The sequence below is a fragment of the Hoplias malabaricus genome, chromosome 8 (assembly GCF_029633855.1).
Source record: "Hoplias malabaricus isolate fHopMal1 chromosome 8, fHopMal1.hap1, whole genome shotgun sequence".
Classification (NCBI taxonomy): Eukaryota; Metazoa; Chordata; class Actinopteri; order Characiformes; family Erythrinidae; genus Hoplias; species Hoplias malabaricus.
In genome coordinates, this window is record NC_089807.1 from 3,218,899 (window position 1) to 3,355,668 (window position 136,770).

General features: G+C 42.9%; 6 protein-coding genes across 9 annotated transcripts in view; 1 reads left to right on the forward strand and 5 right to left on the reverse strand.

Moving 5' to 3' along the window:
* Window positions 1-61,472: 61,472 nt before the first annotated feature.
* kcns3a (potassium voltage-gated channel, delayed-rectifier, subfamily S, member 3a) lies at window positions 61,473-63,011 on the reverse strand. Its single transcript, XM_066679946.1, has one exon. It carries the CDS (start codon window positions 63,009-63,011, stop codon window positions 61,518-61,520), a length of 1,494 nt encoding a protein of 497 aa, XP_066536043.1. The 3' UTR covers window positions 61,473-61,517.
* Window positions 63,012-69,771: 6,760 nt separating this feature from the next.
* On the reverse strand, window positions 69,772-96,566 carry wdr35 (WD repeat domain 35). 3 transcript variants are annotated; one of them, XM_066679815.1, is made up of 31 exons: window positions 96,320-96,566; window positions 94,973-95,090; window positions 93,910-93,981; window positions 93,379-93,471; window positions 93,108-93,236; window positions 92,815-92,948; window positions 91,976-92,141; window positions 91,512-91,657; window positions 90,962-91,087; window positions 89,421-89,606; window positions 89,211-89,243; window positions 87,987-88,013; window positions 87,810-87,863; window positions 87,635-87,721; window positions 87,461-87,521; window positions 85,241-85,385; window positions 84,907-84,976; window positions 84,009-84,062; window positions 83,734-83,843; window positions 83,206-83,422; window positions 81,778-81,858; window positions 81,508-81,644; window positions 78,336-78,539; window positions 78,018-78,164; window positions 77,395-77,527; window positions 76,716-76,826; window positions 75,759-75,923; window positions 74,377-74,517; window positions 73,960-74,116; window positions 71,411-71,651; window positions 69,772-70,599 (listed from the first exon to the last, which is right to left on the reverse strand). In XM_066679815.1, the coding sequence occupies exons 1-31, from the start codon at window positions 96,341-96,343 to the stop codon at window positions 70,449-70,451; spliced, it is 3,720 nt and encodes a 1,239-aa protein (XP_066535912.1). In that variant the 5' UTR covers window positions 96,344-96,566; the 3' UTR covers window positions 69,772-70,448. The 3 variants fall into 3 exon arrangements, with proteins under 3 accessions (XP_066535912.1, XP_066535913.1, XP_066535914.1); XM_066679816.1 differs by lacking the exon at window positions 87,987-88,013; XM_066679817.1 differs by lacking the exons at window positions 87,635-87,721; window positions 87,810-87,863; window positions 87,987-88,013.
* A 985-nt stretch (window positions 96,567-97,551) lies between these two features.
* matn3b (matrilin 3b) lies at window positions 97,552-105,234 on the reverse strand. 2 transcript variants are annotated; one of them, XM_066679800.1, is made up of 6 exons: window positions 104,946-105,234; window positions 100,950-101,525; window positions 99,930-100,058; window positions 98,681-98,812; window positions 98,135-98,233; window positions 97,552-97,938 (listed from the first exon to the last, which is right to left on the reverse strand). In XM_066679800.1, the coding sequence occupies exons 1-6, from the start codon at window positions 105,208-105,210 to the stop codon at window positions 97,895-97,897; spliced, it is 1,245 nt and encodes a 414-aa protein (XP_066535897.1). In that variant the 5' UTR covers window positions 105,211-105,234; the 3' UTR covers window positions 97,552-97,894. The 2 variants fall into 2 exon arrangements, with proteins under 2 accessions (XP_066535897.1, XP_066535898.1); XM_066679801.1 differs by lacking the exon at window positions 104,946-105,234 and adding an exon at window positions 102,202-102,343.
* A 355-nt stretch (window positions 105,235-105,589) lies between these two features.
* On the forward strand, window positions 105,590-109,580 carry mtres1 (mitochondrial transcription rescue factor 1). Its single transcript, XM_066679395.1, has 4 exons — window positions 105,590-105,846; window positions 106,796-107,215; window positions 107,502-107,574; window positions 108,237-109,580. The coding sequence occupies exons 2-4, from the start codon at window positions 106,818-106,820 to the stop codon at window positions 108,417-108,419; spliced, it is 654 nt and encodes a 217-aa protein (XP_066535492.1). The 5' UTR covers window positions 105,590-105,846; window positions 106,796-106,817; the 3' UTR covers window positions 108,420-109,580.
* Window positions 109,581-109,711: 131 nt separating this feature from the next.
* On the reverse strand, window positions 109,712-117,455 carry bend3 (BEN domain containing 3). The gene is made up of 4 exons (XM_066679266.1): window positions 117,333-117,455; window positions 113,597-113,651; window positions 113,174-113,349; window positions 109,712-112,456 (listed from the first exon to the last, which is right to left on the reverse strand). Exons 2-4 carry the CDS (start codon window positions 113,646-113,648, stop codon window positions 110,207-110,209), a joined length of 2,478 nt encoding a protein of 825 aa, XP_066535363.1. The 5' UTR covers window positions 113,649-113,651; window positions 117,333-117,455; the 3' UTR covers window positions 109,712-110,206.
* A 17,855-nt stretch (window positions 117,456-135,310) lies between these two features.
* pdss2 (prenyl (decaprenyl) diphosphate synthase, subunit 2) overlaps window positions 135,311-136,770 on the reverse strand; it is a 39,679-nt gene continuing 38,219 nt past the window's right edge. Inside the window, exon 9 of the mRNA XM_066679409.1 lies at window positions 135,311-136,526. Within this exon, the coding sequence (XP_066535506.1) occupies window positions 136,371-136,526 (156 nt within the window). The 3' untranslated portion in view covers window positions 135,311-136,370. The remainder of the gene's footprint in view (window positions 136,527-136,770) is intronic.

Here is a 136,770-nt window from a genome sequence, read left to right on the forward strand (position 1 = left end):
CTGCAGTTCATTAATGATGAATCTATTACACCAGCTAATGTGTCACATACCACACCACAACCTTTTTAGTCAGGGATCACCAACAATATAAAAATATTGTATAAATACAGCAAATCATCCTCTATCAAGTTAACTGCAAAATTACGCTTCATTATTCTAAAGAACACAGAATCTTCATCTATATTTTAACTGTTTTCTATGTTTTTCCAATGTTTTCAGCAGATTACTTTGTATTAGAACAGCCCTAAACTCTCTTTTAGTGAATCACATGAATCAAGTTTTTTTTAACCAATGTGCCTCAGCATGAACTTCAAGTTTATAAATCAATGTATTGGTTCACTGCAGTAATATTTGTGTTTACTGTAGAACTCTTTACAGCAACAACTAATACCTACCCACCACAGCCACCAGATTATTAAGTGTTCAGGTTCTTGTTCAAATTTTCCCTTCCACCTTAAAATGGTGCATATGTTACATTGAGCTTGAATCATTGGGCGCAAGGCAGGAACACACACTGGAGGGGGTGGAAACCCACGCAGACACAGGGAGAACACACCACACTCCTCACAGACAATCACCCGGAGGAAACCCACACAGACACAGGGAGAACACACCACACTCCTCACAGACAGTCACCCGGAGGAAACCCACGCAGACACAGGGAGAACACACCACACTCCTCACAGACAGTCACCCTGAGGAAACCCACGCAGACACAGGGAGAACACACCACACAGACAGTCACCCAGAGCGGGAATCAAACCCTAAACCTCCAGGTCTCTGGAGCTGTGTGACTGCGACACTACCTGCTGCACCACCGTGCCGCACTTAAATTGAACAATCTAACATTTTCATGTGAGCAATTTACTGAAGGTAATTGTTTTTAGATAGCTATTCACCTTCTCTGGCTTGTGCAGGTTCTATCTTATGCAATTAATGTGACCAATAATATGCGTGAGGAAGGCAGAGGAGGGGTAAAACATAACAAGGAATGGTATGGTTCGGTGTAGGGGTGTTAGAAATCGTATTTCAAGATTCTTCCAGGCATGGATATTGTAAATGTATTGTTATTATAGGTAAGAAGGATAAATGTTTTGATCTTCCCCCCCTCCTTTTGGTTAGTTTATGCTCCACAGAGTGGGTAATAGGTGTAAACAGAATCTACAACACATCCAGGCCACTTGGTGTCAGTATAGTGGTTCTTGGGGAACACGAAGAAGAATTTAATTATTAGCAACGTTAGCCGCAGGCTAGCCAGCTATTGGTGTGAGTGATATTCTTAATTTGTATGATGGTTTACCTCAAAATAGCAGACTAAATATAACTTTTACAAATTTCCTAGTGGATTTTCCTAGATGAGAGAACCATAACCACCACGTTGTTGACCTCAGGACAATACTGATTTGGTAAACTCAGAAAGTGGAATCACAAATCACTTGGGCATTTGTGAGCTCCTTCTTGTTTGGGGTTCCTGTCTCCGCACTGGAGAGCTAATGGCGCCCCCTCGTGGGGAACATTATTTATTCTGTAGAAAATGACTTCTCTGTACTCTTCACAAACTGCTCCATCACTTACAGATAAGAGAAATATGGCATCTTTAAGAGGACATTTTATTTGTTTTCTTTCCTAGTCAGAGATCAGAAAAAAGTTGAACACAGCATTCATTGAGAGTTGTTAACTTCAGGACAAGCATGACTTTGCAAAATCATAGAGTGCAACAGGTCTCATCCACTTGTGTTATAAATGCTCTTTTTTTCAGTAGCACTTTAAGCTTTTTGTCTCCCAAAGCCGCTAGGGTTTAAAAGCTTTGTGTTAGCCCTGCCCTGCTAAAAAACAAGGAGAACAGCCCAAAGCTCAGTGGCAAACCAAGCGTTTTTCAGCTTTTCTCAAGGGAACGCACCTCCACTGACTGGGAGGAAAGAGCAATGCCCTGACCAGCACTTAGCGTTATTAGCTAAACCTGGCACAATGCCCCGCTGACCCTCTTCTGCATATGGAGCCTGCTAATAGAGACGTGACAAAGGCATTTTCATTCACTCAGTGATTAGCGTCTTAGTGAGATGTGTGTTGATCTGATACAGAACTAAAGCAGATCATCTTCTCATTTATATCATGATAGGCCAAATCCTCCCACTCAAATACCATCCCTGTGATAAACCAATGTTAGAAGGTTCATGTGAAGAATGCGGTGGTATTGATATATGTATCAATAAAGATCCCCATCACCTTTTCCCAACCTCTTTATGTCCATCCATGTTTGAGATGTACACATCGAGTTGACTTGAAAATGCAGTGTGTACCAAAGCCAACACCAAAGGCTTTTATTTTGAAATCAAAACCGTCCCTTCCACTTATATGTTTCAAAAAAATACTTCCTGGTTCTCGCTTCGGTCCTCTCTGCTGGGATCTGCTGATCATTCATCAAAAATACATCACCCCACCCCCCACCCCAACCCAAAAAGGATTTTTTGGTGATGTCACAATGCACCAGTGGGCGGTACAAAATAACATTAGCCAATGATTCATGCCCCCTCCTACCATTATTAACACATATTATGGGGGGAAAATGCTCAGTCAGCTCAGAGACCCTACCACCACCATGTTTCCCATATGAATACATCCTGAAAGAGAAGGAGAAGTAGGAGGAGTTATTATTTCTGATTTACACTGACTTATGCAGTAACGCAGTGTGGACCCTTTTTTGCCTATAAATATATTATGACTTATTATGTCCAAACACAGACGGCTCACTGTGACTGAGAGAGAGAGAGAGAGAGAGAGAGAGAGAGAGACTGAGAGTGATGCTCTCTGCTGTAAGGTTATAGTGGGATGATTTATAGTTGCCAGAAATCGCTGGCTCAGCAATCCACTCAGGAACCGGATCACATGAACATACTCATTGAAAATACAATAAAAATATGAATGAAGTTCATAACAGTGACAAAAAAATATAATTTCTGGCCCAAATATGCCTCTGTGTTTTCATTAATTTACTTTATTAATCTATTTTTTATATTATTTTCTCCCTTGCTTTACCCCCCCGTCTCTCTTGCTCACTGATTTCTCTTTTTTCTTTTGCTTTCATGCCTTTTTTGCCTTTTTCTTCTGCATTTCTCTTTTATTTCTCTGTCTCCTATTCCTTTCTCCAGCCCTTTTCAGTCATCCTTTTCTTCTCTTTCTATCTCTCCTATTTTTCTATTCTCTCTTTCATCAGTTTGCACCTTTTCATCTTTCCTACCCCCCACTTCTCTCTCACCCCTTCTAATCTGTATCTTATCTTTTTTGTCTCTTTCTTTCACTTTCCCAACTTGTCTCTTCCTCTCTCTCCTTTTTCATTGCTTATATGTTTTTATCCCCTCTCTCTCTCTCTCTCTCTCTCTCTCTCTCTCTCTCTCTCTCTCTCTCTCTCTCTCTCTCTCTCTCTCTCTCTCTCTCTCTCTCTCAGTGACTCCCAGTGGATCTGCAGTATCAGTAACTACTGCACTCTCCACTCTCCTATGGTAAGTACATTTGAATCCCCCTATCACCCCCCCCCCCACCCCCTTTCCATACGCTCTGTATGTAAAACAGCTCTCTGGAGATCTACAGAATCCCTCACATGCTCCACACCATAAAGCACAAGCTCATGGTGGCCATAAATTTCAGGACGGGAGGAGAACACGACCTCTTAGTGGAGATTCACCCTCCATAAACCAACACTGTATTCCACTTCAGAGACCCTGATGCTCACGGCAAATCAGTTTAAGTCAAATCTAACTGAATCCATTTGGCATCTACTGCTAGGAATAGCAGCCCAAAGTCACTGGAAGAACGTGATCCTCCTCTGTGCAGCGTCTTCATCACACTCTCACTCACTTGTCCAACCACTACACTATGTGTCAGAGCATTTGTGGACATCCCCTCATTGTTGTGCTCACTGGCAAACATAGGCTAAATGGACAAAAGGCCATCAGCACTGGGCAGCCACTCACAAGTGCAGACAATTTAATGTACTCACATTCACCCAGTCACTCACACACTAAACACATATGGACAGGACATTGGTAAGTCCACTACCCAGTATGTGGTTTTGGACGCCAGGGCACCTGAAGAAGGAGACCCCTGTAGACACAGGGTGAACACAGAACTGTTCACAGAGCAGCACACAGCAAGGAGCACTATGTTAATTTTTTTAGAGAGACAAGTAGCTGAGGCCTCTGCCAGACTTTGCTGCTTTGAAAGGCAAAGTGTTCCCAAACTTCTGATGGACTACGTTTTCAACTCAGATTCACTTCAAACGCGAATAAAAGCGGCGTGATTCTGAAAAGAGATGTCACTTCTTTAGCGACGGGATTTAGATGGTCCTGTGAAGTCATGAAGGGCCATCTTTCTTTTAAAAGAGCCCTATCTGAAATCAGAAACTGACTCCCTCGCCACGGAGGTCTGTGATTTACACACACACACACACACACACACACACAGACACTGGATCTTCTGGAGTGTAATACCTGCGCTTTATCACAGTGATGTGCTTCTCGACCACAAGGCAAAACCATTTCATCACTTTCTTTATAATACCCTACAGAACTGCCATTCATCATTTCCTTTTTTACTGCAGTTTACACATTCACATCCAGTCACAACAGACCACCTCACGTCCCCCTGCCGCAGAATCACAACTGAGGACAGTTCCAATACATCACCCGAAATCTTTGGACACCAGCTCGTTTAACATTTCTTCTGAAATGATGGGTATTCATAGTGAGTTTGCTGCAATAACACTTTCTACTCTTCTTGAAAGGATTTACACCAAACGTTGGAATATTTCTGTGTGGATTCATCCATAAGAGAATTAAGGACTGAGAAAAAGAAATAGCCACAAAGGAAGAAAGTCATACAAAGCATGCTGGTGTTTCTCAGAACAATAGATAGACCTCCACAGAGCCTGTGTTTGAAACTGTGAAAGTGCAACAAACTTCTGAGGCTCAACTTTGGAGGCATGGTGGTGCGTGTCTTTAAAGAACTATGAATGAGTCTTATATACAGCATGGAAAGCTGTAATCGAAAATGTGGACACAGTAAATGCTTGTGATTGTCTTCACAACACTGAAACATTCACTGAGGCTGCTTGAGAATATTCATTCATTCATTATCTGTAAGCGCTTATCCAATTCAGGGTCAGGGTGGGTCCAGAGCCTACCTGGAATCATTGGGCGCAAAGCGGGAACACACCCTGGAGGGGGATGCGAGTCCTTCACAGGGCAAAACACACACACACACTTTTGAGTCACCAATCCACCTACCAATGTGTGTTTTTGGACTGTGGGAGGAAACCGGAGCACCCGGAGGAAACACACGTGGACACGGGGAGAACACACCACACAGACAGTCACCTGGAGTGGGAATCAAACCCACAACCTCCAGGTCCCTGGAGCTGTGTGACTGCGACACTACCTGCTGCGCCACCGTGCCGCCCTGCTTGAGAATATCACACAATTCAATTCTTAGCAATTAACTCTTCGGGGGCAAAAATCCCCCTGTTTCCTTGAGGCCTGGAAGGGTAAGACAAAAAAAAAAACAATAATAATAATAATCTTCTGTCTCCTGCTGGTTAAAACTGGTGTAAAATGCTAAGTGTTAGCAAATTTTCTTTTGTATATATCACTCTTCTTGCTCACATCCCCAGTAGGAAAAATAATGTTTTTTGAAGGCTAAATTTGTAACTGATGCTAGAATATTTTTTACTGATTTTGGTGTGGCCCCAGACCAACCGTGACCCGGAAATGGGACAAGCGGTTACAGGCAATGAATGAATGAATGAATTTTGGTGTTTTATACAGCAAGAAAAATACATAATGTGGAATGTAGTCTCAGGAATGTACGGTGGCGCAGCAGGTAGGTGTCGCAGTCACACAGCTCCAGGGACCTGGAGGTTGTGGGTTCGATTCCTGCTCCGGGTGACTGTCTGTGTGGGTTTCCTCTGGGTGACTGTCTGTGAGGAGTGTGGTGTGTTCTCCCTGTGTCTGCGTGGGTTTCCTCCAGGTGCTCCGGTTTCCTCCCACAGTCCAAAAACACACATTGGTAGGTGGATTGTAGGTGTGAATGTGTGTGTGTGTGTGTGTGTGTCGCCCTGTGAAGGACTGGCGCCCCCTCCAGGGTGTATTCCAGCCTTGCACCCAATGATTCCAGGTAGGCTCTGGACCCAACGTGACCCTGAATTGGATAAGCGGTTACAGGTAATGGATGGATGGAACTTAAAACAGCAAAGAACCTAGGGCTTTTGTCTACAGCACATAATACTATTCAAATAACCTGGATAAGTCTCTATATTCAAAGGATCATGTCGATTTTTTATTGTGAAATAAGAAAAATAGAGTGGTCTCTGAACTTTACACATTACTGGACATGTACACACACGCAGTGAGAGAGAGAGAGAGAGAGAGAGAGAGAGAGAGAGAACGACCAAGGACAGGACTGGAACATGACGACACTAAGGTCAGTGCTGATATAAAGATTTCAAGCAGGGTTTCAATCACTCTGATCAATGTGACATGTGATCATGGGAGATGACCAGAGTGGGGTCAAAGGGTGGTCAGTGTTTCAGACAGTTAGAATAGACCGCATTAACACTGACCTCAGAGTTACTCACACACACACACACACGGTGACACACACATACCCCTTAGCATAATATTTGAAGGTTGTCAAGGTCAAGGGTAGAGCATTAACTCAGCCTTGATCAATCCAGGGTCATGACCCTCTAAGTATTATTTGACATACACACACGCTGATTTGTTTTCAGACCTTGTCAAGACAAAGGATCATGTGTATGCCCCATATGGACTTTATTTATAAATACGTTTCTATATTTAATGTTATATAGGACAAAAAAATGAAAACCACCTGCCAAATATTGTGTGGGCCCCTTTATTGCCACTAAAACCTCTCGTTTTGTTGAGGCATTGACCCCGCAAGACCTCTGAAGTTATCCTTTAGTTATTCCAGATACCAATCCTGAAGTTATTGGTATCTGGCACCAAGATGTTAGCAGAATCTTCAAGTGCAACCCTTTTTTAAAGGACATCCCACAGATGCTCAATCCCCATGTCTGAGTGGGTTTCTTCCAAGGGGCTCTGGTTTCACCCCACAGCTGATTTGCTGGGCAAATGTGTTACAGGTGTGAGTGTGTGTGAGACTGGATCAGTCATGGTTTGGCACCCTGTATAGGGTGTGTTCATGCTTGTGCCCCGTGTAGGCTTCGGACCCACCCCAATCCCAATCCCAATCCCAATCAATGAATGAATTAAATGCCCTCTGAGTAATGGTAGAGTATGGGCTACAGTACTGTGCTGCATTTGTCATATGTCTTATAACGTATATGAATGTACTTTATTTCATACGTAATAATGTCTGGTTGTCCTGGATATGTAGGAAAACCAACACACACAGACACACACTGCCTTAATACAGTAGAATAGCCTTCATTTTGATGGAGTATCTCTTTGTCCTTGGTTCTCTCTACCCTTAGGAACCTATTTAATGTCCAGGGTAATGCCCCATCACTCCACATCTCTCACACATATTCACACCGCTCCTTCATTTTCATTTCTAATTTCCTTCTGGCGCTCCCACACTGCATCAGACGTTAAGGTTATGTCTTTCCCTTTTAACCTGGGGGGCCGCTGCAGGTTTTAATAAGCTGTGTAAGATTGGAAATCGACTGATATGAGGTATGCACTGGTCACTGGACATGTTTCTGCCATGGGCTAGTCACAGCATCTTCATTTATAGTCACTGTGGAGGGCGAGCGGGCTTGTTGGGTAAAAACGCAGCAGCTTTAATGGAGCAGCTCGGGCAGTTTGCAGGCGCTATAAAGATGATGCTCGATACCATGCAAGTATATGCAGCTATTTTCAATTACGCTGACATGCAGCGAGCCTCGCTTTCGTCTCCTATCTCCGGAAAGGTTCTGAGAGATGGAGTGTTAAATATATTGCTCATAAATGCCACGTTCGTTCCAATTGGCCGATCAAGCCGCTGTGAAACTGAGGAACAAGGAGCTACCTATAGAGTCATGAACCTACACACAGTTAATTCTTATAGCTCCACAATCGAGAGCCTGCGTTTATGCACGTGACCCATTTCAGAGACCCTCTAGATTAAAATTTTGGAGTCCAACTGTTGCCTTGTGTTAGCACAAAGCAGCTGTATGTTAATATATTTGGTAAAGGTCTAGCAAATCTGTAAGGCCACAAATGTTAAAACATAAGTTGTGTCCCACAGCAAAAAGTGTGAGTTCCGCAGGCTAGTACACAAAATATTAACATACTACACAGTTTCTTACGAACAGGACGTGATAAACTCTTGCAATAACCATGTAAATTACACCATGCTATAGCTGCAATGCTGTCCGCCATTTTGTTCAAAGGCTGAAACTACTCCAAACTTCATAGTGCACAGTGTATGTCAGATAATTAAACTATTTATGGGTTATATAAGCTTCACATCCCTCTGTCTAACATTTAGTACACTCTCTGTTTGTAGTATAATCTGTGAAGTGAACTATATAAGGAGTAGGGCCCTATTTGGGGCAGAGAACATTTTCCAAATGTCATTGGATTGGAGGTGGGACTATAGTACTCGAACATCAACTGGTTCTAAGTATGCACTGTGAATTTTTAGTATACTCAGTTTTTATACTTGTAACATACTCAAACACTAGTTAGAATTGGTATTAAGTGTGCAATTGGGACACAGCTATAGTCAAACAACAAGAAACAAAAAAACGATGCTCATTTCTACTAGCACTCCTATGGGATTTTTAATAGCACATTAGCATTAGTGCTAAGGGAATAATGACACACATTACAACACTCCTGGAAATGAATTCAGCTACTTAAAAGGGGGTATTTTCTTCCCATTTTCCACAGGTGAACACAGTTCTGGGGTCTTAATGAAACCTCTGTGACCTTCTTTAGTCAAAATACCAGAAGGATCACACATAACAGCAGGATTCTCCCCTTTTCAGAACTGCCGGGTTCAGCGCCTGTTCTTTTAAATGAGAACAAGCCACAGCTCAGTTCAGTGTGAAATGAAGAGCTCTGGTTTTAGCCATTTTCACTCAGTTCTCTTTTTCCTCCATGTTGTTTTCTCCATATTTAATTATTACTTTTTTCTCTGGGCTCTGGGCTCTGGACAAAACAAGGGAGCGGGCCAATTCTAAAGTCTCAAAATCAGAATGACTTGTTTTACCCCATGATTTAGGACTTAAGCCACCCACAAATCTGATTGGGTGGTCTCTATTAATTTCATTGTGTTAGATGGTGGGCACTGAACAAATGATTTATTTTTTTTTTTCATAAAATGCCCCCTTTAAGTTATGGACACAAACATTCAAATGCTTCTTCTGTGTCCCTTTGGTTCGTGTTAGTGTGACTTTAAACTTGGACGAACAATGAAGTTTAGAAAATGTTGTCTTCTAATCTTGATCTCTACAGTACGACTATTCGAGTTCAGATACCACCCCCCCTAATAAATCGATTTTGCTCTGCACTTTCATTTTGAGTCCCTTAATCAAACAGCAATTTAAATGAAAAGCTCTTTAAATGCTTTGGACGCACTAACTTAGATAAGACTGACTGCTCCCACTCTCTCAGAGCGTGCAATCTTCTCTCAGCAGCATTAACACATAAATAAGGCTCTCAAGGCCAAGCAGAGTCCCTAATGTCATTTATCTAGAGCTAGATGATCAAACCTGTAGAGGCACTTGGGACTGAACCCAGTGGTCAATGCTGTACTAAATGCAGGGGATTAATTTAATGAGGGTCATCCCCCCATATGTTGAATAGAGGCAGTTTCAATTCTCCCAGTTTAATGGTCCATCCACAGTTGCATTTGTGTGTGTGTGTGTATTACAATTATTTGTTTTTAACAAAGTTTTAACATAGGTCCTGTGCAAATTGTAATTTTGTTCAACAAAATCTTTAAAGGCTAAGCACCAGCGATATGAAGGTGTCAAATAAATACAGTGGAGTTTGAGTTCCTAACGTGTGTTTATTGATAGTCAGAGAACATGTTATTTCTTACTAATTGAAGGAATAAGGTTTAAAAGACCGTTGGTCCCCCCCCCCAACGGTGTTGGGAAACTCTAATAGGCGTCTTGCCTGTGACGTAGATGGTGGACAACAACTCTAGAAGTTGCACTTAATTTAATGCAAAATGACGGAAAGGTGTGTTGTTTGTGGCTGCAATCATTCAATGTACAGTGGGACATCTGTGCACAAATGGCCCAAAGATCCCAAAATATCCAGAAAATGGACTAAATTTGTCAACTTTAAACGGGCACTTTGGAAAGGACCATCCGCTCACTCCGTTATCTGTAGCTCATTTCACTGGCGCTTTTCCAACAATATGGGCATGTAAGGACACCAACGAAAGGTGTTCAAGAGCCTCTGTAACATGGAGGTAAACAGGGTAAGGACACTCACTTCGCCTGTTTTAGTTGGTGTTAGTTAACGTTAGCTTGACTCGCTAAACTCGGTGTCTCAGATTATACTCGGCTACGTAGCTGCATTACGGAGGTTTATAGTGTCGGATGAATTCGAGTTCGACTTCGATCACATTTACAAGAATAACGGTACCTCTACATTTGAGTTTAGCTTATTGCTAGGCTATTGTCATGAATAATGTTGGTTATTTAGCTAGATACTGTCATAACAGTCAGTCATAACGGTGTTTTACCGCGGCGTTGTTCAGCTGTTGTCCACCAGTGACGTCACGGTCGCGTTCAAGAATTTCCGTAGCGAGCTCGGGTTTTTCCGTCAATTTAATAAAAGTGTCAGTTTTAAAGCAAATTAAGCACAAGTGTAAGTGTGTGAGCAACTGGAAGAATGCGTGAAACTGTCCACAGATATGAGTGTGTGAATGACTGGGTGAGTGTGTGTTGTCCTGTGATAGACTGGTGTCCTGTTCAGGATGTGTTCCTACCTTGTGCCCAGTGATTCAGATTATCTTTAATGATCAGGAGGATGCGGCTACAGAAGATTAAAACCAATCGTCATTCACCCTGTTATCCTGTCACACCCATATATAACCACTGCATTCCCTAAAGACCATCTTTTTAAAGCCGATCTAGGGCATAGAGTACGAATCTATTGCTGTGCGCCTAAATTGAGACATGATTGGGACTGGGCCCTGTGCTTCACACTATAAACACAGGTGACAAGCGACAAGATCATCAGCTCTGATTGAGCTGGAGCCCAGAGAAAGAGAGAGAGAGAGAGAGAGAGAGAGAGAGAGAGAGAGAGAGAGAGAGATGACGTGTTCTTAAGTTGTTTCCAGATGATAGATTTACAGCAGAACAAACAGAGTGTGTGTGTGTGTGAGAGAGAGAGAGAGAGAGAGATAAACAGAGATCTATCACTCTCACATGAGACAGAGAGGGTGTTAACTTATGAATAGCACGGGTCCTGGATGTGTGTTTTATGAAGAGTGAAATAAACTCTGTGTGTGTGTGTGTGTGTGATAGAGAGATCCTTCTGCCTTTCTGATGATGGTGCAGGTTACAACATGAATAATGCACCTCCATTATTTTTGGAGATAGAACGGCTCAGCAGCTTTCTGTTGGGAACTGCAGGGGTGTGTTGCCTCGTTTCTCGTTCACAAACGCACTGTAACTCTCTTTGAAAACTCAACACGGTCAGTAAAAAGTATCATGTTATAGTCATGTGATTATCTTCCTCTATCCAATATAGATACTGGTAATAACATTTTTATTTAATTATACACAATATATCAAACAGTGAGCGTTGGATTACAGCAAAAGAAGGAAAGCATGTAATAATAAGCAAAATATTGCAGTACAATAGTGCAATTGTGAATCGGCAGTAAATTACTGTAAATGCGCAGTAGGGTTAGCTGTGGTAGTTGTGGTATGTCTCAAATGAATCAATATAATTTATGTGTATTTATGGACAGCATGCTGGTGCTGCAGGTGGTGTCGATGCCACACAGCTCGAGGGTCCATGGGTTGTGAGCTCAGTCCCCACCTTGTTTGTTCTCTCTGTGTCTGTGTGAGTTTCCTCCAGGTGCTCCAGCTTCACTCCAAAACACATGTTAGTATGTGGATTGGCTGTGTCAATGTGTGTAAGTGAATGGGTGAGTGTGGGTGAAATTGCCCCCAGGAGTGAATGTGTGAATTTCCAGTATTCCTGTGATACTGATTCACCAATGCATTTTGGCTAATTTTAGAGTGGATTCTTATCCAGTTCAGGGTCGCGGTGGGTGCAGAGCCTACATGGAATCATTGGGCGCAAGGCAGGAATACACCCTGGAGGGGGCGCCAGTCCTTCACAGGGCAACACAGACACACACACACATTCACTTACACATTCACTCACACCTACGGACACTTTTGAGTCGCCAATCCACCTACCAACGTGTGTTTTTGGACTGTGGGAGGAAACCGGAGCCCCCGGAGGAAACCCACGCAGATACAGGGAGAACACACCAACTCCTCACAGACAGTCACCCGGAGGGGGAATCGAACCCACAACCTCCAGGCCCCTGCAGCTGTGTGACTGTGACACTACCTGCTGCGTCACCAGGCCGCCCCCCATATATCTTAAGACCTTCAAATAGTAGAATGATCATTCAAGGCTTAAACTGATCTAGACAATTGGGCCAAGACATTCATTCACATTCAGGCTTTTGTTTCCTTCATTTAAGTTCCAGTTGAGAACCTTAAATATAGAGATGAAATCAAAAACCCAAAGACAATACGTGACTATAATTTTAGGGGTAAACAATGTGGTATTGGGTGCTGGGGATAACAGACTAGCCACTCCAGAACAGCCATTTTCAATAAATAAATATATTTGGGAGTTATGCATCATTTTCTGAACGTATGGAATGTGTGCCCCGTGTTTAAAAGAGTCTGTCACAAAATGTATAGGTTTTATTTGTTTTGTGTTTTCTCTGTTAAATCAAGTACATTTAAAATATTCTAAAATATTTTGGGCCGGAACGCGTTCAATAGCACCCCCTTAACCAAAGGTGCTTTACTCTGTGACTCTGGTGCGCTCCTGCTACTCTCCCTAATTCTACCCTAACCCAGTGAGTGAGCCGATCTTTAGCCTCATCTGATTCCCTGCTATTGGTTTACAGTGTTGTCAATCACTTATGACCCGCCCCCTCAGAGCTGTGAGCGAATACCTGTGGAGAGAGGCGTCCAACAGCGGTTTTCCCTCCGGGTAATTGGACACCGCTCAAAGCCGGCAGCCGCTCATTGGTCCACAGTTACACAGACTCTAATAAGGAACGCCCTCAGCTTTGAATTCCTCAAGATTTTACGTAAAACCTTCGTAAGCAGGCTGACGTGCAGACTGACCAATTAAATGTTTACAGAGAAGGTTATCGACCAATAACGGTAGCTCTACAGTCAGACCGTTCAATCAAAAGATTTTAGGCTACTTCACCACGCCCCCTTCTCACTCTAGCGAACCAATTGGAGTAGGGGAGGGCGGGACTAGTTTGTGAACGAAACGCAAATTCTATGTAAGCTCTAGAAAAACAAAATCCAAAAAGTCTAAAAAAGAGGACATGTCTGGGTAAAAGAGGACGTCTGGTCACCCTAACGTTACCATTCCACAGGAAATAAAGGAATGTTTACTCTGGCGTGGGTAGTGAGTGAATGCGGAGATTTACTGATGTTTTAGGAGCTTCTCACAGGTGTAGCACATCTCCTGGGACTGTAAGTGATTAATAACCAAGGGATGGGCCTTCCGCCGTTTTTACACAAAGGCCCGTCTCTGTCTGGAATGAGCACAAACCAGACAACGGTTGCATCAACACAAGACACAACGTGTTTATATGAACACATACAAATACAGAAGATGATAGGGACATGGTCTGACTTTTCTTCACAGAGAAGGGAAAGGAAGGGATTAAATCATTCTTTTTATCTGTGTCATACAAACGTGATGCTGTGGACACAAAGTCCATGCCATGCATTTGTAAAAGGAACCGACACTCTGTTCTTCATCCTCAAAACAAATCAATGTCTTTCCAAATCAATGATCTGCCAGACTGGAATAATGCACTAAAACAATCCTCACTGAGGCTCTGAGGTGTAGAAAAGAACCAAACACACAAACAATACACACTGCACAAACCTCATGTCCACTGAGTGGTCGGAAGATCCGTCGTTAGGTCCCTCTCTGTTATTTCTCTTGTTCAGAGGGAGTTTCATATTTTGAGTCTTGATTTCTCTTAGTGGATGTTCCTTATACTTTTAAAGGCTAAGCACCAGCGATATGAAAGTGTCAAACAAATAAATACAGTGGAGTTTGAGTTCCTAACTTGTGTTTATTGATAGTCAGAATACATGTTATTTCTTACTAATTCAAGGAATAAGGTTTAAAAGACCATTGGTCCACCCCCCCCCCCCCCCCCCCCCCGGTGTTCGGAAACTCTAATAGGCGTCTTGCCTGTGACGTAGATGGTGGACAACACTCTAGAAGCTGCACTTAATTTAAAGCACAATGACGGAAAGGTTTGTTGTTTTTGGCTGCAATCATTCAATGTACAGTGGGACATCTGTGCACAAATGGCCCAAAGATCCCAAAATATCCAGAAAATGGACTAAATTTGTCAACTTTAAACGGGCACTTTGGAAAGGACCGTCCGCTCACTCCGTTATCTGTAGCTCATTTCACTGGCGCTTTTCCAACAATATGGGCATGTAAGGACACCAACGAAAGGTGTTCAAGAGCCTCTGTAACATGGAGGTAAACAGGGTAAGGACACTCACTTCGCCTGTTTTAGTTGGTGTTAGTTAACGTTAGCTTGACTCGCTAAACTCGGTGGCTCAGATTATACTCGGCTACGTAGCTGCATTACGGAGGTTTATAGTGTCGGATGAATTCGAGTTCGACTTCGATCACATTTACAAGAATAACGGTACCTCTACATTTGAGTTTAGCTTATTGCTAGGCTATTGTCATGAATAATGTTGGTTATTGAGCTAGATACTGTCATAACAGTCAGTCATAACGGTGTTTTACCGCGGCGTTGTTCAGCTGTTGTCCACCAGTGACGTCACGGTTGCGTTCAAGAATTTCCGTAGGGAGCTCGGGTTTTTCCGTCAATTTAATAAAATTGTCAGTTTTAAAGCAAATTAAGCTGCTATTTTCATTTTAATTCATACTTATATCTGTCAGTAACTACAATAATGTGAAATATTCATGGAGGTCCATTAAGTGGTGCTTAGCCTTTAATGATTTCTCCTTTTGAGTCTTGGTTTCTTCATGTTCTGAATTTATTCTTAAACTCTATGTATTTCCAACCACTGGCCACTATTTAGAATCTAATAATGAAGCTTGTGTAAAATATTCAAAGTGCAGCAACTAGAGTGCTTAATAGAGCTAGAAAATAAATAAAAAAAACAATGAAATAATAATTACCCCAGTTCTCTCATGCCTGCACTGGCTACATATAAAATTTAGCTTTTCTTATAAAATATTTCTCTTAGCTTCTAAGCTTAGAGCTTCTAAGTTTTGTAAACGGTTGAGGCCTGCAGTATCTCACTGAACTTCTCATGCCTTATTTTCACAGGATGCTTGTCTACTCTTAGTTCCTCGCGTTATGAAAATCAATGGTGGAGGAAGAGCCTGTTCTCACAAAGCTCCCCGGCTCTACAATAGACTTCCTGTTACTGTTCAGGGCTCTGACACACTATCTAGACCAATGGTTCCACCTAGGATTTTTTAGCACAGAAATGGCCCCTGGTTCTCCCTCTGTTCCGGGGGCATAAGGCAAAATCTTGCTTGAATTTTTGCATGTTTTTGTTGTTTTCTTTTTGAAATTTGCATGCTTGACATAAAATTATCTAAAATAATTACTAAAATTTATAGAAAGAATACAAATAACTGCCTAAACTGAATGTTTTAAACACAATTACACATTTTTGAGAACATATACAACTTATGGGCAATAAGCGCTTTGAAAGAAATAAAAAGTGGGGCTTGGGGCAGGTCACAGCCGCTCTCGGCGCTTGTAGTAGTAGTAGGTGAAGGATTGGTGGCACTGTGTTAAACTCTGTTTTAGGGCTGTACTGATGCGTTTCCTTGTTTTTTTTTTCATGTTTGCTTTGCCCTTTTGTATTATAAAATACAAATACGTCTGTCTCTAGACTTTGCTTATGTCCATTAAGCAACTAAAACAGAGCTTTCTTCAAACTTTTTTTCTCAAAAAAAAAAAAAAAAACTGGCGGGGATCATGTTCCCTCCCTGGAAAAAAAGTGTTATAGCTGTTTTTTATATATAAATAAAAACCACTGATTTGTACTAACACTGCTAGGCTTTTCTGCAGGGTGTCCCCGCCCCGCCCCGCCCATTTTGCCATGAACCCACTAACCCCCTTGTCTTTTCTTCATTTCTCATTTTCTTTCTCCTGTCTCTTTCTCATGCATTGAAATGCCCTGTTCCTGCTGCTCTCGCTGTTGTTGCCCTGATCCAGCCCTATGCACCCTGTTCTGATCTTGGTCTCGTCTCTCCTAGAGCATCCTCCATGGCCATTCAAAAATTCTTCACACTGCCTATAATTTATCTCTATCAGTTCTTTTTACTGCTGTTATTCTATTTGTTGTGCTCTCTGGGGTTGACCAGAGGAGGATGGGTTCCCCCTTTTGAGTCTTGGCTCCTCTATTGTTCACAGGAGGTGTGGACCCACAACAAACTTGGAGAACACGAACTGACCGATTCTGTCATGTTAACAGGCACCTGGAATGGTCAGGAATACCCTATGGGTGAGTGATGGGGAAGAGGGAGGCCAATTTTCACGCTGCTCCTTGGTGTTTGCCCACTGCCTCTAACATCATACATTTGGGTTGAATGATATGAACAGAGAATTGGAGTAGGACCTCTGTGGTCCCAAACCTGTGGCTCAGAGGACTTTGTGCTGTGAGATGGCATGGTGATTAGAGAAGATGGATGAAGATGGCCAAGTTCTCTGGGGGGCAAGATCTCTCTCTCTCTTTCTCTCTCTCTCTCTCTCTCTCTCTCTCTCTCTCTCTCTCTCTCTCTCTCTCTCTCTCTCCAACTCACGTTTTTATTCCCTCATTTTCTTCCACATCTCTCTTCCTTTTTTTTTAAACCTCCCCATTCTTTCTCAGTCAATCTTTAACTTCCTTTCTGTTCTCCTGTCTCTCTCTCATCTTTCTTGTTTTCTCCTCTTTATCTCCTCCCTTTCACTTTCTTTCCTCTTATGTCTATCCCATCTCTGTATCAGTCTTCTCCCTCTTTCATGTTTTCTTTCCTTCTTTCTTTCTTTCCTGAGATCTATGGCTTTCATTCATCAGTGCCCTAATCTCCTCGCACACACACCCCCTCCCCCCCTCTGCCAGAGGGTTAAATACAATCATAACTTAAATGGCTTTGGCAATTAAAAGCGTAATTGATTAAACTATTAAAAGGTGAGGTAATGCCTTCGGTCACTTACTGCAGATGAATTCTCCTGCACCGCTCGGACCTGGTCATGTGTGAAAAACACTTTCAAAGGCACGCTCAGTGTAATGTCTGGACATACATCATAACCTTTTTCATGGAGCCTGGAGGGACGTTTCCACAGTGACAGGTGAATAAAGAGGTCAGAGCTTGAGGAACACCACAGCTTCAGAACGTCTCCTGTACTGCACTGGTGGACATGTGTATCATGAGTTGGAGGAAGCATGTGTATGACCTCACCCTCCCAGGCTGGGGACATTGTGAGCAAAGATATTAATGACCTTGACCACCTTGTTTCTACACACATTGTCCATTTTAACATCCCCAATGACTACAAAGGTGCACATTGTAGTTCTATAATTTGTCACCTGGTTGCTCTGCATACTTAGATAGCCCTCATTCACTCGGTTCTTCAGTTTTCATGACCCCCACAGACCATTGACCATTCACTAGATCATTCTCAGTGGTGGCAGTGTTTTAGGATAGAGATATCCTTGCAGGTTGCCCATGAGTTCGAGTAGACAACCGTTTGCATAGTGAACATAACTGTTCACATACTTGCGTATGTGCTACGCTTGTAACTGGAGGCTTCCACTAGAGGGCAGACCATAGAAAGATGTGGGTAATTGCAGATTTGGTTCTGACACAGCCTTTTTCAAAACATTCCACCATTGCAATGCTGTTGATCACCTGCACTTACCGTTTACATGTGTACGGCACCTTGCATATGCATAGCGTTTGTTTTCTGACGACATACACAAACGGATGCAGGATACACCAGGTAGCCATGATTTATTTATGTATGTGTGTGTGTGTGTGTGTGTGCATATACACACACACGTGATATTTAGAAGCACTGTAATGTAATTTAGCCACAGTGATGTCCATGATGTGCCCAATGACTTGGTATAATTACTGCAGAACTTTTGACTTTTAAAAGTCTCTGTGCCTGAGTGCTCTCTCTGGACCTGTGAATGCCACTGTCCATTTTAATGTCTCCAAAAGTACATCAAGCACATCAGGCGAATGTTCCCGCTGTCCTTTCACTCTCCTGACAATCGATGCAGTCACAGGTTGTGGCAGTTGAGGAAACAGGACATGGTTTTGCTCTTTAACTCAGATCAGCCTGAACTAGAGACATCTGTCCACCTTAAAAGTGGACAAAATGACCCATACCCATCTTTGAATTATACTTACATACTTTTATCCCAATTTCACTGTACTCGTCATTGGACAGAATGTTTTAATATATAATTTGTTAAGAGCTACAAAGGTTTGTAAAGTTTTTGACAGTCACTTTGCACTCATTTTGTTTAGTTTCAAAATTACCAGTAGATTGGGATACGCTGGAGCAGCTGCACATGAGCATACATTTACTATGTTCAAGGCAAAGCATGTGCTGGATAAAGCCCCCCAGCAGGATGTGGAGCAGTGTTCCAGTTTCCTTCCAGTGTTTTGGTTTGAACTGAAGTGGGTAGATGGACATGGTAAAGGTAAAAAATAGAGTAAGAACTGGAATATATGTCTGTAATTTGTGCTGAGCTAATTACCAAATAAAACGCCTATGATGGCGTAAGGTGAGTGATCTCAGGAGACCATGGATGTAAAGAAAACGATAAGGTCTTCATCAGGAGCATTGTTCTCCGAGCACAACTACAACGTTTATTGAAAATCCATAGTATTTCATTAGTAGCAGCAGAGGCTCAATCAATCCCCATCGCCTCCGTATAAACAAACCCACTACGCTTGGCGTCCATCACAGGAGCCTTTATCTCAGCGCACTCCGATGATCTTTACATGGGCTTGCTGCACAAGCGAGTAAGACGCAGGGTAAACTCGATCAACACAGCTGGACCAAACGTCTGCCTTTACTTAAAAGAGCTGGAGAGTGGTGAGAGAATGTGAAAAACTTCACTTTGTCGTCCACTGTTAAAAATCTTGCTTTGTTTTATGTCTACAAAACCCATTCAGGGAAGAGTTGTTGGAAGGGATGAAACTCAATCAGTGCCCACATCATAAGTGAGAAGGTATCATCAGTGTGGAGGTGTATAATGGGATTTAAGAGAGACACGTGTTGTCATAAAGGTGACATATTTTCCTGGGAAGTCCATGGTTATTTCAGCAAGACAATACCAGGCTTATTTCTGCTTGTGCCAGTGTTCACAGTGCTGCCTCCAGTCCAGTCTTGGGAAAGAGAATGACAATGGCAACAACAGACTCGTGAGAAGCTGATGTCTTGTATTAAGTGAGTACAGGCAAAAACACACAGAATGTTGTGTACAAATAGCTACAAACTGAGCTCAGTTGATTATTAATATTGAGTTAAATGCTTAGTGCTGCTGGTTGGCTAGAACATAATGGCTATTATGTAAAAAGTTAGTTTACTTTCTGAACTGTATACGGAAGATCAAAGAACTCTCATCTCACTTCCAGTTAGAAATCATTGGTTATTTATTTATTTTTAATAATAACAAGAAAAGCTGACACTGATATCGCTCTCTCCCTTTTTCGTCTTCTTATTCTTCCATATCTGAGGCTTTTACCATTTTCTTTGTCCAGAAATGCCATCAAAGGCTATTTTAATTGACACAGTGAATGAGTTTTAAGGGATCAGCGATGCTATAAAATTAGCTTTATCTTAATTATATCACACAAGGACCTATCTCTTAATTCAGGGTTCAGTGAACTGGTAGAATTGCCTTTGGAGTTCAGAGATTTCTCTGAGTGTATATCAGGAAATATCAGCCAGGCCTTTAATGCTGTCATTGTGGTCACTGGAGCAGCTCTGCTGCTTTCCCACGCTCTATTATAAACAGTTTCAGTGAATATTGTGAGACGTTGTATTCAGAGACAGTAGCTCATCTGTAGCTGCAGGGTTTGTGTTGGCTGTCCTCTAGTCCAGCAGTGACACTGAGGGCTTCAAAACTCCAGCAGCACTGCTGTGTCTGATCCACCACCACCACCATGTTGGTATCCCTCATTGTTTTTATAGAGACGTGAACTGAAATATGTATTAAACATAACACTTTATGAATATGGACCATCGTGAAGTAAGTGTGTCTTTGTGTATGTGGAGATAATGCCAAGTTAATTAACAGAATTAACAACGTAATTTAAACGACCTCGTTACTTTTTTTAATAAGTACAAATAGGTATAAGTTAATTAACAGTTAATTCATTAGCAGGCAGTGTATAAATAAGCTATGAACCAATGATGTACTAAACTATCAATTGCTAACATTATATTTCTAATAAAAACCATACTTAATCAGTAACTAAGTAACAGTTCATTTTCAGTGGACAGTAAACTGTAGATAAATAATGAATTATTATTTGTTAAGATATAATTAATTATTATTTGGCAACCCTTATTGTAAAGTGTAGGGGTCCTGATATTTGAAGAAGAAGGTGAAAGGGGGCTAAAAAGTATGCAGAGCAATACTGTTACTGTAGGTGTAGCTGATCAAATGCACAGCTAAATGGCCACTTTATTGGAAACACCCAGGAATGTCATTTAGTGTTCTGCATCTTCTTTTAGAGGCAGTTTACTCCTTGGACGTCTGGTTTCTATCACCTCCACTGTGAAGTTGTTACTCAGTGGAGCCCTTCACTTTAAACCATTCAGATTTAATTGTGCAGAACTATTGAAAATGCAGAGGGGTTTGTTTTTAATTCTGAAAGAAAGTTCATTAACAATCCCATCAAGAGGAGCAGTTCTTTGTTTAATTTACTGAGAGCTGTACGGTGGCTTGCAGGGGACACTGTTAGGGAAAAGCGATTCACCACGCTTCATTATTTTTCCTAAATGTGTGCAGTTTTTTTTTCCCTCCAATGGCCTTTTTAATTAAGCATGTGGTTTGTTGAGAGGTGAAATGAATGTTGATTCTAATGCAAACTCAGTGATTACAAAGATCTTGTTAGAGCTTTAGTTAAGGTGGCATTGCTCACTTAAGCTTTGACACCATTATTATGCTAATTCGGCCTTTAATGCTTTGATGGAGCTCTTATTTAGTGCTGTCAGCGCAACAGGGGGTTTATTCACTCACAGCTCCACTGAGCTCCAGGATCCAATACAACCACACAAATCACACTGGACCTCAACCCCACATCCAGATCACCTGCTCTGAGCCCGTAGACCCGTGTGAGGCCGGCTCTGGGATAATTTGAAAAACACTGAAGCACTTAAAAAATGAATCAATACATTGATCGTTCAGGGCCATCAGATAATTTAACCTGTCAGTGAGGTAAAAGGGGTGTGTTCCTAATAAAGTGAACAGAAAGTGAGAAGAAGCGCTGGATACTGGTTCTAGATAAGGGCCAGTTTATTAAAAACACCCCACCTCTACTTCCATTCATTGGCCACTTTTAAAAAAAAACACCCCCACCTCGGGTTCTACACACTGGCCACTTTATTAGAAACCCCCTCATTTTAAAGCAGTCAAAGCCTCACAGCAGTCAGTCATTGGCTGAAGTTAAGCCCCGCCCACCCAGCAGATTCAGCACACCCTAACCCTGATTGCAAAATGACACTAAGCTTTTATGATGAACAGTGCATTACTAAAATTCATTAGCTGTAACCCTTATCCAGTTCAGGGTCGCGGTGTGTCCAGAGCCTACCTGGAATCATTGGGCGCAAGGCGGGAATACACCCTGGAGGGGGCGCCAGTCCTTCACAGGGCAACATAGACACACACACACATTCACTCACACACACACTTTTGAGTCCAATCCACCTACCAACGTGTGTTTTTGGACTGTGGGAGGAAACAGGAGCACCCGGAGGAAACCCACGCGGACACAGAGAGAACACACCAACTCCTCACAGACAGTCACCCAGAGTGGGAATCGAACCCACAATCTCCAGGTCCCTGGAGCTGTGTGACTGCGACACCTACCTGCTGCACCACCGTGATGCCCTTGTGCATTATTAAAATAATCGTTAAAAATATTTGATATAGCTTACCTGTGATTTACCTGTGTCTTTTTCCAATCAAGGTCAGATTGACGCACTCTCGCTCAGAATGAGCTGGGTGGGCGTGGCTTAACTTAAGCAGCCAATGACTGTCTAGATCCCGACCCCCGTCCAAAGCGAGAAACTTCTGGAGGCGAAAGCGAGACAGAGAAAATGCAGAACGACAGCGAAAATGTATTCTTCAAGAATATTAAACTCAAAATAGAGGATTATATACAGAAACATTCTGTTTACAAACCTGTTTTTATAACTGAATATTAATGACAGTTTTCTCAATTGCAAAATGACATTTATTGGTTATGGGTTCTGTTTTTTGGTTCTCAGAACCTTAGAACCTATTTTGACGCCATAGAAATCTGTGTTTCTACTATCAACCAGTTCACAGCCTTCAATTACAAATCCGCAACATTCAGTTAACGCGTAGTTGGCTAATTTAATGTTCGTTCTATTAGCCTCATGGCTTTAGGGCTAAAACTAAGGAAACAAACTTCTGATGCCCAATATGCCCCAGACAATCGACTACATTTAGAGTAAAAGGAAAAGTTCTCTCTTTACACTGTGGTAGTGAGAGTGTTGGTATTCTGTGTTGGTCCACAATACATAAACAGCAGTGTTAATGATGACTCCCCTGAGAAGCTGAATAAACCAGATTTAGAGCAGTTTCAGTAATTGCTTCAGTAAATCGCTTTTAGCCCCAAAAGCACCCTCATTCCCTGCCTGTTACTGATGTGCGGCCAAGCACAACGGAATTTCCTCTACTGCAACAGAGACGATTAAAAAAGAGAACAGCCTTCAATAACGCAGGAGGACTAGAGCTGCTAAAGTGATATGGCAAGGCCTGATATTGCTGAGGCTTTGGCTGTGTGAGGAAAGAGGAGAGAGAGCGAGAGATATCAGAGTCAAATGTTCTTGTTATTATTAAATATCTATACGAATACACAATGATTTCTAACTGGAAGTGAGAACCATATTTCTTCCACTAAAGAAGAGAGTTCTTTGGATCTTCAGTGTATTTCAGAGAGAGAGAGAGATGCTAAGAAGGTGAGACGGCAGAGATAAGGACTGCGCAGACAGGACATTGAAAGGCACTGGCTGCATATCACATCTCCACAGCTTTATTTATTTATTTAGCTATCGTTACACTTATATAGCGCCTTTCTAGATACCCAAGGATGCTTTACAATTAACACAGCTCAGAACGCCATTCCTTTCAACACTCAATTCACACACACACTGGCAAGAAGCGACAGCCAAATGCGCACAGCGTACTCTCAACCAGGAACGACCGTCCACCTGGAGGACTGCATCGGGCACTGGGGCGTCACCCAGGATAGAACGCCAATCCATATCTGGGCACACACACATTCACTCACAAATACAGACATTCATTCACACTCATTCACTCACATCAGGACAGGCACAGCAGAGGCCAATTCACCTAACCTCCATGGACATTTTTTATTTTTTATTTATTTATTTTATGGACTGTGGGAGAAAACTGGAGACCCCGGAGGAAACCCACACAGACACAGGGAGAACATGAATCCAAGATCCCAGCGTGGGGAGGTGAATGTGCTAACCAGCAAGTCACCGTGCCGCCCTTTATGACCTACACTTTATATATAAACAAGGACAACGCTACAAATCGGAAACTGCAGTGCCCACAATACAGTTTGGTGGTAGAAGAGTAATGGTCTGGGGCTATTTTTTAAGAGAGCTTAGAGTTGGAAGCATATACAAGTCTGTGATAACAATTTGAACAAGGTTCCAGCCTGACTGTGCCCCTGTGCACAAAGCAAGGTCAATTAACAGCTTGGGGAACTCCATTGTCCCACACAGAGCCCTGATCTCAACCCCACTGATCACCTATTGAACTTCAAGTTTGAATCAGGCCTCCCTCTGCCTGATATCAGTGTTTTACCTCAAACATGAATAGCCATTAATTCATAAAATACACTCAAAAATCTTGCAGAAGGCATAACCCGAAAAGTAGAACCTGATGTAAAATGCACGTCCATATTGAGTCCCATGGATTTGGAATGGAATATCCTAAAACTCTTACAGGGGAGATGGAAAGTTGTCCACATACCATATGAATATTGCTTCTCATATAAAATATATGGCCTCAATCAGTACACCAGCAAACAAGTGGACATCATGTATTTCATTGTCATTTACAGGAGCTGCATGTTTAAAGTGATGCTGCATGAGTGAGTGTAAGAGCAAGAAACAGCAATACGATCTGTGTGTGTGTGTGTGTGTGTGTGTGTAGAGCCTAACTCTGCATCAGTATGCATTAGATGACTCCTCCATCAGCCACACAATGACTGCAAGACCCTGACACTTCCCTGATTCCACTGGCCATTACACTGCTCTAGAGAGAGCGAGTGTTAAAGTATTGGAAATGTACATTATATTGCCAAAATATTGTGTGCACATACTCCACAACGTCCCTTTCCCCCCTCCATGCTTTCCTATAGAGATCTGTGCACAAATTGGTGTAGTCTATATACATTAGGACATATAGTGTATTTCATACAGGTTAATTTTTGCAAGGAGAATACGTCTGGACACATTTTTCAAAACCAAACAAGCAGGATAATGGCTCTCTTGATTATAAAGGGGAAAGTGATCAAGGTGTAAATAAATAATCAAATTAATAAATAAATAAGAACATAATCATAAAACACGATCGTAATCATGTTATTGAATATGCAGCAGAGCACAGCGATCTCCGAGTGCCCTTCATTACACACGTCCCTTTGATTTGCACAAGTACACAACATTATTATTTTACACGCAGCATTATAACGAAGGGCAGCAGTAAACTGAGGTGGAGATTGTGGCCATTAGTTTATAGTTTCAGTGATTGGCTGAAAATAGACGGCGTTCAACTAATGAGGCAAGAAATGAAATAAATGTGGACGTCAATGGTGACAAATGCCCACCACACTCTGCTTCTATGCGTGAGACAGAAAGAACTTTGGAGGTTGGTTAATTCCCTTCAACACTTTGAACAAAAGCTCTCTGAATTTTAAGTGAATACTCACCCCTAAAGTACGCTTCCCTTTTACACGACTTAAAAAGAACAGTGGGTGAGCTTTGCTGTTGTTGTTCCTAAGCTCCCCCTAGAGTTACAAAGTGTAATTCCCTTTTCCAGCCCTGTTCTGAAATCAATGGGGAAGGGGTAGTGGGGACAGGGGCTGGTTTCCCATTGTCCTCCAAAAGTTACATAGCACAGTTTCTTCAGTGCTGAGCAGGGAGTAGCTAGGAATTAATGAACAAACAGATGAATGACTGACCAAATTATTAATCTGTGAGGAGGCGGGGAGAACACACCAACTCAACAACGGGTGACTGTCTGTGTGGGTTTCCTCCGGGTGACTGTCTGTGAGGAGTTGGTGTGTTCTCCCTGTGTCCGCGTGGGTTTCCTCCGGGTGACTGTCTGTGAGGAGTTGGTGTGTTCTCCCTGTGTCTGCATGGGTTTCCTCCGGGTGACTGTCTGTGAGGAGTTGGTGTGTTCTCCCTGTGTCTGCGTGGGTTTCCCCAGGTGACTGTCTGTGAGGAGTTGGTGTGTTCTCCCTGTGTCTGCGTGGGTTTCCTCCGGGTGACTGTCTGTGAAGAGTTGGTGTGCTCTCCCTGTGTCCGTGTGGGTTTCCTCCGGGTGACTGTCTGTGAGGAGTGTGGTGTGTTCTCCCTGTGTCTGCGTGGGTTTCCTCCGGGTGACTGTCTGTAAGGAGTGTGGTGTGTTCTCCCTGTGTCTGCGTGGGTTTCCTCCGGGTGACTGTCTGTGAGGAGTTGGTGTGCTCTCCCTGTGTCTGCGTGGGTTTCCTCCGGGTGACTGTCTGTAAGGAGTGTGGTGTGTTCTCCCTGTGTCTGCGTGGGTTTCCTCCAGGTGCTCCAGTTTCCTCCCACAGTCCAAAAACACACGTTGGTAGGTGGATTGGCGACTCAAAATGTCTGTAGGTGTGAGTGAATGTGTGAGTGTGTGCGTTGCCCTGTGAAGGACTGGCGCCCCCTTCAGGGTGTATTCCTGCCTTGCGCCTAATGGTTCCAGGTAGGCTCTGGACCCACCCTGAACTGGATAAGCGCTTACAGATAATGGATGGATGGATAGACAGACAAGATGTCACCTACAAGGCTCTATATTTCCTCATGTTGTTGATCTTCAGAGAAATGTATTCTTTAACAAACTCATAAGCTGAATTTATGTGGGTGAGAATCAGAAGAAAGGGCCCCGCTGAACAGACTGTGGTTGAGTTTGAAAAGAGTATTTTTTTCTTGTTCATTTTTCAGGACACTAAATTTACTCAAAATGGCACGGTGCAAGCATAAAGGTGTCTGTCAAATTTATGATTGTTGTATTATGGCAGATTGCTTCCAAGAAAAGTGCAGTTGAGTCTGTACTCTCATCATTACACACTCATATGAATAAACACATTCATTCTGAGGAGTGGCATTCAAGTTGTAGCGAAGCAGAAAGAAATTTGCGAAACTGAATGTTCAAATGTGCAAATCGGGTTCACGTGTATTGTATAAAGTACTTGGACTTGTTCTAGTTTCCAGTCTGAAAGGATGTGTGACCAGTTTAATGAACTTATGAAGCAGCACTGACTCCATTATGTCTGTAATTAACACTTGCTCTGATCCTGATTTTCAAATTTATGCTAACAAGAAAAGGCTGGTGTTTTTCTTTCCACTTGATTATCTGATGTTTAAAACATAGTGTTCGCACAGCCTTTCCTACCCTACACCTCCCAACATTCTTACCCTGTCCCAACATGAGCAGAGGCATTCAACTGGGGGGGGGGCACAACAACAACAACAACAACAAAATTCATTGGCAATATAATGAGACACTCAGGAGAAGCTGAATGTGATACATGTCGGCTAGTTTAAAGCCCCTCAGCGTTGGGCTGTGGAGCGTTCCCTGCATTTCTGGAGCGATGGAACTGCATCCAGTACTGCTGAGACAGGTTGGAGTGGTGTTTATGATCCAGAACTAATCATCCAACACCAGCACCTGATCTCACTCATGTTTATGTGCCTGCCATTACATCCTCATGGCAATGTTTTAATATCTAGTGCACAGCCCTCCAAGATGCGTACATGCTCTTACTGCAGCAAAGAGAGGAGGCAAACACCTGATCCTTACCCTTCATCACAGGAGAAAAGAATGACCAGATAATTCCTAAAACATCTGAGAGGAGATCTTTGAGGTCTTAGATCTTTGAGGTCAGCTCATGAAGAACGGGAGCAAAAACAAATGTGTTGCGATTGTATTTGATTATTCATTCCACCATGTTTGGTAGCAAGGTGATGCCCATTGATTCCGGGTAGGCTCCGGACACACAGCGACCCTGAACTGGAGAAGCACTTACAGACAATTAATGAATGAATTCCACCATGTTTTTCCTAGAAACCAAACTTTCATTCATTCATTCATTATCTGTAAGCGCGTATCCAATTCAGGGTCGCGGGGGGTCCAGAGCCTACATGGAATCATTGGGCGCAAGGCAGGAGTACACCCTGAAGGGGGCGCCAGTCCTTCACAGGGCAACACAGACACACACACATCACTCACAACTACGGACACTTTTGAGTCGCCAATCCACCTACCAACGTGTGTTTTTTGGACTGTGGGAGGAAACCAGAGCACCCGGAGGAAACCCACACTGACACAGGGAGAACACACCAACTCCTCACAGACAGTCACCCGGAGGAAACCCACACTGACACAGGGAGAACACACCAACTCCTCACAGACAGTCACCCGGAGGAAACCCACACTGACACAGGGAGAACACACCAACTCCTCACAGACAGTCACCTGGAGGAAACCCACACTGACACAGGGAGAACACACCAACTCCTCACAGACAGTCACCCGGAGCAGGAATCGAACCCACAACCTCCAGGTCCCCAGAGGTCACACACACCTGTGTGACTGTGACACTACCTGCTGCACCAGAAACCAAACTTTCTCCCTTTAAATACTTACTATTAAGCTCTATTTTGCCAATTTTACCAGCACTATTTTAGAAACTCCAGAGGACAGACACCAGAGCTTCAGGAACTGGACCACAGTGTCAAAACAGATCGATGATGCTTTTCAGTAGGACAAAGTGTCATTGAAAATTCTGTAATGTACAAGAGTTGTCCTGGGCTCGTGGGTTCAGTCCCAACATTGGGTGATTCTCTAAAGGAAGTATGCTCTCCCTGTGTTAGTGTGTTGTTTTTTGTTTTCTCCCTCCTCCATGATCCAAACATGCCCATGTGCCCATATTGTGCTTGTGAGTGACTGGGTGGGTGGGTGATGGACCAGCCCCCAGTTCTTCTGAGGCCTGCTATCTCATGATCGAATACAGAACAAAGTCGAGGTCTTAATAATATGTAAATTATGCAGTTAATATTTATTAGACTATGGAAATATATGCATTAGTTTCTAGGAAAACAACTAGAAACACACTATCTCTGTTTAAATACATTTACAAGGCTAAAACTATGAAGACCCAGAAACTAACCACTAGAAACAGCCATGAAATAGTAAGTTGTAAGGTGAATCGTGACGTAAAAGAGCTCATTATTCAGTTACTGCTGTTAGTTTTGTGAGCTACTGCGACCTGTTTAGAACAGGGTGAGGTGTTTTGACTGACTGCTCACAGTCTCACAGCCTGTATTTACAGTCACAGTTTCAGCTTTGACAAGTGGGACGGGCGTTCTCAACTTATATTATGGGATAGACACAGAGGAAATGTGTTGTAAATACATAATGCATTATTAGTGTTGGGGCACCAGGTAGTGTCGCAGTCACACAGCTCCAGGGGCGGGTGACTGTCTGTGAGGAGTGTGGTGTGTTCTCCCTGTGTCTGCGTGGGTTTCCCCCGGGTGACTGTCTGTGAGGAGTGTGGTGTGTTCTCCCTGTGTCTGCGTGGGTTTCCCCTGGGTAACTGTCTGTGAGGAGTGTGGTGTGCTCTCCCTGTGTCTGCGTGGGTTTCCTCCGGGTGACTGTCTGTGAGGAGTGTGGTGTGTTCTCCCTGTGTCTGCGTGAGTTTCCCCCGGGTGACTGTCTGTGAGGAGTGTGGTGTGTTCTCCCTGTGTCTGCGTGGGTTTCCCCCGGGTGACTGTCTGTGAGGAGTGTGGTGTGCTCTCCCTGTGTCTGCATGGGTTTCCCCCGGGTGACTGTCTGTGAGGAGTGTGGTGTGCTCTCCCTGTGTCTGCGTGGGTTTCCTCCGGGTGACTGTCTGTGAGGAGTGTGGTGTGTTCTCCCTGTGTCTGTGTGGGTTTCCTCCGGGTGCTCCGGTTTCCTCCCACAGTCCAAAAACACACGTTGGTAGGTGGATTGGCGACTCAAAAAAAAAGTGTCCGTAGGTGTGTGTGTTTGTGTGTCTGTGTTGCCCTGTGAAGGACTGGCGCCCCCTCCAGGGTGTATTCCCGCCTTGCTCCCAATGATTCCATGTAGGCTCTGGACCCACCGCGACCCTGAACTGGATAAGAGCTTACAGATAATGAATGAATGAATGAATGAATTATTAGTGTTCTCTTAAAGACACTGTCGCGTATAGAGGAACAAACACTCCTTTATTTTTATTTAGAAAATATGTAATTTGACCAGAAAGATCCAAACTGTGCTTGTGATCACACACAAAACTTCACTCTCAAATGATCTCAACGCCTTCCTACAGATAAATGACACTTGGACACATTCACTCACTCAAATTCCAGCTTTAGATAATCTCCACTACTGCTGAGACAGTGATGGGAACTCTCAACTTTTAAAATCCAGAGAGAGAGAGAATGTGCGCTTGCAAAGCAAGATGAGAACTGACACTAATTATTAATTTACCATGAGCCAACACACTGATGGAATGAAGTGCAAAATGGTTCTTTAAAAAAGATTGAGAGTCAGAGACAGCGAGAGAGAGGAAGGAAGACAATGTGAAAGATGGGGCAAATACAAAAGGAAGAGAGAAGACAAAACCAAGAAGAAAACAGAGAGAGAGAGAGAGAGAGAGATAATGCTGCTGAATGATGTTGTTATGTATGATAAATACTGGTTATAAACAGAAAAAAAAAAAAATGACCGCAGTAAAAGCTGGAGCAGTGGACTGTGGAGCAAGACCTTGTTATAGTCTTGTCCTTTACTTAGAGCCTCAGATCAGAGAGAGAGAGAGAGAGAGAGTCAGGATAAAGACATAGTAAAGTGTCCATCACTCAGTTTTATTAATCACTCCCACCTGCACTCTCTCTCTCTCTCTCTCTCTCTCTCTCTCATACACACACACACACACACACAATCACCTGCTTCTCTATTACTTTCCTGATGTCCAGACATTTTGCTTTTCAAAAAAACACACACCACTAAGAATTACACTGTCATTGGCTCCACGTCTAAAGCAGTTTCCTGAAAATTCAGTTTTTTAATTCGACAATTTTTAGTAGCTTCTAACTGTTCAGTAGTTCCTATGTAAATTATGAAATACTATGGTTCAGCAGCAAATAAGGATTATATAGTGATTAGACAGTAACTAATATGTAACTTATATATAATTATAAACCCTGAATTCTTTACTGAAAATCTATCATTTAATCTATTTATCACTTATTTTTAATTCAATTACTAACTATCAATTATTCCACAACTACTATAAATTATTCCATTTTTATTTTAAAGTTTATTCTATTAGGTTTAAAATCATTGTAATGGGTGGCACGGTGGTGCAGCAGGTAGGTGTCGCAGTCACACAGCTCCAGGGACCTGGAGGTTGTGGGTTCGATTCCCGCTCCGGGTGACTGTCTGTGAGGAGTGTGGTGTGTTCTCCCTGTGTCTGCGTGGGTTTCCTCCGGGTGACTGTCTGTGAGGAGTGTGGTGTGTTCTCCCTGTGTCTGTGTGGGTTTCCTCCGGGTGACTGTCTGTGAGGAGAGTGGTGTGTTCTCCCTGTGTCTGTGTGGGTTTCCTCCGGGTGACTGTCTGTGAGGAGTGTGGTGTGTTCTCCCTGTGTCTGTGTGGGTTTCCTCCGGGTGCTCCGGTTTCCTCCCACAGTCCAAAAACACACGTTGGTAGGTGGGCTGGTGACTCAAAAGTGTCCATAGGTGTGAGTGTGTGTGTTGCCCTGTGAAGGACTGGCACCCCCTCCAGGGTGTGTTCCTGCCTTGTGCCCAATGATTCCAGGTAGGCTCTGGACCCACCGCGACCCTGAACTGAATAAGTGGTTACAGATAATGAATGAACGAATGGATGTTTACTGTGTTATAAAGTATACTATGAAATATTTAGTAAATACTATGGATTATAAATTATTTAATATCATCAGGAGATTAATCCTTAAAGTATGTAATGCTCACATTTGACAACTTGGACAAACCTGTCAGTATCATGTTGTTGTGCCTTGGTTGAGGTTGGTGTCATCAGTGTTAGGGTCATGTGGAGTTATGGGCAGCCGTGGCCTAATGGTTAGAGGACTGGGCTTGGCACTGGAAGGTTGCCAGTTCAATCCCAGAGTGCACCTCTGAACCCAAAACTGCTCCCTGGGCTCTCCTCTCTGGGAGTGTGTTCACAGCCTAGTACACTAGTGTGTTTGTGTGTATATGTGTGTGTGTGTCTGTGTGTTCACTGTCACAGATGGGTTAAATGCAGAGGACACATTTTGTTGTACGTTGAACAATGACAAATAATTGTGCACACATTAAAATGACATGGTCTAGTAATGATGTTGGAGTTAGGGTCATGTCCAGTGTTGGTGTTAGAGCTAGGTTTAGGTGTAGTGTTAGGATTTAGGCTCAGGGTTATGATGAGCAGTGTTGTAGTGGTGTGTATATTTAACATTTTAGTCACATAAAAACACAACACTGACTCACTTTCCTGTGATACAGGGATGCTCTTTGCTTTTGAACACGCATTGATGTTTAGATCAAATGTGTCCTTGCTTTAGAGCCAGTATTTGTTTAAACTGCATTCTTTGAACTGATGAATCACAAATCCCTCTGTCCTAATTATACAGCGCTGTTCTGAAATATAAGAATATAAGGGCTCAGAATGAGCAGGACACGACTGAGACGGCTGCCTCTTATATTTCAGCAAGGTAGAGGAGGTGGTATGATGTTGCAGTTTTGCTGAAAGTGAAACGATGAGTAAGGGAGTGATACCAGGACAAACGAGACTTATAGTTATATCCACAGAAATCTGAAACAGCAGAGTGGAGTCCATCTCTCGCTCTCGCTCTCTCTCTGCCCCATGTGACCATGCACAATGTCAAGTCTTGGGGTATAAAGCAACCCAGTATTGTGGAACTGAGTGGCCTGATGTGATGAAGGTCTAGCCACTAGTAGGCATTAGCTATGCTAAGCTAGGCTCATGTGTAGCTGCTCCAGCTCAGATCATTTTATGTTTTTTGGAACATCCTTTGGTCACCTCCATCAGTGTGCAATATTCACCTGGATGAGACATGAAGGATTTTTTTGGGCCAATGTTTTTAAAGACGGGGTTGTTTAGGAGGCCAGAGGTGACCACTGAGGAAAATTTAGCCAAAACATTAGCGTATTAGCACCTCTACTCTTACCGAGGAAATGCCTCAGGGTAGTAGTGCCCATGTCGCTACACCCCATTGGGATCCACACAAACCATAAGCATTATTTCATACATGAAATGATGTTATTAATGTATAATTCATTATTTATTTATAGTTACACTTACTGTATAGAGCTCATTTTTATACCCAAGTAATGCTTTACAATCTACACTGCACAGAACGCCATTCCATTCAATCTTCAGTCCACACACAGACTGCTGAGAAGTGGCAACCAAAAGCATATGCTCAACCAGGAACGACCGTTCACCTGGAGGACTGCGTCAGGCACTGGGGGTTCACCTAAGACAGAGTGACCGTCCGTATCTGGGCATACACACATACAGACATTCACAAACACACTTATTATTCACACAGTAGTTGTTTTTTTTTAGTAGTAGTAGCCAAGTCACCTAACCTCCATGTTTTTGGACTGTGGGAGGAAACCCATGCAGACACAGGGAGAACATGAACACTCCACCCAGATGGGACTTGAACCCGAGATCCCAGCGTTGAGAGACGAGTGTGCTCCCATGCCAGCCCTTCATTATGTGTGACTACTGTATGTGTTTTCATTTCATTTTATTTACACTCTTATTGACAGGTTTGATCCTAACCTCTGACGTTCTCCATATTTCGGTGCTAAGTAATTCATTTAGTTTCACTATTATATACCAATCATATTCCACAATTATTACTTATAAATTAAGCAATGGATCAAATGTGTTTTGTGATGTCATTTATATTTTCTAATGTCTTTGAGATGTTTATGAAATTATCACATTTTACTTTTGTCACAGACAACCGTATGACAGAATTGTGGCGGTTGGTTTTTATATCAGTTGTGGGTTTGTAACGGACTCTGGAGGAGGTGAGGGGTAATGGAGGGGAGTGTTGCCTGGAGCTGGCTGGATGTGAACTGTGCGTTAAATGCTATGACAAAGTGTTTTGCTCAGGAACTCCTTCACCCTCCAGTAGCTTGGACTGCTGACAGTGATTCGCTGCTATAAAATGCAACGGTGTCCCCTCGTGTTTCCCCTGAGTGAGAAGAGGGAGGGGGTTTATTTTAATCCCTCACCTCACAGAGGAATCAGAGAGAGCCTCAAGGTCAAGCTAAGTCTAGAAGTTGGCCACATCCTTAAAAATGCTGATGAAGTATATATTTCAACCATTTATCCACTTCACACTCTGAGAACGTCATGGAAATACAGTCCAGGACCTGGCCAAGAATTCAAGCTATTACTATTAGTGTTAATAAAATGATTAAAATGTGATTACCTAACCAAATATACAGGGTGGGCCATTTATGGTTGGTAATATCAACTTCCTGTTTGTGGCACATTAGTATATGGGAGGGGGGAAACTTTTCAAGATGGGCTGCAGGAGAAATGCTAGCACAGGCTTCATGGTATCCGTAGTTTCAGGTGCTGCACATCTTGATGGTATGGTGTGGTATATGGGGTACAAAGATAGTGGGGCCATTCTTCATCAATAGGAAACCTCAAGGCCACTTGATATGCGGAATTGCTACATGATGATGTGTTTTCCTCTTTATCCACGGAAGCTGGCACGTTCCCTGAGTTTTTCCAGCAAGATGGTGCACCACCACATTATGGGTGTCAGGTCCAAGCATTCCTAGATGAACAGTTTCCTGAAAAGTGGATTGGTCGTCGTGGGCCAGTTGAATGGCCTCCAAGGTCTCCCGATCTGACCCCCTTAGACTTTTATCTTTGGGGTCATCTGAAGGCAGTTGTCTATGCTGTGAAGATACGAGATGTGCAGCACCTGAAACTACGGATACTGGAAGCCTGTGCTAGCGTTTTTCCTGTGGTGTTGCTATCAGTGTGTGAAGAGTGGGAGAAGAGGGTTGCATTGACAATCCAACACAATGGGCAGCACTTTGAACACATTTTATAAGTGGTCAGAAACTTGTAAATAACTCATGAAAGAATAAAGTTAAGTTAAAACTAAGCACACTATTGTTTTTCTTGTGAAATTTTCAATAAGTTTGATGTGTCACATGACCCTCTTCCCATTGAAAAAACAAAAGTTGGATCCAAAATGGCCGACTTCAAAATGGCCGCCATGGTCCCCCCCTCCCATATAATAATGTGTCACAAACAGGAAGTTAATATCACCAATCATTCCCATTTTATTAAGGTGTATCCATATAAATGGCCCACCCTGTACATTTGGAGTAAAATAAATCCAGCTTCAGGCAATTACGATAAAAAATTAAAATGTGTTTACTATGTTATAAACATTTTAGTTTGTTACAGAACAAATTTAATTTACTTTATAAGGCAAAATAACATGAATCTGTAAATGTCATAAAGAGCATAGATATATCATTTAAAAAGTTTACCAGACCAACCCCCATAATCCCGCTGGTCCAAGGGATCTAACCAGTGACCTTCTGACCCCCGACTTCCCTAATAACCTTTTTTTTTTTTGAAAATCAGGGTCAATATCAGGGCATGTTTAACACCTTAAAAGACTTAAAGGAGATGCTGTGATGTTATATACATTTTTACATTTATTATTCATATTTATGTTCATTATTAGTTCATAGTTTAAGTGGAGTTTCTTATTGTTTGGCATTTTTTTCCAGCTCCGCTTGAACTCTGAAGCGTATTAATAGAGTTTTCATATTTGCTGCAGTAGCAGTTTCAACTGTTCTGCGAAGGCATTGGCTTAGATATTGGAACGTTGCTGTGAGGATTTGATGGCAACAACCCCAGACTGTTAGTAAGGTCAGGTACTTGTGAAATAAAAGCACTCGTCTGTAACAGTATCCCCTGCTGACCTTTTGTTTAAGGGTGAATGCTAATGAGAATGGGGTTTGTGCCCTTTATTTTAGGTTTGCATTAACCTTTAGAATGTCTTGGCTTTAAGAACACAGGTTCCAACACTCAGCATCACACACAGCTCCTGCTGCTTAAAAGGTCAGGGAAAGTAAAGATTTGGACAAACACTCTCATGTTCAAAAACAATTATATTAACGCTCTTAGAACCAGCTTCTTGAAGGTGCGCACCCACAGTGGACACAGGTGTTTGGGGTTATATGCACCCAGTGCATGTAAGAAAGCACTGCCTATAGAAGGGGATGCTCTGGGCCTGCTTCACAAAGCCTGAGCTCCTTTGGGAAGAGTGGTAGAGTGGTGTTTCACAACTTAGCATCCAACATCACACATGCTTTGTTTTGTGGTTGCCATCAGATCCTCGCATCAAATGTAAGTCCTTCCCAGAAGTCTAGACACTTCATTGCCACTGCTGAGCTAAAGGAGATAAAAAGCTACAAGGTAATGATGAGGTCAGCATTGTGTGTGTGTGTGTGTGTTACAGCTGCTGCAGTGCAGGGATCTCTGACCACAGCTTGACCAATTACTTTCACTCTAATGTATTTCCAGAGTAAGGAAAACCCACAGCAGTCCATCAGAAAAAAACACTCTCTACCACCTTTCCAGTAGATTCCATTTGCAAATGCTAATTATTCAGACCACAGTCTCAACAACGAAACACTTTGACCAACACAGGATCATATTAACCCTTCCATATCCACTAGTACATACACCATAAACCGCTTAAATATTTCTCATCTCTAACTCATCTGTAAGGCTACTGTGGTTCTTCCATTAATTTTTCAATTCATTTTTTCCTGTTCCGGTTTGTAGTGGGTCCAGGGCCTACTCCGAATCACTGGAAACAAGGAAGAAACACACTCTGGACAGAGCACCAGTCCATCACAGGGTATCATACAATCACAGGACACACAACCAATCCACCTACCAGCATGAGGTTTTGTTTCGTGGGAGGAAACCCACACAGACACAGCAAACACACAACCACAAATGTGTATTCTCCATTAGTGTGTGCTACCTGTGACTGACCGATTCCTTTACTCCATGATTTACTCAAGCAGAAATGAAGTGCACATACATGAGTAATGTTCCTACCCACGTCTGACTGGATCTTCAATCTGTCACTGCTGGCCAATACTGTGGCCTGACCTCAGCACATCTCTGACATCACCACATAATTTATTGGTCTTATGTTGTCAACAGTTACGAGATCACTGAGTACAAATGTAGATGCACACTTCTCTCATATGCGCTGACATACATATTTACAGACCGAAACAGTCCCATTTTAACACATTTAATGCCTTTAAATGAACTGTTTACCAATATTTAAATTAATTGAATTATCAAATGAATATAATCTCAGTAAATAAATTAGAATTACACACTCAATTTAGTATACACATAAGCGTTTTTACTGTCACAGTTACATTTGTACACATTGGTGTAGGAACTGCGGGGGATGCAGGGATGGTACCCCGGTGTTTGACAGCGAGACAGACAAGGTGGGTCTACTTTCAGCCTTAAGGCATCTGTTCAAATACAGAGCTGCTCCAATCATCAGCTTCACTGGCCTCTGATTCACCGTCTGGTTTATAAAGTTAGTGTTCACCAGCTCTGGGCTTGAGGTCAGTAACGAGAGCACAACAGATAACAATGGCGGCTAATTACAGCTATGAAAATGCCTTGTATATAACTGTTAGGGAATCAGGATCTGAGAGTTAGTTAATGTTGATATGAGCTGTGTTCAGGTCATGAGAAAGCGCTCTAAACATCATCATCATCATCATCATTATCTGTAACAGCTTGTCCAGTTCAGGGTCGCCTACCTGGAATCATTGGGCGCAAGGCGGGAATACACCCTGGAGGGGGCGCCAGTCCTTCACAGGGCAACACACACATTCACACCTACGGACACTTTTGAGTCGCCAATCCACCTACCAATTTTTTGGACCGTGGGAGGAAATCGGAGCACCCGGAGGAAACCCACGCGAGCACAGGGAGAACACACCAACTCCTCACAGACAGTCATCCGGAGGAGACCCAGGCAGACACAGGGAGAACACACCACACTCCTCACAGACAGTCACCCAGAGGAAACCCACGCAGACACAGGGAGAACACACCACACTCCTCACAGACAGTCACCCGGAGGAAACCCACACAGACACAGAGAGAACACACCACACTCCTCACAGACAGTCACCCGGAGGAAACCCACACAGACACAGAGAGAACACACCACACTCCTCACAGACAGTCACCCGGAGGAAACCCACGCAGACACAGGGAGAACACACTAAACTCCTCACAGACAGTCACCTGGAGGAAACCCAGGCAGACACAGGGAGAACACACCACACTCCTCACAAACAGTCACCCGGAGGAAACCCAGGCAGACACAGAGAGAACACACCACACTCCTCACAGACAGTCACCCAGAGGAAACCCACGCAGACACAGAGAGAACACACCACACTCCTCACAGACAGTCACCCTGAGGAAACCCACGCAGACACGGGGAGAACACACCACACTCCTCACAGACAGTCACCCGGAGGAAACCCAGGCAGACACAGAGAGAACACACCACACTCCTCACAGACAGTAACCCGGAGGAGACCCAGGCAGACACAGGGAGAACACACCACACTCCTCACAGACAGTCACCCAGAGGAAACCCACGCAGACACAGGGAGAACACACCACACTCCTCACAGACAGTCACCCGGAGGAAACCCACGCAGACACAGAGAGAACACACCACACTCCTCACAGACAGTCACCCGGAGGAAACCCACACAGACACAGAGAGAACACACCACACTCCTCACAGACAGTCACCCGGAGGAAACCCACGCAGACACAGGGAGAACACACCACACTCCTCACAGACAGTCACCCGGAGGAAACCCAGGCAGACACAGAGAGAACACACCACACTCCTCACAGACAGTCACCCAGAGGAAACCCACGCAGACACAGAGAGAACACACCACACTCCTCACAGACAGTCACCCTGAGGAAACCCACGCAGACACGGGGAGAACACACCACACTCCTCACAGACAGTCACCCGGAGGAAACCCACGCAGACACAGGGAGAACACACCACACTCCTCACAGACAGTCACCCGGAGCGGGACTCGAACCCACAACCTCCAGGTCCCTGGAGCTGTGTGACTGTGACACTACCTGCTGCCCATCACTCTAAACATGCAGCAAGTTAACGTTAGTCTCTGGCCATGTACCAAACTGCACACTGCTCCATTGAATAGTATGAAAAAATATATATACACCACTCTTAGCAGTGCTCTTTGTAGTGTAGTATGTAAAGTTCCATAGTACGTTGTTAGGGACACAGCCACACTCTCTAACGTTAATGTTAATCTAATGCTGTTCCACATTATTATAAATGCAGTATTTTACTGTCTTATCCACAGGAATCAGCTTATAGCCATCCAATATTTTGAATATGGGCTTTGACTCAGTAAATGGCCCCCACCAAAATCAAACTCACTCCTACACAGTTGTTTGTACACCCTGGACATGAAATAGGGAAATCCTGGAGAAACCACACAATGAGCCTAATGCCTGGTCTGCGCACATTTTTAAAAATCCTAACTGATGTTGAAAACATAAGACACCCCACAATTTTGATCATTGTTAGTCCTTAAGTCCCCACACGCTACAATCTGCCCAGAATGAAACACCACACACTTTCCGATTACACACACAGACAGGCTACTCCGCTCTTCAAACCCTCGCAGGAGTTTCTCACGAACTACTACATTGCAAGAGCAGGAGGGATTTTCTCTCACACTAGAGCTGTGTCTGAAACAGAGAGCAGCAGATACTTTGTTCTCTTGCTGCCTTGAAATTAAGATTTGTGACAGAGCACATTAGCGAGAAGCTAGTGAGAATGCAGCACTATTTTAATACATTGTCAGGGCACCGGTACACTAACACTTCCTCATTAGAATATTTATAACTTTGACAATATTGGAGCAAAAACAGGCAGCATTTTAAACAAGCATTAAATTACTTGGTGCTTTGGTCCCTCAGAATACTGTGTATAATTCAAAATCGGGGTGGCCCTCACTGTACTTGAAGAAGATCAGAGAAGATTGGATTCTGGACTCCCCACACTACGTGGTCATCTGAGAAGATACTCGTTTATGATCACCCAAAAATCGGTAGAACTCTTGCAATGGTTGGGAGGAGCATGTTCTCTTCAAATTGGCCCAGTTATCCAGAAGTGTGTGCCAGGATTAAGTGAATCAAGCCCATTGCCAAGAGTCTCCGAGAGGGGCATAAAGGGCCTGTGGAGCAGTGGAAATGTGTTTCCTGGAGTGAAGGGGCTCCAGCCAATTCCTTTTGTTGGAGTATTGTTTATGATCCCATTATTTAACATCAGCACCTTGATCTGACTTGTTGCACCTTGATATTCTACAATCAACTGTGCATGGTATTGTTGAAAAGTGTATGTGCTTAGGAACCATAGCAACACATAAAGTGACAGAGTAGTGTCACCAATGCTGAGGTGCCCACTGTGTAAAAGTCACCATGCTCCAAACTTCCTCTGGTACTAACCTCAACACCAAAACTGCCCATCAGAAGTGTCATGACATGGATTTTTTTAGTCAAGCACATGCATGCAAACCAAGAACAATGTCCAGCATCAGATGGAGTGGTGTAAAATGCCGCCACTAGACTCTGGAGCAATGTCCTGTGGAGTGATGAATTACGTTTCTCTATCTGGCAGTCTGATGCATAAATTTGGGTTTTGGTGAATGTCAGAGAACATTACCTGCCTTACTTCACTGTGCTAACTGCTATTTGGTGAAGGAGGGAATTATGGGGTTGTTTTTCGGGGGTTGGCTTTGGTCCATTAGTTACAGTTAAGGGAAATTGTAATGATTCGTCAGACATTTAGCACAGTTGTATGATTTCAACTTTGTGGGGACTGTTTGGGGAAGGCCCTTTTTTACATTTAGTACTCTACAAATTTTTGGGTTTTGCTACACATTTGGGACACTCTGTCCTGAAAGTGTGGGAAAACAAAGACAGGAGACACACACTCAGTGATAGTGATCAAGTCTGGATTAGTTGACTCCATCTTAAGCCTACAGACTCTTCTCGTTGTCTTTCCAGATCTTTCCGTCTCCATCCGTTTGCTCAGGATGCGATAGTAATCCAGCAGCTCAAAGTCTAGTCATGTTTTTTTTTTTTAATCTCATGCCTCTGCACGCCAAGATGCTCAAGCCTTCATTGAGATGCGGTCCAGCAGCGCCATAATGAAGCTGGATAAGACTGAGAACAACTCCAGGAGCTTTACGGAAGGGAACATTAATCTGGATACGTGTCCTGAGACTGCTTTAGAAGATTGAATGCTTTAAATTATAATTGAGCTCATCAGAACACACAAGTCTGGAACAGCATTCATCTTCCAGCCTGAGGGTTTACGGACTGAATGGACAGTTATTTCCCAAGCACAGTCGACTTATACAAAGGTATGCACTGATTGCAATCAATAAACTGTTTGTATAATAATAATTATAACAATAATGTATTGTTATAATAATAATAAAAGGGAGCACAATGGCAGTAATGTTCATATCTCTGCCACACCACTCTAGAGTCCTGAGGTACTGGGTTCAAACTATGCCTCAAAAGACTTTAAGATTTGTCCAAAATGTTTAAAAATGTTTGAGGAAATTTAAGGCAAGACTGACTGCCTTAAGATGCTGAAACTTAAGTAGATGGAGTGGGATATTTGATCTCCACCCAGCTGGCATTCATATGCATAAACCTGAGGAAGAGTATGCTCACAGCCTGCAGCATATTTAGGATCATGAGTCAATTTTACATGCATATTTTTGTCTGATTTGCACCTGAAACAGGTTCAAAAGCCTCAGTACAGTAAACAGCTTGAGAAGAAGCCAGCAATGGAGCTCACTCACAGAAAGTTTTCATTTTCTGAGGCCAGAAAACATATCTCAAGTTGACTAAAAGCAGCGTTATGACCAGCTCCATGAAAAAAATCAATATCAGTAATGCAAGCTTTACATTTTATAGACTCTATCAGAGAAAGAGAATCAAAGACTCAGGGTTTCTGGAACTCCAATCGGATACAATCAACTCTTCCATTACTTGAACCATTTGACATTACAGTCTGCATGCACCATCTGTAGCAGACTGAAAAAATATGAAATGGATGCAGCTGAATGAATGAGCATCCACAGTGTATATACAATAATCACACTTTAGCAAAAATGTAATATATAAAAAACAATTAATTAACTAACCTACTGTGGGCTCTGCTTTTGGAAATTACTGCTCATTGTTGAGCTGCTAGGGAGCAATGAGAGGTGAGATATCGCTATGGTAATGAAAATTCTCACTCTTCCATATGATTGCTGCACTGAGATAAAATTGTCACGCCCTTGTCCTGTCGTGTCTGTTTTCCCCGCCATGTGCTCTCTTAGCACATGGCTCTGTTTGTTATTGTTCGTGTCTCTGCCCTCGTCCTCGTCAGTCTCGTTGGTAATCTGTCTTCCTCGTTATCTGTTCCAGGTGTGTCTTGTCTGTGTCATGTATTTAAGTTCCCTTGTGCCAATTCCTGTTTGTCGGTCATTTGTATTGTTGTGCTTCATGGTTTCCAAGTCTGTCTGTCTTCGATTCATGTGGCTACCAAGTCCGTCTGTCTCCGGTGTTTCCTTTGTATTGTTTCATTTCCTTTGTCATGGTCGTTTGCTATCTTCAGTCTGTCTGTTCCTCGTATTGTCCCGTCCGTTCCTCACTTCATTTCCTCTGTCATTGTTTTGTTTCTCCGTCATCATTTAATCCCAAGTCTATCGGCTTCTGCTTTTCCTTGTTTTGTTTTTGCTCAAGTCTCTGTCTTAGTTTCGTTATATTTTGTTAATAAAGTTACTGTGTTTTAGCGTGTGCGTCTGCCTCCGTCAGTCCACCCTCCGTGATTCCTGACAAAAATGGACACTTCCATATAACAAATAGTATTCTACACGTCACACAATTAAAAAGCACCAGGCCAAACACCCGTTATGGTATTTATATATATATATATACTCAGCCTTTTTAAAGTTTTGTCACGATTCACGGGGCGGACTGACGGAGGCGGACGCACTTGCTAGAACACATACTTTAATATAACAAAATAAAGAAACAAAACAAACACAAACGGACTCGAGGGAAAACACGAAGTGAGGAAACAACAAGACTAGGAATTTAAACACAACGACATGACTTAGAATGGAAATGACACGACTTGGAATTGGGACAGCACGAAAAAAAAAACGACTTAGGAAACACAATGAAACGAAACAACATGACTAGGAAACACAACGGCTTGACTCGGAGTAGGAAGGAAACAATACGACGTGACTAGGAATAAGAAAGAATCAACACGACGTGACTAGGAAAGAGAAAGACACAAAATGACACGACTTGGAAAATCACAAAACAATTGACTGATCCATGGAAGTGACACAAGGGAGCTTAAATACATGAACAGACGAGAGACACCTGAAACAGATAATGAGGACGGCAGACAAGGAGGCGGAACAAAGGCGGGACAAGGGCGGAGACAAGGACAATAACAGACTGAGCCATGTGCAGAGAGAGCACATGGCAGGGAAAACAGTCATGACAGGACGAGGGCGTGACAAGTTCACCCATTGTGGATATAGATAGCTGTATTTGAACTCTATATAGAGCTACACAAATGAAATGTGATGCTTTAGAGAGGCACAATTGCCCAGTGCCCTGTAACAACTAGAAGATAAAAATAAATCCCGACAGTACTGGCCTGGAGCAGTGAAACCGAACATCAAAGCAGATAAAAGTCATTTTAATCCGTTTTGGATTTTACACCTTTTATTCTGAACTACAATCAGTTCATTAGCATAACCCTGTGTCCCACACTGTAAATCATTATTCAGTTATGATATGAGCCTTTACTATACTCACACACAGAGAGAGAAGGAGGGATCGGTGAATGTTGCTCAGTCAAGCAGAACCACACAGAGCTAACAGCTTTAAGTATGTAATTAAATATGAATTGATTTCTCGAGAGCAGAGAGAGAGAAGAAACACTCCTGAAAAGAATGAAAAGACAAAGCAGGGAGCAAGAGAGAGCGAGAGGGTAGAAGAAAGGGAGGTGGGGGACCATTTATATCAATCAAGTGGGTTCCATCTTTACAAGGACATTGCAATTCTATTAGCGGTGTGAGCCATCGGGGGCTGCGAGGGTCTCCACCTCAAAGATCAACTTCACGTTCAAGTTTAGTTATGATTTTACCAAAATGTAGTATGTACAAATCAACAGCAATTGATGACGTGGAAAGGATGTTTGTATCATGTTTTGTAACAGAATTTATTAATGTCTGTGGGTTCTAACACTTGCTAGAAACCCCTTTAACTCTGTAATGAGGGCCACTGCCAACAAAATCCCAGCCACTGTATGTGAGTGTGTACCACTACACATGCAGCACACACACACACCTTATGTTTTGTGAATGTTGCTGCCCACCGTGTGCTCATTTCACAGGTCATTTACCTGGACACAGCAAAGTAAAGCAGAGACACACCTCCTCCACCTGAAACCATGCAGCTTTCAGATTCACTTTACAGCAGAAAGACTCAGTGAGGGTCTCCCTTCTACTGCTTATAAGGGGGGATAAAGACCTTCAGAAGAGAAAGGCATATTATAACTGTCTCTCTCTCTCTCTCTCTCTCTCTCTCTCTCTCTCTCAAACACACACACAAAAGCGAATAGCGGCAAACTCACACACCTGGAGTGCACAAGTGGGCAGCATCCTCAGAATCCAGAGAGCAGTTGAGGGTTAGGTGGCTTGCTCAATGGCACGTCTGTGGACATTGAGGGAGTGTTGAACTGTTATTTCCCACCCCCTGTTTGTTTCTGCTCATTGAGGGAATCAAACCAGCAACATTTCGATCCCAAGCCTCCTTCTCTAACCTTTAGGCCACAGTTGTCCACAGTGACTGTGTGTGTGTGTGTGTGTGTGTGTGTGTGTGTGTGTGTGTGTGTGTGTGTGTGTGTGTGTGTGTGTTTGTTTTACGCTGTAAATGTTTGTTCAGTCTTGGCTGGTTAAAGTTGGCTGATGTCACACCTTCACTTCTAGATCGTTCTAATGATCTCCAGCCTAAAACACTACACAAGGGCATACAATAACACTGCACCATTATCTCTCTCTCTTACACACACACACACACACACCTCTACTCTCTTTAATATTGAACTTTGGCTGACACTGTAAATGGCTGACCTTGTTGTGTGGTGTTTAGATGCAGTATCTAGAGGACTATTTCATATCGTTCACCTCCTGATGTGATTAAAATTGCTGAACCACTGCAGTGTTAAAGAAAGGAAGTGGGGTCATTGGCCACTGCATCAGAAACTGACCAATACATTTGGAGTTTCAAATAATGTGGCCGTAGTGTAAAAGGAGAACGGTGGGGGGTGTTTCTAATAAAGTGGCCAGTGAGTGAAAGGAGAAGGGTGGGGGGTGTTTCTAATAAAGTGGCCAGTGAGTGAAAGGAGAAGGGTGGGGGGTGTTTCTAATAAAGTGGCCAGTGAGTGAAAGGAGAAGGGTTGGGGGTGTTTCTAATAAAGTGGCCAGTGAGTGAAAGGAGAAGGGTGGGGGGTGTTTCTAATAAAGTGGCCAGTGAGTGAAAGGAGAAGGGTGGGGGGTGTTTCTAATAAAGTGGCCAGTGAGTGAAAGGAGAAGGGTTGGGGGTGTTTCTAATAAAGTGGCCAGTGAGTGAAAGGAGAAGGGTGGGGGGTGTTTCTAATAAAGTGGCCAGTGAGTGAAAGGAGAAGGGTGGGGGGTGTTTCTAATAAAGTGGCCAGTGAGTGAAAGGAGAAGGGTGGGGGGTGTTTCTAATAAAGTGGCCAGTGAGTGAAAGGAGAAGGGTGGGGGGTGTTTCTAATAAAGTGGCCAGTGAGTGAAAGGAGAAGGGTGGGGGGTGTTTCTAATAAAGTGGCCAGTGAGTGAAAGGAGAAGGGTGGGGGGTGTTTCTAATAAAGTGGCCAGTGGCCTCACCTCTAGAGGGTGTCCTGAAGACCCTATGTCTCCAGGCTACGTCATAGCTATATAAAAAAACACTGCCTTTTTCTGGTAGAGGTTGCCAGATCTTCCCACATCACCTGTGTAATTAAAGAATTATGGGGTTGGGCACCTCTATCAGACTAAGAGCGGGGAATTACGGTCATTAATCTGAGGTTCATAAAGCAGTCCCTGGATTTAATGGAGAAATGAATGGCTCAAGACATTTAGACATTTACAGCTACTTACATTTTGCTGATGTAGTAATACCTAATTATTATGAATTACTTCATCAATTACATCACGTTACAGTTACTTACCAAAGCATATTTATATTCACTACATAGTGTAAAGGATGGAGGCTGCTCTTCAATCATGTTTCTACTTTCTTCAGTGTCAGACAATACCCAAAAATATGTCAGAGGGAAAAAATGGATGCTTTTACTGTCTGCAAAGACACTGCACATAAATTTCACATCACATTCAGTTCATAAAACAATATCTCCATCTGAGCTGCAGTTTTACAAAGAGAACTAGGCAGAAATCAAAGAAGTCATTTATATAAGTGTCGGCATCAGGAAAACCAAGGCAAAAGAAAAGAATTAACCAATGCCTCAGTTAAAAGGGACATACTCTACACTTTTTTCACAAGTTAAAACAGTTCTGGAGTTTTAATGAAATGTCTAAATACCACAAGGAGTGAACACAGCGGCGTTCTTCCCCAGTCGAAAAAGCCCTGTTCAATACATTCCTTTCAGCACCTATTGAGAATGAGTCTCTAGGAGGTGGAACTGTGGCTGAGTTGATAAGCCAATTGTGGGCCATAAAAACAGCAATTTGTGGGTTCCAGATCCCAAAATTGATCTGCACATGCAATGAACAAGTGATTTTTTTAAAACATGTTCCCTTTAGGCAGCACGGTGGCGCAGCAGGTAGTGTCACACAGCTCCAGGGGCCTGGAGGTTGTGGGTTCGATTCCCGCTCCGGGTGACTGTCTGTGAGGAGTTGGTGTGTTCTCCCCGTGTCCGTGTGGGTTTCCTCCGGGTGCTCCGGTTTCCTCCCACAGTCCAAAAACACACATTGGTAGGTGGATGTGAGTGTGTGTCACCCTGTGAAGGACTGGCGCCCCCACCAGGGTGTGTTCCCACCTTGCGCCCAATGATTCCAGGTAGGCTCTGGACCCACCGCGACCCTGAATTGGATAAGTGGTTACAGATTAATGAATGAATGTTCCCATTAAACATCACGTCCTTTTACTTAGTATTTATTGCAGTTACACTTTGCTTTTTTTACAGCTTCCATTTTTCCAAGGAATCTTTAGTCAAATCGTCTTGGAAGTTGGTTGCACAATCTGCTTCTCACAATTTGATTAATCTTAAACACACTCTGGGACTGTGGATTTTATTTTTCAGTGTGTGATCCTTGAGAGTTCCTGTCCTTTCAGACCCACAGTGCTGAGATTTCTTCTCACAGTGGAAGCTTGGACACAATCACCTGAGAGTTTCCGTACCCAAGATCCCAGGGCAGTTAGGGGAGCTTTTTCTGGATACACTCATTGGGTTCAGTTATTGTGTCAATAGACAATTCTCCACGGGTGATATGATGATGCTTTTTGGAGCAGGCCAAATGGGTCCCCAGATAAATCTAAAATTTGCTGAAACAAGCCAAGTGTTTCCTTTTTACAAAACATTGCCTGGAAATGCATTGAAGTCTTTCTTTTCCCACCATTAATGTTTCACATTGAGCTATATCAGTCACCAGCTTATGCTTATATGAATCGATATTCCTCGCGGAGAGCCACTCAGTGCCGGAGTGACCCCTGCTTGATGGGAGTCGCGTGAAAGTTTTTTTTTTTTTTTCCTGAAAGTCCTCCACTGAAGGCCACAGAGGGAAATGATGCCTTGACCAAGCATGCGACCCCCACGTCGCATTTGAAATCCCATTCCATCTGCGGCTGACTGAACGTGACAACACTGATCCATCCAAACGCCAACAACCACCACGCAAATCCATTACAGCCTTATACTCTCAAATCACCTGCTTCAGAGACTTGGAGCGAAAGATCGTGTTGAGCCTGAGGGTAGACCCCATCAGGAGCTTGAGGACCAGAAGCAAGGACAGCTTTAGAAGGAGTTAAACGCTGCTCTTCATGAATGATTCAGTGAACTGCCCTGGAAGACTTGGGGAGGGGTTTAGCATTAACAAAATCTAACCAACATACAGCATCCTGTGTTACAGACCCACTGGAAGAGCTGCACATGAGCTTAAGATGGTAATTAATGCCAAACGTGGGCTAGAGGGGTATAAAGGCCCCCAGCATTGGACTGGAAAGCAGTGGTGCTCGGTGTGTTCTCTGGAGTGACGGACCTGCATCCAATACCTTTGGGATGAGTTGGAGTGGCATGTGTGATTGCATTAATTGCTCATTTGTTAATACAAATATAAGCCAAAACATTGCCAAATGTGCTACTGTTTGAGGCAGTGTGATGCTCTGAGCTAAGAACGCAACAAAATTAGTTCTTCATTAAAGTTTAGCAGGTAGAATGTTATCAACTCTCACAGCAATGTTCCAACATGTAATATGAATGTCAAGAGCATACCTGGAATCACTGGACGCAAGGTGGGAATACACCCTGGAGGGGGCGCCATTCAGTCTCACATATGGACACTTTTGAGTCACCAATCCACCTACCAACATGTGTTTTTGGACTGTGGGAGGAAACCGGAGCACCTGGAGGAAACCCACGCAGACACAGGGAGAACACACCAACTCCTCACAGACAGTCACCTGGAGGAAACCTACGCAGACACAGGGAGAACACACCACACTCCTCACAGACAGTCACCTGGAGGAAACCCATGCAGACACAGGGAGAACACACCACACTCCTCACAGACAGTCACCCGGAGGAAACCCACACAGACACAGGGAGAACACACCAACTCCTCACAGACAGTCACCTGGAGGAAACCCACACAGACACAGGGAGAACACACCACACTCCTCAAAGACAGTCACCTGGAGGAAACCCATGCAGACACAGGGAGAACACACCACACTCCTCACAGACAGTCACCCAGAGGAAACCCACGCAGACACAGGGAGAACACACCACACTCCTTACCGACAGTCACCTGGAGGAAACCCATGCGGACACAGGGAGAACACACCACACTCCTCACAGACAGTCACCTGGAGGAAACCCATGTGGACACAGGGAGAACACACCACACTCCTCACAGACAGTCACCGGGAGGAAACCCACACAGACACAGAGAGAACACAACACACTCCTCACAGACAGTCACCTGGAGGAAACCCATGTGGACACAGGGAGAACACACCACACTCCTCACAGACAGTCACCGGGAGGAAACCCACACAGACACAGGGAGAACACACCACACTCCTCACAGACAGTCACCTGGAGGAAACCCATGCGGACACAGGGAGAACACACCACACTCCTCACAGACAGTCACCTGGAGGAAACCCACACAGACACAGGGAGAACACACCACACTCCTCACAGACAGTCACCCGGAGCGGGAATCGAACCCACAACCTCCAGGTCCCTGGAGCTGAGTGACTATGACACTACCTGCTGCTCCACAATGCCGCCCCCTGTATCATAATTGTAATTTTTAAATTTGTATTGATTTCACGCGCCCCATTTAATCTCCAGGACTTTTTTTTTTTTACACAGTTCTATATTAACCTTTCCTCCAGAGAAGAGAATGTAATGTACTTTTAGGGAACATATTTGGACTTTATCATCGCTTCTGTACCTTTTAAGGACACATTTACACTGTTTGTACTTTCATTAACAATAAGCAAGGACAGAGGCTTTGCAGAGGACGTCACGTCATTGCGGCTTTATGAGAACGTGTGATGGAGTTCCCTGTGTATGAAATCACTTCCTGCCCTCCATCTGCAGTTCCCTGTGATTTGTGTTGTTTACAGTCACGCAAAATTATTTCAACTGGTGTAAATCAATATCAAGTACCAAGCGTAGTTATTCCTGAGAGCGGAAATGCAAGAATTCAGCTGAAAAACAGCAGCAAAAAAACAGCTTACGGGCCACCGCCTGCGTTCAGGACGAGACTCAAGCAGTTTCCTATTCAGCAGCTTCTTGTTCTAATTTAGTTGTGTTTCTTGTAGATATTGTTTTAAATCTGTCCCCAGCGCACAGCCACGGCACCAACACAGCCACACTTCTCACAACCGCTTTAGGCTCAAGTGAGCTTTTAGTTCGCCAGTGTCCCGTTCCACTTTAAATGATGGAGCAGGTGCCAATATGTACCTGCCACACCATTTAATGTGGAAATGGAAAACTGACTTTACTGTGTGGTCTATGAGAAGTGAGTATGGTATTTTGCTCAGTTCTGAGAGTCCACTGGTGATGGACCTTATGTAAACAATGGTAATATTAACATCTAGAGGCTTCACGGTGCTGAATGTAGTTGTTAATCTGTAATCCACAGGACGATAAAAGTACCACACGACAGTCATCGTGGAGCACCTTGACACTGAGGTCGACCCTGCGTTAAAAACAAGCTGTATGTCAGTGTTTTTGAGTTAAAGTTCGTCCAGAGAAGAAGACTGCCTTGATAGCAGCTAATCTTATAGCTCAGTTAAAAATAACAAACTATACCTTTTGAGCTGAGTTTCTCTTCCCTTCTCTAAAGGTTACATAGTGCAGTTTCTGTGGTGCTGAGCCTGGCATAGCAATGAAAGTGGCTCTATTCTCTTCCTATTACAGCTCAGTAGATCTTCACAATGAGTTTGAAGCTGTCGTTTTAAGCTAAAACTACAACCTAGAGTTTCTTTAAAGTTCACATGGAGAGCATCCTGACGTACTGCTTATCTAAGCTGTGTTTATGAAACTGAATGGCTTTTGTGGATATAACCAGTGCAGCTAGTGATGTTTTGCCCAGTGAACTACAGCAAAACGTTAGGTGGAAACAAAGTGCAAACATGACCTCTCAGCTCCAACCTTCTCTTTATCTCTTTCAGGAATGACTCATGACACGTCTTTCCAAGGCTCTGAACACCTTTCTCAGCTTGTGATGAGATGATACCCAATTTCCCATGTGTGACAAGTGTTTGACACGTTTTGTGTGTGTGGGTCTGTGAGTGTGTACCAGGTTTCACTCAAGTTGTGGGGACCCATGTCTGTTGGCACACTCACACTGTGTGGGGTATTCCTTGTGGGTACCACAAGTCCAACCACGTTAATGTGAATACAGGTTAAGGTTAGGGTACTGTTAGTGTTAGGGTTAAAGTTTGTAGTAGTTGTGCGTAGGGTTATGGTACGTTTTAATAAAATGAAAGTCTGTGTCCCCGCAATGTATTAAAAACAAAATTCCTGTCCTGAATCATTGGAAGCAAGGCAGGCAACAGGGCGCCAGTCCATCGCAGGGCAACACACACTCACAGTCACTCACAATTGTGGACACTTCGTCACAGCCAATCCTCTGGCCAAAATGTGGTTTTGGATTTTGGAAGAAAACCCACGCAGACACAGGGAAAACACCAAGGTGAGACTGAATCCCACTGGGGCTTTGTGGCAGGGACGCTGCTTAGGGAAAGTACAGATTACAAAATATTAAATATTAGGTGATAGACTGGAACATAAGGCATTGATGGCATTCAGCAACAAAAACTTCAGTGAGGTACTGATCCCATTGCAAAGCCCAGAGTGTCACGTCACCTCCAGCAGCACAGTATCAGGAAGGTGATCATAATGTTTTGGCTCACCTGGGTATGAGAAACTGCATTCGTGTGTCTTCTTCAGGCTTTTGGGATTTGTGTGTCTCTTTATTAGTTTGTGTTTGTCAGCGAGGAAGGAAAGGTGCTGTGTCAACTTCTCTGGCTCAGCATCCTGAAGAGCAGCACACTACACATAATCAATTACTCTGCGGAAAAGACGAGTGGACAGGGCAAGAGAGCAGGGGGAGGGATGTGGACCAACACACACACACACACACACACACATACAGTCTAGATTTCCAGGCAGAATCTACAAAAAAAAAAATCTTTAGTTTCCTCCAATATAGCTGATGAGACCTCTTTGGATTTGCACTCACTCGCTTACACACTCACTCATACACGTGTATTCTGACATACTCACTCACCACTCACGCTCACACACTCGCATACACATGCATTCATTTACTAATTCACTCTTACACACAATCACATATATTCTGATTCCCTCACACACTCATACTTGTATACATACTCACTCATTTTTTGACATACACTCTCACATACTCGTTCATTCACTCGTACAGTTAGGAATTGCACCACAAGGGGCACTATTTTTCACATACTCATGTATTTCACATTTAAACCCTTCTCCGTCACACAGCTCCAGGGACCTGGAGGTTGTGGGTTCGATTCCCGCTCCGGGTGACTGTCTGTGAGGAGTGTGGTGTGTTCTCCTTCTGTCTGTGTGGGTTTCCTCCGGGTGACTGTCTGTGAGGAGTTTGGTGTGTTCTCCCTGTGTCTGTGTGGGTTTCCTCCGGGTGACTGTCTGTGAGGAGTTTGGTGTGTTCTCTCTGTGTCTGTGTGGGTTTCCTCTGGGTGCTCCGGTTTCCTCCCACAGTCCAAAAACACACGTTGGTAGGTGGATTGGCGACTCAAAAAGTGTCCGTAGGTGTGAATGTGTGAGTGTGTCTGAGTTGCCCTGTGAAGAACTGGCGTCCCCTCCAGGGTGTGTTCCTGGCTTGTGCCCAATGATTCCAGGTAGGCTCTGGACCCACCGCGACCCTGAACAGACCCTGAAAAGATAATGAATGAATTAATGAACCCTTCTTCACAATGGGGTGCCTTGGTGCTTTGCATCAGTGACACGGTGTGTCTTGATTTAAATCAAATTCTGACGTATGGAGCCTAGAAACAGAGATGTGGCATTAGAATTAGAGTCATTTTGGGTGTGTGCTGAAACAGGTATTTGATGGTGCTCTATCACTTTAGAGTATGTATCTCTACTGGTCCACAGCCTAGCACTGAGGGGACTTGTGCCCCTTTAGCTGAGATCTGGCTTCATACGTAGTGACTTTATGGTGCTTTTCTGCTGTTTGGTACCAACTCGGCTTGCTTTTTTTGCTTTTCCCTTTTACTCAAATGTAATTAACCGGGTCCTTTTTTAGTCTTTGCTCAATTGTGGTCCCAAATGAGCTGAGTAGGGACTAAATGTGACATGTAAACCCTGCAGAGCGTTGATCGGCCAATCGCGATAAAATGGAAACCTCCAGCACAAAATAGCAGTTAGTAAAATTTCAAAGCTACAGTAGAGATTAGTTCTTATCTCACTCACAACAGCAGCTCGTAAAATTACGCCATGGTCTTTTGAAGAGGTTCAAACACTCCTTAGATCGGTGGCATTTGTGAACTCATGCACGGAGAGGTTTTCAGTCCCAAAAAACAAAAACAACATGCAAATACATGACAAGTAAATAACACTTAATGTAACTGCTGCCTTTGTTGTGGATTCCAAAGCCCATGGTTCCCATTAGAGACAGTGCTTTGTGAAGGGGGCGGGGGCTGTTGTAATGCAAAACCAACCTGTGCCAAGGACCAAACAGCGCGTAGAGCCGTGCGGAGCCGAGTCGAGTCGGTACATGCTGTGGACTAAGCAACATTAGGCTCATGTGCAAATGATTCAGTGTCCCATTTCCTCTCAGGCTGCGTGTGCATGTTAAAGTACCCGAATTCACTAATTAAATGGGGTCTTTCTAAACATTTGGAGCTATAGAGTAGCTCTGGTTAAGGTGTGAATGCATATTTGACCAGGAAAGAAACACAGTCTCCACTAAAGCCAACGCCTGATTCGCAGTCACGCTTTCTTAACAGACCAAATGAGACAGCTTGTCATGGAGAGCATTTAAACATCAGCTCTAAAAGTCGATTGGACACTGAGTGTGACACATTGATCTGTGGTGGCTGCACCCCTCCCCTGCCTGCAGTTTTGAAGTGACACCCTTGCCAACACGCCACTGTCTCGAGTCGGACGGCTTGGCCCCCTTTCCCCTGCGTTAATCGAGCCAGAATGCACATCTCAATCTAGAAGAAAAATATTCCTCTCCCCATAAAGAGGGAGAGAGAGAATCAAATCAGTGCTGAGTGCTTTAGCCTAATGGGACGGACCCAGTCATCACAGCAGACGGCTACTGTTACTCCTATTGGACTCGTGTTATAGGTTTTAGAGCAGTAATCACATCGTGTTCCAGAGGCATTGTTGCTTTGATTGTCCCAGAAAGCACTCCATTTTTTTTTATTTTATAACTTACTTAAATCAAATAGAAGCAAAGCACATGGTCTACTGTTATGAAACAATACCACAAGATTCAGGGGGGACTAATGTGATCAAATATCTCTGCAGACACTATAAACTATATCCAAACATTTGCAGACAGCAGGTAGGTGTCGCAGTCACACAGCTCCAGGGGCCTGGAGGTTGTGGGTTCGATTCCCGCTCCGGGTGACTGTCTGTGAGGAGTGTGGTGTGTTCTCTCTGTGTCTGCATGGGTTTCCTCCGGGTGACTGTCTGTGAGGAGTTTGGTGTGTTCTCCCTGTGTCTGCGAGGGGTTTCCTCCGGGTGACTCTCTGTGAGGAGTGTGGTGTGTTCTCCCTGTGTCTGTGTGGGTTTCCTCCGGGTGACTCTCTGTGAGGAGTGTGGTGTGTTCTCCCTGTGTCTGTGTGGGTTTCCTCCGGGTGACTGTCTGTGAGGAGTGTGGTGTGTTCTCCCTGTGTCTGTGTGGGTTTTCTCCGGGTGACTGTCTGTGAGGAGTGTGGTGTGTTCTCCCTGTGTCTGCGTGGGTTTCCTCCGGGTGACTGTCTGTGAGGAGTGTGGTGTGTTCTCCCTGTGTCTGCGTGGGTTTCCTCCCGGTGACTGTCTGTGAGGAGTGTGGTGTGTTCTCCCTGTGTCTGCGTGGGTTTCCTCCGGGTGACTGTCTGTGAGGAGTGTGGTGTGTTCTCCCTGTGTCTGCGTGGGTTTCCTCCAGGTGACTGTCTGTGAGGAATTGGTCTGTTCTCCCTGTGTCTGCGTGGGTTTCCTCCGGGTGACTGTCTGTGAGGAGTGTGGTGTGTTCTCCCTGTGTCTGTGTGGGTTTTCTCCGGGTGACTGTCTGTGAGGAGTGTGGTGTGTTCTCCCTGTGTCTGCGTGGGTTTCCTCCGGGTGACTGTCTGTGAGGAGTGTGGTGTGTTCTCCCTGTGTCTGCGTGGGTTTCCTCCGGGTGACTGTCTGTGAGGAGTGTGGTGTGTTCTCCCTGTGTCTGCGTGGGTTTCCTCCGGGTGACTGTCTGTGAGGAGTGTGGTGTGTTCTCCCTGTGTCTGCGTGGGTTTCCTCCAGGTGACTGTCTGTGAGGAATTGGTCTGTTCTCCCTGTGTCTGCGTGGGTTTCCTCCGGGTGACTGTCTGTGAGGAGTGTGGTGTGTTCTCCCTGTGTCTGCGTGGGTTTCCTCCGGGTGACTGTCTGTAAGGAGTGTGGTGTGTTCTCCCTGTGTCTGCGTGGGTTTCCTCCGGGTGCCTGTCTGTGAGGAGTGTGGTGTGTTCTCCCTGTGTCTGTGTGGGTTTCCTCCGGGTGACTGTCTGTGAGGAATTGGTCTGTTCTCCCTGTGTCTGCGTGGGTTTCCTCCGGGTGACTGTCTGTTAGAAGTTTGGTGTGTTCTTTCTGTGTCTGCATGGGTTTCCTCCGGGTGACTGTCTGTGAGGAGTGTGGTGTGTTCTACCTGTGTCTGCGTGGGTTTCCTCCGGGTGACTGTCTGTAAGGAGTGTGGTGTGTTCTCCCTGTGTCTGCGTGGGTTTCCTCTGGGTGCCTGTCTGTGAGGAGTGTGGTGTGTTCTCCCTGTGTCTGCGTGGGTTTCCTCCGGGTGACTGTCTGTAAGGAGTGTGGTGTGTTCTCCCTGTGTCTGCGTGGGTTTCCTCTGGGTGACTGTCTGTGAGGAGTTTGTGTGTTCTCTCTGTGTCTGCATGGGTTTCCTCCGCGACCCTGAACTGGATAAGCAGTTACAGATAATGAATGAATGAGTCTCCCTTTGTGCTTTTCTGGAAAAACTTTAGAAGATTTTATAGCAGTTTCGATGAACCAAACCCAAACACATTTGATGGAGCTCAACTTCAATGCTGGGGGATCACGCTTTGCAGTGAGCATAGCCTTGAGTGAGCTCGTATGCGGCTGCTTCAAAGCTTCTCGTATCATTACATGCTTTCCTATAGAGACCACATCTGTGTCTACAATGAATGCACTTTAAAGTAGATGTATTCATGCATTACAATGTGCAGTGTACATAAGAGGCGAGTATAAGGAGTGAAAAATAAAAAAAATCATGCTTGCATTTCCCATTCATCTCCTTTGGCTTTGGCACCAGTCTAGAAAACATGAAACCATCTGAAGAAATTAAACAGCATCCTGGCATTAGACTCACTTATCCCAGCACTGAAAGTATACGGACGCGTGCATTAGGACACTAAGGGTCTAAATTGCATCAGAGCATTATTTGACAGAGCCATCTTTCTGCAGAATGGACTGGAGGAGTTCAGTTACACCATAGAGTGACATTCATCTGTGTGAATGGGCAAAGTGTCCTTAAGGTCAGCGCTCATGCTTTTGTCCCGTGTGTCCATTTTTATAGACGTCAGTGGGAGCCTACAAGATTCAGTCTATTACAGAAACGTAACACGGTTTGTATCGAGTACGTGATCATTTAAAAACAATTGGTGGCTATACGCTTCCTTTAGTTGTTAGCTGCAGTGGCCTGCGCTTTGTAGGAAGACTATCCAGGGCAACACAACGTCAAATACCAGTGCTATATCTATCCATCTAACAGTATAGCCACCATATCACTGGTATTTGATTCTTTAGTGTTGCCCTCGATAGTTTTGCTACATACACACTGAATGATCACTTGATTAGGAACGCCTAACTTGCATTTACACTCACTGTCCATTTTATCAGCTCCACTGACCACACAGGAGCACTTTGTAGTTCTACAATTACAGACTGCAGTCCAACTGTTTCTCTGCATACTTTCTTATTACCATTTCTCCCTGCTCTTCAATGGTTAGGACCCCAACAGAGCAAGTATGGTTTGGGTGATGGATTATTCTCACTAGAGGAAGACCAACACAAACTGTGCAGCAACAGATGCGCTACTGTCTCTACAAGGTGGACCAACAAATGTGAGATTTTGATAGCATTCAGCCTGTTAAACATTACCGATGTCAGGTGTTGATGTTGGATGATTAGATCTGGAGCCCAGTGCATCCAGCCGTATTGGATGGAGCTCCATCAGTCCAGAGAACACAGCTACACCGCTCCACACCCCTATGCTGCGGGGCTTTGTGTCCCTATAGCTCTTGCTTGGCACTGGGCATGGTGACCAATAGGCTCACGGCTGTTCCTGAGTGTCAATATCTACTGGTGAGTGTTGTGTACATGGATTACAGAAGCTGTGTCCACGAATGATCTCATGAATTCATTCCTCCAAAGAAATGTCTACAGACTTTTAAACCTGTTTCTTAATTTTAAGCCCTATCCCTAGTTTGCGCCTCTATCTTACCATTTATTCACAAGGCTTTAAAGTGTGCACCAGAGGAATCTCAGTTTCAAGTGGTATACAGCCCTACCACTCGGCCCTAACCCTCCTTCTCAACAAGAATTGAGACCCACCACACCCTAGTGGTAGGCCTCAGGGGTGAAATTTAATTCACACATCGTGTGCCTTTGGAAATGCATGTTGTTTGTACAGTGAATACACAAATGAAGCATCCAATAACTGCATCAAAGTCTCAGGGTCAGTGCAGTGATTTGATAATGAACGCTCGTTATCCAGAGGTGCTCTCCATCAACACTTTATTACATCAATTCCTCCTCCTCCTCCTCCTCCTCCTCCTCCTGCTGCTCCCTCGGCCCCACCGCTGCTGAAATATGCATGCACACTTTCCTCGTGGCTTTCCGCTGGGCAGATTAAAGGGACAGGAGGTATGCACTAACATGCCAGCGTCAAGTCAAACAAGTATGAATGCTGTCTGAGGCTATGAAATATTCAGGCATCTCTCGTTCCCCCACTTCTGGGAAAAATCATTCTGACTTTAATTAAACAAGCAGGGCGTACGTTAAGGTAGAGGACGTGTCATTCAGGTTTCTTTCGTTTGTCCAGACTAGCATTTGACGGTGCAGCCTTCGTGCCGGACACTGCTCTTTTAGAGGGAACGTACGTCAGATTTTTGACGACTTTTCTTCATAATTCAGTGGAGGAGAGGCAAAGACATTCAGATTGTTCTGACCTCAGAGGAGATGGCTTTGAGTGTCTAGGAACCAGATGTCTCCATGTCTTTCTGTGAACTCACACCAGCCCCAGTCCAGAGAGAAATGTATATAGACCGATAAAGATGGTAAAAACGTGATAAATGTGAAAAAAATTATTATTTTCTTAGGGACTATTTTGTCTCAGCACCCTCCAGGGTGTGTTCCCGCCTTGTGCCCAATGATTTGACCCTGAACTGGACAAGCGCTTACAGATAATGAATGAATGTAGTCTCAGTATGTGCTGCATATTCCACCCCAACATTCATTCATTATCTGTAACCCTTATCCAATTCAGGGTCGTGGTGGGTCCAGAGCCTACCTGGAATCATTGGGCGCAAGGTGGGAATACACCCTGGAGGGGGCGCCACAAGGCAACACACACACACACACACACACACACACACACGGACACACACACACACGGACACGGACACACACGGACACTTTTGATTCGCCAATCCACCTGCAACGTGTGTTTTTGGACTGTGGGAGGAAACCCACGCAGACACAGGGAGAACACTCCTCACAGACAGTCACCCAGAGCAGGAATCGAACCCACAACTTCTAGGCCACAACGCAGTCTGTGTGACTGCAACACTACCTGCTGCGCCACCGTGCCGCCCATCCCCAACATCTCCAAATATTAGTACATCTTTGATTATAAATATTAAGCAATCTCCCACCTACTGGGGGCACTGTTTCACCAAATCCACACAGACTGCCTTTTGTGTCCCCAAAGAAGAATCTAGGCTATGGTTAGAGTTGTTTAATGTGGGTAGGTATCAGAAATTAACATGTGAATCTACCAAAAGTGAACGATATTTCATACTGGCAATGAATCCTGAATGGTCTTATTGTCAAATATGTATGAATTCACACTGAGAACTCTCCATTCTCAGGTCATAATCATGTCGCTCCACTTTGAAAGTGTTTTTTAAGCTAGACTTGGGCCAACATTCATTCATTCATTCATTCATTATCTATAACCCTTATCCAGTTCAGGGTCGCGGTGGGTCCAGAGCCTACCTGGAATCATTGGGCGCAAGGCGGGAATACACCCTGGAGGGGGCGCCAGTCCTTCACAGGGCTTGGGCCAACATTTTAAACAAATGTATTCATAACATATAAAGCCCATGAGGGGGCTGCGGTTATGAATACATATTAATTTTGGGGGAACAATTTGAAGTCATGCTCACGTTTTCTTTAATTCACTTCCTGGTATTCTGATTCAAGGCCATGAGACAACTACTGCCCCTGTAGAGGTCACTGATCCTGAGAAACCGCTTCAACTTATTTTCATGAAGCTACAAAATCCAGAGCACATCAAACCCCGAGTATAGGATAGTTTCTAGTAGTTACGCATGGTGTGCGCATAAATGAATGAAAAATGTACAAATTACTCAAAGAAAGTGAGAGATTGATTTGTAAATTATAGGAAGAAATGAAGAAAACTTTCCCTCCCGGGCTCTAATAATCATTTTAATGTAATAATATTCTGAGGTGTGCTTTTAGAGACAGAGATCTGGTTCCATTAGACCTCATATGTAAATTCCTCTACACCAGAGCATTGCACACCAAGCCCCTCACAGTGACTCAGGTTTACATTTTAAACATTTAATGATGCAGAGATGTTTGGAATTGAATTCCCCTTTAAAACAAGCGATGTACATCAGAGCGGAGGGGCAGGAAGACAGACGCGGGCCAGTTGCTTTTTCACCCTGAGAACTAAAGTAAAAAAAAGTGCCAGTGTTTAATTTGCTTGTGGCTTTTCCTTCAAGTTTTTTTTCACTCTCGTGTGGCACAACCATGGCATCCAACCTTCATCAGCACAAGCCTCGGGTTGCGTTCCTACAATCTCCTGTAACACTGATGAGCAGGTTTTTTGTGATTGCTCCGTACACATTTGGGCTTAAAAGAATAGTCTGGTGAAACATCAGAAGTTCATAATACCCAGCCTCTTATCAGGTCTGAATAGAAACATTTCACTAAAAGACCATACATACGAAATAGTTGTCATTTGTACATTTTGCTTCAGCAGAATTCTTAGTCATTTTATGTTCATTAAGTGAGCTCCCACCTCCTGGTGGCACTGTTTCACTAAATACGCTCTAACACTGTTATTTACCCAAAGAAGAGCAACAAAACAACAGTGGTTTTCTGTTAGCGATAGCATAACACAAACACAAACCACTGTAATTCTAACCTTTTTTGGAGTTCACACTTTTCAGTTTGGTGAAGTTTAGGCTTAGAGTAAGGTTTGGGTTTACATTCATTACTGTAAGGTTTAGGGTTAGGGTTGGGGTTACATTCAGTATTTCAAGCTGGGTTTGTCAGATATCCACATTCAATTCATACACAATGAATGAATCCTTGCAATGATCTTTTAGTAAAATATATACAAATTCACAATGAGACCAGGCTGAGAATACCACCTCGACAGCAAATGTAGGGTTCTGTTGGGTCTCTTAAGTCTTACCCAGTAAACAAGGAACGTCCCTGGACGTTCAAAATAGGTCTAAATGTAGTCTGTCCGTCAAGGACATATTTTAAACGTCCAAAATCCATCTTAATAAGTTAGTTATCAAGTGGTGACCAATCGATAACGTCAGTGGACGTCCAAAATGCGTTTTATACAAGTAGTTTATTTCGGGACCAATTAATAACGTCAATGGACGTCCAAAATACGTCTAATAGTCGTCTTTTCAATGTCTGTGTTTGGACGTCTTTTTAACTTTCATTTTCAACCTTAAGAGAACGTTGATTAGACGGCAGTCATTACGTTATTTCAACGTTGAATCAACGGCTAAATGTTTACTGGGTATTCTTTAGTTTTGCACTGAAGCCATGATGCTAATATAGCTAATCTAATAACAGCTATAATGGCATAAGTAGCAGAAGTAGAAGTATATAATTATTTTTTAATAAATGAAGCCATTTCTCATTGCTGCTGAGGTTTTCGTTATGGTTTTGTAGATTTTAACCATCTGTTAAAAATATAAATAAAAAATTTGAGTATTAAAACATATGAATAGAAATATAGGTCACACATTGTGCTTTACCGTCAATCTGTTAACTGATATATATTGCATTTCATTATTTATTAACTAGCTTTATTAGCTTCACAGCTGGTGTACAAAACTAACGAATGAAACTTTAGACACCACCTGACTGACTAAATTTGGAGTAAAGGGGATACTTTCCAAATCTGGTATTTCACCAAACTGTTCCCTGAATTCATGACGTCTCAGCAAGACCTGCTGGACAGACGGTCTCAATGTCCTGAATGCTGGAAGCATCCGTGGCGTCCCCCCCACTTGCCACGCTGCTCCTGGAAGACAGACTGGCCAAAAGTGAGTTGACCCCTTGGGCGTATAAATCCTTCATGTTGAAGAAAGGCATCCCAGGGATCGGGCCTTTCCCTTCAAATCCAAACTGGTCTGACTCTACGAGAGCCTTCTGTCTCTGGTAATACTTTGAGAACTTGTTGAAGATTATGGTAATAGGCAGAGCCACCACCAGCAGGCCGCAGATGATGCAGAGGGTCCCGATGAGTTTCCCGGCAAGTGTGACGGGATACGTGTCCCCGTACCCAACCGTGGTCATGCTGATGGTGGCCCACCACCAGCCAACAGGGATGGTCTGGAGCTCGGACTCGTCCTCCTCTCTTTCCACGAAATAGATGAGCACAGAAAAGATGGATATTCCGACAGAGAGGAAGAGGAGGAGGAGTCCGACCTCATGGTAACTGTGGCGGAGCGTAGCTCCCAGGGATCTAAGACCAACCGAATGGCGCGCCAACTTCAAGATCCTAAAGATACGCATGAGCCGAAGGATCTGGACCACTTTCCCAACGTTTTCCAGCTCCTCACTCTCCTCAGGGTCCACTTTCTCAAAGGCCAGTGTGACATAGAACGGGACAATGGAGACAAAGTCAATGATGTTGAGAGTGTTACTCAGGAATTTGCGCAAGCAAGGCGTGACGGCTAACCGCAGGATGAACTCGAATGTAAACCAGATGATGCAAATGGTCTCAAAAAGATTCAGCACGGGGTCCTCTATCAGATTTTCGTTGGCGTCCCGTTTCTGGAACTCGGGCATGCTGTGAATGCACATTGCCACAATGCTGATCAGCACCACGCTTAAGGAAACCACAGCCAGCAACTTGGCCGATCTCGAGTACGCCGGATTCTCCATGCGCAGCCAGATTTGCTTGCGTTTCTCCGAACACCAGGTGCCGTCAAACTTCTCCAAGTCCTTGTCTAGGACTGACAGTTCTTCCATGGATGAGTCGAAACTCTCATTGAGGTGGTTCTGGGGCTCGTCCTCATTCCAGTCCCTGTCAACAGCTCCCTCTTTCTGTTCCTGGAACTTGTTGCTGCAGCAGGAGTCCAGGTGCATCTCCTTGATGCCCCAGTATTCCAGCTCCTGGCTAAAGCTGAACACACACAGCTCCTCCATCAAATGGATCTTCCCTGTGTGGTAAAAGTTCAGCACATAGCAGAAGAAGCGAGGGTTCCTGTCAAAATAGTACTCATGCTCCACAACACTGTAGTCATCACACAGCTCCAGGATGGCAGCCTCCGAGTGACAGAAGAGCAGCTGCCCTAGCCGAGTGTTCGGAAACCGTTGCAGAACCACCCTAGCCACTCGCTGCTTATATCCACCAACGTTCAGGTTGATGAAGCTGTCGTCCGGGCCGCGGTGGTGCAGGATCTGTCCGTACACCATGATGAGCCTGGGCTCGGAGAGGTAGGAGAGCGGGAAGAACCTGAAGCTCGCAACTAATGCCCCATTACCTGTAACACAGAAGACGCGATGAGGGACTGCCTGAGACTGAACTTTTATAACATTTTACAACTTACACACTGAATTCAGGAGCACACAAACGTCAAGTATTCAGACAAAGTTCATGAATCTAAACTTTACAAAGTTATCATGCTGCATAAAAACCTGAAAATAAAAGATATCCTTATTCCTCATAAAAAATGTAAATCATGCTACTCAGTACCTACTCTATTTTGGACGGTATAGTGTACAGAACTGGGTCATTATCTATTTACAGGGATCTCAGTAAATAAGAAGTGTCTTCTCTATATATAATGATGATAATAATTAAACTGGGCAGCACGGTGGTGCAGCAGGTTAGGGTTTCCTCCGGGTGACTGTCTGTGAGGAGTGTGGTGTGTTCTCCCTGTGTCTGTGTGGGTTTCCTCCGGGTGACTGTCTGTGAGGAGTGTGGTGTGTTCTCCCTGTGTCTGCGTGGGTTTCCTCCGGGTGACTGTCTGTGAGGAGTGTGGTGTGTTCTCCCTGTGTCTGTGTGGGTTTCTTCCGGGTGACTGTCTGTGTGGAGTGTGGTGTGTTCTCCCTGTGTCTGTGTGGGTTTCCTCCGGGTGACTGTCTGTGAGGAGTGTGGTGTGTTCTCCCCGTGTCCGCGTGGGTTTCCTCCGGGTGACTGTCTGTGAGGAGTGTGGTGTGTTCTCCCTGTGTCTGTGTGGGTTTCCTCCGGGTGACTGTCTGTGAGGAATTGGAGTCTGTTCTCCCTGTGTCTGTGTGGGTTTCCTCCGGGTTACTGTCTGTGAGGAGTGTGGTGTGTTCTCCCTGTGTCTGTGTGGGTTTCCTCCGGGTGACTGTCTGTGAGGAGTGTGGTGTGTTCTCCCTGTGTCTGTGTGGGTTTCCTCCGGGTGACTGTCTGTGAGGAGTGTGGTGTGTTCTCCCTGTGTCTGCGTGGGTTTCCTCCGGGTGACTGTCTGTGAGGAGTGTGGTGTGTTCTCCCCGTGTCCGCGTGGGTTTCCTCCGGGTGACTGTCTGTGAGGAGTGTGGTGTGTTCTCCCCGTGTCTGCGTGGGTTTCCTCCGGGTGACTGTCTGTGAGGAGTGTGGTGTGTTCTCCCTGTGTCTGTGTGGGTTTCCTCCGGGTGACTGTCTGTGAGGAGTGTGGTGTGTTCTCCCTGTGTCTGTGTGGGTTTCCTCCGGGTGACTGTCTGTGAGGAGTGTGGTGTGTTCTCCCCGTGTCTGTGTGGGTTTCCTCCGGGTGACTGTCTGTGAGGAGTGTGGTGTGTTCTCCCTGTGTCTGTGTGGGTTTCCTCCGGGTGACTGTCTGTGAGGAGTGTGGTGTGTTCTCCCTGTGTCTGTGTGGGTTTCCTCCGGGTGACTGTCTGTGAGGAGTGTGGTGTGTTCTCCCCGTGTCCGCGTGGGTTTCCTCCGGGTGACTGTCTGTGAGGAGTGTGGTGTGTTCTCCCTGTGTCTGTGTGGGTTTCCTCCGGGTGACTGTCTGTGAGGAGTGTGGTGTGTTCTCCCTGTGTCTGTGTGGGTTTCCTCCGGGTGACTGTCTGTGAGGAGTGTGGTGTGTTCTCCCTGTGTCTGTGTGGGTTTCCTCCGGGTGACTGTCTGTGAGGAGTGTGGTGTGTTCTCCCCGTGTCCGCGTGGGTTTCCTCCGGGTGACTGTCTGTGAGGAGTGTGGTGTGTTCTCCCCGTGTCCGCGTGGGTTTCCTCCGGGTGACTGTCTGTGAGGAGTGTGGTGTGTTCTCCCTGTGTCTGTGTGGGTTTCCTCCGGGTGACTGTCTGTGAGGAGTGTGGTGTGTTCTCCCTGTGTCTGTGTGGGTTTCCTCCGGGTGACTGTCTGTGAGGAGTGTGGTGTGTTCTCCCTGTGTCTGTGTGGGTTTCCTCCGGGTGACTGTCTGTGAGGAGTGTGGTGTGTTCTCCCTGTGTCTGTGTGGGTTTCCTCCGGGTGACTGTCTGTGAGGAGTGTGGTGTGTTCTCCCTGTGTCTGTGTGGGTTTCCTCCGGGTGACTGTCTGTGAGGAGTGTGGTGTGTTCTCCCCGTGTCCGCGTGGGTTTCCTCCGGGTGACTGTCTGTGAGGAGTGTGGTGTGTTCTCCCTGTGTCTGTGTGGGTTTCCTCCGGGTGACTGTCTGTGAGGAGTGTGGTGTGTTCTCCCTGTGTCTGTGTGGGTTTCCTCCGGGTGACTGTCTGTGAGGAGTGTGGTGTGTTCTCTCTGTGTCTGCGTGGGTTTCCTCCGGGTGACTGTCTGTGAGGAGTGTGGTGTGTTCTCCCTGTGTCTGTGTGGGTTTCCTCCGGGTGACTGTCTGTGAGGAGTGTGGTGTGTTCTCCCTGTGTCTGCGTGGGTTTCCTCCGGGTGCTCTGATTTCCTCCCACAGTCCAAAAACACACGTTGGTAGGTGGATTGGCGACTCAAAAGTGTCCATAGGTGTGAGTGAATGTGTGTGTGTGTGTGTGTTGCCCTGTGAAGGACTGGCGCCCCCTCCAGGGTGTATTCCCGCCTTGCGCCCAATGATTCCAAGTAGGCTCTGGGCCCACCGTGACCCTGAACTGGATAAGGGTTACAGATAATGAATGAATGAATGAATAATGAAACTGAAGTGATAGTTTTACCCGTTTTCATTGTAAATTAAACAAACTGGTTACAAAGACAATAAATCTAGTCAAAGTTGGCCAAGTATGAGTTTATATTCAGCCTTCTATCAAAGTGAATTTCCTCATATTTGATTGAAAGACCATTCCCAGGAGTCAGATAACGTGTTTTAAATATAGTTTGCCCTTTGTGGACGTACACCTTACATTGTGATAGAAGCACATCATAAAAAAAATCACCCAAAACCCCAACGCTGGACCTGACTCAAAGATAGAAACAGATCCTTTTTCCACACATTTACAGAGCTCTCTCTGTAATTGTTCTTACTCTACGTAACAGTTTGGGAAGATATAGACCGCACCACGAGTGGATGGGAACTCACCTAGTTCTTAAAATAACCAAATTATCAATTGTGTTTGTACAAAGTGTTACTAATTTCCCCAGTCCTTGGTTATATTTGCTTTCATTCATCTACAAAGGGTGGATTTATGAATGGATGTGTGGAAGGAGGATGGGAGGGAAGTGCTGCGTCTACAGAATGGGAATTAAATGTAATAGAGGTTTAATATATAATCAAGGTATGCATTTGTAATAACACTGAACACGGACATTCAGACAGTAAAGTTTGAATTATCCTTAACTCCAAGCATCACCTGTTCTGTTTTCAGAAGCATCACAAACGACTTGAAAACTACTTCCCGAAGCTGAGAGTGAGATCACATTCACTCTGAGAGCTTTCAGTCTGGTTTCTCAACCGCATCATAAAACAGCAGCGTCTCCTTATCAAAACTACAACTGCTGCAGCTAATGGATATTGATCCTTTACAGTGATGCGAAACACAAGCTTTTCAGCTCACGATGAGCGCTTTAACACCACTCTGTCCTCTGAGTCCCACACTCTGCCCTTCGCTTCAGTTCAGGTTCTCACTTTAGAACCCTTAGAACCTTCGCCTTGGAGCTAGACATGAGACATGAGGTGCACTCAGTGTAATTTTTAAGTTTAAGAAATGTCTGAAAAAGTGGTTTAAAAAGCTCCCTCTTCTTTAGAATCCCACTATCAGCTGAAATCCTCTAAATACGGGGAAGGACTGAAATGACTTACCTGTCCGTCGCCGTCCACTTCTCTCACCCCCACTGGACACATCCCTGCTCCCGGTCCGGATCAAAGCGTGCTCAGTGCCGCTGGGGTAAACGTGCGCATGCGCTTCACCGGTCGGGAGCAACTCGTGAGCGCGCGCTTTCCACTGTCAGGGGGACACCGGGCACCACGTCTCTCAGAGAGAGAGAGGGAGGGAGGGAGAGGTGGAGAGAGAGAGAGAGAGAGAGAGAGTTAAGCGAAAGTGAGAAAGAAAGAAAGAAAGAAAGAAAGGAGAGAGGGTGAAGGACAGAAAAAGGATTACTGAACTCACAGAGGCTTTTCTAGTGGAGGAGAATAATTCCCTTTTGTAGAGTACAACTACACACACGGAGAGAGAGAGAGAGAGAGAGAGAGAGAGAGAGAGAGAGAGAGAGAGAGAGAGAGAGAGAGAAAGAGAGAGGGAGAGAGAGAGAGAGAGAGAGAAAGAAAGAGCGAGAGAGAGAGAGAAAGAAAGAGAGAAAGAGAGAGAGAGAGAGAGAGAGAAAGAAAGAGCGAGAGAGAGAGAGAGACAGACAGAGAAAGAGAGAGAGAGAGAGAGAGAGAGAGGGAGAGAGAGAGAGAGAGAGAGAGAGAGAAAGAAAGAGCGAGAGAGAGAGAGAGAGAGAAAGAGAAAGAAAGAGAGAGAGAGAGATTTAGCCCACACAACCAAGAACAATTGAATGAATACGAGAAAAAAAAGACAAATAGCCACCCTGGGTTAACATTGTTGTGTGTGTGTGTGTGTGTGTGTGTGTGTCAACTTTAATATAGTGAGCAAACTGATGGATACTTGTACGGACTCAGAAAATCATCCAACATTTTGTCAGTATTACAGTGTCCATATGAAAAACAAAAAGCAGAACAGCGCCATCTAGAGGCCGCCGGACAGAACGGAATCATTTCAATGACCCTGAGTGTATACTGATGGTGGACTTTACAGGCCTCTAGCCACTGACTGGCACTGGACATGGTGAACGAACCCAGTAAACAATTAGCCGTTGATTCAACGTTGAAATAACATAATGTCTGCCGTCTAATCAACGTTCTCTTAAGGTTGAAAATGAAAGTTGAAAAGACGTCCAAACACAGACATTGAAAAGACGACTATTAGACGTATTTTGGACGTCCATTGACGTTATTAATTGGTCCTGAAATAAATTACTTGTATAAAACACGTTTTGGACGTCCACTGACGTTATCGATTGGTCACCACTTAACTAACTTATTAAGATTGATTTTGGACGTCCATTGACGTTTAAAATATGTCCTTGACGGACAGACTACTTTTAGACCTATTTTGAACGTCCAGGGACGTTCCTTGTTTACTGGGAAGGCTCATGTTCAGCTGCTCCTGAGCGTCTCTTTCCTCTTAAATACTAACAGCATAAATTTGACTCATAATAAGAGCTGTCCACAGTCATCTGGAGACATGGTGTATTATATTATGGAGAATTCTAAATTTGTACTCAGGGAAGAGTATAATTGTTCGTTTAAAACACTGACCCAAGTAAAAGTAGGAGATTAGTGGCAGCTCAAAACATCTTCAGTCCAAAATTGTGTCGTGGAACTACAACTTCCTGCACCTTTCAACACGGGACCGGAACTTCTGTGTTTCCGGATCATTTTGGTCTAAAATAAAAACGCTAAAGCTCCAAAGTCAGTGGTGACACAAATCACAAAGCAGCACAGGAACAGAGCACAGTATTGTACATTTGTACATTTACTGTTAGCTTTGGTAACTGTAAACACATCTAAAGTGCACTGGGTTAATGTGACTAGTTACTACCCAGCTCTGGTGTTAACTGCTGTGACAATGACTAGGAACATGCTGATAATCGTCTCTGCCACAAGAGGGCAGTGTTGTATAAAATACACACAATAATCCGGGTTCCGGTTAAATTATGGTTTTAAAACAGGATTAGTTTTAGACACATTTATGTCCAGTTTAATTCTGTCACTTTAAACTCAGATGGCTTCCACAGATAAGATGGACCAAATGTTATAACATTTAGGAAAGATGAGTAATGTTGTCTAAATTGTTGTGTAAGATTTCTTCTAATGACAAATTCATTGGCTGTAACTGCTAATCCTATTCCGGAGTTCAGAGGTTCCAGGGCCCACCTGGAATCACTGAAGGCAAGGCAGGATGCACGGTGGCGCAGCAGGTAGGTGCCGCAGTCACACAGCTCCAGGGACCTGGAGGCTGTGGGTTCTATTCCTGCGCCGGGTGACTGTCTGTGAGGAGTGTGGTGTGTTCTCCCTGTGTCTGCGTGGGTTTCCTCCGGGTGACTGTCTGTGAGGAGTGTGGTGTGTTCTCTCTGTGTCTGTGTGGGTTTCCTCCGGGTGACTGTCTGTGAGGAGTGTGGTGTGTTCTCTCTGTGTCTGTGTGGGTTTCCTCCGGGTGACTGTCTGTGAGGAGTGTGGTGTGTTCTCTCTGTGTCTGTGTGGGTTTCCTCCGGGTGACTGTCTGTGAGGAGTGTGGTGTGTTCTCTCTGTGTCTGCGTGGGTTTCCTCCGGGTGACTGTCTGTGAGGAGTGTGGTGTGTTCTCCCTGTGTCTGCGTGGGGTTCCTCCAGGTGCTCCGGTGTCCTCCCCCAGTCCAAAAACACACGTTGGTAGGTGGATTGGTGACTTTAGGTGTGAATGTGTGAGTGTGTGTCACCCTGTGAAGGACTGGCGCCCCCTCCAGGGTGTATTCCCGCCTTGCGCCCAATGATTCCAGGTAGCCTTCTGGACCCACCGCGACCTTGAACTAGATAAGCGCTTACAGATAATGAATGAATGACTGAATGTGTCCATGTGAAGTTCACAAAAAAAAAAAAAAAAAGAAGCCCAGACCTTCACATCATCATCGCCACACATTGGTTCTACATCTGATGAAGTTAAATCAAACACAAGCCATTGTTGATGAGTATTGACTTCTTAAAATGAGTGTAACCTTTGAATGTATTCAAATTAGAATCAGTGTAAATATGCATTTATACAGCGAAGACAGTGTGATCATTGTTCATTTTATTTAGTTATTCTACAAAACAGAAAAAAATATTTTACACACAATATACATGTTTAATTTTGTTGACGACTAGCGTGGTCCCTTTTCTAAGAATGTTTTCATGAACGGTAGAGATTCTGCAACAGCAACAGGTTGAACACAGTAAAGTAGCTGTTCATTCACACTTTACACAAGCAGAGCAGCACACGGCCGCAGTAAAGAAATGCTGAATATCTCCGAGTATAAAATGCCAATGATGTAAAGTAGGAGTAACATTTTAAAAGAAAGCATGGATGCATATCAATCGGAAATATAAGGATAATAATGTAATGGAATTAATAAAAGTGCGTATTCAGTCCACGTTTTGTGTTCTGATGTAAGTACTACCAACCAACTGTCCAAACGAGAGCCAGTAAAAACAGCCTTGCAAACTGTAAGTGAGTGGATTACAGGACTGTTTCCGAATCATCCGCATTATAAGGCCTCTTTATAACAAGCCTGACTGCTTTACGCGTGTAATTTCAAGTGTTCCAATAACTGCAGAATAACACGAACTCTGCTGGAGGTCACAAAGTGCTGGTGAGAGTTCCGGCTGCATATAAAAAAAGAATAAAATACGGACAAAGAAAGAGGCTGAGGGGTGTGTGATTAGGAAAAAAAAAATCATGGACAAAGACAGTAAAGCGGTGTCAGGTCAGAGAGGAGTGGCAGAGAGGGCAGAAGTTGTGGTTTGTGATGTCCTGTTCATGTGCACAGTGTTTGCACATGCCACACATCCAGAACTGATAATCTGAAATGGTTCGGCCCGTCACTATACAGGTCGGGAGCTTGCCCTCCGCACTGGAACAGAGACAGAAAGAAACAGGAGGATGAAGTTCAACACACGGCACTTTACAGAAAATACATTGCTACTATTTTAGGCACAGATTCATCCAACATTTCTTCTGAAGTGAAGGCCATTGACTGACATTATGCTCATGATCAGCGGCTCTCTCGAGTTGTGTTTGGAAAACTAAGCATCTGTGTCCACAATGGGTGCATTATTAAGGTTAAAATAGTTGAATTCACTAATTATCGGACACGCAGTGAGGCTTATTCCTTATGTACATTTCCGCTGTGTTGTGTAAGTTGCTGGAGTAAATTGCAAAACTCTGGAAGGGATTTAATGAAAATCCTTTAATGCCTAATCAGAATCACCGCTGTGGAGCCGACTGCAGAAACTTCTAGTAAACCCAAAGTCCCAGAGCATACACGATGATGTCGAAGTCCATTCTCCATTTTCTATTTACTTCTCACTTGTAACTCGTTCCGTTTAAAGTGCAGATTTTAAGCAGAAAATTGGTACGTAACGTTATTAAAGGTTTTATGTGTGCCCTTGTCATTTTTAGAAACGGAACGGTGAACAGCAAGAACTGGAGTACACTGGTAGGCATCGACTTCCTGTTAATTTGAGTCGAGAGCCAGGACAGACCTGCCACGTGCATGACGGACCGCAACGTGCTGGAACCTGATTTTAATGAGAGTGGCTGTCACGTTGCGTTTCACCCATCAGGCAATCGAAGGATGACTATGAAGGATACTGACATAGCTTTCCCTGAAGTCTTTATTGCTTTGATTCCTTATCTAATAATGACTGGTAGTATGTGGTCACCTGTCGTCTGTGCTGTCCATCTGGCTCTTGCGTCCATCTTTAGGGCTGTGTTTGGTGAAGATCTCCAAAGCCAGGTCCTCATACAGCTGCCTCTGCTCCGGGGACAGACTCTCTAGAGACTCCAACTTAATGAAGGCACGAGAACAGGTACCAAACGCGCGACTGGCCGAGGCACAGATGGCCAACAGAGAGTAGATCTCCACTGCAGGGATTATATCTTCATAGTCCCGCAGGTGTAGAGCTGAAGAAAGAGGTAATAAAATATAAATAACACAAAAAGCTACTACTGGGCTTGTTATGCTGCAGAATAAAACAGTGGTAAAGAAACAACAGAACACTCACAGCTAACATGGTTTTGTCCATTGTGTGTAGAAAGTATTCACAGTTCAAAACACATATTAAATGGGTTTCATACGTCACAAACCTAAGGAACAATCCCTGTCAGCTTGCAGAACACAGCTTTAGAGCTGCAGGCAAGTGATGGAGAAGTGGAGAGAGCAGTTTTTATAGCATATATAGCATAACATTTTAGATGTTTATTAAATGTCCTGAAGAAGATTTAAAAGTGCAAATGATTTCCTAACAAATGATGGTGTAGAGCAACCGCACATGAGTCTAAAGTCATAACGCTGTGTTTGTGATCCAGAGCTAATCGTTCAACATCAGTGCCTGACCTCACTAATGCTCTCATGGGTATATCCCATCAAATCATCACAGAAATGTTTCATCAACTAAACATTCCCAGAAGATGGAGGGAATAAGAGAAAATTGTGAATACGACTGGGCAAACCTTTTCTCTTTTTGAGTTACGGACGAACACTACCTGCAAAAACTGAACAGTTTAAATAAGGATTAACAAAATCAAAACTAATATAAGGGCGGCACGGTGGTGCAGCAGGTAGTGTCCCAGTCACACAGCTCCAAGGGCCTGGAGGTTGTGGGTTCGATTCCCGCTCCAGGTGACTGAGGCACAGATGGTGTGGTGTGTTCTCCCTGTGTCTGCGTGGGTTTCCTCCGGGTGACTGTCTGAGGAGTGTGGTGTGTTCTCCCTGTGTCTGCGTGGGTTTCCTCCGGGTGACTGTCTGAGGAGTGTGGTGTGTTCTCCCTGTGTCTGCGTGGGTTTCCTCCGGGTGACTGTCTGTGAGGAGTGTGGTGTGTTCTACCTGTGTCTGTGTGGGTTTCCTCCAGGTGACTGTCTGTGAGGAGTGTGGTGTGTTCTCCCTGTGTCTGCGTGGGTTTCCTCCGGGTGACTGTCTGTGAGGAGTGTGATGCGTTCTCTCTGTGTCCGCGTGGGTTTCCTCTGGGTGCTCCGGTTTCCTCCCACAGTCCAAAAACACACGTTGGTAGGTGGATTGGTGACTCAAAAGTGTCCGTAGGTGTGAGTGTGTGAGTGAATGTGTGTGTGTCTGTGTTGCCCTGTGAAGGACTGGCGCCCCCTCCAGGGTGTATTCTCGCCTTGCGCCCAATGAATCCAGGTAGGCTCTGGACCCACCGCGACCCTGAACTGGATAAGGGTTACAGATAATGAATGAATGAATGAAATCCAATATATTGTTTCAATCTGAAAATGATTAGAACACAGCTTTTCCAAAAGATCCTCTGTGAAATGGCTTTCTGGTTCATTTAAAGCTGGGAAACAGTGGAAGAACGTCACACAACCACAACAGCTGCAGGTACATGTTTAGAGAAAGCTAAATACCCATAGCATAGGATGACGATAGATATCATCATCTTCTGCGTCACAGAAAAAAAGAAAGCCCAAAGGAGATGCATAAACAAGGCTTTTCTTGCACTTGCGCGTACACACACACACTCAGGAACACACTCATACACATGCCTCACTTCTACAGGTGGTCAGCCAACACATTTTATGTTGCGTTTTATTTGTCTAAGCCTGTAATTTTATGGACATGGAGGTCTTCAGCGTAAATGCAAGGACAGAGTGTGTGTCTCTGACAAAAGTATTTTACCCAGTTGATTTAATACCACATGTTTACAGACAGAGGTCAGGCACACACACAGACACCACTTCTACTTAAAAAGTTTTGTGGAAGTGTTCTAACACAAAATCAACAGATCAAGAAAATGTTCAGGGTCACAGTGGGTCTGGAGCCAACCTGGAATCACCAGGTGCAAGGCAGGAACACACACAGTTCAGGGTGGCAGTCACAGGGCATAATACACTCACTCCGTCATTCACACATTCACAACAACGTGTATTTGAACTGTGGGAGGAAACTAGAGCACCCAGAGGAAACCCATTCGGACACAGCGAGAACACATAACACTCCAACATGGAGAACACAGAATACACATTAAACTCCTCAGAGACAGTGACCTGCGGTGAGGTTTAAATCCACAACCCCTGGACACTGGAGCTGTGTGGCAGCAACACTACTGGAAGTTTCACCATGTTCTGCCCTATAACATGTTGATAATTGTCATGTGTTCTGTGTCATGGTCACATTTTCATGTGTTCCTGTGCATCTGGTCTCATGTTGCGTTAATGATATTCTTGAAAGAACAATTTTTAAGTTAGGTTGTAATACCTGTGTTCATGGACGCCTCTACATTGCCATCATAGAGCTGTCTTTGAGCCAGAAGGAAGAAATGATAAGCTTCCGCTCCACGCCATGCTTTATCCACAATACGACTGTCTGATGTGGAGGCATCTTCTTCCAGTAGGCCAGCCAGAGCCGATGTGGCCTGTAAAATACACACATGTATTACAAATAACCCCCTTTATCTCTAATGACGGTGGGGTTAAAAGGAAGCTGGCCACAGGATTCAAAAATCAAGTCCAAGGGTTGATGGTTCTGAGCATTTACTGCCTTTGTATTATATACTCTATAAAAGATAAAGTATTGATGATTAAATCTATTTATAGCTAAACATGTAAGCATATAAACTAACAGTTTTAAAGAAATCACTAGAGTGGAATCATGAGACTAGGTGGAAAGCAGTACCTCTGACTTTTTGCCCTTGGCTTTGCTTTGCTGAGAGTTTTTGACCTGAGCGTGGTAGTTTTCCACCAGCAGGGCAGCAAGCACATACAGCTTCTTCACTCGCAGAGGCCTAGTCCGCTTCTTTGCTTCCTCATCCGCAATCTGCACAAAAAATAGATCATATCCATCGGTTCACAGGCAACTGCACAGGCAAATTAGACTATACAAGAGCATTTAATAATGTTGGGTCTTTGTGCATGCTTTCATTCCCCATTTAACTTTTTTCTAATTAGTCTCCAGTTGTTGAAAAACCGTAAGGGGAAATACTCACCTGATTATTCTTATTAAGAATTAAATTCCCCTTAAGTAAAAAATAGAAGTAACATCAATATGTTGGCTTGTTTGTTTTGTGACAAACACACATTCTCTCTCTCTCTCTCTCTCTCTCTGTGCTGTTTACAGAGATTGCGAATGGCTCTCTGGGCTTCAGGTGATAATTGAGCCGGGAGAATGTGTGTAATCAAATAAAATTATGTTGACTACATGATAAAATTAATATATTGAATATACACACACACTGGACCATTTTATTACAAGCATAAAGCTTAACTGAGGTGGTACTCTAGCCGTTATAACCACAGCAACTCACACTTATTACCAGAACGTCCAACGCTAAAACGTGAGCTAATCTGGCTAAAGTTAGCAGGCGCTACCACTCACCCTCATTCATCAGTAAGTCTCAAAAACCTGATTCTAACACTTTGTCGTTATCAAAGCTTGGGTTCCACCGACACAAAGTGTAATTTTAGCCATTTTATCAACACAGCAACCAGAGAAAAGTATTTATCAACAGAATCGATATCTAACATGAAAAAGTGAGCTAATCTGGCTAAAGCTAGCAGCTGCAAACCCTGGCTCACTGCTCAGTAACTCTCAAAAACTGATTAATAACACTTCAAAACCTCAACAAAACTATCACTAACTAGCGCCTCAACACATGAAAAAAGAGCAACAAATACTTACTGCACTAACTTGTGTCTTAATGTCTGTTTCAGCTCGCTCTACTGTGTAAATTCAGTCTAGCTCTTGTACGGCGCTGCTCATTCTCACTGCCATATAATGTCTGCACTGGGAATACCAAGCTAGACTTTTCTTGTAGCTAGGAGGTATGTGCCATAAAGGGTTATACATTTCTCGCTAGTCCTCCACTCCATGATTTAGAAGTTGCTTAGTTCAGTAAACCACCTGAGGACCCGACGTAGCCACCACAGAGGCTCTATTCTCCCTATTACAGCTCCGTGGAACAACACAATCATTTAGAAGCTGTCATTTTAAGGTAGAAATGCTACAGTGTTCCTTTAAATGCAGTAAATGTTCTCAAGCAATAAGTTCCACTCTCTCACCTTAAACATGAGCTTGGCAGCGTCCAGGAAGTGGTGAGCTTTTCTATAGAGCTCCACTGCTTCCAGAGTTTTATTCTTCTCCAACAGATGAGAAGCATACTTGGACAACAGAGGGCCAATCTCCTTCATGTTGTGGTTTTTAGCCAGTTCTACAGCCTTATTCCACTGAAAAATACACATGCACTTAGTAATCCATGAAAAAAGTCATATTAAAAAAGGAAATGAATCTGAAAGATTAGCATAGATATTATAAAAAGATAATACCAATGATACAAATGATAATAACAGGTACTGGGCTTATAAAATGTCCTATTGGAAAAAACATTGAAAAACATGATCTCCAAAAGTATACTACTGCTGCTAGGGACAGCAGCGCCAGCCTGTGATCACCAACATCTGCTGAATGACGCTGGACCAATTAATCTATTGTGAGTCTAATGACATACATATCTAGAGATAGTAGTGTGTCATTATGCTCCATCCTCTATCAGCTGGGAGGAGAGGACGGAAGGCAGTGTTAAGTCAGAGAGAGGGTAAAAATCACAGACATCTGGTCTCTAAAGTAAGTAGGAAGTAGGGCTGTCTTTGTTTATTATTAGAGGTCTTAGCTCTTGTGTGTGGCATTAGCACATTGTCTGTACAATGAGATTACAGGCTTTTAGGGTGGCACTGCTGTGGGATGAGACTTTTCCGACAAGTCAGTTTGATACATTTCTCTCTCACTGCCTTCATAAACTGAGTGATGTTACTTTTAAATGAAAATATCTAGAAGCAACAACAGTTCAGCTACAAGGCTGTAGGCCACGGAACAGAAAAGTGTCCATTCTTAGTTCAAAACTATCAGGCTACATACACAATACAGTGTTCTAAAAAACAAAATAGTCTTAGGAACCTGAGTCCTGATCTCAACCCCATTCTTACATATATCTATATCTACCAATGTCTGATTATTCTTACCTGGTTTAGATGCACACAGGCATCCACTGCTGCTTTGGGTTGACTGCACCTGAGATAGGAACTTACTGCCTGTTCACACATTCCCACAGTCACAAACATCTGTCCAATGTCCTAAACACAATTATACATATACTCCAGTAAACACAACACTCTGATGTTATTTTGCCTGTTTAGACAGCCTACATTAGCTTTAGTTGTAGTTCAAATTTACTAGTGTAAGCATCTATACAAAATAACATGATAATCTGCTTAAAAAAAAAGAAAAGACAAAGTACAACGTCCAGTAGGGATGCATAAGTACCATGTTTTCCTAACCAAGTATGAGTATAAGTATGTGTATCTTTGTACTTGCCGATACTTACTTAGAATTAAACAATCAGGAGTGTTGTGTAATAGTGTAGTTCTTAAATAAAACACTTTTGTTTAGGAAAATAAACTTTGGCAGAAGGAAACCCCACCTTGTTCAAGGACATAGGTTGCCATCACTGTTTGTGAAATGATTCCAGATCGGCGACATTTTGAGTTGTCTGCTCATTTGGGCAGCAACATGCACTAGACAAAATGCATGCCTCGTTGCGATTTCAATTACGAGGAAATGAACACCATATCTGGGAAATACCCGATACCAGTATCAGTGTTCATGCATCTCTAACTTCAAGACATGAAACACTGATCATACCGGTAGCAGTTTGTGGTTCTCTGGCAGAGAGCTAGCTAGTCTCTCTAGTCCTTCATAGTCTTCGAGCATGTAGTAACACTCCGCAAGTCTCTCCTGGTTACGGCCCTGTAGGTAGTACTGCACTGCATTCAGCCTAATCAACACAAAGTTAGAAAACACTTAGAATATTTACAGAGAATTGGAAAGTAAGTAATTATTAATTGGAAAGTAATTAAGTAATTGGAAAGCTACATTTATTCAAATACATGTACATTGGTAAAATACTGATGAATTTGCACTTTAGAATAGTAAAACATGTAGTTAAACTGCAGTAATGAGTAAAGGAATCTATATTTTACTCAGCTGAATTTTAACCTTTATTTATTTATTTTTTCTGTGCTGCATTTTGATTGAATTTTTGAGCTATAGCTTTTTAAAGTGTACCAAAATGATCCCGAAACAGAGTCTTACATAACATCAGTTCCTGTGCTTGTGGATGCTAAGGTTGACTGCACCCTTACAACGTACTCAGCACGTAGTTTTGTGAATTGAACATTTATAATACAATTATAACAATTGTCCAGCTCTGATTTCTGTCCCCCTGGAATTAGTATTTCCTCATATTCAGCTGTTTCTTACTGTACCATTTTTGTCTGTCAGCAAAGTAATCTCCAATGGCATTGTAGGCTTGTTCCTGTAGAGCGTCATCGCCTTCTCCTGATCCCGTTCTCAACAGCTGGAGCACCCGGAACCAGTCACCCAGCTTTATCCTCAGACTGATCGCCAAGTCCCTGGAACAGAGAAATAAATATTAGGCATAGACCTAATAATAAAGGTCTCAGAAGCTGCTACACAGTAGGCTTAGTCTGTCTTTTGCTTTAAACTTTAAATATGATCTTTCAGAAATTCAGTGAGATGTGGGGGTTCCACTGAACATTTGTATAAGGCGTGCCCAGTTATACCTGCGGTCCATGTCCAGGTACATCCTCTCAGCCTCCTCAAAGCGGCTGAAGTAAGCCGCCACCTCAGCCTGCTTCATGGCTTCGCTCTGCAGGTTACCCAGCCTCTTTACAAACTCTATGCCCTGATAATCCTTACAGCGCACAAATGCCTGCTCAGCCGTCTTTAGCTCCAGCTTCTGCAGTGCTGCCTCTGCTAGCAGACGCCTAAAAAACATTGGGAAAAACACAAAAGAGTGTTTTATTAATACCTAAACAAATAAAATACAATTTGCACTTACCACTTTCTTAATTCTTTGACATTTTAAATCCATAACAAATTTGTACTTGTAAGTAGACATGACTTAACCTGACACCTACCCTGACATATGTAACTCAAGTTTGTGTTTAAGCTGTTTAATGACTTTTCCCAAATGCGTTACGTGACTGTTTGGAATTGTACTTTATGACCATGAGAAGAATTTACAGCATGTTAACACAAAAGAACATTCGTTGCTGGAGAAATATTTTACTCCACAATGTTGACCTCTGAACAACAGTGTCGGTTGTGCTATGGATTTCTTTGCTTTAGAGCGGACAGAACAATATGTTTAGCAGAAAACAAGGTCAACAGCACACAGTGATATGAAAAGGGCCCGAATGTGCTTATGAACAGGTCTGTCATACCTCTGAACTCAGGGTGAACTCCGGAAAGAGCCACAATGGAACTCTTCTCTGTCTTCTCACATGCTTAATTAAGTATATTATTTGTGAGAAATTAGTGATTCTCTCCTGTACAGACTTGGGAGATCATCCTGGACATGCAGAGCACATAAAAGTAAATCTTTTCCTACTCACGGTCACTAGGATCCCTGAAGAGACAGTCCATAGCTGGGCATGTACTGCTGCAAACTGAGCTCAACTCACTTCCTACCACAGATCCACTCAAAACATATGTCTTCATTACATTTAATTATAGTTTCCTCTCAACTTTCCCTCTCATGTTTTTTCAAACATCTGTTTATAATGGACATGATTCTTTGGAAAAAGGAATCTCAGGGCAACTCTGTAATAAAAAGTAAACTGAGAATGTATATAAAATGTGCCAAAATAGCAGGAGATAGACTATAAATAAAAGTATTAAAATATATTGATGATTATAATCCATCCCCAGAACAATTTCTGAGCCTTCGTGCCTAAACCGATCCGTACAATGCAGCAGAATGTGGACATGGAGCTTCCTGTGTGTCTTTTGGTTGGTTCCTTCAGGCTGCACTCAGACTGTGCATTGAGGAGTTTCTTTTTTTGCCAGAACATTCTGAAATTCCTCCGTTCTCTGTGAGAAGTGTCGATAAGACCAGAACTTCAGAGTGAGGGAATTCTCAATAGCCTCCGACACTTCCAAACACACTCTAACACAGATCACACATTCCCAGTACATTAGATGCATCATCTCTCTGTTTTTACAGGTTCCAGGGCCAAACAGATGTAAACAACAACAGCAACAGTAACCTGTGTGTAGTTACTGTATGGACTGCATAGACAGTAACGAGTAGCTGACTGAATGGCAGTCCATTATGCCACTATCTTTCCACTGGTTTTCTTACCTTTGATTTTTTTCTTGCAAATCCACGTGAGTCTGAACACCAGTTTCAATAGAGTGTATCACACTCCAAAACAATCGGATTTTTACAAATATACATCACACTTTAAGAATAACAATGTGTCAACCCAAGGACTGCAAAAATAATTTGGTTGGTGTCCTATAATTTGCTTAAATGTTCAAACAGCGTTGTCACCAAACTGTGTTGGACACAGGCCCTCTAGGACCAGAGTTTAAAACACTCATGTTCTAGAAATTCATTCATTCATTCATTATCTGTAACCCTTATCCAGTTCAGGGTCGCGGTGGGTCCAGAGCCTACCTGGAATCATTGGGCGCAAGGCGGGAATACACCCTGGAGGGGGGGCCAGTCCTTCACAGGGCAACGCACACACACACACACACACACACCTACGGACACTTTTGAGTCGCCAATCCACCTACCAATGTGTGTTTTTTGGACTGTGGGAGGAAACCGGAGCACCCGGAGGAAACCCACTTAGACACAAGGAGAACACACCAACTCCTAACAGACATTCACCCGGAGGAAACCCACACGGACACAGGGAGAACACACCACACTCCTCACAGACAGTCACCCGGAGGAAACCCACGCAGACACAGGGAGAACACACCAACTCCTAACAGACATTCACCCGGAGGAAACCCACACGGACACAGGGAGAACACACCACACTCCTCACAGACAGTCACCCGGAGGAAACCCACGTAGACACAGGGAGAACACACCAACTCCTCACAGACATTCACCCGGAGGAAACCCACGCAGACACAGGGAGAACACACCACACTCCTCACAGACAGTCACCCGGAGGAAACCCACGTAGACACAGGGAGAACACACCAACTCCTCACAGACATTCACCCGGAGGAAACCCACGCAGACACAGGGAGAACACTCCACACTCCTCTCAGACATTCACCCGGAGCGGGAATGGAACCCACTACATCCAGGCCCCTGGAGCTGTGTGACTGCGACACTACCTGCTGCGCCACCGTGCTGCTATGTTCTAGAAATCATATTTAAATTTAAAAATCACATATTGTAAATGTGGTCTCAGGTATTTGGGTCCTACCACATGTGCTGTGAAAATGTCTTCAAGTTTCATGACGTTATATTTTTTGTATCACCTACATGTAATGTGGTGTATCTGTAATGGACTGTCCTTCATAGTAGGTTCCTATGGAGTGTTCAGATTTCTGTAACTCAGATCATAAAAAAGCTGAGAATGTCCAGCGTCTCACGTCAAAGATCCATAAAACAGACGTCATGGAGACCATAAACAGGCTGAAATTCACTGGTGTGTCTCACCACTGAGAGAAGAGTAAACAAACAGTGACATGTGCATCACAGCCATGAACTCAGCACACAGACACACACACTTAAACACACATGTTCACACACAGACTCATAGGCCAGTGTGTGGGAAAGTCTCCTGACTGACTGCAAAATTACACACTCACACAAACATACACACCAGACGAGAGGGTTTTCTTTATGACTGGAAAATACCAAAACTCCGAACCACTGTGAATGAATTGTATTTCTTGTATTTTATGCATCCACATTACCAAAGGCGAGGGTGAGGGTTGTCCTCGATGAACTGAGAGGCATCCTCTATTCCTACTTTCTCTATCAGTGCTCTACTGTCCCGCAGAGAACGGATCTCAAAGTTGATCAGGTAATCTTTGTTCGGCCGCTCCGGATCCTGAAACAGGGATCAATCAGGCTGATATCAGCAATGGAAATATGGATTAAAAAAAAAAAAACATTAACAAATGCCACCAGAAGAAAGACTTTGTTTTTGTTTTTTGTTTTACCCCTACATATAAAGTTCATACCTTCATAATCTCATCCAAAAGCACAGACTTGATTTCCAAATCTTCAAAGTTACAGATGAAACCAGATGTTTGAATTGGTTCCTATATTAGAAATAAGCAAGATAAAAACACGAAGTAAACCCATAAAACACAATAAATACAAAGCTTAAGATTATTAACATGGAAGTTAAATGTATAAGCCCCATATTTAACAGCAATAAAGGCAGGTATTTCCTCCCGTTGGTTTGTAATGCCCACAGTAAACTGAAGCTGTAGGTGGTCTAGGCCATGGTTAGAAAAATGGTTCACTGAAAAAACCTGTGGATTTTTAAAGATTTTAAAAGGACCAGCTGTGACTCCACCCTCACACAGGACTGCACTGTCTGGCTGGTTCTACATTTGTTACATAATTTCTGTATATGTCTGATTACACCCAATTAGAACTGACATAGAATTTTCAATTTCCAACTAAGAAAAATCAAAGAAGGTGTTTGCACTCTGCAAGTGGAGTGGTTGTTCTCAAATCTGAGCTCCGTGAATTTGTGCACAGTCAAAAGTAATAAACAACAATTGTTTTTATTATTTTTACTATTTTAAGCAGTTACAATTTAAAGCTATTTTAATCTCAAACCATAAACACAGTACTTAAACTATGCAGGTGGACTGGCGGCTCAAAAAAAAGTGTCCGTAGGTGTGAATGTGTGTGTGTGTGTGTGTGTGTGTCTGTGTTGCCCTGTGAAGGACTGGCGCCCCCTCCAGGGTGTATTCCCGCCTTGCTCCCAATGATTCCAGGTAGGCTCTGGACCCACCTCGACCCTGAACTGGATAAGGGTTACAGATAATGAATGAATGAATGAATGAAAGGGCCGAATGATTTGGGGACAATATATAATTGCAATTTTTCTTACCAATCTTTCAACTACGATTTACACTGTAATAATTTTCTACTAATTAAGGTCCAGGTCTGTGGTGATATCCAAGAGGACTAAGAAGATAAGACTTTCATTTTTGAACACAGAAGTGACAGGTTATAATTTAGGCCAGTCTTTATCAGGAGTTTGTTTGCTTCTGATGGTCCAGCTCAGTTTATCAACTTAATGTCCCCATTTAAACTTAACACACTGGTCTTTATAACGCACACTAGACATTAAATGAACAGCTCTTGCCATCTGAAAATTGCACTCTTTGCTATTGAATTTTCAATATGAATACGACTCATCTTTCAGCCCTTTAAGCCCTATGCCCTATATGTAGCAGCACTATGTAAAGGGGACATTTTTGTATATGTTGCACAATCAGTTACATACTGGAGGTTAACATTATGCTGAAAAAAATTAATGTGTTCTAAACAGAAACAGTTAAAATGTGTAGGTTTGCATCATTAAGAATTAGAAATAGTTGTGTTATCTTTTCATTTCTTATCTTTATATTACTTTTCCCTTTTCTCACCTCTGGATCCAGGTTCCTGAAGACATACATTCTGGTCTTTTCCATCATGGCAAACAGGTCAGGATTGTCGTTGGCCCATTTCATATCCCACACGTCCTTGCGCTCAAATTTAGAGGGGTCTCCAGCTGAAGCCCCTCCTTCTGCGTCTCCAGAGGGACCCCGTGACTCTATGTCAAAAAACGTCAAGACTCCTGTCATATCTATTATAGCCAGGCGACTGCAGAAAGAGAAGAAAATAACATTATATGACACTGCACACAGCTTCAATTTTAAGTTATTCTCCTTTTGCCAACAGCAAAAATCCAATAAAATATTTTTTCATAATTAACATCAATATTTATTTGTTTTATGTTTCCAGCATTTTATCTGTAAATGCTGACTTTATTCACCTACATAAACACCTCTCTTTAGTTTCTTTTTGTTTTTTAATACTGAGTACATAAGCACCGCGACCCTGAACTGGATAAGCGGTTAAAGATAATGATTGAATGAATGAATGAATGAATGAATGAATGAGTACATAAGTACCTGGAGTTGCAGTTGAGAGAGAGCTGGTAAGCTCTGTAGCTCAACGAATACTTCTGTAGAAGACTGATGTTTGGCAGGCTGTACTTCTGCAAAATCCCAGACTCGCGACACTGAAACACAGCATTATTCATGGAATCTTACTGCTAAGTTAAATGCAAACAAACACACTTCATTAAGAATAATACTTTATTAATAAGCACAGAGAGTAACCACATACAAACGTTACTCAGAAAAAAGCAGTGAAAATGTTAAACATAAAAGAAGTTTAGACATACTACTACAAGGGTTTTGTCAGATGCTGTGATGCAACAGATGGGATCTCTGGTTGCCTGGAAAACAAATAATAATAAAGGCACATATTAAGATTCTGTCCACTCTTTTTCATACTTTTTTCTATCAACCATCTGTATGTTTAATGATGAATGTTAGGGATTGATGAAAGCTTTTGTCATTTGAGAGATTTTTAAAAATGATCTGCCATGTTCTTCTGTTGGGTTTGATCTGGGGCAGGACTAAATTTGGCTTATGCGAGACCAGGTCTGCCACAGAATCAATAAGAGTTAGCAATACATTTACGTCTCTCACCTCAATAAACACACTGCCTACAAGTGCATTCCCCACTTTTTTGGGATTAAATTAATTTCTCAGGGGGATTTTTGTAATGTTACAAAGTATATGACTACTCACCAATAAAACTCATGCATCCATGACTGCGTTACAATTACTAAAGGAAACGTTAGTTTCCTGCAACTTGCTACAGTCTCCTGACTTTACAGACTATCTCGCCCACTTAAGCCTCTAGAAGCGGCACATGGGCTTCCTTTCTTTCTCCAGACAACATTAGGTGCGCTGGGGCAGGGTAAAGCCAGATCAGTTGTCATGGAGGCACAGTGTGTGTGTATTCTCTATGGGGATTGAATTTTGTTTTTTTTTTAATACTGTACACCTTTGTAAATGTATGGGAAATTAATCTAGTAGCTTAATTTGTCAAAATAGTGTCTGAAAAGAAGCTTGGTATACTCATGTTGTGAAGTGAGTTTCCTGTAGTGAGTGTTTTTCCCACTAATCCTTTGACATGATTATGAAACAGCCACTGGTGTTTGGGGGTGTGTGTCCTTCTCACTAACATACGAGTGTTTCTGGCAACAACTATGTGTGTGAGGGGCCACTCACTGTGAAGGCTTTGGCAAAGTCTAGCATCCCATTTGTGGTTCCACTCGGATTGTCATCGATGTGGTAAACTCTGCAGAAAAGAGAGAGAGAGGGGGTTGATATTGTGTTGTACTTGCGCTGCGGTGCCCAAAAAGAAAAAAAACATGTACTACACTCTGTTTATATATGGTTAAAATATCTTCACACACAACTATGAAGAGGACATCACAAGCTACTAAATCCCACATGAAAAAAACCTTGCGTCTCCATTGTGTCCATTCACACAGCTAAACTGGATCCTCATCACGGCTTTATGGCTCAAAGCTTGAGGTGACCTTTGATGTTTGCCTCTCACCTTTCTCTGCCCTCTTTCCTGATCTTGGCGACCTGGTTGATCTCCAGGGCTGTGAGTTTTTTGGCCACACGGTACTGCCAGGCATAAAAGGCTTCTTTTGACGCAGCAATCACGTGGGTTTTTGTCATGGTCACAAACAGAGGGTCTGTGAAAGATAAACAATCATTATTACCACTGGCCAAATACAATAAATTGTACTGTACACAGGACATGAATAAATCATGTATAAATCAAGTGAAAATATATCAACACCCTCTACATTCATGTAAATATTTTACGTCCACATTTTTGTACCGTTTAATATACTGGAAAATAATAAAACATAAAATAATATATGTCATGAATTGTCTCTGCTTATTTTCACTATCTACAAAACATGGAATTTGACCAGGTGCAAGAAATATTTTGCATACAACAGTGTTTTAAAAAATTTTATATATATATTGAACCTTCTAAACATCTGTAGGTCAAACCTGAACCAAAGCTGCTCTTCTGAGATTCTGAGACTCTAGTTCTCTCATTCAAATATAGCTTTTATATGGCAAGGTCCATCAATAGCTCTCTTGGTTAAGTAAAAGTTATTTCCAGCCACTGGAATTTACAGCTGGATGTATATATATATATATATATATATATATATATATATATATATAATAACCCTAAATTCAACAAAAATACACGTTGGTAGGTGGATTGGCGACTCAAAAGTAGGTGCGAGTGTGTGAGTGAATGTGTGTTGCTCTGTGAAGGACTGGCGCCCCCTCCAGGGTGTATTCCAGCCTTGCACCCAATGATTCCAGGTAGGCTCTGGACCCACCGTGACCCTGAACTGGATAAGGGTTACAGATAATGGATGGATAGAATTTGATTCTCCAATTACCAGCAAAACATAGCAGTGATTTCCGTAATGATAGAGATTTCGTAGACTCCAACCAACTGTGCACATGCGAGACCTCTGTGTGTGCTATGGGCTAATGACTAGAGAAGCAGACTTGGGACTGGAAAGTTGCCAGTTTGATCTCCACAGCTGGCAGGAAAATTGGGTGAAATTGGGAGAGTGAAGGAACTGGACTGTCTCCTCCCTCAGCATCCCTGGCTGAAGTGCATTCACACAATGAAAATAATGTTACTGAGTGGTTACTGAATGAAAGTCACAAAAACATTGTGATGAAGAGGCCAAGGCTACCTTGGGGGCCACCGTGGCCTTGAGGTTAGAGAAGTGAGCTTAAGACAGGAGAGTAGCCGGTTCCCAGGACCGGCAAATGAAAATGTACGCCTAAAGTGCCCTTGAGCAAAGCACCTAACCCCCAAATTGTTCCCTGGGTGCCGAGGAACAGGGTTGGCAGCACCCTGCTCCGGTTGTGTGTGTGTTCACTGCCCCTAGTGTGTGTGAGGTATTGCTCACTAGTTTGTGTTTGTGTGTTTACTGCCACAGATGAGTCAAATGCAGAGAAGCACTGTGTTTCTTCTTCTTCTTTCTTCATTTTTCACTAATATAGCTATAACAAAAACACTACTTTTTAAATTAAGCATAGGCAATCTGTGATTGTTAGATTTTTTTTAGCTGTCCTCCTGGGTATGACCTTGTACAAACAAACGAGGCAGTGGTGACAAAGTAGCCAGACACAGCAAGACTCAACTCCATTCAGCAGTGGGAAACCCTCAGACTTCAGGCATAAATAAACCTGACAAGCAAACATAGTCTCTCCCTTTGGATACAGCATATTCTCCTGCTTTATACATTGACCAACTGCAGTCACTCATGGCTATCCCACAGAAAAGCTAAGCAAGTAAGTAAACCAAAGGGTCTTTCCACAGATGTGGACTGAGGGCAGAGAGAGGAATTTAGCAGGATGCCTATGAGAGATCAGTGTGAACTCAGTGAGGGAGACAGTGGGAGATCTGGCTCAGGAGACCATGGGACACAACACACACTTTCCAGTCCACTAGCAAAAAGTGGACAGACTTTGGTTAGACTGCAGCTCATGTGATCAAGTTATTTTACCACAGTAGGACACCACTTCTCAAATGAAGATTAAAGATACATCAATAGACATTTGTGTTACTTCATGTTAGGGCTATGGATATTTCAGATGCTCGAACTAGTAAAACATATAAACAGCATTAAAAAAACGTTATAATTTAAGTTGTTAATAATTTGTTATTATTTGTTCATTAACTTGACACAACTATGAAATAAAAAAGTCTTGTTTCACCTACCAATGTCAATGTATTTGGAGTCCAAGGGAGTTCCAATGGAGTTACACAACACCAACACATACTGCAGAAATAAATATATAAAACATTAACTTACTGCAGTTATTTCCAAATGATACCATAGACCTATTTCTAATCAGTATATAACATCATAGCTGCTGCTAATACTTTTCTCACCCTGTTCTGTTCCTGTGAATGATTCTGACACTCTTGGACAGGGATACAGTACATTTTCATTAACTCCTGCAAGTCCTTGTTTAGATACTGCAGTAAAGTGACTCAGCTTAACCTTCAGAAACACTACATGTTTTCTTAAATACTGACTGATTTCATTAGAAGCAATGAATAATACCTCTAACTCCCACAGCCAGTCAGTTTGGCATTGTTGTTTAGTATATCTCTCACTCTGTGGTAAAATAATGAAATGCTACTTTTTTAGTTTTAGTGAATATAGACAAAGAACAACATATAAAACACTTGGGACAGAGTTCTAACACTACATGACCTCACTGTCATGCCAAAAGGATACCTCTATGTCCTGTAACTTCACCACTCCCTGTAAGAAAAGCATTTGAGCTCACTTTTGATTGAATCTGATAATACCTGTTATCAAAGTATTTTGGATGTATTCATTTATGTCACGGGCGGCACGGTGGCACAGCAGGTAGTGTCACAGTCACACTGCTCCAGGGGCCTGGAGGTTGTGGGTTTGATTCCCGCTCCGGGTGACTGTCTGTGAGGAGCGTGGTGTGTTCTCCCTGTGTCTGCGTGGGTTTCCTCCGGGTGACTGTCTGTGAGGAGTGTGGTGTGTTCTCCCTGTGTCTGCGTGGGTTTCCTCCGGGTGACTGTCTGTGAGGAGTGTGGTGTGTTCTCCCTGTGTCTGCGTGGGTTTCCTCTGGGTGACTGTCTGTGAGGAGTGTGGTGTGTTCTCCCTGTGTCCACGTGAGTTTCCTCTGGGTGACTGTCTGTGAGGAGTGTGGTGTGTTCTCCCTGTGTCCACGTGAGTTTCCTCTGGGTGACTGTCTGTGAGGAGTGTGGTGTGTTCTCCCTGTGTCTGCGTGGGTTTCCTCCGGGTGACTGTCTGTGAGGAGTGTGGTGTGTTCTCCCTGTGTCTGCGTGGGTTTCCTCCAGGTGACTGTCTGTGAGGAGTGTGGTGTGTTCTTCCTGTGTCCGCGTGAGTTTTCTCCGGGTGACTGTCTGTGAGGAGTGTGGTGTGTTCTCCCTGTGTCTGTGTGGGTTTCCTCCGGGTGACTGTCTGTGAGGAGTGTGGTGTGTTCTCCCTGTGTCCGCGTGAGTTTCCTCCGGGTGCTCTGGTTTCCTCCCACAGTCCAAAAACACACGTTGGTAGGTTAATTGGTGACTCAAAAAGTGTCCGTAGGTGTGTGTGTGTGTGTGTGTTGCCCTGTGAAGGACTGGCGCCCCCTCCAGGGTGCATTCCCGCCTTGCGCCCAATGATTCCAGGTAGACTCTGGACCCACCGCGACCTTGAACTGGATAAGCGCTTACAGATAATAAATGAATGAATTAATAATTTATGTCACAGGCCAATGTACATATTTTGTATGTATCCAAAATTGTTAAAAAACAAAAAATTGTTAACAAAGCAATGTAGTTTGTTAAAAACTTTTTTCCATGAACGGATGAACACAATGATTTTAATAACTTGTCATATTAGCTCAGCAAATACAATTTTAGAAGAATGTAAACTATATATAGATAAATAAAATGCTTATTCGGAAAGGTGTCCTCTTACCGTTGCTGCTCCAGCCTCTGGGTCTGCATCCTCCTTTCAGTGAACACCATATATTGTTGGAGAAATATGAGGAATATTATGTAAAAAAACATCTAAAACAGTTTACCATTAGATCCTTACTAGACTTATGAACCTGTGCCTAATAACCTGCTTGTCTTTGAAAACAGTGATCAATGATAAGCTAAAGCACCCAAGGAGTTTTATGCTTACCTGTGGGTGGGAATCATCAGCTTTGGTGGCTAGAATACAGAAATCTCCACAGGTGGTGACTGACATCAGGCTTTTCACATACTTCACAAACTTCTCATTGTTCTTTGTGTCCCAGAAGACCACACTGTACTCCATCCTGTCTGGTCGAGTGTATGCATACACCACTGTGTTTGAACAGTAACCCCACTGTAAAAAAAAGACACAGACAGATAAAGAAAAACAGCTTTGAACTGAATACATAGCTGGTGTATTACATTTAGGAATGACAATTGCTTATACAATCATTTACACAATGTAGCTTATTGTGTGTGTAATTTATTTATGTATTTATTCCGAGTAATGCATTCTTACTAATCTTTGAAATCCTTTTTTTTTTACATTTCAGTTAAGTCACTTTTTAATGTACAGATTAATCAACCAAATAATCAAACATTTACTACTAATATAACCTATATAATTATAAAACCAATACAGCCCTAAATGGCCCAACACAGAGTGTCCCTCTATATTTTCACGTTGAGTAACGTACGCATAACTTTCAGTGTTCACCTTCCTTCCTGTTGCTTTCAGATCCTTGGTATTATAGCTTAGTGGGTCCCAGACAAGGGAACTTTACCAATGTATTGCCAATGTATTAGTGAGATAAAGACCTTACTGTACTTTTGAGCTATGTCTCAATCTGCTTATGAACATTTCCACACAGCTTGGGCCACTGGTGCTGCAATTTTTGGAAAAAAAAACATCTAGACACATATTTACACTAAAGGACGTAACCTAACTGTTTCTCCATCGAGACAGCTGTCAAACATACGACTAATTAAGCAATAGAAATTGTGAGGTAGCAGACCATACAAACCATAACTTTATACGTCTAACACCACCTCAACTGTTATATGGCTTTTATACTCAAGGGATCACTCAAATATGTTTGTTTGTATTTGACAGAAATTACTGATCAGAACAGATGCTGTGTTGGTTTAGAAAGTACAAAAGCAATTTGTTGTGTAGTAGTCAGTGCTACTATACACAATTAAGCTGGATTTCCTCATTCATTCATTCATTATCTGTAACCCTTATCCAGTTCAGGGTCGCGGTGGGTCCAGAGCCTACCTGGAATCATTGGGCGCAAGGCGGGAATACACCCTTGGAGGGGGCGCCAGTCCTTCACAGGGCAACACACGCTCACACATTCACTCACACACTCACACATTCACTCACACACTCACACACTCACACCTACGGACACTTTTGAGTCGCCAATTCACCTACCAACGTGTGTTTTTGGACTGTGGGAGGAAACAGGAGCACCCGGAGGAAACCCACACGGACACGGGGAGAACACACCAACTCCTCACAGACAGTCAGCCGGAGCGGCAATCGAACCCACAACCTCCAGGCCCCTGAAGCTGTGTGACTGCGACACTACCTGCTGCCCCACCGTGCCGATCTGTATTTCCTCATGTCTATCCATATAATTTTCATTATAAGATCTTGGAAATGACCCTGAAAAATGCTCCCCTAGATGTGTCTGTGGAAATTACCTTATAATCAGGTCTAATGTTGGCAAAGTATATGAAGGAATCTACAGCCAGGCCTATCCTCAGCCCTCCACCTTCCCATGATACAGCAGTGATCTGCTTCCCAGGAACTTTTAGAGTGCGAAGGTGCTGAACAGAAGATCATGGAACAAGATCACAAACAGGAAAAAATTATGTATTATGCCATATGCTCTTATTGTATAATTATTTAAATATTTACAGCATATCAGAGACACATGTGGTGTAGTGAAGAAAAATATTAAACATATGTATATGTATTTAGCAACAAAAACATGAGGCAAAACCGCAGAGACAAATGCACAAACAAGCAGCCAATACTGCATTAAGACAAATGACCACCAAAATACATTTATTCAATTGTCTTATGCACATGTGAATGAAAAAAATACCAATGGCTTTAAAGTGCACAAGATCAGCTTTAACTCAGAGGGATATACATCTGTATGGGATGAACTGCCATTTTAACAACAAACAAACAAACAAACAGACAGACACAGCTAGTTCTAATTCTAAGATTGTACTTTCTGTTCACCTCTCCAAACGGTGTGTAGAAGTTCAGAACGTTTAGATCTTTGTCACCTCCAATGCTCCTCAGAGATCCTGCTATAGCAAGTACACTCCCACAGTGGTTCCACTGGATACTGGCAACATTCATACCAGTCTCAATTATAACTGGATCTGTGCGCACGCACACGCACACGCACACGCACACACACACAAACACAAAGAAAGAGTGAAGAGAAAAAGGCTTCCATGCACTGAATAATGCACTGAATAATGAATATAAAAATTCTAGATCCCTTTTGACTAAATAGTTGCTGTACAATTCCAAGTTGTTTCAAGTTGTCCTTCCTATTGTACTGGTTTGGCTTATTTGCATGTATACAATTGTGCATTGGACCTGAGAGAGTATATAATTATAACCAGTTTGACTACTGCAAAAACAAAACGATTTTTAAAAAGAGAAAACACAATTCTTTCTATCTGTCCACTCACTGTCATCGTTCTCATATCGCATGACCTGGCAACGGCCATTGTCGTAGCAGATAGCAAGACAGGGGCAGTCAGGCTCAACGTATCCCTCTGTTCCGGCGTACCAGTGGATCCCAGCAATACTAAGAGGGCCAGTCACATTCATCAGGCAATGTAAGGTCATCTTCATCTGAAGGGAACACAAACACTTGTCAAAATCATGTCTTCATCTCAAACCAAATCATATCAAATTTATCTGTACAGCGCTTATAACAACTGATGTTGTCACAAAGCAGCTTCAGAGAATTCCAGTAATCTCATCTCATCTTTAAAAAAAAAAAAAGTCTAGCATTAAAACAGTGGCATATTAAATCATAAAAAAACAGAGTACAAAAATTTAACAATTTAAATTAACAATCAAATCAAACACAGGTATGGCACACTCACCACACTAATCAACACACTACTCTAGAACTGTAAACATGCAGTACAGCAATCCATACCCTGAATCTCTATTACGTTTCTGGATTTATTAAGTATTGCTTAAGTATTGCTTGGTATAAAGGCCATTCAGTTAAATCAAGAAATCAGTTCATATATATCTATTTATCTGAATGTGTGGGGAAAAACCCACATTTTATTTAGCTTTATTTGAGCTTCTTTTAACCAGGTTATGTAAACATAGCCTATAAAACTACTTATTTACACCACAGTTCACAGGAAGCTCTTATCCATTCATTCATTGTCTGTAACCTCTTTTCCAGTTCAGGGTTGCGGAGCCTACCCGGGATCACTGGGCACAAGGCAGGCTCTGGAGGGGGCACAGACAGCTCTCATTACAAGTTAACGCTGTATGTACTCACAATAAAATTTCCCTGGTTGTCATAGATGTGGATCTCTCCATTAGCCATTCCAAACAGCAGGATCTTACTGTCTGGAGACCAGGCCACATGAGCCAGCTGTATCCCCTTCAGCTCCTTCCCCCAGATCCTGTTACCTACAACATCGAGAGACACACAGGCCTCAAAAGAGTTAGATTTCTGCACTGTAAAGGGTACACAATTATATGTCACTATGACTATAGTATAAAACATAGGACAGTGTCTGGAAATCATAAGATGGTGTACCTGATGGTACATCAGTGAAAAAAACTCACCATCCACTGATCCTACAATAACAGCGCCGTCTTCATACACAATGCATATCTTCTCACCATCTGCATTCCAGCTCATACTCCTCACCACTGACTTATTCCTGTTATTAATCATCTCCTCGTACCAGGAACCTGTCCAACAAACGGCACAGTAAACACTCAAACATACAGCGAATTTCAAAGGATACGACAATACATCTTACTAAACCTGATCTAACACCTCCTGACAAGTTAAAGCTGGTTCAAGGTAGGCTTTACATAAAGACACACTCACCCTTGTAGAGCATCCAGACAATGATGAGGCCATTCTGGTCACTGGTAGTCAATTTCTGGTATTGCTCATTCCATGTCACTACCTGCACAGCACCTGCATAGCATCAGAAAACATATGCAAAAATATAAGGAAACAAAGCAAAAGTTATTTGTAAAGTACATTATATATTTATAAGAAAATATTATGCTCCTAAAAACAAACCCTAATAATATGGAGATTGTCCTGCTTTGCTGCAGTGTTTGACAAGTCTTTACACTAAAGTCGGAAGATTGTTATGAGGATTTAATGGCAGTACTGACTAAGGGATTACCCTCTGGATCATAAGTGCCACACCAGTCCAGAGGACTAAAGGGCTTTACACTCCTTTAGCCCACACTTGGCTTTGAGAACCTTAGGCTCATTATGCTCATACGCCTGCTCAGGACCTATTGGTCAAGGTTTTTCCATCAGTTTAACAATTTTTTTGTGTCAGACAGGCTAACAGGCTTAATGTTATCTCAGTTCAATAAATATGAAGATGTATTGTCTTACCACTGTGTCCTTCGAGGGTCTGGTTCATGGACAGGTTACTGGGAGCAGCAAGACCCTTCAGTTTTGCATCATCTGGGATGGACAGGAATGGCAACAGATCAATACTGATTCAAGTTTAATTAAAGTGCCTGTATATTAAACATCTATCTTTGGGCTTTTACCATTGATGCATGTAAAACAGAATTGTTTTCACTGACTGCACTGTATTGTGTTCTATTCAAAAAGCATTCCAAGGCAAACACCGATCTACTGGAGGCTGAATATTACACAAATAAAAATTCCAAATACATAACATGAGGATAATACATTTTTCTGTGATATGGACCCTTTAATAAAACAGGTAAATAAATAGAATGTGCAGTAGATCAGATTCACCTGTTTTGATGTGGAACAGATTTTCCTCTGTACTACCCGGCTCCTGCTACCATTGTGTAACCAATTATAACCGTATACTTCACATTTAGTTTTGCTAGCACAGTGCTTTTTCCTTATTTTCTCAAAATCATAACATCTTTCTTAACATGCTTTTAATATTGAGAATATTCTAAGCTATTCTGGTACATGTGCAGCTTTCATTGTACAAGCCACTAGAAAGCCCAATGTTGTTCATTCATTCATTATCTGTAACTGCTTATCCAGTTCAGGGTCGCGGTGGGTCCAGAGCCTACCTGGAATCATTGGGCGCAAGGCGGGGTGCCAGTCCTTCACAGGGCAACACACACACACTCACACCTATGGACACTTTTGAGTCATCAATCCACCTACCAACGTGTGTTTTTGGACTGTGGGAGGAAACCGGAGCACCAGGAGGAAACCCACGCGGACACAGGGAGAACACACCACACTCCTCACAGACAGTCACCCGGAGGAAACCCACGCAGACACAGGGAGAACACACCACACTCCTCACAGACAGTCACCCGGAGGAAACTCACGCAGACACAGAGAGAACACACCAAACCCCTCACAGACAGTCACCCGGAGCGGGACTCGAACCCAGAACCTCCAGGTCCCTGGAGCTGTGTTGGTTTTTTTTTGTTTGTTTGTTTGTTTTGTTTTTTACCTGTTTGGCTTTCTAACTTCAGGACCTTCAGGAGGCCTTCTTCCCCTCCACAGGCAATGAATCCCTGATTTTTGTTCCAAGACACACACTTAAGTCGGATGTTGTTGGGGACTGCAATCTAGGGACAAAAAGTATTAATACACATAATTTCCTCATAAAATCCTGTTTTACTGACCAAAGATACGAACAATACTGGACAAATCTCAGAGAATTCCAAGTCAATAGAGAGCCTTCAAATACCAATTAGTCATCTTTTTTCAGTAGTAAACACAAGAAAAATAATAAGTCACCAAATAGGAAATTTCAAAACCAAAAAGTACTATAGAGAAATTAGGACACACAATAACCATGCCAGACCTATTAGGGAACCTTAACTGTCCCCTTGAGCATTTCATCTTCGAGAGAGAGGAAAAAAATTACATTGCACTGATCAGATCTGAACACACCTAGAGGTGTCTTTGCAATCCTTGCAATTTAAAAACAAAAAACCATGGGAAATTCCCTTTAACATGACACTTTTAGACACATTTCCTAGGAATATTTTTTATTTTTTACTCATGCCTTAAATGTATTGCATACACTCATAATGCGATCTGAATACGCAATTAGTCCACGCCTCTCCACTCACTCCTCTGCCTGCAACTCTAAACACAGCCCTGCAAGCTGATTGGTTCCTTAGGTTTATGACATTAGAAACAACGACTGTCTGAATCTGCCACTTTACGATTGATTTTGGAATACTGTAGTTGTAAAGCAGAAATGCTGAACCATGGCATTGACTGATATTTCACTCATTAAACATCTTTTAGGGTATAAATACCACCACATATGTTAACCAGATCTAAAACTTGATTTTAACTTAATATGGTTCTTTTTTAACTTTAATATAGGCAAAAGCTGGGCATATTCAATAATGAATCGGCTGCTTCCATAAGCATTGCTTTTGTTAAAAAATATACTGCTTGCTTTTTCCTTCCTATAGCTGAAACATTAATGAATTGAAACTAAAGGCAATTTTGACTGGAAATGAAGAAACTTTTGTACAGCACTGTCATTTGTACTGTAGCTAAACTTTGTAGGATAGAGATAGACTACAGATTCTAACAATTATTGTTAGCTAAATAGCTAGATTAGTAAGAACCCTGGAGTGTATTGTGTTTCAACTGCCATAAATATAGGCTTTATGGTGTATAATGAATTACATTTAAAATATTGACACGTTAATTTAGCTAGACTATCCGCAAGCAACTGTCCGTCTAGCTCTTCTAAGATAAAACAGTGCGTTTAAAACTGCTACGACATTATTTGGCAGATAGACTAAGGTGAAAATGAGCTAACGAGCGTTACCTTCTTACTGAGGTAAATAAACATCGCTGCTGCCGTTAGCCGCGTTAGCTCAGGTTTAAGATTTAATATTAGAATAAAAACGGATGTTAATCGGCCTGTTGGAGCTTAGATAAGCCTCCAGCACCCCGGCCTCCACTTTCGCCGTGAAAGATGTGTTGAAAATTATCTCAGGCCATTTGAAGAATCATATTTAATCTCTGAAATAGCACAAGCTATTTCTCTCAACGCTGCTGCTGCGTTGTGTGGTTCCTAGGTAACCGGCAGGAAATGACGTCCCACCCATAGCTGTGGAGTAGTTTTATACATCGATAAACCATAACATTAACGCTGGATCCTTGTTTCTACATTCAGTGTCCATTCACTCAACACCACTGACCACAGAGCAGCACTATGTAGTTGTACAATTACAGACTGTAGTCCACCTGTTGCTCTGTATACTTTTTTGGCCACCCCCCCTTTCTCCTACAGGACCACCACAGAGCATGTTTTGGTTGGTGGATCATTCTCAGCGCTGCACTGACACTGACGTCGTTGTGATGTGTTTATGTGTGTTGCGCTGGTATGAGTGGATCAGACACAGCAGTGCTGCTGGATTTTCCACAAGTGTTTGGACAATCTTGTAGATATGCCAGAGACAGTAGCTCGTTTTTTGTTGCAGTGTGTGTTAGTTCTCTAGTGGTCACTGTACGCTGTTGGTTGGATATTTTTGGTTGTTGGACTATTCACAGTCAAGTAGTGACAGAGAGGTTTAAAAACTCCAATAGCACTGCTGTGTTTGATCCACTCATACTAGCTTTTTTTTTTAAAATAAAATATTATATCAAACAGCTGAATACTCATTGAAATCCCCTCTGTGATGAAGCCATGGTTCATGATGAAAATATTACAATAGTTTTTTTAGTTTTCTAAAATAATGTGAATTATTTCTGGTAATTACGTTATTGAACATATGTCAAATCTTTAACAGACAATTACTTAATTATACTAACTACTAAAATCTCTACTTTTTCCAATAAAAAATATTCAGGCACGTTTTACACTCTTTAGCATGGATGTGTTAGGGTTTTTATTTGTGATATGGATTACTCTATTGTCCATGTAAATAAATTATTCTCACAAGAACATGATTTATTACAATATATTATAAATTAGTTCTCATACCAAAAACAGGAATCAAATACATTTCCAAAGACGTTTTATTGTCTAAGACATCTGTACAAAATATCCCAAAATAAAGAGCATTATACAAGTAGTAATACACACAAAAAATATTTGTCCTATTAAAAGAAACCTTTATAAGGCTATATAATTTACAAAATATAATCCAAAGCACCACATTGATAAAGATATATAAAACAGTTAGAGAAACAAGTTCTACTTTTCTGGTAACAGACTATAAATATTTGTCTAAGAGCTTTTCAATCGGCTTTACGTAAAAAGCTAATTGGCCACGTTATGTTGATACAATGAATACTTTATATGAAACATAAATGCAGGGCAACACAACATCCTGTTATTTGAACACCAAGTTTGAAGGTGATTAATTGTTTTTTGCCTTCTTCTCCAGCTCCAAACTTAACGAAAACGAAACTGTTGGACTCTTCTGTTGATATCATCCAGTTAAAAGAGTCAAGGAAAAAGCACGCAGACACCAATATACTCAGAAATCTCTGACCTGCTACTATAGTTTTCTGACTAATTGCTCGGTTCAAACCCTGTATGTGGCCTCAAGGTGAATTAGACTAAATGAGAGTTCATATCTGGTGATTTCAGCTTGTGAACATAGTTAACAGCCATTGAGAGTTAAAAGGATATGTTTGCTGGTTAACTCCTGTATGCTGTGGTGGACTTTCTTCTGGAAAGCGATCTGAGCTTCACACATGCAGGCATCCTCTGACACATCACTGCGGACCTCTGTAAAAGTGGAGGACAATTCAGACTGCTTCAATTGATTGGTCACATCTATTACACTCCAAGCAGATCAAGGGTCAAGGCTGTAATCAACGGTGTCAAGTAATAGTGTAAAATAACTGCCATTAATCAAGCCTGATGCTAAAGGTTTTATCAGAGTCAGTTTTTAATGAAACAGCAAAACACCTCATGAAATCTGACTTTTTTTCAGTTGGAACATGGAGCTCAGGATTTGTCCTGTTCTTCATTCAGGGAGAGGGGCTTCTAGTGACGGGGCAATGCTTAAAAGAGGCAGGACTGTTTTAAGTGAATCCAGAAATACCTGTAAACTGCACAGTGCTAAGGTAACATCTGAGGTTCTCTGCAAGTTTTTCCACATGCAAAAAAATCACATTACTTGTTTCACTAACCTGAATTAGTTCAAGCATTACATAGAGAGGAAAGACCAACCGTTTGCTTGTGAGCATGTTTTCCCGTTCGGGTTTAGGACGTATCCCACCCGGCATTTGCAGATGTAAGAGTTGTTGTTGTTGTTCACACAAATGTGCTCACAGTCATGTCCCAGGGCACATGCATCCAACCCTACAGACAATAATCACCACAGCAGTGCTAGCAGAGTTAGCAAACACACGGCTAATCATCATTCATGCAATCATAGTTATTATGCTATGGATAGAAAGATTTCATTTATAGATTTGTACTGATTGGCTTAACGTAACGCATTCAAACAGGAGACTGTGGGTTCACTTTAGAACTAATAATACCTAAAAGTAATGTATGCATGATCAAACAAATAATGGTATAATGGATTTTGGATGGTCCACTGCTAATGCTACTATATGCCACTATCACAAGAAAATATGCGCTTCGTTATTATTTACATTTTAGCAAATTTAAATGTTGCCCTTTTTATTGGGTTACAATGTTATGGCGGATAAACCAATAGATATTCTTCAGATAATAAATCAATATCATTACCCAACGTCTGTTTAATGTTATGCATTATTTGGTTCTTCTTCTGCAAATTGCAGTTTTCAGATTAGAGGTTTTGTTCCAACAATGACAATATGTCCAAAAGTATCCAGACACTGCTTTTGGTGAGTGAATTTAACATTGAGTTACACACAGATTTTCTAATAAAAAACATAACTAAGAGAATACCTAAATGAGATGCTCTTAAGGGTTTGGTCACAATGCCCAATTCCAAGCATCAGCTGGAGAGGTATAAAAGCACCCCAGCATTAGACTGTGGAGCAATGGAATTGCCTCCTCTGGATCTCCGTCCAGTACCTATGAGATGAACTTTGATCCAGAAATTATCATCTAACGTACATAGCCGCTCTATTTCTCTTATGGCTTACGATTAAATCCTCACAATAAATGTTCCAAAATCTAGAGTAAAATCTTGCCAGAAGATTAGAAGCTGTAGCAGCAGCAAAGATAAACAAACTCGATATTAAGTAGCATTTATTTTAGCTTAAATTGGAGCAAGTGTCTGCAAACATTTAGACATGTATTAGACAGATTAAGCCAAGTACTAAACTTCAAAGGATTTGGAAGAGAATTTTCCTTTAAAAGGAAGATGTAGCCCATGACAAGATGTACTTAGAGGTTTCTGCAAGTTTAAACATACATTAATATATTCTTCACCTCCCAAACCTGGACCATTTAAAGCATTAAACAAAGTAGAAAGACCAACCGTTTGCTTGTGAGCATGTTTTCCCATCTGTGTTAAGGATGTATCCCACCCGGCATTTGCAGATGTAAGATTTGTTGTTGTTTACACAAATGTGCTCACAGTCATGTCTCAGGTCACATGCATCCAACCCTACAGACAATAATCACCACAGCAGTGCTAGCAGAGTTAGCAAACACGCGGCTAATCATTATTATTCATGCAGTCACAATCACCATGCTACTGATAAACAGATTTAAATTCAAGTGATTGGATTAGTACATTTAAAACAGGACTGTGTCAGTAGGGAATGAATGGAGGACAGTAGGACTTTCATTAGCTGACTAGTAATTTAAATGTCGAATAACATTACAGTGACTTTTCCCCACACTTACTCTATCTTCTACCATAAAGGGGCACACTTGAGGAAAAAAATCTAATTAGTACTATTCATTCATTCATTTATTCATTATCTGTAAGCGCTTATCCAGTTCAGGGTCGCGGTGGATCCAGAGCCTACCTGGAATCATTGGGCGCAATGCGGGAATACACCCTGGAGGGGGCGCCGGTCCTTCACAGGGCAACACACACACATTCACTCACTATATCTGTTATAAATATCCATATTCATATTTGTACAATGGTGATGACTTAGTCTCTTTAGCAAGATTTTCTAGCTTAAAGACTATGAAAAAAACATTCTGATGATGTATCTTGAAAGTGTCAGGAACTTTTGTAGAAATTATAAGGGCTCTGGGGCTGATAATATTGTTACAAAACAGTTAAACCTATCAAAACATTGAGGTTGAGGGATGCAATGCTGCACTACAGAATATTTCAGGATTGAGATTGTATTACACACTAGTATTTAGCATGTTATGTAATATTGTGTTTCTTCAAAGGGTTTATAAATAACTGTGAGCATATTTTAGACAATCTACGAAGAAACCATTCAAACAAAGAGGGACTGAAATAGGTTCCTAAGTCTGGATCAAGCCCAGGATAAACCTAGAGCAGCTCCTTTGGCTACCTCTGTTTTCTTACCACAGAGCGTCTCCCTGAACTTGGACGTGAGTTTCTCAATGACACCGTAGGTCTCCACGTAAAAGACGTGGTCATCCAGAGGCTGGCTGGCCATCAACCTGAGAGATTTCATGTCGGCTCTGTCTACCCCCACAGCATAGATCTCGATCCCAGTGGACCTCGCTGAGGCTGAAACATCTTCCACTTTGTCCTGGGGCCGTCCATCCGTCACAATGATGGCCACTTTGCTGATGTTCTGGTGCAGGGGCCTGGCACCGGACTCCTCGATGAAGGCTTGCTCTATTGCCGTTTTGATGGCCAGGCCAGTCATGGTGCCAGTCGAAAGAGGGTCAATGCGAGAGAAGGCCTGTTTGAGCTTTGCCTTGTTGTAGTATGTGTTCAGGCGGAACTCAATAGTGACCGTGCTGGCGTAGTTGACCAAACCGACCCGTGTGGCATCCTGCCCGATCTCCAAAGCATCCATCATGTTCGAAAGGAAGACTTTGACTTTCTCAAACTCAGCTGGTCGAACGCTGCGAGAGCTATCGATGATAAAGATCAGGTCCAGCGGGCGGCTCCTGCACACCTCGGCCGGAGCTGTTGGAGAGTCGATGGGAAAATACATGTTTTACTGTTGGAACAATCAGGTTTGAAAGCAATGATGGAAGCAGTTCCATAATTGCAATCTAGTCTAGGCAAATTATTGCAATTTCCACTTGCTGTTAGCATGCAGAATTAATGAGGATATGAAGACGCATAAAATGGGATGAAATGAGAAATGTAATCTTTCTGAAATTAAAACAAAGGTAATTCATTGGCAGTTGATTTGGAAGGTAAATCTGTAAATAAAAAAAGAGAGAGATGCACATTATTGTAATCAGATAGCTGTGCTAAATAGGGAATAAGACAAATTACTGTGAACAAGATAATTCCATCAGATGTATATAGGTCAGTTTAAAACAATGGTCTCCAACCCCCCTTATGCAAATGCACCTTCCTCCAGATCGTAGGATTAACCCTTATCAGCCCCATCTTATCCATCAAAAGCCTTGATTATCTGAATGAGAATGGTTGATCTCCAGAAGAAGGGCTGATGACCACTGGTTTAAAGACTCCCATGTAAGTCTGCACAATGTAAAGAATCCCTTACTGATTCACCTAGAAACAGACAGTGAAAGGTAGAGTTGTGTGAGGATGACAGTGGTGTTCCCACAGCCCTTTGCATGCTCAGCAAGACGTGTCTTTGGATGAAAGAAGCTGAAGATGGGTCTACCTGGCTCAGTGGAAGGTGCAGCAGGGGAAGGTGTACCCACTGAGGTACGGACCGGCAGTGGGCTGGTGGGTACCATTGTAGGAACCGTGGTGGGTACTGTAGTGGATATTGTGGTTGGTACTGTTGTTGGTGTCGTGGTTGGGACTGTAGTAGTTGCCTTAGTGGTTACTGTGGTTGGTACTGTAGTAGTTACCGTGGTAGGCACCGTGGTTGGTGTCGTGGTTGGTACTGTAGTAGTTACCGTGGTGGGCACCGTGGTTGGTGTCGTGGTTGGTACTGTTGTAGTTACCATAGTGGGTGCCGTGGTTGGTTCAGTGGTTGGGATTGTAGTTGGCACTATGGTTGGTAAAGTAGTGGATACAGTGGTTGAAACTGTTGTGGGAACTCTCGTGGTAAACATCAAACTGGGCAATCTAATTGGTATTTTTGTGCAAGGCATGGCTACCTTGAGGTGTGGTGGCACCACTGGTACTCTGGGCCCTGGATGTAGTCTTGGCTGGGTGGGTAAAACTGGCCGATGCTGGGTAAACGGAGGCCACTTCCAGGGCGGCCGATGGTGGTAGTGGTGGTGACCATGAAACCTGTGATTAATGCCATGAGCTTAGCGTGGTTAGTTAAGAAGAGAGAGAGACATTGAAAGAGGAGAGGTAAAGAAAGAGAAAAGGGGAGAGATTGATGATTAAAGCAGATGTTACTATTAGGTCTGCACTATGAGGACACAGCTGCAACTTAGAGTGGCATCTTGAAGAACGAGCGACTGTTGACAAAAGCATGCATTTCCAATACAGACGTAGTTAAAAAAAAATAACAAAAATTCACTATATTAGAAAATTCATAATGAATTTCTAAACATTGTAAAGGGTACTTAGGGTTTTCAAATGATTCATTCATTCATTTGTTCATCTTTTATAACTGCTCCATCCTGATTAGGGTCATATTAAGTCCAGAGCCAAAATGAAATCTTTGAGCAGGAAAAAAACACTTGACCGGGCACCAGTCCATTAAAAGATATCAAACACTCACTCACACACACATTAGTGGACAGTTTCAAACAATCACCCTGTCACTCATACACTCGCGCCTATGGACGATTTCACACACTCACCCAGTCATACGAGTAGACAGTTTCAAACACTCACCCAATCATCCACACACTCAAACCAGTGGACAATTTCACATTCTAAAGTGGTCACTCACACTTACACAAATTTGCACACACACACACACACACACCTATAGGCAATTTCACACAGCCAATCCACCTACCAACAAGTGTCTTTCGGAAACCCGAGCAGGAAATCTAAACAGACACGGGGAGAACACACCAAACTGCAATCAAGGCAGTGGTAGATATCAAATGATGTCCAACATTTGTTTTGATTGGTTGAAAATCAAATTAATAATTTCATAAGGCGGAGCCTGGAAAACAATAATATTGTACATCACTGCAATGAAGAGGTGAGAAACATCATCCAGACGCAGCCTCTTAGGAGAGAAAAGAGAACGACAAACGGCAAAACAGTAGTTTTGTAGTTTCAGTAGTAAGTGCATCACATACACTCTATGTCCAAAAGGGTGTAGACTCTGTTAATGATGACTGAAACTGATGTTAAATTGTGCACACATTCCATAAATCCGGATACCCCTGTGCTAAATTCTGGCTAGAGGGGCATAAAGTCCCCCAAGCATTGGACTGTGGAGCTTTAGAACAGTGTTCTCTGGATTGACAGGTGCTGGTATTCTGGTCCAGAACTAATTACCAATCATCGTGCCCTGACCTCACTAACGTTTATGAAGCTGAATGCCGACAAATCCTCAAAGAACCAAGCAATTTCTTAAATAACAAGCTTCAGAATAAGTGCTGAATGAGCAGGTGTCCACAGACTTTTGGCCATATGGTGTATCTGCCTACGACACCCTCTTAGAAGGCTCTGTGTGTTTATAATAATGGCAAAGCACATTTTATAGTAAAAAGTAAAATAATCTCAAATATTGGATAATATCCCAAGTATTTGCCTCATTTTAAAACGTTTTTCCTTGTTTTCTTCAGAAAATTTATTGACTTATTTATTGAAACTATTCACCAATATCATCTGACACAGATGATTATAGAAATTCCACCAAATTAACAAATGTAAGTATTACATTAAGGTGTTAACCAGTTGTTTGTTGAGCGTGTGTAGATTTGTAATGCCCCTAGATTTGAAACTGGTCTCACTGGTGGTGAATAGCATCAAACGACTGCATCAAAAAGCTCATGAAATGCACTGCCTGAGACTTTATGACATTGTGAGATTTTTTTAATAAGGTCTGGTTGAGAGACACATGAAGAGTACTGTGAGGCAAAGTAGTCCCACACTATTCTACTTCAACAGCATTCCATATAAAAAAGTCTATACCATTTCACATTAACGCTCTCACTGATTGGATTACATCTTAATGGTAGATTTATGCTGCAAAGTTTTTACTGCAGCAAGTAACTGGCAGTATTTCCTTTTACTATAGAGCTATAAATCTACAGTATTGCACTGCTCTAGACCAGTCAGAATAATTTATTTTCTCTCATTCTACACTGATATGGACAATACTGGATTAACTGTGATCCCCATTACTGTACTTATGTCACGTGATTACATTTACTTTTTCACTATCACTACCACTTTACTTCAATTTCTAAACAAGTACAATATAATATCCATAATATACACATGTTATTTTATTTAAATAAAACTCGTAGGCTTTACCTCCCCAGTTAGTAGTTGTCCTTTGTCCATGTCCCGGTCCATATCCGGGTCTTGGTCCATGTCCCGGTCCATATCCAGGTCTTGGTCCATGTCCATACACTGATGCTTGTCCATGTCCCGGTACATACACTGGTCCACGTGGCGGTCCATAAACGGGTCTTTGCCCATGTCCCGGTCCATAAACGGGTCTTTGTATATTTCTCGTCCCGCGTGCACAGGTGAGCAGCAGCGCAAAACACCCAAACATCCACATCGCGCGAGCCATCGTTCCACCTGCAGCAGTGCGCGCGCTCTGAGAGCACAGGGCCAATTAACGGAACAGAGACACACCACCACCACCCAAATAGGTTTCAGGGGGAGAGAGTGGGAGGAGTCTGTAAAAGAGACTCCATTCTCTGGAAAAATTACTTTTAATATAATAACAGACTACAAAATCCTATTCTAACCACACACGCATGTGTGATTATAAATATGCTGCTGCTGATGAAGCCTGCTGATGTTGTTGGAATTGTTGCTGTTCTGCCAAAAAAAAGGAGAAGTACATTATATTTTGCTTAATAAAAAATACAACAACCCAGTATAGTTCTGGTTTTATATTTTATTTATTTGTGTAGTGTAGCCCTCCAGCTCCAAGGTGGCGCTGTTGGACAAACGGTTCTGTTACAGCAGGTCCCTGCCCGCTGTGTTTACACCTTAAAATCTGGTTGACGAGAATGAAAAAGAGTTTTTGAATTAAATGAGCTTTAAATCATTGGTTTGAGACAATTAATGTTTAAATCCTAAACAGAAGCGTACAGTTTGTGTTTGTATGTTTTCATGGTGTAACAGCGAGCATTGATTTACTGAATGAAGAGTTTCTGAGCTGAAGGTTGCTACCAGTGAAGTTTTTGGACTGGAACTGGTTTGTATTTTTCACTTTAAAAGATTAAAATATACGCTTTTAAAACGTGACAGTGGTTTGGTTGAAACATTAATAGCTCGATACAAGTAAATATGTTATTTAGCGATAGCTGTGTAGACCACGAAGCTGAATTTAGCCTCTTATTGGAATTTTCCGTTCCATCTTAAATAGTGCTGCAATTATACGAGGCTCCAGAATGGTGTGTGTTTAACATCTGCTTTATTTAAGGTGGAACGGAAATTTTAAAAAAGAAACTCGTGTGTGAAATCTGCCATAGGCTCGTGTAAACAATGTCATAGCAACGGTAACAGTTACGTATATAATATTTGGAAATAAACTGTTTAAAGTTAAGCATCCATATATTGGACTCACACTTTTTAATTCACCTCTGACCCTTTTAAAAGTAATCTAAAATCCAAAATACATTTAAAATATGGAAGCTAATGTGCACCAGGCATCATGGCAAAAGCATCAAATGTTTTTCCTTGTTAGCATGTCTATAGAATATTCCCACTTTGAAACACTTGACTCAAAGGTGAAGTCAGGACATTGTAAACCTAAGGATCCAATTCTGTCAACTTGCAGGTTTAGGCTTTCAAGGTGAGCAGCAGAGGGATGCTTCACTAGCTTCATGCAATAACTTTTCCAAAGAAAAATCTTGTATCTCCACAATAGTAACTTCCCAGGAGAAGAGGGAAAAAACTTAAGTTACGATGGAAGTCAATGGAAACTATAAATAGACAAATATTGAGATACATGTTTTATTTGGACTGAAAGGCTGCTAATCTAACATTTTGTCCTAAAGAAGGGTATTTATAAGAAATGTATTTTCCCTTTGGTGCTGTCAGAGCTTTTGAGCAAGCTTTACACATTGGAAAACTGTTTGTGAGGATTTGGTGGCAGCAACATAAACATTCGTGAGGTATTGTTGTTTTGTGTGTTTCTGCAGGTGAACAGGGCTTTGTTGCAGGATGCAGAGTCTGTCAGTTCAGGCACTGACCCTGCGCCAGTTGGGCAGACTAAACACTCTCCAGATGTTGTCACCATGGAGTCCACGGACGCTTCATGCTCGCCAGTTGTGGGGCTCAGCTGCTCCTTTAACCAAACGGTCTGTGGCTCTCACCAAACTCTGGGACAGCCCAAAGAGCTGGACACTGCAGCAGACGCGGCTCAAGAGCTCTAAGAAGAAAAGCAGACATGGAGCTGTGCAGGAGGTAGAAGAAGAAGAAGAGGATGAAGAGGCCAGTGACTATGAGGACGAACTCCCCGATGATCCCAGCCTGCCTAAAGACTATAAAGACTCTGAGAGAGTAGTTCAGTCCCTCCGCTTTGACCTTGTTATAAAGGCTGGGCTGGACATCACCAGACAGTAAGCAGATGCTGGACAGGCTGGTATTCATATCTCAACAGTATTTGGGAACGGAAATTTGTAATTCTCTTAAATAATTTGTCTGCAGGTGATGAAACGGCCACTAGACTGACAGCTAGTGGCCTGGATGTGTTAGAGATTCAGTACTAAGCCACTCTCATGTTTACCTGATCTATGGAGCATAAACTTAAGGGACTTATTTGCTGTTTTGGATTGGTGCATGAAAGTAGCTGCTAGTTAAACATTTAATAAATAAACCCTAACAATCTACTCGTTTTCCTTTTAGTAAAATCGAAGACGCTTTCTACGACAACAAACTGAGACTGAATGGACAGCAGCTTGTGAAGAAGAATAAAATAGTGAGTAAACGGTGTCGTACATATGTATATCATAAGTGGTGTTATTATTGTTTTTCTGTGACAAAAATCCATATTTTTAAAGTATCATATGTGGAGTCAGCATAGCCACTATTATATGGCTTCAGCATGAAGGAGAACTCAGCCTTTTTCTGATTGGTTGAAATATAAAGAAAGTAATTCAGTGTGTTGTTGTGAAATGGTTATTTATAGAGACTCAGATTTTGTTACAGTGGTGGTAATAGGAATCAGGTGTCTCCATGTCTACAACACAAATATAGCATTTCATTTGCTCTCCACAACCTCCAGTGAAGTACACCAGTCTCTGAGTTTAATAAGGTGTGATGTTTATGGGGAAATGTAAACAACTGAACAGGTCTTTGGGTGGGTTTCCTCTGGGTTTCCTTCCACAGTCCAAAAACACAGTAGGTGGATTGGCAATGCAAAAAGTGTCGCTAGGTGTGAGTGTATATGTTGCCCCATGAAAGACTGCCTTGTGCCCAGTGATTCCGTGTAGGCTCTGGACCCACTGTGACCACGAATTGGATGAGGTCTAGTTTAATTCACCGCTGTGAACAATTTAAATTCTAGAATATAGCATTACGTTACTTTGCTGCTCCAGTTTTCTACTAATTTTCTTCCTTAACATCTGGCTCCATCTGCAGGTAAAAGTGGGAGACACGCTTGACCTTATCATGGGTGTGGATAAAGAGCTGGATATGATGACACTAAAGAGGGTTATCCTGAAGAAAGTGCTGGGAGAAACAAAAGATGGAGAAAAACAGAAGGTTATAGTGAGAAGCTGGAAACATCTTCGAATTCCTCGACAAGAAAATTACAGGGAATAAATTTTGGACTACATTAGCACTGAATATTACTTTTCCTCTGCAGTTGTTACAGCATTGATGATATTTTTACCAGCAGTAATTTTTGTTCCAGCACAATCTTAAATACTTTCACAATTTGTGTTATCTCTGAAAGGAAACAGATGACTGAAAAGTGTAGTGTGGATCTTCAGAGAGAACGTTGTTACACAAAATGAAAACACTTAAATCAGTGTCATGCTTCTTTTTGTTTTTTAAACAATGAACTATTTCATATTAAACGGTTACGTTAATCCAGCTCATGGATTAAATTATAAACAATTTTTGTGGGAGGATTTAATAATAAAATGTTACATTATTAATTCCCACAAGCCAAAAAGGCTGGGGAGCATTTAAGGAATTTGGTACTCACTTCAGCCATGGATATTGAGGGAGGAGACAGCTAAATTGCCTTGATACAGCATTGTTGACATTAGATATTTTAGGCTAAATTAGGAATTATGTTTTCAGTGTTATGATGTCTTTGTAAGTTGTATATGTTTAGTCAACATGGGTATTAGTTCACTTCCGTAGCCGAAGGAGTGACTGATCCAGAACTAATTATCCAGCAACAGCACTTGACCCTATTAATGTTTTTATGTCTGTATGTCTCTGCTTCCAGTGTGTAGCCTACTCAACACAATAAATGCCCCTTCTTTTTAGCCAGTGTAGATGTTTACATTTGGACATAACTTTGGACATTTATGGTTAAATATAGCCTGTGCTGTACTTGAAAATGTTAACAGCAAAATGTTTCAGTTAATGGAAAAGATTAGTTGGCAGAGTTTTTTTTTCTTTTCTCCCCCTGACATTCCAAATCTATGACTACATAATATAATAAAAGAGAGTATTGTAGATGGCTCCAGGGTCCTGGGGTTGTGGGTTCAAGGCCACGCTCCAGGTGAGAACTCACGGTCCAAAAACACATTAGTTGGTGGATTGAGTGCTCAAATATGTCCATAGTGCCACCACCAGGGTGTGTTCCCATTATTACGCCCAGTGATTCTGGGAAGGCCCCAGACCCACCATGACCCTGAGCTGGATAAGTACTTACAGATAATGAATGAATATTATAATTCATGGAGAAATCTCTAGGACAACCCTTCTTTCCACAGTTCTATTTAAATAAAATAAAAATATTGTAACATTTGAAATAAAGAAAATTTGAAGGTTTATTTTTTTCTGTTTTTGCTTCTGCACCTGATCTCCAAACAATGTGAAAGTCCTCAGTTTGAAGTAGTGTTTGCTAATTAAACAAAGTAGATTTGGTTCTGCATAAATGTAATTTTATTTAATAAAAATAGTTACAATCTGTTTCTATATTTTTATATAGACTGCAGGTAGGACGTTTGCTCGTAAATTCAGAGTTAGAAAAAAGACCAGTGCTGCAACATTGCTACAATTCATTAAAAAACAAAATAAAGATTAGATATCTCTGTCCCTCTTCTTCCCTGACTATAGTGGCCTATACTGTCTAAAGATAAATGTTTACTTAGATGTTTAAGGCTATATAATAGCTTATCAGTTAGACGGTAATATTACATACAATAGTTTGGCGTATAAATAACACTAATATGTCACTATCGTTGGGCAGCGTCTTCAAACAGAACTCTATCAGGTGTTGCAGCGAAGTTACAAACATATTCTGTACAAAAGACTCATCCTACATAATTGGACCTCAATAAGGGTATTTCATAGGTTTATGCTATGCAGCTTCAGCTTATGGACTTGTGCAAAAAATATATTAAAAAAAAACAATCGGCCATTTATGATTATGACACAGTGTTGTTCGATCTCTTGGCCTTTTTCAGAATGTCGCATTTCTTTCTATTGGGACGCCTGCAGCGCTCGTCGATGCTAGGTACACATTCATAATGCCAGACCTCCTCCATTTTGTCCACGGGATACACAGCCTCCACATAATGGCGGATGAGTCTGAGGCGCACAGGGTCCAGCTGCTTCTTGTTGCAGGCACCAGAGTGGTTGTACTGGAGACGCAAGTTCTCCTGCGTGAAAAGCTCTGGAAATAGGCGAACAAGGAGGCGGGCGGCAAAGTTTCCAACAGAAAGACTCTGCTGAACTATTTCTCTGACTTCAGCGTCTGAGAGCAAGTAGGTGGAAGGCACTGGAAAGTCTGGCGTGGACACTGTGAGGTCCTCTAGAGGGATCTTGCAGAAATCCTTGCTACTTTTTTCAGGCGGTAGCGGGGGTACGTCAAAGTCCTCTTTCAGGCGCTCTGGGTTTAGCGTATGGATTTTGCTAGTCCCAAAGTCTCTAGGATCTTCTTGCTCAGAGATGGAGACTTTACGATTCTGCTGATAAGAGCGACGCTGCTCTGTGTCTCTTCTCCTGCAGCGTTCATCAAGCTTGCCTACAAATTCCAGAGTCCAGACACGGTCATTTCTCGCCCTAGGGTAAAGCAACTGGACATAGTGGCGGATGAGGCTTACCCGGATAGGATCCAACTGCTTCTTGCCTAAGGAACCACTGCAATTGTAGTGCTTGCGTGCGTTTTCATATGTGAAAAGTTCAGGGAACATGAGGACCAACAGACGGGAAGCGAAATTTCCAATGGACAAACTACTGTTATAGATGTTCTTTAGCTGCTCCTTGGTGAGCAGGTACTCTGGAGCAACATCAAAATCTGGTAAGGGGATGTCGATTTCGTCAAAGTCAACAGGTTCAAGCCAAGACTTCTTTGACCGGCGGTTAGGCTTCTCATAGTCACAAAGGTCGCTAACCCTGATGATGGAGATATCATCAGGCAGGCACGAGGTTTCATAACCCTCCTCACAGTTATTGTCCATATTACTGCCATCAGTGGGAGCATTCTCCAGAGCTTCCTCCATTCGTTGGACACACAATTGCAGCCAAGTGTCTTCGGGTATATCAGGAAAATTCGCTTCCATGTACTTGCGTATAATATCCAGCCGGTCTGAGTCAATAATCAACTGCCCCACAGTGCTGTGACCCTCAGGCAACCTTCCTTCTTCAAACACTTCTGGAAAGAGTCTGTTTAAAAGAAATATCACAAAGTCTTCAGGTGAGCTGATGTCATCAGAATCCTCCCCAGTGTCTTGGCTGTCAAGAACAACATCGGATTTGGCATTGCCCAGATGACTACCATTGTTGCTATTCTCTTCAGAGTCCAGTGATAGTCTTTCGTCTTGTCCATCCTCATTGATGAAATGACAACCATGATTCTGGACCATGTCAAATCCAAGCACACTGGGAGTCGGTTTCCCAAAAACCTGACCACTCTCCATATCTTTCTGAGCCCAGAAACGATTGAAGAAATCATTGATCTGTATTAGGCACTCGGTCTGCCAAACATTTCCATTCTTGATCAGCGGGTAGCAAACCTCCACATAGTTGCGTATGAGCTGAAGGTGCAGAGAATCCAGAGTGCGCTTACTTGCAATTCCACACGATTTGCAACCATGTGCACATTCCTTGGCCGAAAAAAGCTCTGGGAAAAGTTGGACTAGCAGCCTGCAACCCAACTCACCAGCTGTGGAGGTTTGCTCCATCAACTGAGCGAGTTCTTCACTTGTCAAGAGGTACTCTGGTGGAGGCTGGAATTCCATAGACATCTCTGAAGGCTTGATTTGCTTTTTAATACGAGTCACTTCCAGGGATAAGAGGTCAACTTTGCTATGTAGCTGGGTCATGCTAGAGTTTAAGGTGTTAAGAATAAAGAACATCTTCTCAAAAAGTGGGTACAGATGGGATTCAGAGGATATGGGGGACGCAGTTGACTCTGCTGCTGATGGAGTCTCAAATCGATTCCGCTCCTCTGGGCTGCCCAGCTTTGGGAAGATGATGCCATTATGGCTAACTCTGAGCCCAGATTCATGCTGTCCAAGCTGTTCTAAGCTGGATGTGGCCTTCTTCTCTGTAATTCGATGGGAGATGCTGTAAAGAGGTTTTCTGTATGACAGAATGGTTCTCTCTTGAGGAGATGACCGAAGACTATGTGACTTCGTGTCCTCTGTACCTCCATCTTGGAGGTGATCTAAAATCTGCAAATTAGAGGAAAGAACCTGTGAATGCCTCTATGCCATTTCTCACCGAACTGTAATATTCTAACCTAACCAAGAAAATCCAGAGAGTAGAAAAGAGTGATGAAACTATTCATAGACTTTGTCTTAATTGAGAATTAATAAAAATTAATTCTGTTATGTTCACTAGTGTCTGTAGCAGTATAGTCAACCAGTAGCCAGGAGAAAATGGAAGGGATGGAGGAAGGGAACGATGGAAATAAGGGAGGAACACAGTTCAAGCATTTAAAATAAATGTTTTCTAGACAATTTAATGGCAGAGAAGTATTGTATGTCCTGTGGAAATGCTTACATTTAAAAAAATTTGAAACAAGTAGTAGAATGCCAGAAAGAAATAAACAAAAAACCAAGAATTAATCTGTTTCAGGCATATATTGAAAGAAGGGAATATTATTTAGAAAGCATGAAGTTATTATACAATTCATAAAATAATATTCACAAATTCCAGAATATCCCTGTCCTTTATTTCAAAGTCTCAAGGAGGATAATGTGACAAAATATTCTTAAAAAAAAACACTGTTATCATTGACGCTACACATATTTACATATAGACACTGAGCAATCATTTTGAAGCCAGTTGGTATTAGGCCTACCATCATACAGGGTATATACATTATTTAAATCATACAATACAGTGGCCCGCAGAGAATATGGACAACACTTTTATTTTATTTTTACCTTAGCTCTCTTTCTGCAGGTTGTCCGGTAAGTGTCTGTGTTAAGGCCTTCTAAGCTGAAGTGTGACGCTGATCTTTTAGCGAGTCGTTGAGTAAAGCAGTCCGAAGACTTTCCCTCCAAGCTCGGAGTCTTCTCCTGCTCAGCACTCTCCTCTGTTTCTTTTTCAACCTTAACATCTGACAGAGATTATAACATGTTTAAACCCAATACAAAAAAAAAACCGCTGAATTCCTCAACCATGATCAATATGTAATGTCACTCTATGTAACGAGATTAGAAAAACATTGAGTCATAAATAAAGTATATTTAAACTTAAAATCTAAACCTTAGAAATTCATTAGTTCAGTGAAAAGAAAATTAAGAGCTTTAAGAAAGAAAAGCAGTGAACACAATCATCAGACACAACAGTATTCTTGCTCTCACCTTTATCAGTCTCACTTCCATCTGTGATAACGCCATTCTCAGACGAGCTCATTTCCTGTACAAAAAAAAAATATACACACATTAAACACACATTATCATACACATTAAAACTTACTTTATGCTTTGATTTTGACTCATGTCTGATATTAATTATTTTGAATTCATGAATTATGGGCAGGGCGGCACGGTTCGATTCCTGCTCCGGGTGACTCTCTGTGAGGAGTGTGGTGTGTTCTCCCTGTGTCTGTGTGGGTTTCCTCCGGGTGACTGTCTGTGAGGAGTGTGGTGTGTTCTCTCTGTGTCTGTGTGGGTTTCCTCCGGGTGACTGTCTGTGAGGAGTGTGGTGTGTTCTCTCTGTGTCTGCGTGGGTTTCCTCCGGGTGACTGTCTGTGAGGAGTGTGGTGTGTTCTCTCTGTGTCTGCGTGGGTTTCCTCCGGGTGACTGTCTGTGAGGAGTGTGGTGTGTTCTCCCTGTGTCTGTGTGGGTTTCCTCCGGGTGACTGTCTGTGAGGAGTGTGGTGTGTTCTCCCTGTGTCTGTGTGGGTTTCCTCCGGGTGACTGTCTGTGAGGAGTGTGGTGTGTTCTCCCTGTGTCCGTGTGGGTTTCCTCCCGGTGACTGTCTGTGAGGAGTCCAAAAACACATGTTGGTAGGTGGATTGGCGACTCAAAAGTGTCCGTAGGTGTGTGTTGCCCTGTGAAGGACTGGCGCCCCCTCCAGGGTGTGTTCCCGCCTTGCGCCCAATGATTCCAGGTAGGCTCTGGACCCACCGTGACCCTGAACTGACAGATAATGAATGAATGAATTATGGGCAGATTATTACAAAATAATTACAACATAAATGTCTGAATATAATATAAATAAATCATTTTGAGGTATCGAGTACTGGGTGATGTTCCATAAGAGCAGAAGTATAAAGACAACTGCTTTTCCAATAACTCTATAGGCAATAACTGGGAGTTCTCTATTAAGAGTTTACAATACATAATGGGACAATGCTATAATCTCTTTCAGTAGTAAGCCTGTTTGAGCAGGTTTACAGCACAGTTTTAAATGCTCTGCACTTTTTATTCTGTAACGGCATTTTATTAATTCATTCATTATCTGTAAGCGCTTATTCAGTTCAGGGTCGCGGTGGGTCCAGAGCCTACCTGGAATTATTGGGCGCAAGGCAGGAATCCACCCTGGAGGGGGCGCCAGTCCTTCACAGGGCAACACAGACACACACACACATTCACTCACACACTCACACCTACGGACACTTTTGAGTCGCCAATCCACCTACCAACGTGGGACTGTGGGAGAACACATCACACTCCTCACAGACAGTCACCCGGAGGAAACCCACACAGACACAGGGAGAACACACCACACTTCTCACAGATAGTCACCCGGAGCTGTGTGACTGTGACACCTACCTGCTGCACCACCGTGCCGCACTGCCCATAATTCATGAATTTTCTATTTCTCTGTGCTGTGTTGGTTCTGACATGATTTCTCTAAGCCTGTATGTCTTACAAATCTGCACTTTAGATTTACATATTACATTTAAAAAAAGGTTTCTCTAGTTCACTCTAATGACGGGCAAACAGGTGATAAAGATGAATTAGATTTGCGTCACACGGATGATGTAAACTAGCTAGTTGTGTTCTCACGTTCTACTACTCTTTACAATATATGTATAGTTTTATAAACTAAAAAGTGGGCCAATTTACTCCCAGGAAGTACAGAAATATTACCTTTACGTGTATACTAACTACTAGTACACATACTTGGGAAATATACCTCTATTTTACTTAAAGTAAATTTTATTTAGTAAACTTATGTATAGTTTATCTTTAATGGAAGCACTAAGGTGGCAGGACAGTGAGAGTGTTCTGGCCGTCCCAAAGTCCACACATTCAGCTTTGTGTACTCAAGCGCTTTCTGGCAAACACCCTTTACACACGTTTTAAAGATCCTCCCCATGATGCAAAGCTTCAGGGAAAAAAATCCTTAAACTGATTAAGGGCCTTTTACAGTACCTTTTCGTCTCATCACTGTCAGAACAAAACCAACAGCAACTATATAGGCCAAGGGTCATGAATAGGCGGACCGTGGTCCAAACCCGGACCTGGACCTGTAACTGATAAACTACTAAGAGCTGTTTAATTTTGAACAGAGTGTGTGTTTTAAGTGGTGTGACTCTTCTAGTCATTATAGTTCAGTTTGAATGCTCCAGGAAACTCACAGACTAATCACATGCCTTTCTGCATATCACACATGAGGCTACTCAGCCAATCAGAACCGTGCATTACCGTGCTGTGACTTAAATGAATGAGACACACAGGGCAGGGCTCCAGACGCCGCTGTCCTGGGACCAGTAAAAATAGCTCAAGGGACGTGTTAAAAGCTCTTTTGGGACACTTTCGGGACGACGGTGCTGCGCGAGTTAAAGCCAGAAACTTTAAAAATAAGGGAATAATTACCGGTTGGAAGTTGGAAAACGGATAAAGTCCCACCCTTCAGTAATAAGAGCCAATCAGATTGCAGGTTATGGAACAGCAGTAAAGTTCAACTGCATCTACAAGTCTTTATTTAAAATATACTTTTGGATTTTTGAAAAGCGTTATTTTATTTGTAAATTTGACTTGAAACGAGAAAAGGACATTTTATTTAGAGTATTTGTTATTTATAAGTATTAATAAACCTTACAACCGAGTGGATCACACACAGCAGGGCTGCTGGAGTTTTTAAACAATGGGTCCACGTACTATCCACTCTATCAGACACTCTTCCCTTGTTAGTCAACCTTGTAGATGTAAAGTCAGGGACAGTAGCTCTGTTGCAGCCCAGTTTGTGGTGGTCAGCCTCAGTCCAGCAGTGACACTGGGGGCTTTAAAAACCTCTAGGAGCACTGCTGTGTCTGATCCACTCGTACCAGCACAACACCTACTAAGACACCACCACCACGACGGTGTCACCGCAGCACTGAGAACGATCCACCACTCACGTAATGAACCGTTTTGTGGTGGTCCTTTGGGGTCCTGATCACTAAAGAACAATGTGATAGGGAGCAGATGGACTAGTGTCTGTAATTGTAGAACTACAGTGTGTATGGTCAGTGGAGCTGATCGAATGAGTGTAGAAACAAGGGAGTGGTTGATGTATATTAAAACTTAAGGACTGCCCAGAGTATTTGAGCCCCCTCTGCCCTTGGGATTTAAGGGTCTCAGAGACCCCTGCGGGTAACTGATTTCTGAGGGAGGCCTCTTTTGAGAGGGAGAGAGCTGAGAGATTATATTTTAGTCCAAGGTGAACGTTTGAAGTGTCGGTGAGCGTGGTCAGCAATGAAGCCCACTGCTCAGTGTTTATCCGTGAGTGCAAATCCGATTCTCGCCGCTGTGTGACTGGGGGCGCTGTGTCCACTTCCTCATTCTTACAGCAGGAGCAAAGAAAAAAAAAACCCCACGAAAACCGGACACACTCCACTCCCTCCACAAACGCAACACACACAACCGCAACACAAACCTCAAGCAGAACCCAAAGAGAACACAAACAGAGCCTCCTGCGGACTGCGGACCCCCTCGCGCCCCCCCCAGCGCGCGTGCGTGTGTGTGTTTACGTGTGTGTACGTGTTTTCTCTCCCCCCCCCCCCCCCCCTTTCCGTCTCACCCCTCGCGCGAGGAACTCTCCGGCGTGACGCGACAAAACAAGCCAACAAACAAACACGGTCTCGCGGCGCAGCAAACAAACTCACCTCCTCTGCGCGTGCTGTGTGCTTCACGCAGTCATGCTCGCGCGTGGGTTTCGAGCGTGTTTCTGCGTCCACGGCTTTCCGAGAACCGGCGTGTTTCTCTGTCCGTGCGCGAGAACCAGCGCGTGTGTGTTTTGCCCTCTCGCGTGACGTGACGCTGTCTCGGCGCGCGTGCGTCACGTCCGCAAAGTCTCGCGTGGTCGTGGACCCTGGGAAAAACAGTAGAACTACAAGAACTTGAGTTGAGAGGCAAAGTAGAACTTTTTGTGGTGTCTAGAACCTCCTGTAGTGAATATATTCCACAGAGCAGTGAGCTAACTTAAGGCCAGGGTCTTTAAGAGATCTTTATTGTCTTTATTCTGATCTTAAGTTATCCAGCTTTGCTAAGAAACCTGACTTTATGGAACACTCCCTTAATCTGGAACGAGATTTACAACAAACACAGACATTAAGCTTTAAACCCTCGCTTAAGCTCAGCTTTTATTTTTATTTATTTATTTATTTATTTATTTATTTATTTATTTATTTTTAACCCTTAATGTCAACTGGATGTTTTAGCATTTTTTGTTAATAAACCCATTGTTAATGTCCATAGGATATTTAACATATTATATATATATATATAATGTATTAGTGAATGTGAATTTTTGCGATCCTTGTCCATATTTAATCAGCTTTACTGAACATAAAGGAGCACTTTGTAGTTCTACAATTACAGACTCAGTTACAGTTCATATTTGCTATACTTAGTTTGCCACTTTCATCCTTTCCCCAGAGAGCAGGTAGAGTATGGGTAATGCTGTAGTGTGTTGTACTACTGCAAGTGGATCAGACACATCAGTGCTGCTGGAGTTTTTAAACTCCTCCGTGCCACAACAATCCATCCAGCTAAAAAAAAATACAGCAATAAGCGTCCAGTGTACAGCTTCCTGAGACCACTGATACAGGAATAGAGCGGTGGTTCCCAAAGGTTTTGTGTAGTGCCTCCTGTAGATTAAAATATTTTATCTAGTTTTCATTAAGTCCAATGCTCAAAAAAGAAAAAAATTATTTTGCTTCCAGACTCCACTTGAAATTAATTTTAAACATTGTAATTCATACAGACTCTCTGTGTGACTGTGACACTCCCTGCTGTGCCACCGTGCCGCCCTTGATGTTTACATGACAGATTTAAATGAAAGATGATCGAAATAAAAACAGAGTGCTTTCTAAAACGGGTGTATGAGTTTTTTATATTTCGTTTAAATAATTAGGCCGATGTAAATAGCGCAAAATATGTCAAAAGCTGTGCATACACTCTTAAGCACTGAGGTAAGTGTGTGAACAGGAAACAGCAGGAAATGTGCAGCAGGGAACAGCAGGAAAACACTTGCCTGTTTATGTTGGTGGTCGCAGTAGGTGAAATTATTAAATGATGACGTCCTACATTTAGAAATAATATTCAACAACATCTAGGCGTATGATAATGCTCATTGGAAGTTTTTTGTTGTTGTTTTTCTCAAAATTGTGTTGTGGACAAGGCCCTTCAGTGTTTCTATGAAAGTGAATGGGAGCTATTATACCCCTATCCACCACCCTCTGCGCCCATGCTTGGACAACTGTTAGTAAATCCACAGCATACTAGTAAACCGCTTGTTTTTTTGACACTGCAAAACTGCACATTTCAGTGCATTTGGAAGAGTGTTTAGGACAAAACCATGGATCACCAGCTGATCCACAAATCAGCTTTCCCTTTAAGAAATCAAGTCCTCTGTCAAAAAGAAAGAAAGCAGGGACACATAGAAAGAAGGGCATGATATGTGACTGGACCTGCAGAGCTCTTATCCATCATTAACTACTTAAGGTACTATCTAGCGAATACTACAAGATCTTGAAAAAGCCAGGACCTGTGGAGGAGAGGAGTTGTGGTGACCCTGTTATTTAAAGGGTCATTCGGTAGCTCAATCTCCAAGAGCCCAATGAATTGGGAGAGCGAACTGTCAAGGAGCAAAGTGGCCTGAAATGCTTGACAGGAGCTGCTTTGACAGGGTGTCAATTAGAAAGCCTCTCAGAGCCTTATTTGAAATCAAAGGCAGCTATTTCAGCAGGACCCTCTTTTGAATAACCACATCTGTGAGAAATCATACCACCAGAGCCCAAGGATGTAGTGAGCATGAAAATAACTCACTAGCAAGTCTCCAGTAGTTAAGATGACAACTGTGATTACATTCAATCTGGTTTTTATTCAAGTCATTTTCAACTTTGATCTACCACCACAATGTTGATATATTAAATGCCCTTTTTGGAATATCCTAACTATACAAGTGCCTGACTTCATTACATCTGACATGCTCTCACCACCTCACCACAGTTTTCCAACATCAAAAGCATAGCTATCCTCTAAGCCTGTGCTAGCATTTCTCCTGCAGTGTTGCTATCAGTGTGTGAAGAGTGGGAGAAGAGGGTTGCATTGACAATCCAACACAATGGGCAGTACTTTGAACACATTTTATAAGTGGTCAAAAACTTGTAAATAGCTCATGAAAGAATAAAGTTACGTTAAAACCAAGCACACCATTGTTTTTCATGTGAAATTCCCAATAAGTTTGATGTGTCACATGACCCTCTTCCCATTGAAAAAGCAAAAGTTGGATCCAAAATGTCCGACTTCAAAATGGCCGCCATGGTCACCACCCATCTTGAAAGTTTCCCCCCTCCTATATACTAATGTGCCACAAACAGGAAGTTAATATCACCAACCATTCCCACTTTATTAAGGTGTATCCATATAAATGGCCCACCCTGTATAATGATAGAATATTTCTGAGGCTGCTTTATCTTCGTATGGTGAACAATTAATGGTAACGTTACTGGGTCTTGTATGTCTGCTCTTTCCTTGTGTCATTAAGTCACTAGATGATCCTCTGTCTTCATGGGGCTTGATCATCACTTTGAGCATTGGGAAAATTCTGTTCAGTAAATGTTTGGAGGACTGGGAAAGGTGTAGAGGACCGAAAACTATTATACATCACACTAATGCTTGTAATATGTCATAGTAATGAGGAATTGGAGATAGTCAAACTTCAGTTAATTTGGGTGTGTTAGTAATGAGTATATTTGTTTATTAATAATAATAATAATAATACATTATTTAGTGCTTTTCAAGTACTCAAAGACACTTACAGTTTTCAAAACAATGGAATGTTGAGTAATCTAGCAGAGGAGGGCATTAGAGTATGAGTAAGTTGGTATAAGAAGTACAGCTTTGTAGGTGAGCACAAGGATCTTTTACTTGAATGCGGTATTTTATGAGAAGCCAGTGGAGATGTTGCAAGAAGGTGGGATGTGTTGATGTGAGCGAGTGTGTGTTTTAATCATCCTGCAACCCAATACTTTTGCTAATATTCCAATAAAAGTGTGTCCAAACGTACATCTTGGAATGTGTATCAACCCATACCACTTCACAGGTAATTGAGGGGGCATGGGAGTGTGCTACTGTACCCGACATGTTTTGTGGATCTGGAAGTGTATGACCATGTTCCCTGTGATATCCTGTTGGAGTTGCTCTGGGAGAATGGGGTTCCAGGGTCATTGAGGTGAGCCATTTGGTCCCTGTGCTCTTAACAGTTTGAGTTGTGTTCGCGTTCTCAACAGTAAGTCAGGTTTGTTCCGTGTGGGCATTGGACTCTGTCAAGGATGTACCATGTCTCCACTCCTGTTCCTGATATTTAGAGACAGGTTGTGAATGTGTAGTAAGGGACAGGAGGGCTTCTGTCCAGGTGCTTGGGAGATGTCACCTCCACTATTTGTGGATGGTGTTGTCCTTCTGGTTTCCTCATATGGAGACCTTCAGCATACACGTGAGTGGGTTGCAGCTGAGTGTGAAGTGGTCAGTAGGTAGATCAGCACTTTGTGTCAAGTTTATGCTTGGTGAAGTTTGACACTTGAATGTAAGCGGTTGGCCAAGAGAGCTTCAATGAGCTTAAATATTTGAGAATAATTTATTTTGCCATCACTCTCTGTGTAGTGTTGACTGGCCTTGTAACTCCAACAGTGCATTGACTTTTCCACGTGGAAGCAAGCCCTTTGTTGGTATTCTCACCTGATAGATGGAACTGTTCTGGATGCCTGCCACTTTAAGACTTGGTGAGATGGGACCTGCCTTCTGAAACAAAGGGACTTGTTACTGTGTCAGGAGCCAATTCAGGAAGCTCAGCCCAAGAGAAGAGCTATATACTGTTTTGTTGAATATATATATATATATATATATATATATATATATATATATATATATATATATATATATATAAATAACAACAACAATTTAAAAAGGACCTGTGCTACCTTTGACTCACCTTAGCAATACTAAATCTATATGATGTGATACGTGATGTTGCATACTATTTAAACACTGGATTTAAAGTTAAAATTAGAACTGTTGTTCTTAGAAACTTTTAGCTATTTAAGCTAGATGCTGTAGTACTGTGCGAATGTTTAAGCCACTGAAGATTTTTCATTAATCCATTCATTTTCTGTAACCACTTAACCAATTCAGGGTCGTGGCAGGTCCGGACAGGCCGCCAGTCTTTGCAGGGCGACACACGCTCACACCTACGGACACTTTTGAGATGCCAATCCACCTAACATGTGCTTCTGGACCGTAGGAAGAAACCGGGGAACCTGGAGGAAACCCACACGGACACAGAAAGAACACACCGCACTCCTCACAGACAGTCACCCGGAGGAAACCCACGCAGACACAGGGAGAACACACCACACTCCTCACAGACAGTCACCCGGAGGAAACCCACACAGACACAGAGAGAACACACCACACTCCTCACAGACAGTCACCCGGAGGAAACCCACACAGACACAGGGAGAACACACCACACTCCTCACAGACAATCACCTGGAGGAAACCCACGCAGACACAGGAAGAACACACCACACTCCTCACAGACAGTCACCCGGAGGAAACCCACGCAGACACAGGGAGAACACACCACACTCCTCACAGACAGTCACCCGGAGGAAACCCACAGCCTCCAGGTCCCAGGAGTTGTGTGACTGCAACACTACCCGCTGCACCACCGTGCCGCCCCACCTAAGATTTAGATTATTTAAATTGATTTGTCTTGTAAATACGAGTGGTGCTTGTATACAGTTATAATAACTGTATAATAACAGTTAGGTATAATTTAAATAAATAACAAAAATTATATACAGTAAAAAGTTACAAGATTTTAGTTAGTGTTAAGAAAAGTTTCTTTTCACAGTGATTTTTTTAAAGACAAGAGAAAATGAGAGATAAAGGTTTTAATCTGTTCAGTAAACACTGGCTAAGTTAGGAATTTTATTTATTTTGATTTTTATCTAATTTTCTCAGGGATCTAAAACTTTTGCACAGTACTGAATATCAAGCACCTACTATAATTGTTTATGAAATTTTAAAACCTCATGTGTAATACAATATTATCAGGAATCAAACTGCTTCCCTTTTTTTTAAGATGACTGATGTTCATGGTTCACAACGACCTGTCCACTGGAAAAAGTGGATCTCAAGTCAACAAGATGTCAGCACCCATGCTCCATAATATGAATGTACTTTATTTTTGTAGTGCTCTGTTGTGTGAGAGGACGGTGCTGTTGTAGTGGTCTAAAAGCTTTGGCTCTCCCTGGTGGACTCCTGTTATAAACACACGACTGTCGTCTCTTAATCATGGCAGACACCGTACTTATCCAAACTAAAACACATTCTAATTTTACAAAAACACTAGCTGTAAGAACAATATAAATATAAAAATAGTATTTCTACAATAATATGTACCACCAAAGACACTCCAGTCAACAACAATCAAGGTCAGCGGTCTGTTAGTGAAATAGAGGGCAGTGAAAGGAACAATGCCACGATATAACCTACTGCACTACTCTGTTATATCTGAGTGCATGTTTTTGATCAGTGACTTTGGGTTTTTTTAGTTGTGATTGAGGCATATTCAGTTTGCTCTCCAGTGTTGATCTGTGGGCTGTAGTAGAGTATGTCACATCACCAGAAATACTCTGAAGAGATGGAGAAAATAAACGGCATAACACATTCATATGAACAATGCTTAGAAATGACTCTCTAAAAATGTTTTAAATGACTCCCTAGAGGGTTTTAAATGAATAGCTGTTGAGTGAAGCTCTGTTTATGAACTGACTTGATTTTCCTGCTTTCTGTTAAGACCCAGGTATCCTGCAGTGCTCACGGTTCTGTCCATTTCTTCTGTCTAAAGGAAACAAAGCCAGTTGAACTCTCAATAACACAGATACGATTATGTATGTTTGCATAGAAAATAAACAGTGATACTGAAATTTGTGTTGGTTTGCTTTTTTGATCACCACTCCTCAAACACAGGCAGCAGAAACACCATGAGGATATGAACACCTGTAATAAACAAACAGAAAACAGTGGCCTACCTGCCAGTGCTAACTAAAATGGAGAATTGCTTCCGATGGAATAGTTGCAGTTGTTGGGTCTGACACAGTTTTATTGACTCTACTTGTTCCTCCAACTGCTGAGAAACATTCATTCATGATCTGCAACCGCTTATCCAGTTCTGGGTCGACGTAGGTCCGAAGCCTACCTGGAATCACTGGGCACAAGGTAAGCACATACCCTGTAGGGGGCGCCAACCCTTCACAGGGCAAAACACTCACATCTAGGGACACTTGAGCCACCACTCAAAACTAATTCCATCCCTTTACCTTTTTACCAAGTAAACGACCGCCCACCTGTTCGACTGGACACTGATGGATGACTGTCGAGCTCCTGCTCCATGCTTCAGCCACCACCAATTGCCTGGAGCTGCCCAGAGGAGACATTTTTGTGGTAGTAATTTAGAAATGACATTAGCATGAAGTGTTGCATTGCATTTGAGATTATTTTATATTGATGTATTTTTGGGTTATGTTTCTCAGCTCCAGGGACCTGGAGGTTGTGGGTTCGAGTCCCTCTTCAGGTGACTGTCTGTGAGGAGTGTGGTGTGTTCTCCCTGTGTCTGCGTGGGTTTCCTCCGGGTGACTGTCTGTGAGGAGTGTGGTGTGTTCTCCCTGTGTCTGTGTGGGTTTCCTCCGGGTGACTGTCTGTGAGGAGTGTGGTGTGTTCTCCCTGTGTCTGCGTAGGTTTCCTCCGGGTGCTCTGATTTCCTCCCATGCTCTAAAATCACAAGTTGGTAGGTGGATTGGTGAATCAAATTTATTTGTATAGCGCTTTTTAAAACTGATGTTATCACAAAGCAGCTTTACAGAATTCCTGTAAAGACAAAGTTTTGACATCAAACGTAATAATGTAAAGAATGTAAAAATACCCTGGTGAGCAGGGCAGGGGCAACAGTGGCAAGGAAAATCTCCCTCAGAGCTGAGGAAGAAACATTGGGAGGAAGCAAGGCTCACAAGGGGGCACCTTCCTTGTGAACTTCCTCCCAATGTTTCTTCCTCAGCTCTGAGGGAGATTTTCCTTGCCACTGTTGCCCCTGCCCTGCTCACCAGGGTATTTTTACATTCTTTACATTATTACGTTTGATGTCAAAACTTTGTCTTTACAGGAATTCTGTAAAGCTGCTTTGTGATAACATCAGTTTTAAAAAGCGCTATACAAATAAATTTGATTCACCAATCCACCTACCAACTTGTGATTTTAGAGCATGGGAGGAAATCAGAGCACCCGGAGGAAACCTACGCAGACACAGGGAGAACACACCACACTCCTCACAGACAGTCACCCGGAGGAAACCCACACAGACACAGGGAGAACACACCACACTCCTCACAGACAGTCACCCGGAGGAAACCCACGCAGACACAGGGAGAACACACCACACTCCTCACAGACAGTCACCTGAAGAGGGACTCGAACCCACAACCTCCAGGTCCCTGGAGCTGAGAAACATAACCCAAAAATACATCAATATAAAATAATCTCAAATGCAATGCAACACTTCATGCTAATGTCATTTCTAAATTACTACCACAAAAATGTCATTATTAATGTTTCTCGAAGTTATTACAGAAAAATGAAGAATACCTTGAATACAAAGTCTGAAATCTGAACACCTGTAATCTCCCTGGCCTTCTTCAGTCAGGCCTGATATGTGTACAGAGAAGTTTCCTGAGTTTGTACGGGTCAGTCTCACTCTGGATGTGTGCTTTCTGGATTGTTTGAACATTTTATATAATTAAACATTGATACCACAACAAGTGCATTGAAAGCCTCATGTTTTCTTCTACCACTGCCCCCATGACATCACCCATCATTTCCTTCCCACATTCTGACACTCAGATCACCAGTAATATCTCAGCATGCCTGGCCACCAACATCACTTTATGGATGAAGGTCAACTCCAGCAAAACTGAGCTGATGATCCTCATTATCTCCCAGTCTCCTTTGAGAAGTCCCTGATCACTCAGTCTGAAGCTGCAGCCAGCCTTGGTGTCTTAACTTGAACTTGGTGTTCAAACATGACTTGGGTTCTACAATTTAGGATTTGACACTTGCTCATTCCCTTATTCGTGCTTGTTCATTCTCTGGTCAACTCAAGACTCAACTACTACAGCTTGCTCCTCTCTATTCCTCCCAGATAGCAATGGATGTTTGGCCTGCAGTTCTCTTAAGGCTCCCATTTGGCTTTGAAGGACGGCATTAACTCCTATGGGCCACATGTCAGGTGTGTTGTAGTAAAAATCTGAACCAAACCAACATTTGCCCCATGGCTGGCCCAAACAGCATATGAAATAACCCAAGTAAAGCCTGGCTCATGACATTAGGCTCACGTCTGAGCCACACAACACTTGCCAGTGCCGTAACTGAGTCATGAGCATTTAGTTTTGTGAGTCAGATTGGGTCCAAATGCTATCAGGGCTTCAGCTCATCCAGGACACGGCCATCATGGCTGGTCTTCAATTGTCCAAAGTTCTTTCACTGGCTCCCAGCAGATGCCTGCATCAGATTTAAGACCCTGATGCTTACCTACAAACCCAAGAAAGGACCGACTCCTCCCTACATTATGTCAACAGCCAAATCCCCATACCCCTACACCATGCCTTGAGTGCTTCATGCCTCGAGTATGGCTTGGATGGACCATCCTTTAAGTCACGTGGGAGACAAGGATCAAGATTCTCTGCCCTGGCTCTTAGATGGTGGAATGAACATTCATTGGCTGCATTGTGTCTTTCTTAGTTTGTTTGTTTTGTGGTCACTATAGTTGATTTGGTATTTGTCTAAGGATTGGCTTGAATTCTGTATCTAGTGCAGTTTTAGTACAATTTAGGCCAGTTCCAAATGGCCCACTCACGGCCCAGCAGTTCACAACTGTGCATGAGGCTACAGGATGTCCCATTTCTCAAGTGGAGACTTCAGGACGACAGCAGGGCTTAAGGCTTCATTTCTCTGGATAAAATCTCCGTAAAATACACTATGAAACACAATGGGACACCTGCATATGGCCTTATAATAATCACACTCAATGGCAAGTGTGGGCAAGATCGGGAATAAACCCCAAGCACTGGCTCATGGAGCAGTGGAATTGTGTTCTCTGAATTGATGAAGGGGCGGCACAGTGGCGCAGCAGGTAGTGTTGCAGTCACACAGCTACAGGGGCCTGGAGGTTGTGGGTTCGATTCCCGCTCCAGGTGACTGTCTGTGAGGAGTGTGGTGTGTTCTCCCTGTGTCTGTGTGGGTTTCCTCTGGGTGACTGTCTGTGAGGAGTGTGGTGTGTTCTCCCTGTGTCTGCGTGGGTTTCCTCCCACAGTCCAAAAACACATGTTGGTAGGTGGATTGGCGACTCAAAAGTGTCCGTGAGTGTGTGAGTGAATGTGTGTGTGTCTGTGTTGCCCTGAAGGACTGGCGCCCCCTCCAGGGTGTATTCCTGCCTTGCGCCCTTGCTACCCACCGTGACCCTGAATTGGATAAGGGGTTACAGATAATGATAATGAATGGAGTGATGAAGCCCCAGCAAATACCCCCCATATCTTAGAAATCAGTTTGATCAATGTTTGCGGTCCAGAACAATGGATGCACCTAAAGCCCAGTCCTAAATGGTGATGTCTACAACATACAGACCTACAGGGCAAAGGGTGCTTGGTTCAAATGTGTTTAAAGTGAGCTCATTTGGTCATCTACAGTGGTTCAGATCACAAGATAATACTTTTTTTCTCAACATGCTGCTCAGACAACCATAAAAGCTCTCTGTGATTGTTCCTCATGTGTAACTCAAGCTTTGTTGGGGGGTAATATGTGTTTGCAGAGTGCACATCCTTGTGGACCTCACAGAAAACCACAATAAGAGCATACAGAGGGTGCAGGAGCAGCCCTTTGATTGACAGAATGAGAAATGGCACACTCTAAAGTCTGACATGCATGCACAGTTGAGAACTGCAATACTGTGAGGGGGGCAGGGCTGTGAAATAACAGATCACTACAAATATTGATATATAGTGGAAGCATCTCCTGAAAAATTAAACATGTTTTGAAACGTGTACATGTTTTGACTGGAAGGCAAACGTATGAAGGGTGGTCTCTCAGTCGATCTGCAGGTTTGCACGTCTTCAATGTGAAACCAACAGTCGAAAAAAAGGGACACTGCTGATATGATGAAGACTTCTTCGCCTCTGAAGAAATGTTCTCCATCTGCTATTAACTACGGCGCCCTCTGTGGTCAATGTGCCGTGACTGGCGTCAGTAATGTCTGTATTAGGCAGCATTTAAAAAGGTGTGATGTTTAAAGGAGGTCATTATTATTCGGCTAATGGAGGATCTGCCTTCATGACATTACCGTAAGGCTGCAGGATTCATCAGGCACTGAAGCACAGAGCCGGTGACAGGGACGCCAGATCCAAGTCATCTGTAAGGGCCCGAGACCTGCCACTATTCATTCAACACGCCTCATTAAAGTGCCATTTCAGCCTCTTTTTATCTAGCGATAAGACATTCCACCACCTTTCATCCAGCAGTCATACGTGCATTTACATTACATCCATGTTGGTTAAAGCAAAGTGTAATGTCTCATTCTTTGCATGGCTCGGGTGATATATGTGGGCACTTTAAACGGTGAAAGTGCTCATCTGCATTATTAGCTTATTTTAAGTGACAATAATAATTATGTGCTTGTGTCCCACAGATTGCGCAACCAAATGAACAAAGTCTCTGCTGAAAGAAAAATGGAAACCAATAAATAACTGCATTTTTATTTAATTCATTCATTCATTCAATAAATTTCTGTAACCTCTTCATCCTGTTCAGGCCAGAACCTAGCGGATTCCCTGGGTGCAAAGGAGGAACACACACTGGACTATAAACTGATTATTGAAATTCAGCTTATTAAATTTATTAAAGTTTACTGATTTAAACAACGTTAAATTGTTAGGAATTTCTCATTCATACCCTCCATATATTAGAAAATAAGCAACAAATGGCCTGTATTTAATTCACTCTTTTTGTGATTTCACAAAACCCTTTACTGTAAGATGATAGCTTACCCAGGGATGGGTTGAGGTCAAGGAACCCTGAGTGAGCTACTAGTGGGGTAGTTTGTTAATGGACTCAAGTGCAGAAAAAACAGAAAACAAAAGGACTTCCCAAATTAAAAAAGGAGGAGACAACTAAACAGGCAAAAGATGCCAAATTAATTAGAGATAAACAAAAGGCTCAAGAAGAGTTCACAGGAAAGAGACCCAGGAGAACACTCCAGAGACTGTACCAAAATTACCGGAAAGGCTTGTGTGGCACTCTTGAGAAGAGTAACCCAAGACTAAGCACTGAGGTGCATGTTGTATTTCCTTAAGTAGGAGAGAAACAAGTGCTCCTAATTAAGGTGTGCCTCTGCTGCCATGTCTTCCTCTGCTGGCTGGGGTTGGCCTAGTGAGTAACTGGGCCCCTGTCTGAACCCTTACACTTGATAGACTAGTTGACTGGAAAATTGATTGGTCACAGACAGTCACCCAGAGGAAACCCACGCAGATACAGGGAGAACACACCACACTCCTCACAGACAGTCACCCGGAGGAAACCCACGCAGACACAGGGAGAACACACCACACTCCTCACAGACAGTCACCCGGAGGAAACCCACGCAGACACAGGGAGAACACACCACACTCCTCACAGACAGTCACCCGGAGGAAACCCACGCAGACACAGGGAGAACACACCACACTCCTCACAGACAGTCACCCGGAGGAAACCCACGCAGACACAGGGAGAACACACCACACTCCTCACAGACAGTCACCCGGAGGAAACCCACGCAGACACAGGGAGAACACACCACACTCCTCACAGACAGTCACCCGGAGGAAACCCACACGAATGGTTTATGAATTTAGAGATGGTATTGGTGACTGATCAATGAGTGTATCATTTCACAATTGACAACTGACTAATGGGGGATGAAATGATTGGTGACAGAAGATTTAACGGACTCTTAATAAGGTTATTGATATATTGATTTATTATTGACTGATGCTTTAATTGATGACTGATTGATGATAATTTGCTTGATGCATTCATGAGTGGGTTTATTGATCATTAATAAGTAATGAGTTTGACAATGGTTTGGTGTATTGTCAGGTTCTGGCATATTCCATAGTGTGCTCCTGCCTTCTGACCAAGATCAAGCAGTTACAGAAGATGAATTTGTGTGTGTTGTAATGACACAGGATTAAGCTGAGGTGGTGCTGCTGCCCCATGAGCCTTTACACACTCACAGCCTGCATGTGTGTGTGGAAGAGCAGCCGCCATGTCATCAGACTGCTCGGGTTGCCGTGAATCGCCAAAACCGCAAAAATCATCTCCATGAGCAAAAACAGACGAGATCACATTACTCCGAGCCATGATACCCACAGCCATCAAACCACACTCTGTATATATGTGTGTGTGTGTGTGTGTGTGTGTGAGAGAGAGAGAGAGACAGAAGGTAGACTGCTGTCTGACCAAGCTTTCACACACACAAATTTACTTTGAGGGAATAAACACAAAAAAGCCAAATAATTGACCTATCCATGTTCCACCCATTTATGTCTTTTCTTAGCAACAGTTGCTAGGTTAGACAAGCTTTACTCAGTCCTTATAGCTACACAACCAGCTCTCTCTGTAAGTGTGAGGGGACCCTAAACTAAGCCTTGAATACATTAGAAAGCCAAGTTTGGGCTGAAATGTCAAATAAGTAGTTTGTACCGCCCCAAGGCTGTCACAGCTTCTACTCTTTCAAGAATGCTTTAGAAAAGATGTTGGAACATTTGCTGGCATTAAAGTAAAAGAGCATTAGTGAAGTGAGGCCCTGATGTTGGATGCTTTATTTCTGGATCACAAACACCACTTCAACAAGCTCAGAGGTACCACAAAGAGGTCAGTTACTAGAGAGAAGAGAGTTCCACTGCTCCTCTGTCCAGTGGCAGGTGGCTTTTTACCCCAACTGTAGAAGCTTGGATTTATGAATCATAATGAAACTGATTGTCAGACATTTGTACATGTCAGTAACGTGTGCAGCTTAAAGAAGCTGAGTTTCTATGTAGTGTACATTCAGTGTGGTGTTGCTGTGGCGTGACATTCACGTCTACACTTCTAGAAAAGGAAGTCAGCTTTAGTTTAGTTTAGCCGAGAAAAGGACCAGCTTTAGTCAGAAACATTAACATTTCCAGTGTCCTATCAAGCTTCATTTAGTTTTCTGAGTTGAGACACCAGCGTCCTGTTCTGCCTCTGTACTTTCCCTTCTCTCCTCTTTGGCCCGGGAGTTTTTGCGTGTCCGCTCTGGGCGTTCCTGAATGTTTAATGGATGGCCAGAGGCCCTCCCTGCTGCAGCAAAGCTCCTGTACCAGACGATAGAGGGGGGAGGGGGAGCAGAAAAAGGCTTTGAATAAAGTTTATTTCAGAATGACATTTCTTTTTCACTTTTAATGGCTTTTGAACTCTATTTACTGTGTTTCCAAGATCAAAGTCGGAACATAAGGCAGGTCATGAGGGTTTGTGAGGGTCTGAAAATGAGAGATGGGGAAAAAAAGCCAATATGTAGGTTGATAGATGAATATAGAACTTTATATTATATATAGAGCCGTATATAGTATATTATATATAGTAACCTTATATTAACCTCTAAGTTTAATCTCTAAGCTTAGTTTGTCCAAAAATCTCATTTCCAGTTACCCTCTTAAAGACAAATGTAGACAAAACAGGTGTCAGAGATGTTTGCTACACTAATTTCAGCCCTGAAGCTTCAATGTTTATGTAGTCAACACGGAATAGAAGATATAATTAAGTGATTTCTAACAATGGGCAAGATATGTGTTCTCTGGCTATCTTTACAAATAGCAGGTACTGTACTGTACAAGTACTGAAGCATTGCATCTTCTTCTTCTTTCGGCTGCTCCCTCCCATCAGGGGTCGCCACAGTGGATCAACCGCGATCCACACCATCGATCTGGTACAGTTTTTACGCCCTTCCTGACGCAGCCCTCCCTATTAATCCGGGCTTTGAGACAAACAGAACCTGAGCTATTTTGCAAAGAAGAATGTGCAAAAATCTCAGTGTCTACATGCGCAAAGCTGGTAGAGACATACCCCAAAAACTTTGCAGATGTCATTGCAGCGAAAGGTGGCTCTACAAAGTATTGATGAGTACTTTGGCATGTCACACTTTTCAGATGTTCATTTGGTTAAAATTTTGAAAACCATTTATCATTTTTGTTCCACTTCACAATTATGTGCTTCATTTAAAATTTCAATAAAATACATTTAAGTTTGTGGTTGTAAGGTGGCAAAATGTGAAAAAGGTCAAGGGGTATGAACATTGTGCAAGCCACTGTAGCTATTTAAGTTATATGTACATATACAGTTATATACAGTACTGTGCGAATGTTTTAGGCACCAAAGATTTTTCATTAATCCATTCATTGTCTTTAACCGCTTACCCAATTAAGGGTCACGGAGGGTCTGGAGGAAGGCGACACACACTCACACATTTGCTCACACACTCACACCTATGGACACTTTTAAGTCGCCAATCCACCTACCAACGTGTGTTTTTGGACTGTGGGAGGAAACCGGAGCACCCGGAGGAAACCCACACAGACACCGAGAGAACTTTACAAATGCCGGGATTTGTAAAGTTACAATATCGCCCCAAAATGTACATTTATTTTGCCAATATTCCACCAATCATTCACACATTTTCTCCCTGACCACTTCATTGTGTTCAGGGTGGTGTTGGGTCCAGAGCTTTACTGGAATCATTGGGTGCAAGGTGCACCCTTGACAGGGCACCAGTCTCAAAGGGCATCACACACTCGCACCAGTAGACAGTCTCACACGGTCAATCCACTTCACAGCCTGTGTTTTTGGACCGTGGGAGGAAACCAGAGCACCTGGAGGTTTATGTGAGAGCACAATTGCTGGTTTAAATGGAGCTAAAAGAACACAACAAATGTAGAGAAATAAGAGTTCTGATTAAACATGGAGAACACAAGAAAAAAAAAAAGACCCAAGGGAAGTGCTAAAAACCTGTGTTTCTACTCCTCACACCTCACTCCTGGGAACATTGCGTTTGCAGAAAACAGAGGCTCATTGTTTGATCCTTGTGGTATCTTGACAAAAGCATGTCAGAATTTGTAGAATGGTAGAATTTGACACCTTTAAAGGGATGCAGCTGAGACAGTGTTAGTGTGTGTCTGTATTTAAAGCCTACAGGTTTAAAGAGTGGAAATTTAAGCTGATAACAGAACTGGCTGTAGATGATTTAGATCAATCAGAAGCAAGCAAACACTCATGAACTGTGACATCACAAACATGGCAAACAGGCTATTTGGCACAATACATGTAAGGCACAAAAAAGTGGACCTGTTAGTCTCATTGGCCAAAAACAGATTTCAATATCATTCAGTAGCATTGAAAAAACATTAAGATCATATTTAGATCAGATGGTAAGAGAAATTTAGAAAATGATCACGACCAGGGATGATTTTACACATAAGCTAACTGGGCTTCCGCCAGGGTCACGGTGGGTCCAGAGTCTACCTGGAATCACTGGGCGCAAGGCGGGAATACACCCTGGAGGGGGCGCCAGCACACACACACACTCACACCTATGGACACTTTTGAGTCACCAATCCACCTACCAACGTGTGTTTTTGGACTGTGGGAGGAAACCGGAGCATCCAGACGAAACCCACACAGACACAGGGCGAACACACCACACTCCTCACAGACAGTCACCCGGAGGAAACCCACGAAGACAAAGGGAGAACACACCACACTCCTCACAGACAGTCACCCGGAGGAAACCCACGCAGACACAGGGAGAACCTGTGGACAGGGACCTGGAGATTGTGGGTTCGAGTCCCGCTCCTGGTGACTGTCTGTGACGAGTGTGGTGTGTTCTCTCTGTGTCCGCGTGGGTTTCCTCCGGGTGACTGTCTGTGAGGAGTGTGGTGTGTTCTCCCTGTGTCTGCGCTGGTTTCCTCCGGGTGACTGTCTGTGAGGAGTTTGGTGTGTTCTCCCTGTGTCTGCGTGGGTTTCCTCCGGGTGACTGTCTGTGAGGAGTTTGGTGTGTTCTCCAACCTAACCCTAGTGTCAGAGCTGGACAGATGTCATATACCAGGATAATCAGGGAAACTCTGGGCATTTTTGAACACCCTGGAAAAATTCCACTTGTCCACATTCAACATTCAGTATAAGTAATAAGAGACATGGAGGAAGAGTTTGTGGAAGCAGAAGCTCAATATAGAGAATCTGTATGTAACCCTGCTGAGCCACTTGACTAGAAATCTGCATATTAAAAGTATTACTAGACTTCTCATTTCAGAAACATAGAAGAAAAGAAAAGTATAGGTAGGCTTAGATTTACTTTATTTTGCATTTTCTAACAGACTAGACCTGGGGGCTCTTCCAGATTTAGTATTTCACTGAATCTGCATTTAATGATCTGATGTCTGTCGATTATCTTCTCTGTGCCATCACTTGTCTCTGTATTTATAATGGCTTGGGTAACCTGCCAGTGATGTTGATTAGTTGTGTTGTGTACTGACTTTGTGAAAACTATACAAGGGGTCCATAACCAGCCGTAGCCCCTGGGCCCGCAGACAGTTTAAATCACCTCTGATCACGACTAAAAATGATCAGAAAATCTCAGATATTTCCCCCAAATGGTTCAGCAATAATTTGGAGTGTGTGTTTTGTGTGTGTGTGTGTTTGTTTGTGACCGTCACTCCCCTCCGTCCCGCTTCACACCCTGAGCGTACCGGTGCGGTCGCCGTGGAAACCGCAGGCCCCCCAGGCTGGCGCCACTGCTCAGGCCGAGCTAATCGATACTGGAGCACTTCCTGCCATCTGCCTGCTCCCACACTCTAAGCTCATTAATTATTACTGCCAGCACAAACACACACACACACTCCCACACAATCATAACTCACACCCCTTTGCACGCCTGCACACACCAGGGCGGAGCAACTTGGCCAAAACTTTCCAGACAGTCTGAATTCAGCCTCCTTAAGCTGCACCAATGCACTGTTGGTATTATCTTTATAGAAAAGCATTGACCAACAATAAAGATATTCTCTGGAGCAGCTACACATGACTCTGCTGTCACCGTGCTCAATGCCAAGGGTCCTCCAAAGGGGTATAGATTCTTCTGGCTATGGATGAGTAGAGGAACTGTGTTGTCTAGAGTAATGGACCCCCATCCATTACATATGGATTAGCAGAATTTTAGTTGTAAACATCAGTGATGTTTATGTGGCTGAATGCAAGCAAATCCTCACAGCAGTATTCCAATACGTTGTGTAAAGCCTTCACAGATGAACAGAGGCTTCAACTGCAGCAAAGGTGGGGCCTTTTTATTTAGCTTTTCTGAATAAACATTGGACAAAAAGCCTTTGCCTTGTTGGTTTGTGCTGTTGTAAGTGAATGGCTAGACTTCTTCTCCTTCCCTGTTCATTACTGATATTCAAAAATGTCTGATTTCAGTAAATATCAACATTGTTGTTTTCACCCAGGCCATGTACGCACACACTCAACCGCAACATTCTTCACACTCGAGCCATGAAAACACTCCATTTAGAAAGACAGGAAGCATGTATTTAAGTTGTTGGAAAGAAAACTCCACAGCAGAAAAACCTGCCACACCCGTCCACTGACTATTACCAGGATGTAGAGTCGAACAGGAATCTTAGAAACCGACTTAACTTGAGTTTCTCTCACTTCTAAAGAGGTATATAAACATTATTAAGGACCACAAAGGCCACTTTGCATTCCCCTGCAGATTTATCAAGTTACTGTGAAATTTATTGAAAGGTTTCATTACAAATACAGATTAACTCCTGTCCAAATGGCTCCTAAAACCTCAGCATTTAAAATCTACAATTCCTCTGTCCTGGGTCCACCCACAAATGTTAAACGTTTTCATGGCTACAGTGAATAGGCTACTGTTGCTACATAACACTGAGGAAAACCCCGTTCAACATAATGAATCCTCAATGCTATAATCACCTATGATACAAAGTTGCTTCACTGTGCTGAGTTCAGTCCAAAATAATGTTCCATTCGTTTGGGGTCCGGACCACTACGCTCAATGCTAAGTGTGAACTGGAAGCAACTGGGATGTGGAGCAGTGTAACTGTGTTTTCTGGAGTGATAGAATCACATACAGTACATTTGGGATGAGCAGAGTTGGTGTTTCTGATCCAAAACTAATCATCCATCATCAGTGCTTGATTGCCATCTACAGACAAGCCAGGAGATTAGAAACTGTTTCCGAGGCAAAAGGCAAACCACTAAATAAAATGATTAATTTCAGTAAATGTTGGAGGAGCACACATTTGTTAAAAATAAAATAAAAATACACTTATCTCAACAAATACAGCTACAGTTTCTCATTGATTTGAATGGAGTTTTCACTAATGCTCTGTACCGATTGTCCAACCTAGCAACAGTAGCTATGTGAGAATGCATGTGTGGGCGGAGCCTGGACAGGGCAGATGAGCAGGCTGAAATGTGAAGAGAAAGTTCAGAGTTCAGTTTCCGGTGCTGCAGCAGAGTCAGTGTTTTGTGGCAGCGCTGGCGATGTTCTCCAGTGCTGACCGAGCCTCAGACGGTGGGAAACAGCGGATGGCTTCCAGGGCTTTGTTGCCGTGGTAACTGCAGAGGTCAGCCACCTGACTCACACCTTGCTCCATTTTGATCAGACGCCGGAGCTGGAAAAAAAAAAGGCACACAAAGGTTCGGCACCTGATTCAAAGCAGAGAAATAGTGAATAATGCCTCAATCCAAGTTTAATTCACTCTTTTAAAATGTTCCTTTTTGGTTTAAGAACATTTACAGCTGAAGGTCTGGCAGCAGAACTCTCTCCAGTGTTGTCCACTGTCCACTGATCAGATTACAAGACACATGGTCATACCCAAATGGTAATAAAAAATCAATAGCCAATACATGTTAGAT

What these genes read in the sequence shown, in the direction of transcription:
- wdr35 (XM_066679815.1), bottom strand. Translation starts at nt 96,343, where the DNA reads ATGTTTATTTACCTCAGTAAGAAG. An exon ending in ATTCACAGGAACAGAACAGG is followed by an intron (nt 87,522 to 87,634) that starts GTGAGAAAAGTA and finishes TTATTTCTGCAG; the next exon opens with TATGTGTTGGTGTTGTGTAA. An exon ending in CCTGTGTGCATCTAAACCAG is followed by an intron (nt 75,924 to 76,715) that starts GTAAGAATAATC and finishes TGTATTTTTCAG; the next exon opens with TGGAATAAGGCTGTAGAACT.
- kcns3a (XM_066679946.1), bottom strand. Translation starts at nt 63,011, where the DNA reads ATGGTGTACGGACAGATCCTGCACCACCGCGGCCCGGACGACAGCTTC.
- bend3 (XM_066679266.1), bottom strand. Translation starts at nt 113,648, where the DNA reads ATGAGCTCGTCTGAGAATGGCGTTATCACAGATGGAAGTGAGACTGAT. An exon ending in TGGAAGTGAGACTGATAAAG is followed by an intron (nt 113,350 to 113,596) that starts GTGAGAGCAAGA and finishes AATCTCTGTCAG; the next exon opens with ATGTTAAGGTTGAAAAAGAA. An exon ending in CCTGCAGAAAGAGAGCTAAG is followed by an intron (nt 112,457 to 113,173) that starts GTAAAAATAAAA and finishes TCTAATTTGCAG; the next exon opens with ATTTTAGATCACCTCCAAGA.
- matn3b (XM_066679800.1), bottom strand. Translation starts at nt 105,210, where the DNA reads ATGGCTCGCGCGATGTGGATGTTTGGGTGTTTTGCGCTGCTGCTCACC. An exon ending in GTTCAGGGAGACGCTCTGTG is followed by an intron (nt 100,059 to 100,949) that starts GTAAGAAAACAG and finishes TATTGTCTGTAG; the next exon opens with GGTTGGATGCATGTGACCTG. An exon ending in AACATGCTCACAAGCAAACG is followed by an intron (nt 98,234 to 98,680) that starts GTTGGTCTTTCC and finishes CCACTTTTACAG; the next exon opens with AGGTCCGCAGTGATGTGTCA.
- mtres1 (XM_066679395.1), top strand. Translation starts at nt 106,818, where the DNA reads ATGCAGAGTCTGTCAGTTCAGGCACTGACCCTGCGCCAGTTGGGCAGA. An exon ending in GGGCTGGACATCACCAGACA is followed by an intron (nt 107,216 to 107,501) that starts GTAAGCAGATGC and finishes TTTTCCTTTTAG; the next exon opens with TAAAATCGAAGACGCTTTCT. An exon ending in TTGTGAAGAAGAATAAAATA is followed by an intron (nt 107,575 to 108,236) that starts GTGAGTAAACGG and finishes CTCCATCTGCAG; the next exon opens with GTAAAAGTGGGAGACACGCT.